At 35.3% G+C, this 144,179-nt stretch overlaps 1 long non-coding RNA gene and 1 pseudogene across 1 annotated transcript; both read left to right on the top strand.

The window, feature by feature from the left end:
- The first annotated feature begins 44,125 nt into the window (after nucleotides 1-44,125).
- Nucleotides 44,126-108,011, top strand: LOC116421875. Its single transcript, XR_004232458.1, has 3 exons — nucleotides 44,126-44,397; nucleotides 104,159-104,250; nucleotides 107,456-108,011. It is a non-coding gene; the product is annotated as an uncharacterized LOC116421875 (long non-coding RNA).
- Nucleotides 108,012-138,194: 30,183 nt separating this feature from the next.
- On the top strand, nucleotides 138,195-142,049 carry LOC111719170 (annotated as a pseudogene).
- The last annotated feature ends 2,130 nt before the right edge of the window (nucleotides 142,050-144,179 follow it).

The following is a 144,179-nucleotide window of genomic DNA, read 5'->3' as shown; positions in this document are numbered from 1 at the left end:
AATTCCTTTTTTTTTTTACATGACCAAAACATTATTTTGCTGTATAAAAAGAATCAGACTCTGAAATATTGTACAATTAGCTTGTGAAGGAAATCAAAGATGCAGGTGGGCATAAATATAGAGATTGGGAATTCAATGTAATGGTTTTTAGTTATCTCCCAAAGTTCTTTCTCTGGGCATAGTTGGTTCAGTTCATTACTGCTCCATTGGAAATGATTTGGTTGATCTCTGCTGAGGATGGCCTGATCCATCAGAACTGGTCATCATCTAGTATTGTTGTTGAAGTATATAATGATCTCCTGGTCCTGCTCATTTCACTCAGCATCAGTTCGTGTAAGTCTCTCCAGGCCTTTCTGAAATCATCCTGTTGGTCATTTCTTACAGAACAGTAATATTCCATAATTTTCATATACCACAATTTATTCAGCCATTCTCCAACTGATGGACATCCATTCAGTTTCCAGTTTCTAGCCACTACAAAAAGGGCTGCCACAAACATTCGTGCACATACAGGTCCCTTTCCCTTCTTTATAATCTCTTTGGGATATAATCCCAGTAGTAACACTGCTGGATCAAAGGGTATGCACAGTTTGATAACTTTTTGAGCATAGTTCCAAACTACTCTCCAAAATGGTTGGATTCGTTCACAACTCCACCAACAATGCATCAATGTCCCAGTTTTCCCGCATCCCCTCCAACAATCATCATTATTTTTTCCTGTCATCTTAGCCAATCTGACAGGTGTGTAGTGGTATCTTAGAGTTGTCTTAATTTGCATTTCTCTGATTAATAATGACTTGGAGCATCTTTTCATATGACTAGAAATAGTTTCAATTTCTTCATCTGAGAATTGTCTGTTCATATCCTTTGACCATTTTTCAATTGGAGAATGGCTTGATTTTTTATAAATTAGAGTTAATTCTCTATATATTTTGGAAATGAGGCCTTTATCAGAACCTTTGACTGTAAAAATATTTTCCCAGTTTATTGCTTCCCTTCTAATCTTGTCTGCATTAGTTTTGTTTGTACAAAAACTTTTCAGTTTGGTATAATCGAAATTTTCTATTTTGTGATCAGTAATGATCTCTAGTTCTGCTTTGGTCATAAAGACCTTCCCCTTCCACAGGTCTGAGAGGTAAACTATCCTATGTTCCTCTAATTTATTAATAATTTCATTCTTTATGCCTAGGTCATGAACCCATTTTGACCTTATCTTGGTGTACGGCGTTAAGTATGGATCAATGCCTAGTTTCTGCCATATTAGTTTCCAATTTTCCCAGCAATTTTTATCAAACAGTAAGTTCTTATCCCAAAAGCTGGGGTCTTTGGGTTTGTCAAAGACTAGGTTGCTATATTTGTTGACTGTCCAACAATTCCTTGATGGAAAATGGTGAGGGTTGGTGGAAAACATAATATTATGCTTACTTTACAGATGGGGTGACTGATTTTCACAAAATTTTAAGGAGTTGCCCATAGTCCCAGAATTTATAAGTGGCAGAACCAGGACTACAGAATTTGTTGTGTTTCCCATTCCAATGTCTTTTCTGATAACTTTTCTGATAATTTTTAGGATCAAAATAACCTATTCTAGTCTTTCAATAAGTTCATAGGAACATTGATTTAGAGTTGAAAATCACTCAAAAGATCATCTATTCCAAACCCCTTAATATACAAATGGGGAATCTGAGGCTCATGAAGATGAAATGCTTTGTCCAAAGTCAGACAAATAGTCAGTGTCAAAGAAATAGGATTTAAAATCAGGTTCTCTGTTGAAGATTCAGTGTTCTTCCTTCTTCTCATCCCTGATCATCCTATTGCCATATTGCTCCCCACCCTATGTTGGTGAATTCCTTTCAGGGGCTTCTATTTTGGACCTGAGGCCATTCTGGTCATGTTTCATTCCCAAGTTTCTGACTTTGTACTTTCTATAACATGATTGGGTTGCTTTTTTACCCTGAAATTTCCCTCAGTAATTAGAACCTTCTTATCCTGAAACATATCCTTTCCATGTGGTGCCCTTCTCTCATTGATGAGTTCTATTTTAGGGTCTCCATCTTGGGGATGAGCTCAAGTCCATGCTTCATTCCTCTTCTGATTATATCTCTCACTCTCTGGACTTTGCCAGTACTCCCCTCCATCTCAATATTATATCTCTCCCCTCACCCTTTTTCTCTCTTGGAATGTTTTTCTGGCTAGTAGTCTGCCCTCATTAAAATGTAAACTCTTTGAGGGAGGGAATTAACTTAATTTTTGTTTGGCTAAGTATCCTCTGTATTTAGAATTGTGACTCTTATATTGTTAGCATTTAATAAAATACTTGTTAGTTTGCAGGTAAATCTTAAAATTTTGCTTGAAACCTTTTTCTACTGAAATTAGTCTATAAACATGGAAGTTCCTTGACTTCATCTTCTTTTAAGAATACTCATTGAGAGAGCTAAAGAGTTGCTATTTGACAGACATTGTTGTTGTGTCGCAGTTCTCTTGTATTGTCCTGACTCAGTTTCCCTAAATTTTCCTGCCTCAGTTTCTCTGAATTGCTCTTCCTCAGTTCCTAATAGTTCTGGTCAATCTTGCAAAACCACCCCTCCATCTTAATCATGATGATCCAGATAAGGAGAAAGACCTTCTAATCTTAGACATCATCAGAATGTCCAATGCCTCTCCCCATTCTGTAATCCCAATTTATCTGAATGCCTTCCCCACCCTGTCAGAACCAGATTGTTAGTCCCATTCCTGCTTTCAGATCTCTGATTCCACCCCTGCCTCTCAGTCTACCCCTGTGTCTGAGCCATGTGTATGTATGTGTGTGTGTGTGTGTGTGTGTGTGTGTGTGTGTGTATCATTGAGAACTCACATTGTGGGGGCAGAATCAAGATGTCAGAGAGGACACACACATCTTCCTAAACTCTCCTTTTCCCTCAATCTATTTTAATGATATTCAGCCTCAAAATTAGTGCTTGACTGTCAGAACTCACAAATATTGGGAGTACAACACATTACCACTAGAGGATATTCTCAAAATTTTCTAGAAAAGGTCTATTTTGCTCACGGGTGGGGAAGGAATGGGGACAGACCAGGTACAGACTTCAGGCAGTCAGTGAGAGCTCAGGAAATAGCTCCTGGCTGAGCAGACTGGAGGGGAGAAGGGTGGGGTCTCTGTGAAGAGACAGTGTGAGCTACTTTGCCCTGGCAGCAAGCCAGTAGATCAGCAGAGAAGCTATAAACCCAGGGAATTAAGACTACAACCCCAAAAGCAACAGTCTCTTGGGACCTGGCCAAACCTACCCAACACCAGGAGTGACTCAGTGTGATCCAGGCACAGCCTCAGTAGTTGGTCTCAGTGTAGCCTAGTAGCTGTCTTTCTGCTGCTGCTCATTTCAGGACCTAATTTCAGATCCCAGTGCAGCCAGTGAGTGCTGTCCTACTGTCCCTTCACTGCCACTTCCTGTTGTTTGTAGAGGCAGCTTGGAAATATCCCACTGCCCCCGATAAGCAGACCATAGGTTTTTATTTTTTTTCCAAAATGAGCAAAAAGGCAAAGTTCACTCTTGATAGCTTCTATATAGAAAGAGAGCAAACTTCAAACCCTAAGGGTACTAAAAACAGTTTGTCTCTAGATCCAAAGGTGGATATAATCTGGTCCCTACCACACAAAGCTCACATAGAAGAAATTAAAAAGGATTTTAAAAAGAGCTAGATGAAAAATGGGGAAAGGAAAGGAAAGCTTTGCAAAGGAGTCAGGATAAGTCCTTAAAAGACAGAAGGGATAAAGTAATCAACTCTATGAAAAACAGAATTTGTGAATTGGAAAAGATAACAACTCCCAGAAAAACAGAATTTGTGAATTGGAAAAGGTAAACAATTCCAAGGAAAACAGAATTTGTGAATTGGAAAAAGAAAATAATTCCTTAAAAAAAATTGGTGAAATGGAAAAAATTCTATAGAGCAAAACAACTCATTTAAAAACTCAATTGGACAAATACAAAAATAAATAAAAAATTAAATGAAAATAATTCATTAAAAATCAGACTTGAACAAATGGAAATGAATGACTCGAGGAGACACCAAGAATCATTCAAGCAAAACCAAAAAAATGAAAAAATAGCAAAAAATGTTAAATACCTACCTGGGAAAACAACAGACCTGGAAAATAGATCTAGGAGAAATAATCTAAGGATTATTGGACTCCCTGAAAATCATGATGAAATAAAAAGAGCCTACACACTATTTTTCAGTAAATCATCAAAGAGAACTGCCTAGATGTTATAGAAACAGAAGGCAAAATGAACATTGAAAGAATTCATTGATCTCTTAAAAAAAGAGATTCCAAAATCAAAACTCCAAGAAATATTGTGGCTAAATTTCAGAACTATCAGACCAAGGGGAAAAATACTCCAAGCAACCAGAAAAAAAAAAAAAAACAATTCAAATACCCAAAGAACTACCATAAGAATCACTCAGGATCTGGCAGCTTCCACATTAAAGGATCGAAGAGCCTGGAATCTGATATTCTGAAAGGCAAAATAACTTGGTATGCAGCCAAGAATAACTTATCCAGCCAAAATGAGCATTTTTTTCCAGGGAAGAAGATGGACATTCAATGAAATAGATGAATTCCTTTTATTTTTGATGAAAAAAAAAGAACAGAGCTAAACAAAAAATTTGACCTCCAAATATAGGATTCAAGAGAAACATAAAAAGGTAAAAAGAACTCTTGAGAACTGTATTTCTGTTATGGATATACATAAAGAGTATATGTATAATTTGGTTTTACTGTTGTAAAAAAGGAACTAGAGGTGGAAAGGAAATTGTACCAGAAAAAGGAAAAGTGGAAGTAAAAAGAGAGAAACTGCATTTCACGAAGAGGCAAAGGAAACCTATTACATCTGAGGGAAGGAAAAGAGGGGGATGAACATAGTGTGAATCTTAACTCTCATCAAATTTGGCTCAAAGAGAAAATATTAGACATATATGGTTTACATAAAAACTTCTCCCAACTCATTGAAAAGTGAGAAGGGAAAAACAAAAAGGGAAGGGTTAGGTTAAATAGAAGGAAATACAGAAATAGTAAGGAAAAAGTTTAAGAAAAGGGGAGGGACTTCAAGGGGGAGGGAGGGATTCTAAAGAAGGAGGGCTGCTTGAGGCAAGTGGTGCTCATAAGAGAACTCACATTGTTTGTTGGGTTCTTGGAGACAATAAGTCTCATTCAGCCCTGGGACTAAACCATGATCCATTTGGTCCCAATAAATCTCTCCCTTTCAAATAAAATATTATAACTCTCTAATCTCTATCTTGCCTCAGTTTCTCCATCATTACGTAATGATATATTTATCTGCAGTGAAACAGAACAATTTTTGCTGGATTAAATTGTATGCACAATTTTATGGACCTTTGAACATAAGGACATTTTCCAGAATCATTGAACCAGTTCACAAATAGAACTCTTCTCTGCCTCAAAGCTGAGACCAATTGCACCTATTTCCTTGAGACTGACCACCAACTCTCCTCTAGGCCCTGGTACTGGAACCCAAAATTGTTTATGGGCTATAAAATTGCTAATCAGCTTCAGAAGTATTCACTGTCAACAAAGGGTCCTGCAATCTCTTTCTGACTAGTTGTATAACCCTCTTACCATCTCTGGATAAAGAGTTTTTGAAGCTGCTGCTGCTATAGTGCCCTCAGACCGCCTTTCCCCCCAACAAAAAGACATTGTGTGTATTCTAGGCTGGCTCCTGCCCCAGAGTCACAGACATTCTTACTGACCTCCCAGTTTCTTTACATTTTCTTCATTATGAGGAAACTGACATCCAAGAAAGCAATTAATTTCCTAAGTTCAGACAAAGTAGTACATATATGAGATAGGATTTAAATCCATGTTGTCTGATTTCAGAGTCATCTCTATCATGTTTCTAGGCTCAGATCCTACTTCTGTTATTTATTGCTTATGTTACCTTAGATAAAATATAATTTTAGTTTCTCCAGTTGGAAAAGAGAAAGCTTAACTAGATGATTTCTCAGGTCCCTTCTTAGCTCCAAATTTGACATTTTAGTGAATTTGGTACACTCTAGTCATTTTAACTTGGGTGAACATAAACTAACTTTGTTTGGGACTTTATGGTAGGATCCTTAAAGGACAATTACCCATACCTAAGTACCACTTGTCAAAATATGGATGGATATTTTGAGGTTGTTCTCTCTAAATCTTTTCTCTTAAATCCTTCAGGACATATCTCAAATGTTGAATGGTTTTGTACTTACATGTTTTCTGTTGTTGTTTTATCTCTTGTGGGTCAGAACCCCTAAAGATGGAGAAAAAGGATTTTTAACTTTTAGGGCAAAGAATGACTTACATATAAAACTTGTTTTTTTAAAAGGTCATATAACATACTGGAAAACTCCAGACTAGTTTTTTTTTAAGGTCATGCATGTGGAAAATGTTAGGAGTCCATTTGAAGCTTCAAAGTATAATTTAATAAATAAAGTGTGGACATTTGGAAACACCTCATTTGATTAATACTTGAGATGCTGCAGGGTCCTTAGATCATACATTTCATTGGGACCAATGCTTATGCTTTCCCTACATGAGATTATGAGGAAGGCCAGCTGCTGAATTCACTGGGATTTCCGCAGATGCTACTGCTATGTTGCAAAGCTGATTGCTACATCTTTTACAGTGAAAGAATGTTGATGGTAATCTGAATCATTTAGAAGTGAATTCTACCTCTTCTCTGAAACATTCAAAGCTGGTGTTTGAGAAAATATAAGTTGATTGGTTTGATATCTCCCATATATAAAGTAGATTTATTCCTGGAAAGGTATCTTTAAAAGAAATTTGTCTATATAGAAATAAATGTGAATTTATTTATATATACATTCAAGTTTATTTCTACTATAAAATCAGGGATCTATTCTTATCCAACTGCCACATTTTATAGATGAGGAAACTGGGGTCTAGAGAGATTAAATGATTTTCCCAGAGTTATACAGTTTTATGAAGTGGAATTTGAATCTATGTCTTTATAACTTTAAGTCCAGTTTTCTGACTTCTTTGGTGGGTTGGTGGAGGGAAGCACATTAATCCTTAAACAAAACAAAATATTTAGGAATTCAGAAAAATATTTTAAAGCAAATATTGAAAATAACAGTAGCTCTATTATAAAATAAATATGGTTGATATTAAAAACAAGTTACTTACATTTTAAAAATTCTGTTCTGGTTACTAGAAGAATAAGAAATTGTGGTGAAAATTCTTTCAGGTGCAGTAGGATGGTGAATGAAGATGGAAGGGGGTGCATTGGGATCAATCCCCTGATCCTGAGAATCTTCCTTTTTTTTATGCTAATCAACAGAGAGGAAAAGAAAGGATATCTGGATATCTGAGAATGGTTTCCTTTTCCTGTCCTTCCTTCACATCATCATAATTCTGTAAAATATTATTCAGATTCTTTGATCCTTCCCTGACTGTGTTCTATCTCATTTATAAAATGGAAGAATGAAATATGTTTTCTAAATCTTTTGTACATTATTAGAACTATACCTTGAATAAACCTGTCTTCTAGTGACTCTATCCTTTTATTTCCACTGTTCCAGGCTTTGATCCAGAATAACACATTTGGCAAAGACCTCAAACAAATAAAGATACTGAAATGAACTATTTTAAAGAAATCTATTATAAAGAAAGTCTACTACTGCCAGGCATTATATTAGATTTTGGAGTTATAAATACCGAGGTGAGATAGTTCCTGCTCTCAGAGAGCTTAGGTTCTACTGCAGATGTTGCTTGATGAGTAAATACAAAATATATACATAGTAATGTGATGTGGGGTAAAGCATTTATAACTGAAGGAATAGGATAGGACCTTTCAAATGAGGTGGCATTTGAGCTGGGCCATGAAGGAGCTAGGGGTTCCAAAAGTAGGGATGATGGAGAGCATTACAGGCATTGAAGACATGCCTCTGCAAAGACACAGAGATGGGAAGTATATTATTAACAGGAAATAGAAAATAAATAAGTTTGGCTGAAACATAAGAGTCCATTGGTAATAGTGATTTATAATTTCTCCAGAGGTAGATTGTCAAAAGTTTTAAATACCAAACTTGTGAATTTATGTTTTTATTAGAGAATTTACTAAAGAGACACTCAAGTTTCTCAAGAAGGTAAATAATATGACCAGACCAATGCTTTATGGTATGCTTTTATTAAGACCTGTTGTCATTTCAATATAGACTTTACTCCCATTACTGACCAACAAACCTTCTCTTCCCCTACCAAAAAAGAAAATTAAACACCCCAAAACTTCTAAAGTTAATTTAAGGCAATGCTTTTGAATTCCTTACTCAATCTATATTCATGTACTATATGTATAAACTTATCTATTTGGATGTAAGCACACCATATGGGCCCTGTCCAAAAGTAGACTATCTTTAAGAATGGAAACAACAATGAATTAGTTATCAGTGAACATAGTTTCTAGTTTTATTTCTGACATAGACTAGCTTTGTGACCCTGCACAAATCTGGATAACTTTTCTGGTCTTCAGTTTCCTCATCTGAAAAATATGAGATTTAGATTAAATGATCTCTTTGATCCTTATTTACCCTTAAATAGTTATAGTTCTATATAAATTCATGAAAAAATGATTTAGTATGCTAATGGAAAGCAGTACTTCAAATAGGGTTTTGGATCGATGGAGGAAAATATTAGAACAGAAATACTTAAGGTATTTGATTTTTTTATTAACCTCATTAAAACCTCATTAATTTTTGTTAATTTGAAGGAGGTTTCATTTAAATGAACATCAGGCCAGAAATAGAGAAATGCTCTAAAATTAAAGTTTATTATATGTGTATATATATATATACATATATATGCTTGTATATGTATATGCACATATATTATATATATAAAAGAGAGATAGACAGTGACAAAGAGACAAATAGACAGAGATAGAGGCAGAGAAAGAATAGGTAAGTTGGATCTGGATTATAAGTGATTGTGAACACTAAGCTCAGGAGTTTTGCTTCTTGAGGTTTTTTTTATGTAGGAGAGTGATAGGATCAGGGTAATATAATAGGAAGATTAACTGGGTCATAGTGTGACAGATGGTTTAGAGACAAGAGAGACTGGAGATCTGTTGAGAAGTGATGAGATCTTTAACTACAGTGGTGGAAACAGGAATGGAAAGATGGATAAATATTTGAAAAAGATTATGATGTTGGAATGAATAGAATTTGATGACTGGTTGGATTTGGGGTCTGAGGAAAAGGGAAGAGCCAAAAGTGACTCTTGAGGTCCACATTATGAATGATTGGGAGGATGGTAATGTCATCAACTGAATTAAAGAAGTTAGGGAGAAGAGCAGGTTTTATTTAGGCAGATATATTTAGTTTTATGCTAAGTTGATTTTCAGATGTTAGTTGCATATACAGGTGAGGTTATACAACTGACAACTGGAAATATAGTTTTAGATTTCTGGGAAAAGATCTGAACATCATGGTCATTTGTGAGAGATATGAAACAAGTACATTCTAGGCATTGGACCAACGTGAAAAAAAAAGGCAAAGAAAACAAAGCAACAGCCATTTATTAAGCACTTACTATGTGCCAGGCACTGTGCTAAGAGACGGAGATACAGATACAAGTAAAATGAAATACAGTTACAGCTCTTAAGAATGTAGCTAGGTGTTGCAATGGGTAGACTTCCAGGTCTGAAGGTAGGAAGAACTGAACTCACATCTACTCTCAGATATTTACTAGCTGTGCTATTATGGGCTTCAGTTTCTTCAACTATAAAATGAGTTAATAATACTATATTCCTCTCAAGTTGTTCTGAGAATCAAATGAGATAGTAATTGTAAAGTGCTTAGAGCTGTTTTTGGCACATGGGATGTACTACATAAATATTAGCTGTTATTATTTTTATTGTCATTATTATTATCTCTTACTGGGGGTAGGAGTTGGAAAGTGAAGGAGATAACCTCAAAAGGACATGATGAAAATCTCTTCAGCATTAGAGGTACAGTTGGAAGAGTAATAAAAGATGATCATCCTAAGTCCTGCCTCAAAATGGGAGTTTTTAGAATGAATCATCAATGGGAGAAAGATATGAGAGTGAATAGACAGTCCAGGGGGAGAAGGAACATGTTTTTTATGTTAGAAGCGTATAAAGAGTCAGAAGCACAGAGGAGAGGGGAAAGATGGATGATTAGTCTTGGAGAAGGGAGGCACAGCAGTTGAATATTCCAGGATAAGGAGACTACCCAGTGATTGTTGAGTCCTGGATAATAAGTCATAGCTACTCCCCCTTCCTTGCAATTAGGACTGGGAAAATTGAGTTTAGAAAAGAGCCCAGGAAAGCCTTGAAGCTCCAATCTGATCCCCCTTTACATACCATTGTATCATAAATATCTAGGTAAATATCATAAAAATCTAGGATGATTTTCCTTCCTTTTGAGTTTTGCCCCATGCCTCACTATTTCCTGTCCTTGACCTTCTTATATTGACCCTTATTCTATCAGGTTTAAGTTATGATCCTTTCCTGGAATTATGTCTTGTCCATCCTTACAGAGTCCTTGCCCACCCTTTCCCTCCCACCTAAAGCTTCATTATGGTAGAATAAAATTGTATTCTCAGATTATCTATTCTGTTTACAAACCCTAGTTGTAACCATATATAATCTCTCTGCCTCTGTTTATTTGCATGCGCCAAGTGCTTTGGATTATAGTCCCATTTGGTCAGCTAGCTTAAAATCTCCACATTAAAATTAAAAACCAATCTGTACTTGCTTCAGTTTCTCTGGCATTATATGATGAGGAAAATTTCAAGATGAAAAGGCAGCTGAGATATGATAAAAGTCCAAAGCAGCACTAGGAAGGGAATGAAAGAGATTTGGCTTAAATCTTCCCCAAAACAGAGGTTCTAAGAGGAAGTCACCAATGAGAGAAGGGGGCCAGCAAGGCAGAAAAAGATATTTCAGGATGAGAAGGCTCCAGATTTAGGAAGGATCCATAGTGAAAAAATGACTGAAGAATGGTGGTAAAGTCTGGAGAAAGAGAAGCACATCCAGATGTGCAGGAGCAGAGGTGACAAAAGGACTCAGAAAGAACAGGGCTAGAAGATATAGAATGTGTGAAGGGAAATTCAAGAGATGAATAGGTAAATTAGATCCAAATTTTAGAGAGTTCCTGAATGTTCTGAAGGACTTAAGAGGGACCAGACAGAATAGACTAGGCTCAGTACTTCCTTCCTGACCTGGTTCTCTTTGCATAGTTCCTATCAGGCAGAACCTATGATCTCTTGCTTGGATGTAAAATAATCCTTCCATGATTGTTGGAGGGGATGTGGGAAAACTGGGACATTGATTCATTGTTGGTGGAGTTGTGAACGAATCCAACCATTTTGGAGAGTAGTTTGGAACTATGCTCAAAAAGTTATCACTGTGCATACCCTTTGACAGCAGTGTTACTACTGGGATTATATCCCAAAGAGATTATAAAGAAGGGAAAGGGACCTGTATGTGCACGAATGTTTGTGGCAGCCCTTTTTGTAGTGGCTAGAAACTGGAAACTGAATGGATGTCCATCAGTTGGAGAATGGCTGAATAAATTGTGGTATATGAAAATTATGGAATATTACTGTTCTGTAAGAAATGACCAACAGGATGATTTCAGAAAGGCCTGGAGAGACTTACACGAACTGATGCTGAGTGAAATGAGCAGGACCAGGAGATCATTATATACTTCAACAACAATACTAGATGATGACCAGTTCTGATGGATCAGGCCATCCTCAGCAACGAGATCAACCAAATCATTTCTAATGGAGCAGTAATGAACTGAACTAGCTATACCCAGAAAAAGAACTCTGGGAGATGACTAAAAACCATTACATTGAATTCCCAATCCCTATATTTATGCACACCTGCATCTTTGATTTCCTTCACAAGCTAATTGTACAATAATTCAGAGTCTGATTCTTTTTGTACAGCAAAATAATGTTTTGGTCATGTATACTTATTGTGTATCTAAGTTATATTTTAATATATTTAACAATCTACTGGTCATCCTGCCATTTAGGGGAGGGGGTGGAGGGGGGTAAGAGGGTGAAAAATTGGAACAAGAGGTTTGGCAATTGTTAATGCTGTAAAGTTACCCATGTATATATCCTGTAAATAAAAGGCTATTAAATAAAAAAAAATAAAATAATCCTTCCAATATTTATTCCCTTCCTGGAGGTAATCCAGAGTTCTCCTCAACTAGAACCTTCAGCCCATTAAGGGATATACTGGAGCCAGGTCAAAAGGAATCTCAAGAGCTGATGACTGAATTGTCAGCATGAACATTTGCATCTTAGAAATCAGTTAAGGCTACAAGTCTGACCTTGTTTTATAGATTATCTATATCAATGCTTAGAAAATTACAGCCTATGGGCCAAATCTGACTAGTTTTTTCATGGCTTATAACCTAAGAACAGTTTATTGTATTTAAATAAGTAAAAAAAATCCATTCATACCTGCTGAGTATTATTAAAAACAAAACAAAACAAAACAAAACAAAAAAATCCTGGTTGGACTTGACCTGCAGGCTGTAGTTTGCTGCATCTTAGTCTAGATTTAAGAAAGTGATGAAGAAAATATTTAAAATGAAAACTACATTTTTTCCCCTAAAGATTAATGGTCATGGGTACATTTTTTTTCTCTCTGGAGAGCTGGTTGCTAAACATTTACCAACACACCAATGTCCATTACTCAGTTTTAAACTGTCATTGTTCAGGGACATTATATGAATTGGATACACATGGAGTCACTAGATATAATTGTCCTGCCTGGCAAGATGTTAGCCTTAGCATCTCTTTTGCTACTTACTCTGCCTTCCATGGGGCATTGCTTTCTGATTTGCTATTATAGTATGAGGACTTTTGGTCTTTATCATGGATCTTAAAACTGTATGCTAAAGAGAAGGTAACCTTTCTTCTGCTCTGCAAATAGACTCTCCTCTCTCTCTCTCTCTCTCTCTCTCTCTCTCTCTCTCTCCTCTCTCTCTCTCTCTCTCTCTCTATATATATATATATATATATGTATGTATACATACATATATGCATATATGTGTGTATATATATATATATATATATATATACACATATGTATTATCTTACTTAATTGGAATGTGAGGTCCTTGAAGAGAGAGCTCTTGCATTTCTATTTATATCTCAAGCACAGAGTTTGACATATAATAAATGGTTAATAAATGTTTTTCCAATTAATTCTATTCCAAGGTGTTAAGGACCATGCCTAAGTGTGAAGGGGCAGTTCAATTCTCTGAAAGCCCCTACATCTGTGAATTATAAAACAAATGAAGGAACTGCAAATCAGCCTTTACTGACTCAGCTGTTGTTTGTGAATTAGGAATGAAATCAATTGGAGGCAAAAAGGAAGAGGAGAGAGTCAGAGAATGCAACTGCTTCTCAGTCTCCTTGCATCATTATCATCCTCTCACATGAAGAGATCTATTCTGTTGGTTAGATTTAAATCTCCAGCAGCCACAAGCAGGTTGTTCCTATGACAAATGATACTCAACATGGGACACAATAGGATCCTCCCAAGAGAGTTCCTTCAGTAATCCTCAGGGAAGGAAAGGGAAAAGAGACTTAGTAAGACTTTTTCAGTCAGGGTAAATAAAATGGGCCAACACATCAAAGGGCCTACCCAGAAGAGTGATGGAGGACTTATGAAAAATGCCTACTCTGACTACAATTTTACTTCTTCATTTGTCAGAAAGTTTGCTTCATGATGGACTATTATGATGTTAGAGCAAATTACTTGTCACAAGATTCAACACCAGCTATAGCATCTCACTCTGCAACCATCCAGAGGAATAGAATGGAAAGAAGACTTTGATAATGCTGCTGGCATTACTTAGCATGTGGACTCAGATATCTTAGCATGCAGACTCAGATAGCAGCTAATGCACAAATTTACTAGCCATGCTGTTGGGGGAAAATAATCGTGTTTCAATAAAACAAAAAAATGGGGAATTGTTAAGGACCATGTCTAAGTGTGAAGGGTCAGGTCAATTCTCCAAAAGCCTCCACAGCTGAGAATTATAAAACGTGTGAAGGAATTGCAAAGCAGCATTTACTGATATAGATGCTGCTTGTGAATTTTCCCTTCCCCAGGGCCCTAAAGAAGACCTGCTAATGAGAATCTCTCTCCCACTTCTGGCCAATGTCCCCTTCCCCTTTCCTCCTTTTGGCGAGACACCAATCCCTTCCTCCCAATCCCTTTATTAATTAACCCAGAATCATTTTGTCAATCTATTTTTTGAGCTCTCCCCATTTTCTAATAGTGGTGTCTGGGTCCTTTTATCTTCCTTTCCCTCTGCCCCAAGATCATACATGTCTTTTTATACCACTTGGATAAACTGGGAGTTCCTAACTAATTATTATTATTATTACTAGATACCAACTCAATATTTCTGGGAATATTCAAGTCTACCAAGACTAACCATCTGCTCTGCCATTGCTTCCTAAGGACCTCTGGGCCTTAGCAATCACTCTGCTGTAATGCTCTCCAGACCCTGGGATACTGCCATCTGATCTGCATAGACACCCTAAGGACTCCAAGAACTTGCCATCTGTATAATGTGACATAATCAGAACTTTCAGTTTTTTCTACCTGTCTTATAACTGAATCATCCTCTATGTGTTTTTCTTCCCAATTAGTGCATGATCTCCTTGAAAACAGGAACCATCTCAAAAAAATAAAAAATGTTTGTGTCCCTAGAACTTAGCATATCTCATCACACATAGTAACCTCTTACTATAAGCTTTTTCTTTCCTCCCTTCATTTATAAAGGAAAAAGAATATAAAGAAAGAAGAGGGTCAAAAGCAGCCTGGTAGGGCTCCCATACTTAGGGAATAAAAAAAAGAAGATCCGGGCTATCAGAAATAGAATGGGGAAAGAAAAGAGGATGGATAAGGGCATGGTAAAAAGTCTTGAATGATGGGAAGAGGAGAATAAAGGGACTTTACCTTGGGAGACTTTGATTTCAGTAAAATAAGAGGGAAAGAAGTGAGGGGGGAGTTGTGGAAGGTTTGTAATACAGAGTGGAATAAGATAGAAAGTCAAGGAAAGAACTATATAAGGAGACAGGGCTTGGGTGAAAGAAAAAAAAATCTAAAATGGAGAAAGTCTCACTGAAATAGTTAACCATAGGGTCAAGATTATATATAGAGGGAAGTGAAACCAGAAGAAAGACAATAGATTAGGAAAAATAAAGAGGTCACAATATGAATAAAGAGTAATTTGGGGAAAGAATGAGGAATCAAATAATTAATCATTATTAATGTATTCATGGTGCTTTTAAAGTATTTGATAATACTTTGTTCTGTTAAGTAGACTAAACAATCCCCCTATAATGATTTTTGCTTTATTTGCATAGCAAATCCCCTACCCTTAAAATACAACAGTGTAAAAGAAAATTTCTTCCTAGTACTGTTTAGATCGTGATGAATTTCTAATTAGAGGGTCCTGAATTAATGAGGTTTTACTGTATGTCAGTTTTAAGATGACCTTTGACAACACTAGAGAACAAAAAAGTTTTATTGCTATAAATCAGTAGAAGAGTGTAGCAAATAATGAGCCTCAAGGCAGCCAGACAGAGTATTCCAGTCATTTACATTCTTGCCAGTAGGCATCAAAATGCATTTTAATAAGGAGGCTATAAATAGGAAAACAGAGTTGAAACATCATACATGAAAGGGAAAGAGCTGAGACTGAGTCCTTTTAGAAAGAATGTTTGAGTGAGTGAAAACAAAAACAAAAACAAAATCCTTCATGTGCTCAGCCTTTCCCTTGCAGCAAGAATAAAGCCAGTGCCCAGTGCTGCTTCAGCAGGAGACTAGAGCATAAAAAGAGACTTGGTATTTTCCTTATGTACTCTAAGGGTTGTGATAGGAGGGGTACGTCATCTTGACCAACATGGTTTTGACAGGAGAAAATGGTGTTGCAAAAAATTGTCTAAGGAGAGACATTAAGCTATTAGAGGTCTACTTCTTAAATATGGGACATAATTAAATTAACATAAAATGTTCCAGCTGTAAAGGACAATAGAAAATTTTCTTAATTTAACTCTTTCCTTTATAGAAGAGGAAGCAATTATAGAAAGATCAAGGTGCCTGAGGTCTCATGTCAATTTAAAGCCCTTTGACTTTTATTCCAAAGTTTTCCCATTATACCATTTCCCCTCCTCTTTACCTCACCTCCCCCAACCCTCAGGCAGTGGCCCCATCAGGGAGGAGACTTGTGGTACATTGTAGCCCAAAGTCCCTAGAGTATTGTCAAGTTTCAAACTGACCAATGAAGATAGACGGGTTCCAAAGTGTCACTTGGTCCAACAAAATAACTATTGTTGGATAGGGCTTTGGAAGTATTATTTCACAAAAAGATAAACACCAGGTTAGCCCAAATAGTAAATGAAAGGGCCAGAAGCAGAATGTTCTTTCTGTCAATTGGCTAAAGCATGAGGCAGTTTTACCTGGAAGCAGAGAAAGCCAAAGTCTTCAACAAATGGCATTGGAGAAAGAACAGATCCATCATAGAAGTACCAAAAAGCCTATGGTAGTTTTCTCATGCTCTTCAGAGAGCATTTGTAGTCTAGCCACATCTAGCTGAACTTTTTTTGAGTTACTGCTGTGGATGATAAGCCTTGCTTTGTTTCTTGGTAGTGAATGAAGTAGTTAGATGGTTTAGTGAACAGTTGATTTAACTTGGAATCAGGAAGTGTTATGGGCCAGAACTCTGTACTTGAAACAAGGATCCTTACAAGGTGCTAACTCAGTGGAATTGATAAGGCAATGGTTATCTAGTTTAGCATGGTGATTAATAGTTCTCTAGTTCAGTATGATTGATTTAATCTTACCACAAATAATGGTTCCCTAGTGATATAATGACTGATTTATACTGAGTATACTGTAAATGATCTAATTATAATAGAGCATGTAAGCTGGGACAAACTCAGTCAGGGTCAGACTTGGAGAAGACAGAGGACTGGAGGTGGGAGCTCAAGCCCTCGGAGCCAAGGAGAGACAGATTCATTCCATTTCCCACCTTTGTGGTGGCTGGAGGCTGGTGCACAAGCCCTCGGACTTAGAGATTCACTCCATTTCACACCACCTTGGTGTCTGGCCTGTCCTTCTACATTTCCTCCATTGAGACCAAGCTAGCCTGGGCCCCAGACAAGGAGACAATAAATAATTTGGACTTTAACACCTGGCTATTCTGGCTAGAAAAGAATTTTGTAAATCTTAAAGTGCTATACAAATGGTAGTTGCTATTAAGATAAATGGAAAGAATCTGAATTGGGGTTAAGGATGGATAATATTGCTCCAGGGAAATCATTTTTAGGGTTCTTTTGTCTATAAGAAATAGAAGCATACATGAAACAGAGGCATCAATTGAATCTTCAGCTATCTTAGATTATAGAGATTGTATTTTGAAAGGTACAAACAAATGACAACTATAGGTAAAAGACTGCATTCACAGAAAATCAAAGTATGATGTGTATAAATTAGAAAATGTTACATATGAATGGAATCAAATATAATATATGATTTAATTTAGGCTTTTTTGGAAAAATATCAATCTGTAAGAATAATAGGAGTTTCATTTATATAACATGGCTATTTTATCTCTATTCTATTCTTTTCATCTCATGGCATGGAGGAGACCCTGGATTTTTGAAGGCTAAAGTAGTTGAAAGGCAGCATTATATAGTAGAATGGACACTTGACTTTGGGGGTCAGAGGGCTTGTTGCAAAATCCTACTTCTATTCCTTACTATCTTTGTGGCCTTATACAAGCAACTGAAACTGTTCTTAGTGTCATGGAAAATGAAGGTATTGGACCAGTTGATCTCTAAAGTAGTTTTCAGCTCTCTATCTAGGATCAAATAAACTATGGCAGGCTCTTTAAAGATGGACAGGATTTGAGGACAGACTGAATATTGGACTTTAAATTTAACTCCATGGACCAACCTAGTTAAGAAAGTCTACAACATCAAGTTATCTATAGTATGATGTTTTTTACACATGACTACTCTGAAATATCAACTAAATCATGATGGACTTATGATGAAAGCTTATGTCGGGGCATTCACACCAACTAAATGAAAGATTCTTCAAATAAGGATATATATCCTAACCTGATAGACCATATGGATTTTTAAATTTTTATTTTTATTTTAAATTTAAATACTAATAAACTGAATATTTCCACATATGTGGTAGAGCAAAATGATTGTACTTTATGAAACTACAAATCTCTATTTCATAGTCTTTGTTTTTTTCTTAAGTAATGGCATTTTGGGGACTTGGAACAAACCCAAATCACCTAACATGGAGACACCCTACTTTTCTGGGATCCCCTACAAGAAGGTCGAAATGTTGATTGGCCATTTCCATTGAATGGTTTTAATCTTTAAAAACTGCCAGATCAGGACAATCTTTTCCTTTCTTGTGTATTCTTTTCTATAGCATCCAGAGGATAGAGATTACAGAAAATTTACCCACAGTGAGGATGCTGTGAACTAACCAGAAGTAGGAATATGTTCTTTTAGTTCAGATGACATGAGAATGATGTTTCTTTTATATTTCATTTTTCTTTCTAAGTTTCATATGCCAGAGTTTGAGTTATGGTGATCTCAAGAGTCAAGATTCCAAATGAAAGGCTATGATCAGCCAGCTTGGAAAAGCTTGTGACTTGAGCACAAGGGTAGTTTTGGACTTTGAAGTGGGATTATATTGTTTTTTATTTTATTTTATTTTTTTGCTTTTTTTTCCCATTAATTCCCTTGAAATTCTTGATCTTTTTTTTCTTCCAGATGAATTTTGTTGTTATGTTTTCTAGGTCAGTTAAGTAGTTTCTTGGGAATTTGATTGGAATAGCATCAAATAAATAGATTAGTTTAGGTAGTATTATCATCTTTATTATATTTGCTCGACCTATCCAAGAGTACTTGATATTTTTCCAATTATTTAGATCTGACTTCTGTGAAAAATGTTTTGTAGTTTTGCTCCTATAGTTCCTGACTTTCCCTTGGCAGATAAATTCCCAAATATTTTATACTATCAACATTTATTTTAAATGGAATTTCTCTTTGCATCTCTTGCTGTTGGATTTTGTTAGTAATGTATAAAATGCTGAGGATTTTTTTTTATTATTACAATAACTTTTTATTGACAGAACCCATGCCAGGGTAATTTTTTGCAACATTATCTCTTGCACTCACTTCTGTTCCGATTTTTCCCCTTTCTCCCTCCACCCCCTCCCCTCGATGGCAAGCAGTCCTATACATGTTAAATAGGTTGCAGTATATCCTAGATACAATACATGTGTGCAGAACCTAACAGTTCTCTTGTTGCACAGGGTGAATTGGATTCAGAAGGTAAAAATAACCCAGGAAGAAAAACAAAAATGCAAACAGTTTACATTCACTTCCCAGTGTTCTTTCTTTGGGTGTAGCTACTTCTGTCCATCCTTGATCAATTGAAACTAAGTTAGATCTTCTCTTTATCGAAGAAATCCACTTCCATCAGAATACATCCTCATACAGTATCATTGTTGAAGTATATAATGATCTCCTGGTTCTGCTCATTTCACTTAGCATCAGTTCATGTAAGTCTTTTCAAGCCTCTCTGTATTCATCCTGCTGGTCATTTCTTACAGAACAATAATATTCCATAACATTCATATACCACAATTTACCCACCCATTGTCCAATTGATGGGCATCCATTCATTTTCCAGTTTCTAGCCACTACAAACAGGGCTGCCACAAACATTTTTTTTGATAGTCAATGAAAAGTGATTTTTAAAAGATTATCATACAATATTGAGCACACAAAATAAGGTCTAATAATCAAAATTTTTCTGATTCCCTTTAGCACTTTGTCCATTTGATTTTTTTAAACAACTTTTTATTGACAGAACCCATGCCAGGGTAATTTTTTACATTATCCCTTGCCCTCACTTCTGTTCTGATTTTTCCCCTCCCTCCCTCCACCCCCTCCCTCAGATGGCAAGCAGTCCTATACATGTTAAATAGATTACAGTAGATCTTAGATACATTATATGTGTGCAGAACCAAACAGTTCTCTTGTTGCTCAGGGAGAATTGGATTTAGAAGGTATAAATAACCCAGGAAGAAGAATGAGTTTACATGCATTTCCTAGTGTTCTTTCTTTGGGTGTAGCTGCTTCTGTCCATCCTTGATCAATTGAAACTGAGTTAGATCTTCTCTTTGTCGAAGAAATCCACTTCCATCAGAATACATCCTCATACAGTATCGTTACTGAGGTATATAATGATCTCCTGGTTCTGATCATTTCACTCAACATCAGTTCATGTAAGTCTTGCCACAAATATTTTGGCACATACAGGTCCCTTTCCCTTCTTTAGTATCTCCTTGGGGTACGAGCCCAGTAGTAATGCTGAGGATTTATGTGGATTTATTTTGTATCCTGCAACTTTGCTAAAGTTGTGGATTATTTCAATAGCTTTTTAGTTGATTCTCTAGGGTTCTTTAAGTATACCATCATATCATCTACAAAGAGTGATAATTTAGTTTCTTCATTACCAACTCTAATTCCTTTAAGCTGTTGTTTTTTCTCATTGCCAAAGCTAGCATTTTAAATACAATACTGAATAATAATGGTAAAAGTGGGCAACCTTGTTTCACCCCTAATATTATTGGAAATGATAACATTTTATCCCCATTATGTATGATGCTTGCTGATGGTTTTAAATAGATGCTACTGACTATTTTAAGGAAAATTCCATTTATTCCCATACTTTCTAGTATTTTTAGTAGGAATGGGTGTTGGATTTTGTTAAATGCTTTTTCTGCATCTATTGAGATAATCATAAAGTTTTTGTTAATTTGGTTATTGATATAGTCAATTATGTTAATAGTTTTTCTAATATTGAAACAGCTCTGTGTTTTTAGTATAAATCCTACTTGGTTGTGGTGTTTTATTGTGGGGATGATTTTCTGTAATCTTCTTGCCAATGTTTTATTTAACATTTTTGCATCAATATTCATTAGGGAGATTGGTCTATAATTTTCTTTCTCTATTTTCATTCTACATGGTTTAGGTAGGTATCAGTACCATGTCTATATTATAAAAGGAATTTGGTAGGAGTTCTTCATTCCCTATTTTTTTCAAATTGTTTATATAGTATTGGACTTAATTGTTCTTTAAATATCTGGTAGAATTCAATGTAAATCCATCTGGTCATGAGGATTTTTTCCTTTGGGAGTTGATTAATAGCTTGTTCTATTTCTTTTTCTGAAATGGGACTATATAAACAATTTATTTCCTCTTCTATTAATCTAGGCAAACTATATTTTTGTAGGTATTCCTCCACTTCACTTAAATTATCAAATTTATCAGCATAAAGTTGGACAAAATAACTCCTAATTATTGATTAATTTCCTCTTCATTGATGGAAAGTTCTCCCTTTTCATTTTTGAGAAAATCAATTTGATTTTCCTCTTTCCTTTTTCTAATCAAATTAACTAAAGGTTTATCTATTTTGTTGCTTTTTTCATAAAGCTAACTCTTAGTTTTATTTATTAATTCAATAGTTTTCTTAATTTTCAGTTTTATTAATCTCTCCTTTTATTTTTAGAACGTCAAGTTTGGTATTTGATTGGGGTTTTTTAATTTGTTCTTATTCTAATTTTTTTAGTTGCAAGCCCAATTCATTGATTGTCTTTTTCTCTATTTTATGCAAGTAAGTTTCTAGAGATATAAATTTTCCCCTTATTACTTCTTTGGCTTCATCCCACAAATTTTGAGATGTCTCATTATTGTCATTCTTTTGAAGGGAATTATTGATTGTGTCTATGATTTGCTGTTTCACCCATTCATTCTTTAGGATGAGATTACTTAATTTCCAATTACTTTTTGGTCTTTTTTCCACTGGCCTTTTTTTGAATATAATTTTTATTGCACCATGATCTGAAAAAATGCATTTATTATTACTATATTTCTGCATTTGATTTTGAGGTCTTTATGTCCTAATATATGGTCAATTTTTGTATAGGTCCCATGAACCACCAAGAAAAAAGTACACTCTTTTTTGTCTCCATTCTCCAAAGATCTATGATACCTAAATTATCTAGTATTCTATTTACCTCTTTAATTTCTTTCTCATTTATTTTGTTGTTTGATTTATCTCTTTGTTTGATTCATCTCTGAGAGAGAGCAAGGTTGAAATCTCCCGCTATTATAGTTTTGCTGTCTGTTTCTTCTTGCAGCTCTCTTAACTTCTCCTTTAGGAATTTTCATGCTCTACCACTTGGTGCATATATATTTAGTATTGATATTGCTTTATTATCTATGGTACCTGTTAGCAAGATACAGTTTCCTTCCTTATCTCTTTTAATTAGATCAATTGTTACTTTTGCTTGATCTGAGAACAGGATGTCTACTTCTGCCTTTTTTTTTTTTAACTTCACCTGAAGTATAGTAGATTCTGTTCCAGCCTTTCACCTTTACTCTCCCCCCCTCCCACTTTTCTATAAGGTGAGAGAAATTTCTAGGTGAAACCAAATATGTCTAATATTTTCTCTTTGAGCCAAATCTGATGAGCATAAGATTCACTCAATGTTCACCCTTCTCCTTTCTTTCCCTCAATTATAATAGGTTTTCTTTCCCTCTTCCTGAAATGTATTTTCCCTCATTTTAACTTCACTTTCTTCTTTTTCCAGTAAAATCCCCTTTCCACCCCTAGTTTCTTTTTTATATTATAACAGTAAAATCAAATATACAAACACTGTCTATTTTTACCCATAAGAACAATAGAGTTCTCAAGAGTTCTTTTCCTTTCACCCTTTTATGCTTCTTTTGAGTTCTATATTTGGAGGTCAAATTTTTTGTTTTTCTCTGGTCTTTTCATCAGAAATAAATGGAATTCACCTGTTTCTTTCAATATCCATCTTCTTCCCTGAAAGAAAATGCTCAGTTTAGTGGGGTAGTTTATTCTTGGTTGCCACCAGTTTCTTTTGTCTTTCATAATATGAGCTTCCAGGTCTTTAGATCCTTTAAGGTGGAAGCTGCTAAGTCCTGGATAATCCTTATTGTGGCTCCTTGGTATTTGAATTTTTTTTTCTGGGTGCTTGTAATACTTTTTCCTTGCAGTTCTGAAATTTAACCATGATATTCCAAGGAGTTTTAATTTTGGGGTCTCTTTCAGGAGGTGTTTGCTGAATTCTTTCCATAGCTATTTTACCTTCTGATTCTATGACATCTGGGCAGTTCTCTTTGATGATTTCCTGAAAAGTTGTGTCTAGGCTCTTTTTTTTTCATCATGTTTTTCAGAAGTTCAACAATCCTTAGATTGTCTTTCCTAGATCTATTTTTCAGATCACTTGTTTTCCCAAGTAGATATTTTACATTTTTTTCTATTTTTTGGTTTTGCTTGATTGATTCTTGATGTCTCATTGAGACATTTGTTTCCATTTGTTCAGTTCTGATTTTTAGTGAATTATTTTCTTCTTTTACTTTTTAAATTTCTTTTTATATTTGTCCAATTGAATTTTATTCTTTGGAATTTTTTTCCATTTCACAAACTATGTTTTTAATAGTTATTTTCTTTTTTCCATTTCATAAATTTTGTTTTTCTGGGAGTTATTTTCTTTTTCCGTATTATCAAATCTATCTTTTAATAAGTTATATGCTTTTTCCATTTCACTAAGTCTATTTTGTCTTGCCTTTTCCAAATCCTCTTGCAAGATTTTCATTTTCTTTCCCCATTGTTCTTCTAGTTATCTTTTCAGATCTTTTTTAATTTCCTCTAGGAGAGACTCATGTGATGGAGATCAATTTATATCACCCTTTGGGGTTTCATCTGGAGACAATCTGCTTTTAGTATCCTCAAAGTTTGAAATCTGTTCTTCTCTTTCCGCATAAAAACTATCTATGGTCAGAGTTCCTTTTGCTTTTTTATTCATTTTTTTTAGTTGAGATCTGTTCTTAAGGCAAGGAGGCATTTGTGCTCAGCCTGCTTGTGCTTGGTCTGCCTCCCTTCATGCTGGGTTGAAAAATACCTTTTCTGGTGATTTTCAAAATTATTTGAATTTTTTTTTCTTGGTGCTTGTAATAATTTTTTCCTTGCAGTTCTGAAATTTAACCATGATATTCCAAGGAGTTTTAATTTGGGGGTCTCTTTCAGGAGGTGTTTGCTGAATTCTTTCAATAGCTGCCTTCTGTAATATTTTACCTTCTGATTCTATGACATCTGGGGATAAATATTTTTGCTGATAATTTGTTGCACTCCCAATATTTGTGGATTTTGCCATTCCAGAACTAATTCAGAGGCTGGATTCACTTATTAGTCTTAGAGTTGTGGGAGAAGGTCAGAAAGAAAAGTGTCCTTTTTACCATCTTGGCTCTGTCCTCAGAATTATACTTTATAAAAACTGGCCTAAACCATGAAACCATTCTCTCAAGTTGGCATAGAGAAGTATTTTATCTTCATGTATCAAGAAGTAAGTTTATATATTTGTGATTGTATTTTTTAAAGTAAATATTCCTTTTAAAAGCTAATCTCACTGTTAGTAATCAAATGGAAATGAGATACAAGGAATCTATACCTATACTTGGAGTACTATACTCCTTCTATTGGCTCTATTGGGATCTATTGACAGAGTTTAGAACTTCTTAGTCCTTCTTAAGAACATCAAGAAACTGGAGGAGGGACAAATTATAATATATTATGTACAGGGGGCACTGGAATTAGTATTATATGTAAAAGAAAGTATATTTTTAAATCTACACATTACTTTCAAAAACTGCCTTATTTTTATTTTCTTCTGAACTTTGTATTGTTCTCTTCTGTGCACTGAAAAAAAAATTTCACTCTGTTTCTCCAATTTTTTTTCATCATTATTGCATCATTATTACTAATTTCTACCCAATCAACAATTGAGAGAAGAGGAAAAAAACAGAGGACAGAAAGAAACTTCTTACAAATACAAGGAGTCAAACAAAATGAATCCACATATTGGTCAGTCCAAAAATATTTATCCCTTTTTCTTGAGTCCCTTATTTCTCTCTGAGGAAATGGGTAGCATGCTTCATCAAATGTTCTCTGGGGACATGATTGGTCATTGCATTGATACACATTTTTGTCTTTCAACCCCCCCCCCCAAGTATGTTTTCCTTGTATAAATTGTTCTCCTAATTTTTCACTTCATTCTGCATCAGTTCATATTACCTAGATTTCCCTGAAATACTATTTTGTAATTTTTATGACACAACAACATTCTATTATATTTATATTCCAAAATTTGTTCAACTATTCTCCAATTTATGGGATCGTAGTGAATTGCTTAAAGCACATAAAGATTAATTGACTGGCTCAGGATCACATAGTTATTAGGTCTTCCAAATGAGATTTGAAGCCAGGTCTTCTAAGAAAGGCAATGTGCTGTGTTTGAGCACTGGGAAAATCAATCTTGGGAAATCTTGGGAAAGTCATTTATTCTTTCTGAGCCTCCTTTCTTCACCTCTAAAGTGAAAGTGATGGACTAGATGACCTCTAAGGAAAGTATTTTCCAATTCTGAACCTATGATTCAATTATTCCTATTCCAAATTCAGCCTGCATTGTAACTACTCCACCATATTGCTCCCTAAAAGGAGGACATTTCCATTTCAAGTCACACCAAGAAATAAATAAAGCTATTGTTGGGAAGAAGAATGTCTCTTTTTCAAGGGATTGGAAAGCTATTAGGAGTAAAAAATAAGCATCGTATTTTCATGGATTCAAATGTATTACCACCACCATATTTTTCTCATTAATTTATTCACAAGGAAGCAGTGAAAAGAGGACCTTAGAGGGAGGTGAGACGTAAAGAGAATGAGTTCAAAAATAGTCAGTGAAAGAAGTCAGTCATAGGAAAGATTCTTTAAACAGAGACACCCGAAACTAGCCCCTGTGAAATGTCTCAAGAACTTTTGAGACTAATCTGGTCAAAAGTCCCTGTTACATATTTTCCCCCCTAAAGGAATCTAATTTTAGTGTTCACACCCAATACAATGTCTCCTTTAGGACGAAAAGAGAAATATAGGTGACATGACTCAGCATGAAAGCAAAGAGAGGAGACCCATGAAAGGAATTATCCTACCTTCCTCATAACTACCAATTTAAGTAGCCTGCACTAGTTGCTTAATAACTGTCTTGTATTCTTTGCTTCTTCATATTTTAACCATGTATTAATTTCCTTAATTATCTTGTTTCTAGGCAAGTGATATTTGGATTTCCATTCCTTCCTTCTCTTTAGGCCCTGGCATTTCCTAGCTTCTAACCCTAGCATTGATCTCCTGTGGATTGATGCAGCTCAAATAAAACTCCCAGATGTGTATGAACATCCCAGCTTCTGCTGAAAGGTGGAAGATCCTTCTGTTTTGCTATGTTATCCACTCTACAAATGCATATGGCTATTTACCTATTTATCATCCTTGTAGAAAATTTAACTGTGGAGAAAGACAATGCCTTTCTGAAAATGTTGGTTTAAATTGGTGGCCAGGGGACGTGTTGCTCTCTAAACCCAGGTGGGATACTTTTGGAGGCTATCCAGATCCTCTATTGACTGGGAAGGCTGTGCTAGCTCCATTCTTATCCCTCAGTCCCACTAGTTACTATGACATCAGTCCCCTGGACAAATTTGCCAAACATGCTGGACAAACTTCTGGACTTTTCCCCTCTGCTCTGGCTCTTTATAAATCTAGGTCCTCTGTAGTATACGTCAGACCAAGAGAAGGTAGAGTTATTTTTTAATGGTTTTTGGAGTCCTCAATTAGGAAAGTCTTAGAGAAGACAGTTACCAATGGGGATTGAAAGGTTCAAGTGGGTTTTCTATAACTGCAAAAATGAAGTTGCCCATTGATAAATCTGCCAGATCTCAGAGATGAATGGATTGGCATTGAGTTATTTCAGTTCATTTCATGTTTTTAGGTAGATGTAAGCAGGGGAAAACCTGACCTGGACTGAACTATTTCTGGAAGGGATGGTTGGGTTGTAATTGAGACAAATTTCTCTCCCCCCACCCTTTGTTTTTTGTCAATCAACTAGCATTGATAAAGCACTTACTTTACTGGCAACAAAGAAAAGGTAATACAATCCACCTCCCTCCCTACTTGCAGATGAGACAAACTGACCTTAATGGAGACTTCATTCCTATTGTCTGAGTTGATTAAGCACCACATGTGTATTGAGGACTATCCCCATTCCAGACAACCAATTTTAGTTTCATTTTTTCCCATTTGTAAAATGGGGATAAAAATAAACCATTTGCAATCTCATTTGTTGGACAAAAATATTATGTGAACCTTGAAGCCCTGTATAAATATGAGATCATTATTGCTGTTATGGGGAGCAGCTTGATTACTAGAAGAATCTGACTTTTTTGTTGTTGTTGTTGTTGTTGTTGTTGTTCAGTTGCTCAATTACATATGACTCTTTGTGATCCCATTTGGGGCTTTTTTGGTAAAGATACTAGAGTGGTTTGTTTCCTTCTCCGCCTCATTTTGCAAAGGAAGAAACAGGTAAAGAGAATTAAATGATTTGAACAAAATCTCACAGCTATTAAATGTCTGAGGCCATATTTGAACTCATGAAAATGAGTCTTTTTGACTCCAGGCCCAGAACTTTATCTACCCATCTAGCTGTCCTCTGACTTGGTTAAGTATTAGACATTTCCACAAAGTCTACAGCTGCAGGCATTTCACCTAATCACACTCAGCATTACCAGCTACTGAAGAATCTAGATATCAAAATACCTAGCAAATTGTCGACAATTCATGGACTATGAGACTCATCCCTTATTAAGGGAAAAGGCTTTCTTCACAAGTTCAATCATATCACTGACTTTCATAAGAGTTTCCCAAAAAGCAATGTGGAGTACTTGTCATTTCCCCTTTCTCTTTACTTTGATTTACAGGAAACTTAGATTGAATTCATTTTAGCAGAGATTTACTGTGTCAATCCCTGATGTCACTTTTCTTGAAGTATTTTTCAAAACAGAAGTAGATAGTGCTAGACTTGGTCTCTAAACTTGGATACAGCCTGCTTATTGTAAATGTGGTATGTAGGAGATATAAAGTGTCTTCTTTCTAGGTCTAATCTGCATTTTCCAGGCATAGCTTTTATTGTTTTAAACAGCTGAATTGTTTGTTGATAGAAGAAAGTCCACTCTACTGTGTCTTTGATAAAGTATTTGGAGTTTCTGGCACTGCCTGAATACTACCTCTGAATAATAAAGGTTTTAGCTCTGAGTTCTTTTCATACACCAATTCTACCACTTTTCCAAGGCCTCAGGGGAGGAGAGTCAGGCTTTCAAAATTGCTGGTCAAAGCAAATATAAGAAACATGAAATTCTAAAAAGGGCAGAAATTCAGATTCCCCTAGAGCTTCCTAAATTGCTTCTTAGGAGTCTAGTTGAGCAGAGACAGTCCAAGACAGTCCTCTGAGATCTACTGTATCTGTTAAAGCACATTTCTCAAAGAGAATAGAGCTTGACAGTCATGTTGAAGCCACTTTAAACTTTCATTTATAAACTTGGTTAAATTTTGCTTTAATTGCCAAGTTTTGTAATGATGCAATCTCTTTTAGAATTCAGTATGGAGGAATTGGCTTCCTAAAGAATCTATATCTAAAGCAGTTTGAAAAATTCAGGTTGCTATGGACAACTCTAGTTGCTAATGGAATCATTCCCCTGTTTTTAACATAAACTTAAATGTGGAAATTTCAAGGAGAAAAAACAAAAACAAAAAACGAGCAGATATTAACTATTTTGCAAAGATACTTCTTATTCCTTTCAGAGAAGGGAAATCTTCTTTTGGTTAGAGATCAAGGATATGGAGTGGAAGTGTTTGGATTTTAAATGATGAAATTTTTGTTTTGGCTTCTGTCATTTGTAAGAAAGAATACAGAACTTTTGTACAGGGATTCAGGAGAGAAGATACTGTATCTCTTTCCTCTTCACCTTTTAAGTATCTTTCTGTTATTGTTTGTCCTTTGTTCTCAAATAAGACCAATGTGGCATCATAAGGTGATGTCTTGACTCATGAGTGAATTGGGATTAAGTGAGGCAGAGCTGAGCAAAGGAGTCAACCTCACTCTTTCCCCCAAAGTCATCAGAGTGCAGTCACCCACTGAATTCTGGGCCATCCTTTCATTAGCTCAGAGAGGGACAGAACTGTGTTGTGAGGAAAGCTTTGTTATTCAGTCATGTCTGATTCTCTGCGACCCCATTTGGGGTTTTCTTGGCAAATATACTGGATTGCTTTGCCATTTCCTTTTCTAGCTTATTTTACAGTTGAGGAAACTGAGGCAAAGATGATTAAGTGACTTGATCAGCACAGTTAGTGAGTGTCTGAGGCCAAATTTTAACTCAGGAAGATGAATCTTCCGAACTTTCAGGGTAGGAACTCTATCCACTGCCCTAAGATAGAATAATGAGGATAACTACTTAAGGTAAAACTGCAGAGCCAAATTGTTAAAAAAAATAAACAACCATAAAAGACAGATTTTCCTCTTTTTTTTAAAAACACAAATCAAACAGTTTATTCATTCAAATGAGTTCATTTCCTTATCTTTCAACAAACTCATCACACAGATATTTCCATAGCAAATCAAGTAGATAAGATAAAAGAATAAAAAAATTATCCTTTTGGAGTCATAGAGGGGAAAATAAAAAAGGAATGGAGGTAGCAGGAGAAAGTTGTTGTTGATCCTTTGTTTTCATTGCTTGCAAGTCAAGATATCATTTCAGGTAGGTTATTAGTATTCTTCTAATATAATAGGATCTTGTCTTGAGTATAGAGTTTAAGTGTCAGGAAGATCTGTACTTGAATTCTACCTCAGAAATACATAGTCCCTGTGTGACATTTTGCAAATCATTGCAGTTCTCTGGATCTGTAATATGAGAAGGTTGGACTTGAGGGACTTTCAAGCCTTTTGAACAACAAATTTATGATCAGTGATTGAGATTAATAATCATTAATGGCTTATAAAGCTAATAATTAATGGCTAATAAAACTAGGTGTGTGCTTTCTTAGAAAGTTCACTATGTAAGTAAATCTAATGTTTGGTGATAATAGTCCATGAACTTTTCAGTTGAGTTCTATTTGGTGTGAAAAGATCTCTGTTAAGCAAATCCTGAAAGCACAGTCATATTTTTGAGCCAGAGCAGGCAGATGCAGCCTAATGGAAAGAATCTTGATTTAAAAATCCAAATTGAGCAAGCTCCCTGGGCTTTAACTTCCTTATCTTAAAAATGAGAAGATCAATTAGGAGGCAGTGTGATTTTTTGATAGGATCCTAGCAGTTGGAGTTATAGGCTCAGAGTGGGGCAAACCCCATCTCTAACATTTACTATTTAAGTGATGTTGGATAAGTCACTTTCTGTGCTCTCCAGAATCTCTTTCCTCATCTGTAAAATGAATAAGTTGGATTGATTCCTTCTAGCTCTAAATCCTTCCGTCTTCTGAGTGGTCACCACTGAGACATCCTATCTATCTCCTGGTGACATCAAAACCTAACTGAACCACAGGTTCAATTTTGACTTGAAATAGTTTCTTGCTGAACTTGCAAATGCAAATCTATAAAGTGACAACAACGATCACAACAGTAATGAAAGCACGGCATCCAAACCCGGAGTGTGAACTTTGCAAGTTATCAAAGGGGAAATTTCCAACCAGTTGTTTTATTGGAGGCCTCATAAATATAGTTTAATCTGGATTGATTACAGCTTTGGAAGATGTTAAACCAAAAAAGACTTTAGGAAAGGGTGGTGGGGGGAAGGAGCCATAATCTATAATTGATACAACTAACTAAGGTAGTTTCAAGATAATTGGGTCATGCTTCAGTCTCTTCCAGAAGGTCTGGCTGCCGTTAAGAAAGGTATCCAAAGCTCAGACTACATCCCACCAGAAGGCATCTATGAAATCTATACATGAGCACGTCTTCATTTTCAAACTATCAACCAGGGAGCACAAAGCAATCAAATTTTAACAACCAATTAATCTCTCTCGATGATGTTTGTGGAGCACTTAGCTAGTTTCAGCAAATGAGCTCCCCCGCGGGGCTGAGCTGCTATCCTAGTACAAATGCTCCCACTAGCTGCCGGCATTTGCTCAGTGAGAAGGGCAGTATTAAGGAATCACAAACATATGGGGACGTACTCTTCGATTCTATTTTTCTGAGGTTGCTGGTGGTGCTTGGAGGCTTCTCATAAAAGAAACTAGAGAGATTCAGGGAGTCTCTCAGCATGGAGCCTCGACAACCTGCTGCTAAATTCTCCCCATGAGAAGCGCAAAGCCATGGGGAAGCAGCTGTGGATTAAAATTTCTTTCTTTCTTTTTTTTTTTTTAAACAAAACAAAACAAAACAAAAAGAAGACGGCTCTCCACCAGGCTCCCAGCTTAGCAAGCTTAAAGGAACAGGCCGTGTTCCATTCAGGGAAATAAAATTTACTGTAAGGAAACAAAAAGGCCCCTGACAGTTACTCTCCTGGCTGAAGAAAACCATGTCAGGGAAAGAGGAGAGAGCTACATTTGACTTCGCTGAAAAGTCTTCCCTTCCTTTTTTGCCTGATGCATCTTGGCAAAGACCAATGATGTTTTTTTGCATTTGGAATCTACATATGGAAATGGGCAGAGGCATGTCTACTACCAGGGGTTTCCAGGGAAGGACCCAATTTGACATATTGGTGGAAAAACATACATGCAATTCTGCCTTTAAGCATAAACATATGGCTTGGGCTGAAACAAAAACAAGGCAAAAAGCAGATCTTAAGTCTGTGTCTATGAATCCTGCTGAGCTGGACTCCCCACAGCGAAAGTTTGGTAGGACTGGAACTGACTTTGCATGATTGTAATAATAACTTAGATTTGCAGGTTTTAAAGTTTATAGAATTCTTTTCTCAATAAGAACACCTAAAGTAGGTGATAGAACTACTATTGTCCCCATTTTACAGATGAAGATATGGGGTTCAGAGATTTGAAATAATTTGTCTATAATTACCCTGAGAGACAAATTTCTTGTTTCCAAGTCCAGCTTATTGTGCTGTTTTTCTGATAAACAACAATAATTTTAGTAATTTGTGATCATAGGTTGCTTACAAAATATTCTTCTCAACTAGCCCTGTAAAATAGGCAGTAAAGGTGTGATTAGTACTATTTTAGATATCATCTGTGGCCCAGAGGGTGCCTCTTCCTACCCTATAAGGAACTCTCTGTCTGTGGTCTCTCCTCACATAACAGGGAACATGACCACAAAGAGAAGAGATCCACATTCCCTCTCACTTTTTGGCTTGTTCTGCCCCTTCCCTGGAATAGAACTGGGAAAAAACTAAGCTTAGGTGTGGCTGATGTCTCTGATTTCCCCTAAAAGGAAAAAAAAAAAGAGTTTCTTCTAGAAAAGATATTCAATGAGCAAAACAGATACCAAGTAAAAGAAAGCTATTTCTTCCACCAGAAAAGAAATTCATAAAACCTAATGTCCATAAGTGCCCATTAACCACTACTTAAAACACAAAACAATAGCACATCACACCTATTTTACTATTCCAAGAGATAGTAACTCAGTAGGAATGCTACATAGATACTTCTCTTTCCTCTGAAGGCCACACTGGCAAAACGACTCAAAAGGGCCCAATCTCCTGAACAACGGGGTATACCTTTCATTTTTCTGCTGCAGAATCTTCCTTATGAGATTATCTTCTTCTCCAAGAAATTGTTGTATATTCCATGATTATTGGCCTTGACTCAGGAAAGCAGAAATTTTGGAATTCCATTAAAACTACAAATATGGATTTCTTAGGGTCATTGTGTAGTGACCTGGTCTCAGAAAAACAGAAGAGGCAGACAAAAACTTGGTTCAGTCTTGGGTTCCTGAACATGCTGGAAAGCCAGTTAACAGCCTGCTTGAGTACAAGGTGACACACTTAAATGGGAGGCAGGTGGCATTTTTCTATTGCACTCATAGCCTCTTGCCCCTCTTGGGGCAGTGACTCTTCCTGACTGAGTCATTAATCATTTTCAGCTGTTCCCTTCACCTCAGTCATGTTGACCAAGGAAACAACAAATATCCAGTGGTCGTCCATGTCTCTTAGCCAGGGTCAGAACTGATGACCCATTAGAAGAGGCTAGAACATATTCTCACTTCTGTGGGAAGTGTTCCAATCCAACATGTGTGGGGACATAAAGATAATTATGATACAGAGGAGATTGCTCTTACTCTTTACACATCTCTCCTTCTCATGTCAGCTAATGAATGTTTTTTTCCATGTACATTGGCCTCTAGAATACCATAAAATAATTTATTTTCACTGCACAAGACTGGACTCATTCATTCTTTGCTCTTCAAGACCGTATTTGCCATCTGACAACTTCCTAGAACTGTTAAATATTATTAATGAATTATAACCAATTTACTCTTCATCCTCCCTTAGAGTTTGGAGGAAATTTTTCTTTACTACAAGCTCTCTTTCTTTTCTGTATTCAAATTTTCAGAATGTATATCCCTCTCCCAAGACTCATCTTACATGTCTTTTCCCAGAATTGAACAGCATTTTCTAGGTATGTGTGGTGGTGGTGGTAGTGGTATATTTACTTCTCTGTATGAACCAATGGGAGAACCATCTAGCTTTTTAAAAGATCTTTCTTTCCTTAGGGGATTCAGCATTCAAAATTGCTATGACTTTTTCTATCTCAGAAGAGACTTAAAGGAATGGCTCAGATTTCTGGGAACTCCCTGAATGGAAAAAAGGGGATAGGCATTGGGTGATCAAAAAGTTGAACAACAGTCAAAGTATTGCATGATGAAAAGATCATGGAGGTACCAGCTGATAGAATATTAAGAAATAAGTATATGGGATAGGAAGTGGGGAATTGGATTAAGGAAAATGATTGGGAAGTACTTCAGGGAGGTTTGGAGAAAGACTAAAGAGACCTGATCTCGATCTAAGATATATTACAACATACATCTAGAGACCTAGATATATGGCATTAACTAAGTGTGGATAAATGTTCTCTGGGTTTCAGTTTGTTCTTTGTAAATGCAGTGATTGAGTGAAAAAACCACTAGATTTGGATCAGATGGCCAATGGCAAATCACTCCAGAATCTTTTCTACAAAAAAACCCATAACTGAAAAAACAGATTCGGATATATGACTTTCTAACTGTATGATCTGGGTCAATTCCCTTTTCCTCCTTGGAGTATCCTCCACTTCTTCAGCTATAAAATGAAATAATTGAATAAGATGATCTCTGAAGTTCCTTCTAGATATGCCATTCAATGATTCTATGGATGTATTGGTGTTTTAATTTGTCACCTCAAACTCTACATATCCAAATCAGACTGTTGTGGATGAGAATAGATTACACCAGATAAGGATCCAGGACAAAGGAAGAAGAATGCATACCAAATGCAGAGAATCAGAAACTGAGGAAGCAAGTCACAGAAGATGATAGAAGAGAGCAGAGAAGATGTCTCATTCCCTACAAAAATATTTAGCAATTAACTGAAGATGTTAAAATGGTGACATAAAGCTGGCAATCTGAAGGCTAAACAGTTAGCAACCAGGGACAAAAGAAGAAGACCTGATATAAAACAGCTCAGCCAACTGGCTGTCCCAGACTCAATTTCATCTTCTCACCCTGGTGGGAATCAATGCAAACCCAATCTGGACTTGGAGACCTCCAAGTAATGATAACTGAAAGATAACTAAATAGTCATTGGTTGGTTGGTTGTTGTCCTTCATTCTTGAAGAGGACCAAAATGATATTATATGAGTCAAGTTACAGTGTATCCAATTGATCAGGCCAATATAAGCTCAGAATGCTCTGCCACAGATTGGACACAAAAAATCCCTATGAACATTTGGGGTGGCTTTTCTAACTCTGTGCATCTCATATTTCTTCTGAGCTTATTCAATTCTGCTTTGTTCATAGAGCACAGCAACTTCTCTGATGAGGGCACTCCATGCTGGGTGGTCCTGAGTTAGTGTCTCTCACATCATATAATCAATTCCAAAATTCTTAAGAGAGACCTTGAGAGTGTCCTTGTGTTGTTATTTTATTTTTTTTCTGATCCCCTTGTGAGCACTTGCTCTATGTGAGTTTTCCATAGAATAATCTTTCTGGTGAGTGTACATTTGGCATTTGAACAATGTGGGCAACCCAATGAATTGTGCTCTCTGCAATAGTTTGAATGCTTGGCAGTTTAGTTCAAGAAGGACTTTTTTGTCTGGTATCTTATCCTGATAGATGATCTTCAGAAGCTTCCTAAGAGTATTCAAATGGAAGTGACTCCATTTCCTGATATAGTGGTGGTTTACTGTTCAGGTTTCAACAAAGGGAAAACAATGATTTCAGGATTAGAAAACCTGAATTCAAATCCTGCTTCTGATAATTTTTAGAAGTGTAACAATGGACAAATCATCTAGCCTCCAGGATCCTCAGTTTTCTTATGTGTTTAAGAAAGATGAGTCTTCTACTATCAATTTCATGAAACTATCATGAGCAAAACATTTGGTAGACCTTAAAATTTTTATAGTGAGATAGCTAGGTAGTGCAATGAACTTGATGTTAGAAAGACCTGAGTTCAAATTCCTGTTCCAAGTACTTAGTAGTTTTGTGACTCTAGACAAATTTAACCTCTTCCATCCACAGTTTTCCTATCTGCAAAATGGGGATGAGAAACTTCATTAATTCCCTAGTGCCTACCATATGATTCCAAACTCCTCTGCCTAATTTTCAACTTCTCTGAAGTGCTTCATTGAAAATTTTTTTCTATTATTTGCCAATAACACCTCCTATCACTAACATTTACCAGCTATCTAACAATGTGCAGATCATATTATCTCTTTCCTCTGTAAAACAAAAGGATTAGATAGCCTCTAATTTCTCTTCCATGAGGTCCAAAATAGTCCAATCTACAATAAAAGAAATGGAGGCAGAGTTTTGAGTCAATGACATTTTATTCAAGGGTCCATGGCTCCCTCTACTGAAGTGGATCTTAAATATTCCTCTAGGGTCTTAGTTTTACAGTGTTTGATGCCCAGACAGCACAAACAAAGCAAAGTTAAAATACAGAATAGAACTTTTATTCTTTCAGGAGGGTTTTATGCCAAATACTTTTGATCCTATATTCTCTTCTCCAGTCTGTTCAGTCTATCTCTGTGTTTCCCTTTCTCTCTCTTCTTCTCCCTCCCTTTCTCCCTTCCTTCTTCATATCCTCCCTTCCTTTTTCCCTTTCTTCCTTATTCTCTCCCTCCCTCTTTCTTTCTTTTTCTTTCTCTGTCTCTCTCACAAACACGCATTTCTGCCTTATGCCTTGTAACATGAAATCATCCTTCCCCTCCCCCTTGGCATACTCTCTCCCTCTTTTATCCAAATTCTACCTTCACTTCCCAAATTCCAGCCGAAGACCAACCTATGATCTGATACCTCCCTTCTCAGAGAACACTTTATGATTGATTCTACACAGTTTAGCATTCAATTAATTTCTAATTGTTTCATCTACTGAACTAGATTGTATATCCAGGAAGGAATGAGCTACCCCTTAGAAGTTTCTGTAATAAAAATTATACACTTCTATATTAGTTTAAGATTTGTGAAGTACTGCATACATGATTTCAAAAATCCTAGGAGATTGATGTCATAGTAGCTATTATCCCCATTTACAAATGAGGAAACAAGGACTGAGAGATGATAGAATGATTTCCCTAGAGACATAGAGCAGCATTCAAATTCAGGTGTTTCCTGACTCCAAATCCAAGTGCTCTATAAGTTACCAAGGTGTTTCATATCACCTGCCACAGGATTGGTCACAAAGTAAGTGGAATGATAATAGAGAGTTGATAACAAACTAGTCATATCACCCTTATATACAACAAATTGTACCTATAAATTTTGTTAACTCTATACCTGACTTTACCATCAAGATGTAATAATGTTCAATAATATAAATATGTTAGAGGTGCCTAGCACAGTATATAGAGAGCTGGGACGATATGGATTTCAAGTCCCACATTTGAGACATGTTGATGGTATGACTGTAATTTACCTATTTAGTATTCTAGGAAATTATGAGAATATTAGCAGACAAAAAAAACAAGTAAACTTAGACAGATGGCACAGTGGATAGACCTTTGAACTTCAAAACAGGAATATCTGAATTTGAATCGTTCCTCAGATATTTACTAGCTTATATAAGTCAAGTCACTTAAATTCTTTGTCTCATTTTTTCCATCTGTAAAGGTGGCAAACACTCCAGTATCCAAAATATCACTCTTTTCAGATGATATGATGGTATACTTTAAGAATCCTAGAGAATCAACTAAAAAGCCACTAGAAACAATTTGCAACTTTGGCAAAGTTCCAGAATACAAAATAAATCCACATGAATCATTAGCATTTCTATATGTTACCAAAGTCCAGCAGCAAGAGATACAAAGAGAAACTCCATTTAAAATAACTGTAGATAATATAAAATATTCAGGAGTTTACAAAGTCAGGAACTATATGAACACAATTACAAAACATTCCACACAAATAGAGTCAGATTTAATCAAATGAAAGAATGTTCTCATGGTGGGCATAACTTATATAATAAAAATAACAGTTCTATTTAAATTAGTCTACTTATTCAGAGCCATACCAATCAAATTGCCAAGAAATTATTTTATGGAGTTAGAAAAATAATATCAACATTCATAAAGGATAAAAGGTCAAGAATTTCAAGGGAATTAATGAAAAATGCAAATGAAGATGGCTTAGCCATAGCAGATCTAAAACTTTATTATAAAGCAGTGGTCATCAAAACCATTTGGTATTGGCTAAGAAACAGAATAGCTGATCAGTGGAATACTTGTATTCATAAGCCACAATAGTCAATGACTATAATAATCTAGTGTTTGATAAGCACAAAGACTCCAGGTTCTGGGATAAGAACTCCCTATTTGACAAAAATTGCTAAGAAAACTGGAAAATTGTATGGCAGTAGGTTAGTGCCTACTAACACCTAATATCCTATACCAAGATAATGTCAAAATGGGTTTATTATTTAGTCATAATGAGTGATACTATAAGCAAATTAGAAGAACAATTATATTCTACCTCTCAAATCTGTGAAGAAGGAAGGGATTTATGGCCAAAGAAGAACTAGAGAACATTATGAGAGGCAAAATGGATAATTTTGATCATATTAAATTATACATTTTTGTACACACAAAACCAATGCAGAAAAGATTAGAAGGGAAGCAAAAAACTGGGAAAAATTTTTACATACAAAGGTTCTGATAAAGGCCTCATTTCTAAATTATGTAGAGAATTGACTCAAATTTATAAGAATACAATATGAACAGACAATTTTCAGATGAAGAAATTGACACCATTTGCAAGCCATATGAAAAAAATGCTCTAGATCACTATTGATCAGAGAAATGCAAATTAAGACAACTCTGAGGTACCACAACATACCTCTCAGATTGGCTAAGATGACAGGATAAATGTTGTGAAAGAGACATTAATATATTGTTGGTAGAGTTATAAATTGATTCAATTTTTCTGGAGAGCAATATGAAACTATACATCAAGGGCTATCAAACTGTGCATAGTCTTTGATCCAGCAGTGTTTTTACTGGGCCTGTGTCCCAAAGAGATCATAAAATAGGGAATCAGACCTACGATTCCAGTGGCAAAAAAATGTAAACTGAGTGGATGCCCATCAGTTGGAGAATGGCTGAATAAGTTATGATACATGACTGTTATGAAATATGATTGTTCCATAAGAAACTATCAGCAGGATGATTTCAGAGAGGCCTGGAGAGACTTACATGAACTGATGCCAAGTGAAGTGAGAAGAACCAAGAGACCATTGTACATAATGACAACAAGATTATGTGATGATCAATTCTGATGGACTTGGCCATGGTCAACAGTGAGGTGATTCAAGCCAGTTCTAACGGTCTTGTGATAGAGCTAATCATCTGCACCCAGAGAGAGGACTGTGGGGCCTGAGTGTGGATCTCAGCATAGTACTTTAACTCTTTTTGTGGTTGTTTGCTTGCATTTTGTTTTATCTTGATCTGATTTTTCTTGTGCAGTGTGCTAATTGTGGAAACATGTATAGAAGAAATGCACATGCTTAACATATATTGTGTTACTTGCTATCTGGGGGAGATGGTGGGAGAAAGGGAGGGAGAAAAATATTGGGAATGCATGGTTTTGCAAAGGTTAATGTTGAAAACTATCTATGCATGTATTTTGAAAATAGAAAACTAAAAAAAGTAAAGAAAAAAAAAAAGAAAATCTTGAGGTCATAAAGAGTCAAATGCAATGACTAGATTGCTACATGGCTGTGCAGCTCTTGCCTCCTGAGATGAGATAAATATTTGTAAAGCACTTTGCAAACCTTAAAGAGTTATATGAATGCTAATTATTCTTATTGTTATTAAACTGCAATAGTAGATGGAATTTCCTCTCCTTAGAGTTACTTATATCAATAAAAACATGGGAGCAGTTCTTTTTCCTATTCCTTACAATTATTTTAAAAGGAAAAACCTGGAAAAGACACTCTCTTCCCAAATGATCTCTCACCCCAACAAACATTTAGACCTGCCCCATTATCTTGAATCTATTAGAGTAAGTGCTTTCAGTATACTCTGGCTTTTCTATCTGTGAAATGAACACCTCAATCCTAACTTTTGACTGCCTTCACAAAGTTGTCTTGAGTGTTACATAATGGTTAAAGAGTTTTCTAGCAACTCAGAAAGTGAGACCATGTAATTGTGAAGTAGCATCTGGGGCTTGCTGCCTCCCCCGATGCATTTCCTGTATCTTGACAGATAAGCAGATTCAAGCCCGGCAAAATTCTCTTTATCCCATTTCAGCGGGGGAACAATGGCAGAATTTTTCCTGAGGGGTATTAGCTATTATAGCTGAGTCTATTCCAAAGGTTATACCGTCCGTCTTTAATAGCTCTACTCTGCAGTGCAGGCAGGCATGGGGGTAACATGGGATTTTCACACTGCAGCTTATAATTAAACAACATTCAAGCAGGGCTGAGTGGTATAAAGATTCATGAGGTGGTGCTTTTCTTGCATCGGGCCTGCACAAATAATAGCCCGCTGCAGGAGACTTTAATGGGGTGGAAAACAGCTCAAAGGAAAATGTATGACAGTGTGCTGTCCTACCCTCCTTGCTGTGAGGGAGAGAGCAGTCGCTGGACAGTTAGGAAGCACGGAGGCTTCTTGGGTTCATCGTTATGATTTGCAATTCATTTGGGAAGCAATTGCCAGCTACTAGGGCTCAGAGGGCAGGACAGGGCAGGGCACGGCCATCCTGCCATTCTCAGGGATGGAAGCTCAAGAATGGTGGGTGAAAAAGCCAATTGGCATGCTCATGGACTTCTTTTCATTGTGTTTCTTTCCCATTCATACACTATTTGTCATCTTGCATATATTTTTAATGAGGAAATTCTATTAAAGCCAATCAGAGGATGCCATATTGATTTTTAAGGAAGCATTAAGGCTATGAGACATGTCTCATATACAATATTGACTAATTGATCTTACATAGTCACACCGACCTTAATATCAGCTGACAAGGGGAAATAAGATACGGTGTTGGGGAGGCATCAGAAAAAAAAATGTATCTGAGATTAAGAAAACACTTAACAATCTCTCACTAGTACAGAAGTTGAATGACCTTGAATAAAAGGGAGGATGGCAATTATAGCTTTGTGGATAGATAGTATAGGCAGTCAGCTATCTGCTATGGTTTGAGGAACTAAAAGTGTTTCAAGTGTCTACCTATTTCCAATTCCAGGAAACCTTTTCTGATCCTTCTTATCTCATCTCAAGAAAGACTTTGCATTTCTTATATAGGAACTAGAATCAGGAATCATGTTCCTAAGTTAAAAATCTGGCCTCAGACACTTAGTAGCTACAAGATCTTGGACAAGTCACTTCATCTTGCTTGCCTCAGTTTGCTCATGTGTAAAATCAGCTGGAGAAGGAAAAGAATAACCACTCATATCCCTGAGAAGAAAACCCTAAATGGGCTCACAAAGTGTCTGGTAGTTCTCTACACTGCACATATTTATTTTTGGACCTATGATTTCTCTAGGGTAAAAACTTTTCACCATTCAGTCTGACAACTCTTCTATAATTTATGGCTTTAGAGAGTTGTCTGGGACCCTGAGATGTCAAGTGATTTGCCTGGTATCACATAAGTAAAATATGTCAGCAGCAAAACTTGAACTTGGATCTTCCTTCCTCTGAGGCTAGCCCTCTGTCTATTAAACCATGCTATCTCTCAGTAGGAAATTAATGACTATGTATTGAATGATTGTTGAAAAGCAGTTTCCACTTTAGCCTTTCATGAACTGAGATTCCCATGGTTACAATGTAATGAATTAGATACCATGGGTAGTATGCTCTTTGTCTCTCAAAGACTATAGTTTAAAAATGTCATCAGCCCATTATCAGACATTATTTATCAAATTCTAGTAGTGGTAAGTTTTACTGGCTGGTATACTGTTGCTGATGGATAGTACTGTCTTCTAATTAATAGTACATAGGAATTCAGAAGGAAGAAGGAGGGAAGGAGAAGGAAGGAAAGAAGGAGGGAGGAAAATAAAAAGGAATGAGAAAAGAAGGAAGATAGGTAAAGGGAAAGAAAGAAGGAGAGGAGGAAAGGAAGGAAGAAGGGAGAGAGGAAAGAAAGGAAATGAGAAAGGAAGAAAAAAGGAAGGTAAGAAGAAAATAAGCATTTATAAAGCCTCTATTATGTACCAGGCACTGTGCTAAGGGCTTTTATAAATATCATTTGATTTTATGTAGTTGCTATTATTATCCTTATTTTTACAGTTGAGGAAACTGAGACAAATAGAGTTAAGTGACTAGACCAAGTCAAACAGCTAATAAGATACACCTCTAGGTTAATATCCTGGAGTTTGCTGTGATGACCTATCCATCATACTTAAGCATGTTCTAGATTTAAGGCATCCCTTCTCCTGACCAAGGTCATGATGGTCCTAGGGCTATAGAACCTGGAAGAAGAGAAAGCATTTCCATTTTCCTGTATTTCTGAGCTTCAGCAGTTACATTTCTCCTTCCTTTGAGCTCAGTAACTTCTGAGGTGGTAATAGGATGATAAATGAAAATATATCTGTAGCTGAAGGATTTGAAATCAGGTCTTCCTGACTCCATCATCTTTCAACATCGCCCCTCTCCCTTCATGCTTTGAACCTCCTTGCCTCATCCATTACACCATCAGTAAAACAAAAAACAAAAACAAAAAACAACCCCCCAACAAAAAATGACCTTGGCAACAACACAAGATATAAAGGTGTTATCTTTTTACTTATGAAATTTTGGAGAAACAACAATCTCAAACAAATTTTTCTATTACTATTTAGTGTTTCCATTTTTGGTGGTGGTGGTTGTTGTAGTTGCTTCAGACCCATGATTTCATTCTTATAGAGAAAGATCCTAATGCAGAATTCTACCCTACTAATGTAGATTAGCAATTAATTATTCTGCAATTTAGAGTTTTAGAGAATTTCCTTCAATTTGGTTACCTATGGTTACATAGCTGGTACTTCAGAAGTGAAGGCAGCTGAAGCCGGTGCTATGGAGCACTTAGAGCTTAGTTAGACAATAAAGATTTCAAGGTCATCTACTATGTCCCTGGCCATTGCCAGGCATTTTGATTTTTGTCTTGCCACTGAACTTTAATGACTCTGGAAAAGGAAGTGAACCTGATGATTTTGTGTAATCCTGCCTCTCTGGAACATAAGTTTTCTTGTATCTGAGAAGATGTCTCCATTACTATGTGAGGCTGCCATGTGAAGTATTATGTCAAGTACTATATGAAAGTGAGTTATTTATTATTACCTCTGTGCCTCATCTCACCCACTTGGAGCAACCTTCAACTCCAAATACACTTTCAGTTATCATCCTGTTACCACCTCAGAAGTAACTGGGGTCAGAGGAAGGGAGAGGAATAACTGTTGAACCTCACACATATAGGAAAATGGAAATACTTTCCCTTCTCTCAGCTTCTAAAATCCTGAGACAATTATGATATTGGTTAGGAGAGGGGAATGCCTTAAATCTAGGACTAAGAGATGTTGTTTGAGCTTTATGGATAGGTCATCACAGCAACCTGCAGGATGTTAACCTGGAAGTGTAACTAAGGCCAGAATCAATGAAAAGAGGGGTAAGAGACTAGAGAAAGCAAGTTTTGCTTCTTCATAGTTTTTTCTAGGAAAAAAAATACCAAAGACTAGAAGTATATTTTTGAAGCATTCACTATATGTAAAGATGTATGGAGGATTCGAGAGAACTAGAACTTCTGCTGTGAAGGTTTGCTGAGTCCTCTTTAGGGTTGCTCATCCACTTCTGTTGTCCACTTCATTGATTTGACTGTGGCTCCAAAAAGCTGTAGCATGAGTAGGAACTACATTCTGGTATAACATTTTGATAGATAGGCTAAATCAGTTTGAGGGTAACCTATAAGCCTCAAACCTGTTGATGATTTAAGGGGAATGTCCACCTCAAACATAGGAAGAATTGCCCCATTGGAATGGGTGGATGAGAACAGTTTGTTCCAGTGCTCATGAAGGTTGCTGACGCAGGTACTATGGAGCACTTACAGGCTGATCAGACACTGAAGACGTCAAGGTCATTCACTGCCTTCCAGTTATTGCCAGTCACCTTGACTTTTGTTCTGCCAGTGAACTTTAATGATGCGGGCAGAAAGAGTGATGACTTATCACAGCTCTCCCTCACTTAAATCCAATTACATAATAGGTCAGACCATCACCCTGTGATGTCATTGGTCCTCTTTGAAAATGAAGGGCAAACAACAATAGCAATAATATATAGAGCTTTGTAAAGGGCTGAAACTTTTAAAAGGTGTGCTTGAATCAGATAACAGAGACAATAACTCTATTAGCATATGTTTGGAATTTCTCCTCTCTTAGTTAATGCTGGCTCAATGGTTAGGGTTAAGAGAATTGTAAGTAAGGATTATGTGGTGGAATGAGAGAGGGAGAGAACTTCACTTGGCCTCAGGATGTGGAGGAGAAAAGTGTGGAGATTCTGGACTCTAGAATCAAGGAGGGACCCTTGACAAAACTCCTGGAAGTTTTGTCCAATTCCTTCACTTCTCTTCCTAAAGACCAAGAACTTTTGCTTATCCTGACTCTGGTTGATCCTGAAGTCTCCAGGGAGCTAGCCCGGATTTACATTTTGGTGCCCAACGTGTGAACCATGGACCCTAATTTTACTGAAGAATCCCAGGTGACCAGGAAATAGGGTGAGTATTTTAATAGACAAAAAGGGAACTTACTTTGTTAAGAGTTAAACTAGTAATTCTCATTTTCTAGCTGAAATGAGGCAGATATTAGGAAAAGATTCTCCCACAGAGCTTTGCACTGAATGTTGTATATGAAAAAGAGGAATATGTAAAAAAAAAGAACCTCTGTCCTCTCAAAGTCACCATTGAAAGGGAAAGGCTCCTAGAGTTGGAAGGAACTAGAAATAGTCTAGCCTAACACTCTCATTTTATAGCTAGTGATCACAACTCATATTTGTATAAAGCTTTAGTGTTTGAGATTTGCTTTCTGATAACAACCTTCAAGGCTATTCAAGTATATTATTCCCATGTTTCAGAAAGTAAAACTGAATTTCCAGGAGACTTTCTTGATACTATTTTCTTTCTAGATTTTCATGACACTGTTCTCTTCTGGTTCTTTTGTCTTTCTGGTTTTTTTGGCTTTTAAAGGTATAACCATGGGTTAGCATGTCCTCTGCCCTTTTCTCTTCTCCCTCTTGGTGATGTAATTAGCTCCCACATATTCAATTATCATCTCATATTAGATCTATCTTTCCAGATTTAACCTCTTTTTTGACTTCCAGTCTCAAATCTTCATGGTCTAATAGATGTCTCATATTGAATGTTCCAATGACATCTTAAACTTAACATGCCCAGAAGTGATCTCATCATCTTTTTCTCAAACCTTCCTCTCTCCCTAAGTTACCTATTATTATTAAAGATTCACCCTCTTCCCAGTTATTAGGCTTGCAGATCTAGGGTTTTATTGACTCCTTAATCTCTTTACTCTCTGTTATCTACAAGATCTCCTGCCAGTCTTATTCATTCTATCTTTGCAACATCCTTTCTATTTATCTCTTTTCTCCTCTGACATTGCTACCATTCTGGTGCAGGCCTCTTCATTCCTTATCTGCTGGTTGGCCTCCCTGCCTCAAGTGTCTTCCCACACCAATTTATCCTTCACTCAGATATCCAAGTTACCTTCCTGCAGCACAAGACCAGGTCACCCTCCCATTCAGTAATCACCAGTGACTCCCTATTACCTCCAGGATCAAATATAAAATACTTTGGCTTTTAAAGGTATTTATAATGTGGCTTTTTTTACATTTCTAGTCTTTTTATACCTGACTCTATTCCACATAATCTACCGTCTAGTGAAAATCTCCTCCTTGTTGTTCCTCACATAAATTATATTTCTTGACTTTGTATTTTCATTGTCTATCCCCCATGCTTGAAATGATTTCCCTCTTTATTTCCACCACATGGCTTCCCTTGTTTCCTTCAATTTCTTGTTAAATTTCTACTTTCTCTAAGAAGCTTTTCCCTGTCCTCATTAATGACAGCACTTTTCCTCTGTTATTATCTCTAATTTATCTTGTACCACACACACACACACACATATATATATTTTAAACAGAGCTCCTTGAGGGCAGGTTCTATTTTTGCTTGTTTTGATATTGCCAGCATTTAACATAGTGCTTAGCAAAGCACTAATAGACTAATATAGACTTTTTGACTCATTGACTTCAGATTATTTACTTTTTCATACTTAATCAAATAGCTACATGTGTCCTAAAACCCAGATATTCAGACTCCTAGTTCAACATTTGGTTCATAATATACTATCTATTTAGATGAAAATCATACAAAACAAATGCAAGGAATAGAATACCCAAGTGTGAAGAGGAATCAGGAAAGAATGACGTATGTGGCACTGGATGGGACTACTTAGAGGAGACTTAATGAAGCCTTTTGTTGGCCCCAAACTCAGAATAATCTTTCACATTAGGAAGTGTTTGGCAGAGAACCACATATATACTGGCAAGATTGCTTAAATTGCATTTGATATTGAAAATGGAAATAAGGTCTGCTTAGGTTTAGGTTACCCGGCTTGGCAGGACAATTCCCCTTGAGAAGAGCTGTTTTGAAATATTCTAGATCTGAAAAAGAATCTCAAAGGCTCCCTATGGCTTTTCTGAAAATTTTAACAGTTGGCAACCTCCCTTCTTCCTTGCACAAATGTTTCTGAAGCAAACTAGTATAGGTTTAAAATTTTTTCCTACCCCCATTGCCTGGGGTATGTGTGTGTGTGTGTGTGTGTGTGTGTGCACGCGCGTGCACATAAACATATGTATGTCTGTCCTGTAAAGAAAAGAAATGTGATTGGAGAAGGAGAAAAAGACTTGAGATTTTTATTAGGAGTCTGATTTCTTTTTTTAATTCCATTTCTGACCTTAATGATACTTAATTATTTTATTTGCTTCTTCATCTTCTCATCTGGAACAAGCTTAGAAATTAAAAATATTTTACACCAAATAGTTATCTTTATTTGGAAAGCAAACCTTTAAGAAACTAAAGAACAAGAGAAGAAAAGGATGATGGCAATTTCTTGTTGTATTTATATAATTAATGAAATGTATATCTACATATACATATATGTGTTTCTTTCTTTCTTTCTCTTTCTTTCTTTCTTTCTTTCTTTCTTTCTTTCTTTCTTTCTTTCTTTCTTTCTTTCTTTCTTTCTTTCTTTCTTTCCTTCCTTCCTTCCTTCTTTCTTTCTTTCTTTCTTTCTTTCTTTCTTTCTTTCTTTCTTTCTTTCTTTCTTTCTTTCTTTCTTTCTTTCTTTCTTTCATTTATCTATCATGCCAGTGATTTTACTATTAAAATGGAACAAAAGACAATGAATTGAAAATTTTCAAATTTGCTTGAATGATTTTTTCCCTTCTAATTATATTGTGACAATCTGTTTAGACTTCCCTCAGGACAGTTAGGAAATAACCAGAATGGCTGATGAGCCCATAGGTATAACCACTGAGCAACAAAATAATTCAATTAGCTAACCTATCTGCATCTTATCCAGGGATTGTCTGATGTCTCCTTATCCTAGATTGGAAACTTTATAAATGGTGCTGGCTCCTCTCTCCTCTTGGGTATAACCCAATGTAAACTAATGTTCAGGAGTCCCTCAGGCCCCTCAGATGTCACTCTTGGAAGAGCTGACCTGTCAGTCCTCAGATAAATTTTAGTATCTCTCAAATCAAGACAAAAGTGACTTGTAAAGCAGTTTCATAGATTGACGGGTTGTCCCAGATCTCTTGTTTTAACATCACTATGTTATAACTAAGTTCCCTTTGGGTGTGAGCTATTATTCCTTCCTTCTTTCCTTAAGTCCAAATATACCATAATATATAGATTGTTGTATCTGAGGAAGATTCTTAGCACAAATCCTCTTGTTTCAATGACATTCATCAGCTTCTCAGTGCCTGAAGTTTCTGGCTTTATTTCTACCTCTCATCTTCACTTATTTGAACCATTTTACCTGTACATGCCTTAGTTTACTGCCTTTCTAAATCCAGCACTTCATGGGCAGGTGGTGCAAGTGGATAGAGTGCTGGGTCTGGATTCAGAAGACTCATCTTCATTAGCTTAAATCTCAGACATCTATATGTGTGAACCTGAGCAAATCATTTGATTCTGTTTGCCTCAGTTTCCTCATCTGTAAAATAAACTGAGGAAGAAAATGACAAATCACTCTAGAATTTTTGCCAAGAAAACTTTAAATCAAGTTACAGAGTCAGACATGACTAAAAATGAACCAGACAACACAGCAATAAGGTGGCATAGTAAAAAAAATGTTCTGAATTTGGATTCTATTAAGAACCAAGTTAAATACTGCTTTATATGTTTACTAATCAAGTGATTCTGAAAAATTCACTTTGTCTTTATGAATCTCAGTTCATAATAGTTAATAATAGTACCTACCTCACAGTTATTGTGAGGATCAAGGAGATTTTAACTATTCTGTCTATCTTTGTGAACCTTAAAATAATATATAAATGATTGAAATTAATATTTCCAAACTAGCTTATCTTTCATCTCAGCCTTGAAACCTTTCATTTATGTTATTGGTTTAACATTATTTCATTTACGTTAAACTTCCCACCATCTTAATTTATGCCATGTCTGTAATATATATTTCCCAATTTAGCACTTAATTATATATCATGTCAGATTTTTTGCTATTGGTGTCATAGAACAGCTAGTTAGCATTATGGATGGAGTACTGCCTGGAAGGAAGACCTGAATTCAAATCTGGATTTAGACATTTACTGACTGCGGGACTCTGGGTATGTAACAACTTCTATTTGCCTCAGCATCTGAATAATGGGAATAATAATAGCACCTATGTCCCAGGATTTTTGTGAGAATAAAATGAGAATATTTGTTTTTCTTTGCTAATTGTTTTATTTTTCTCTTTATACATGTATACACATTTCTTTATGAATCATTTTGGGAGAGAAAATTCAGAGCAAAGGAAAAAGCCATGAGAGAGAGAGGAAAAAAACATAGAAAAGAAGTGAACATAGCATGTGTTGATTTATATTCAGTCTCCAATAGTTCTCTTCTGGGATGTGGATGGAGTTTACTATCCAAAGTTTATTGGGATTGCCTTGATCACTGAACCTCTGAGAAGAACCAAATCTTTCATAGTTGATTATGACATAATCTTGCTGTTACTGTGTACAATGTATTCCTGGTTCTGCTCAGCATCAGTTCATGTAAATCTTTCCAGGCCTTTCTAAAATCATCTTGTTCATCACTTTTATAGAACAATAATATTCCATTATCTTCATATACCACAATTTATTCAGTCATTCCTCAATAGATGGGCATCTACTCATAAATGAGAATATTTGTAAAGTGCTTAATATATTGTAGACCCTATTTAAATACTTGTTCTTTTTCTTGTTCTTGTTCTTCCTTCTCCTCCTCCTCTTCCTCTCCCCCTCTTCAATTTCATGTTCATGGACTATAGGAGCTATTTCACATATTTTTTTAGATACTTCAACATGACAGACAAGAGGGACTAGGCTATCTAAGGATGGGGGCCAGTAGATCTACTAGTATCATTAACAATTGCTTTTCTGTTATGGGAGACACTTGCTAATGAGTGCTGGGGATGTGGCCAGCAGAATAATCCTTTCTTGTGAGAGGATGATAACATACAAGGAGACCGAGAGGCAGTTGCATTCTCTGACTTCTCTCCTCCTCTCTCTTGCTTCCTATTTATTTCATTCCAAATCTACAAGCAACATCTGTGTCAATAAAGGCTGAGTTGCAATTCCTTCAAATGTGTTATGATTCACAGCTGTAGGAGTTTTCAGAGAACTGACCTGCCCCTTAATGGTACAATACCCTTTAATCCTGTACAGGCTTTCTGGGTTTCACACTTAGGTGTGGTCTTTAATATTTTTCAATATTAAAAGACCTGATTCATTCACTCCATTGAATAGAAATGTGTTCTAATTGAGGACTTCTTAAACTTTTCCTACTCTTGAATCCTTTTTGCCAGAGAAATTTTTATGTGGTCCCTGGTATGTAGGTATATAAATGAGGTATACAAATTAAACATCCACTGATAATAAATCATAATTTTGCAACCCTCACAAGTTATATGACCCTGTATGAGATTGCAAACCACAGTTTAAGAAGCTGAGATCCATCTTGACTTCTTAATACCATTATAGATCTTAGAAAGGAAGGCCATGTGAGGCAGGTGTAAGAGAAAAAACCCATTGAATCGAGCAAATAGATAGAATATTGAACCTGGATTTAAAAGAGACTTGGATTTGAATCATTCCACTGACTCATGCAAGCTCTGTCACCCCCACTGGCAAACAATTTAATCTTTTTGAGTTTTAGTCTTATCTGTACAGTGAAGGTAACATTGGTAACATGAGACAATCTATGTAAAACCCCAAATCTATGTCTGAATCCAGATCTGGACAACTATTAGCTATGTGATTCAGGCAAGTCACTTCCTATTTACCTCAATTTTCTTATTTATCAAATCAGCTGGAGAAAGAAATGGTGAACCCTAGTATTTTTGCCAAGAAAACCCAAATGTGGTCATGAAGAGTTCACATGAGTGAAATAGCTCAACAACAATATCAAAATGATAGTTAGATAATTTCCTTCTAGCCTTGAAATTCTGTTTCTCTGTCCCCTAAAATGCTTTGCATAGCTCTGAGGTATTCAACAAAAAACTATAGATTCATTGATTCTGGCCTTAAAAATCTATTATCTGAATGCCAGGATAACCACCCCCACCCTACCCCTACCTTCACCCCAACAACAACTGGCAATTTTAATATGTTTCAAGCTTTATAAAATGTTTTACAAACTTATTTCATTTAATTCTCACAATAGTATTTTGAGATAAGTAATCTCCCCACTGTGTTTTCAGGTTACCTGAGATTAAAGACAGGACAAAAATGAGCTATTACTGGGATAATTGTCATCCTGCCAGGGGATATCTACTTTGTTGGTTGTAGAAGTAAATAGAATCATATTTAGCTGTCCTTCTAGGGCATCTTTTCATCTATGTCTAATGCTAATAGTGAAGAAAATAAGCCAATTATTTCCCCTGAAATTGTATTCTCCATTCTTACCTCCCCTGTGTGTGACAGAAAGGAAAGGGCATTTTACATGAATAGGGATAGCTTTGTATTTGGGAGTGGAGAAAGGTGAATACCTTCGAGAATCTGAGATGGACATGATGATCACTACAGATAGCCCAAGGCATCCATACTAGTTTTTTACCTGGAGTTGGGCTGTTGGCTTTTTATCAAAAAACAGGAAACTTTTAACTATGAAAGTTTTCCTTTCTCAAGGAAATCTGAAGACTAGAGGCAGAGAAAGGAAATGGAGAAGGGATATTATTTGCTGAATGATTCCTTTTAAGTTGGAGAATTTAGAGCTTCTACTCTTTTGATCTCTGGCAGATTTTCTAAGCAGTATATCCCAATATTTTTTTTTTGGTATCACTGAAAGGACTCATGGATTATGTTAGAGTGATTTTAAAGTGTTTTGTTTTAGTTTCATGGAAAGCATATGCTTGGAATTGTGCTAAGAAAGTCACTAAAATGTCCATAGCCTGAGACCCAGAGGTGTCTCTGCTAGGATGTCAAAAACAGAAAAAAGGTCTGATACATTAAAAATGTATATTTATAGCTGTAAATTATCTGTAATAGAAAAGAACTGGAAACAAAATAAATTTCCATCAGGTGAGTAATGGCTAACAAAATGTAGTATGTGAACATAGAAGACCTGAAGTCAATTCTTACTTAGAACACTTTTAAACTCTTTGAGTTTCCTCATATATAAAAAGTAAGAGGTTGGATTTCATGGCATCCAAAGTCCCCTCCAGGTCTAAGTTTATGCTTCTGTATAAAATTATATACTGTATAAAATTTTATAATATAAAATGGCCACAGGGCCATCATGGACTGTGAAAGACTTCAGAATTCAGATCAATGTAGTAGCCAGTTTCTTGACTTCAAAAGCTTAAAGGCAAAGCAAGCCTACTTTTCTCCTTTTAATAAAGAAGAAGTGAATTATAGTCACCTCCAACAAATCTTTTAATATCTTTCTAAGTTTCCTCACTTATAATAAAAAAAAGAATAATAGTAATTACCTCACAGGGCTGTTTTAGAGATTTAAAAAAATGTAGGCAAAGTATTTACTGTATAAACATATTACATATGTGGCCTAAGACATCCCAGACTAATCTTGAGTTTTTGTTTGTTTGTTTCATGACTTTTTTCCCTTTTTCTCTTTAGGATTCCATCTCAAGGTCCCCCTTTCCCTACCCATTTCAATTTCTCATTTACATATCCATCCAAACATACTTATTTTGAAGTATGTGTGGCTTATGATCCGGAACTAATCTCCCAGCTACTCAGTCTGGTAACTCAGGTCTTTAGAGTTCTATCTATTGCTGTATTTCCCCTCGAGGTTTCAAGGGTGACCTAGAAGTGATGGGGGACAGAAACTTTTTTTTGAATGATATAGATAGTCAGCTTCTCACCAGTGCACTTCCCTCTGTGAGTATCAACTTTGCTGGCTTTTAGGTGATATTATGAGAACAGTTGGCAAAATAAACAAGCAAACAGCTATCCGACTAAATATATCCCCTCATTTCCAAGTCTATGAAACACTTTCCCAGAAATAAAGGTCCAGGAGAAAGTGGGGTCAAACTTGGACTGTGTATGACAAAGAGAGGGTAATCACAATTGCTAAAAGTCCCTTTGCTGAAATCCTCAAGTTTCTGCTGGGATTACTGCGGAAGATGCAAACACCACTGCCAGTCTATTCTTAGGATGCTACTAGGATACTGATAGGAAGTCGAAATCCTTTGACTTTCTAAAGTTTACTAAGTCATCCTTTGAGGAAAGAATAGAGAGATGAAAGAGAAGTTATAATCCTCCTTCCAACTTTTCTCTCATTTAGGCTGAAACAGTTCTTTCCTTCAAGCTTCTATTAGTCAAATTTCTGGTTTCTTATCTTGCTTATTATTTTATATAATATCTATAGTTTTACTGCATGTAATTTAATTTAATTACTGGGTATAATTTTAATTTAATTTTCTCTGATGTTTTCAACTGATTGATTGAAGGGCTTTCCTGATAAAAATGATCAGGGTTAGACTCAGTTACGTCTAAGGTAGTGATTGATAACTCAACTGATTTATATATGCATTTATTTGAGTGCTTTTCCATTCACAAAGTAGCCACCTTATCTCTAAATACTGCTTCACAAAGAGGACACAATAACAACAAAACAACACCAAAAACATTTTTCCTCTTTAAAATCTCTCGTTGCAGAAAGTAAAAGACAGAGATCATATGAATACTGTTTCTGGGATAATTGTAAGATGAGATTTGTATGTGATTTTTTTTAACATGAAATATAAAATAAAAGTTTGGAATCATTTCACCCAAAAATTGAATCATGAAAAGGCTGTGCTAATTGAGGTTGAAAAGGAAAAAAAAAACCCAGGTTCATTCTAATGTACACTTAATAGAGTTCATTCTATTTTATATTTCCCTTTTGTATATCAAGAAATGGGTAAGGCATAAAATATTGATTTCCCAATACAAGAATCAGAATCAAGTTACCATAATCTCAAGCAACTAAGAAAATGAGGGGTTACCAAAATCTAAGAAAAGTAGGTTTTTTCTGTTCTGAGTAAGTGACCTAGGAAAGACATTTCTTTGGTTAGCTTATTCTAATAATCCACCTATACTTACCAGGACTAAAAGGGGAACAGGGAATAGATTTATCTATCAAGATAGGTTCTTCTTCTACTGCTACCACTACTTATTAGTATAATTATATCACAAGGCAGCTAGGTAGCACAGCAAAGACTCATCCTCATAATTTCAAATTTGGCCTCACATATTTATTAACTTTGTGACTCGGGCTGACTTATTTAACCCTGTTTACCTCATTTTTCCTCATTTGTAAAATGATTTGGAGAAGGAAGTGGCAAACCACTTCAGTATTTGTTTCAAGAAAACTCCAAATGGGGTCACAAAGAATTAGACACCATTTAACAACAACAAAAATTATTAAATTATTATTGTGGTATTTATTTAATTTATAATTTATATGATATATAATCATAGCTGAGATTTCTATTAAGCATTTAGGTTTTACAAAGCAGTTTACATGTATTATCTAATATACAGAGTGTTGGACTTGGAGTAAAGAAAATCAGAGTTAAAATATTGAATTCAAATAACATTTTAAATTTTAGTTTATGTATCCATAAAATGATAATAACAACATCCTTAGTGTCTACCTCAAATGAGAAATGATGTAATGTATCCAAAGTAATTTAAAACTTAAAAGCTTAAAAGTGAATGTCATTTATTACTATGTTGTCTGACACTGGCTTGAATTAAATGATTATCAATTCAGTTAAATCCACAGGTTTCTTCCTACTATATTAACGTAAGAAACAATTAGTACAGCTTCACAGCCTAGAAGGCAAGGCCCTGTATCATTAGTACTGACAGTCAGTAATTAAGATACATTGTTAGACATGTTGCCATTGACAAGAAACCAATTGTCCCAGTGTGTTATTATGCATTCTTTCTCTTGTCAGTGAAAATAGAGTCATGGGCGCTCATATTTAATACAAATTCACATTATAAATTTGCTTAAAATCCTTTCATTTAATTTTCTTTTTTGTACTGGCAAGTAATTAATATTGTGCAATATCTTGGATAAATTTTTTTTATCACTATCCTTTTTATCCATAAACACGTATCTAATGCTAGGGATACAAAGTGACATGAGACTGTTGTTTTGTGGGATTATGATATTGTTGGGAAGAGAGAATGAAGAGAAATATAATATTCCAGTGTACCTTAGGGTCAAATGAAAAGTTTTGTGGGAGGCTTAAGGAGGGATTGATCTCTGAGATGGGGTGAGGAAATCGGTGATTTATAAGCTTCTGAATACTCTTTAAATGTGAATGGTTATTATGTTCACCCTTCACTCAGGAGATTGGTCCTGAAGTCATCCAGGAAGTGAAGTTTATAGAGTCAGAAAGACCTGGATTTTAGTTTTGGATGGAGATCTAATGATTGAGTCAATAATTAGGCCCATACTGATGCTAAGTGAAATGAGCATAACCAGGAGATCACTAAACAACAAAATTATACAAAGATCAATTCTGATGGACATGGCTCTTTTCAACAACAAGATGATACAGGCCAGTTCCAATTGTCTTGTGATGGAGAGAGTCATCTACACTCAGAGAGAGGACTGTGGGAACCGAGTGTGGATCACAACATAGAATTTTTACTCTTTTTATTGTTTACTTGCATTTTGTTTTCTTTCTCATTTTTTTTGATATGATTTTTCTAGTGCAGCAAGATAATTGTATAAATATGTATACCATATATCCAATACAAATGGATAAAACACACATATATATTTTCCCATGCTTAACATATATTGGATTATTCGCCATGTAGGGGATGGGGTGGGGGGAAGAGAGGGAAAAATTTGGAACATAAGGTTTTGCAAGGATCGATGTTGCAAAATCATCATGCATATGTTTTGAAAATAAAATTCTGTAATAAAAAATAAAATAAACAGCCTCATATATTTTCTAGAACCTTTGCTTCCTTATCTATAAAACAAGGGTCTTAGATTAAATGGTTTTTCAAGTCTTTTTCAACTGTACTTCTGTGTTCCTACTTCTGATACCTAAGTATACTCAAACTGACTAAAACAGGATTCATTGATGTCAGATGGGTAGGAATAAGCATGAAAAGGAAGGTTTGGTAAAAGTAGGGAGAGCTAAAGCCTTGTCCTTGGGGCTCCAATCTTTATCAGAGTTAGGGGGAAGATGAAGGTCATCTTAAACTGCCTTAATAGAAATATAATTTCCACATCATGGAGAGTACTTTATATACATTATCTTATTTTTAGCATCACAGCAGCGTCATGAGATAGGTGTCAAAGTGTTATTGTCTTAATTTTATGAACTCAATCAAAAAACACTTATTAAGTGCCTATTATGTGCCAGGTACTGTGCTAAGCACTGGGGATACTAAAAGTAGTAGATGGCAGTTTCTGCCTTCAAGGAGTTTACAATCTAATGGATTAAAAATAAATTGAGGTATATAAGTGGTCATATATGTCAGTTGTGAAAGTGGAATCCAGATGTTCTCATGCTCAGAAAATAAGCATTTCCCCTCAAAAAGTCCTGAAGCTCTTACTTAAAGACCCTTGTCTTATCACAGGATTCTCTTATAGTATGATTTGCTTTCTTGGGCAAGATCCTGGAGTCCTCCTGGAAAGTATTGTTTCTGATACTTCTTAATCCTCTTTTTTGGTCTTCCTTGCTTTGGTGAATGGGATTCCCCTCTCCTGCTTTAGGCCCATTTTACATGTTATTTCATCCCAGACCCTGACTTCTTTCTTTGACCTAGGTTACATTTTCTTCATCTATTTTCAGTCCAGCTGATTTAGCAAGCATCTGTTGTTATTAAGTCATGTCTGACTCATTGTGACTTCATTTACGGTTTTCTTGGCAAAGATAATGGAATGGTTTGCCATTTCCTTCTCCAGTAGATTAAGACAAACAATGGGTAAATGGCTTGCCCAAAGTCACGGGATTATTAAGTGTCAGATGCTAGATTTGAACTCAAAGGTGCCTAAGTAGCACAGTGGATAAAGTGCCAAGGTCTGGAGTCAAGAAGCCTCATGGAGAAGATGGGGCAAGTCACTTAATCTTGGTTGCCTCAGTTTCCTCATCTGTAAAATAAGTGGAAAAAAGGAAACATCCATCAACTGTTGTAATAATATTTGTTAAGAAAATCCCAAATTGAGTCACAAAGAGTTAGGCACAAGTTAGCTACAACTGAAAAGGACTGAACAACAACAAAACAACATGGATAATGTGTGTGTGTGTATATATGTATGTATATATATATGTTATAATATATAATATAAGAATAATATATAACAATATATTATTAAAATTAATTATATATTAAAAAGAAAAATGTTAATTCTGTTACATATATATTTAAAATCTTCAGATTTATTTTCCTCAACAGAGTATAATCTTTAGGTAAAGGATTATTTCATTTTTACCTTGGTAAACAGCACCTGCAATACCAGAGAAACTGAGGCAAATAGAGATTGGTTTTTATTTTTAATGTGGAGACTTTAAGCTAGCTGACTGAATGGAAATATGCTTCCAAAGCATTTGGTGCAAATAAACAGGCAGAGAGCTTATGTAGGATTTTAGCTAATTAGGGTTTGCAAACAGAATATATACTTGAGTATAAAATCTTACAGAAGAAACAAAGGCAGATAAGGGGTCAAAGGCATTGGGAGGATGGACAAGGATCCAGGAAAGGATCGTAACTTAATCCTCACAGAATAGGGGTCAAGATAAGAAGGTTGAGGACAGGAGACAGTGAGGCATGGGGCAATACTGAAAAGGAAGGGGAATAGCCTAGCAAGTATCAAGATAATGCACCTGGGCGTTTATGACACAATGGTATGTAAAGGGGGTCAGAGCTTCAAGGTTTTTCCTGGGCTCTTTTCTAAACTCATTTTTCCCAGTCCTAATGGCAAGAAAGGGGGGTATGGCTATGGCTTATTATCCAGGATCCAACATGCCAAGGTTAGTGTCTCATTCATTGTATATGCTTATAAAAAGAATGCTGATTAGTTGATTTCAAATACTACTAAAGGAGATAGTGTAGCCAGGGAAAACATTTCCATTTTAAATGAAGTGTATTTGATCATAAATAATTTATGCAACCACAATTCCTAAGTTGAACAGCATGTTTTTAGAAAGCTACCCAGCCAATGAATCCTCTTTCAAGCTTCTTTTTCTGCTGCTATCTATTGGTAGAATGGGTCAATGAATACTCAATTAACATATGATATCTTTAGAATAAGGCTAGAGATATGATTTAGTTGGCATAAGGATCTCTGCCATAAAGGAATTGCTTCTACCAATACAGGTCAACACCTGTTTTTACTTTATAATCCTACAGAATTGTATGGAGTTCAGATATATTAAGTGACATGTACAAGGATACAGAGGTGGGTACTTATGGAGACAGATTGAAATTAGGCAAAAAGACAATGACATTTTCTTTTTTCTAATCTATAACTCTCAGCTTTCTTCATCTCTAGCCACCTATCATTTTATATTTGTAATGGAATAAGAAAGGGGAATTTTAAAAAAGTTTCTAGTCCCTAAGGTAATGCAACCAGAAGGGGGTCATTTAAGTCAATTCTCTTCTTTTTTGTTGTTTTACTAGATAATGAAATTAGATCAATCAGCATTTAATAAACACCTACTATGTTCCAGGCACTGTCTTAAGTGTTGGGAATGCAAAAAGAGGCAAAAACCAAACAGTTCTTGAACAAGACAGTATGCAAATGAATATATACATATAAAGCAAGCTATATGAAAACAAATCAATAATTGAGAAAAGGAATTCACTAAAATTAAGAGTAATTGGGAAATGCTTCTTGTAGAAGGTGGGTTTTTAGTTGGAGCTTATAGGAATCAGAGAAATCAGTAGTCAGAGCAGGGGAAAGAGCATTCCAGACCTCAGGGACATTGAGATAAAATGCCCAAGCTAAGACATGTGCATGTGGAACAACTAACTAGCTAGTGTCACTAGACTGAAGTCATTGTATTGGAGAGGAAGGTATATGAAGACTGAAAAAGTAGAAAGGGGCAAGCTTATGAAGGGCTTTGAATTCAAACAATGTTTTCATTTTTGTTTCTTGAGACAATAGGGAACCACTGGAGTTTATTTGGTAGGGAGGTCTAAAGATTGGGACCTGCTTTAGGAAAATCACATTAGTGGTTAAATGGAAGATGAATTGGAGTGGAGAGAGATGAAATAGGGATCATCCATTTGGAATAATTCAAGTATAAAGTGATGAAAGCCTGCACTAGTTTGGAAATTGAGGTTCCATTATGATAAACATTTCACCTAGTCACCTGGATATTCAGTAGCAGAACTGTTATTCAATTGTAGCTACTTATTCTGACTCTGAGACCTTATACCCCTTAGTCAATGGTCTTGCTGGCAAATGGGCAGCTCTACTTCTTTCTCCATTCTTAGGTAATGGGACTGGAAAATTTCTAATTTAGTCCCACTTGTAAAGATTGACTTTTACTCCATGACTCTGAAATAATCCTTATTGATTTCATTCAGCTCAGCCTCCAGCATGAATGGATAAAGAAACAATTCTGTTCTGATGTCATCTATCTTGAGGCCCAAGTCCTATAAATTCAATCATTGCTTGTATATTAATCAAAAAAACTTCAGAGACAAAGAGGAAAGAGAAGGCATAGAAGACAGTATGGAACTGAGCCTTAAATCTCTGGAATATATTTTTAAAAGTTACTGTATTATAAACTGCAGGACAGCAATGCTGTTTAAAGTCTCAGCTGCTCATTTTCATCCCTTAGTAAATTCTAACGGAGTACCCAAATTGTTTCTGGTTATTAGGATATGATTGGCTTTTAATGATATCTTGGGTTTCAATAGCACTTTAAAGTTTTTAACACACTTTTCGGTTTCTTTTCTAATTTGTTTCTCACAGAAATTGTGTGAAGCTATTTTAAACTATAGTAGGCTTCTTTTCATCCCCATTCTCCCTCCTATTTTCACTCTTTTCTCCCCTCTTAAATCACTCTGTATTTATTTCTTCAACGTTTTACACTTAGTTGCCCACATACATATATTAGATTATAAACATATCCCAGGAGACTCCTCCTATCTCTAAAGTGATTTGCCTAAATTACATGTTATTTCTCCCCAGTAGAATGGATACTTCTTGAGGACAGAAACTCTTTTCGCTTTTGGCTTTCTATTCCATTGCTTGCCTCACAATAGGTACCTAATAAATGTTTTTTTAAAATTAAATGAAATCAAAGATTCATTTTAGAGAGGAGAAAACAGAACATCAGATTAGCGAAGTAACTTGTCCTAAAGTCACGTTGCTATGCAAATGACAGGGAGGAAAGACCATATATTTTCAAATTCCTAGTCTAGCACGTTCTGTGCTATATGTGCTGCACACACACTTTTTAATAGAAGGCAAATAAATGATCCAAAAGGAGAAGAGGAGCACTTGTCCCTGTGCTACCTCTAGATAACTGATAGGATTTTAAAATTTTTGCTGCAGTGCTATTTGGGAAAGGCCACCCTGGGCTGTTAATTAAAATGCCATCCATATATAGCATGCATGTTTGTATAGGGCCCTCACAAGATAGGATGATATGTAAATATATTTGCAGAGAACATGTGGAAACCTTTCCTGTTATGCATATATTTCTTGCCAAGTTCTGTCACATGTACATGTACAGCTACCAAGGATTTGATCTCTGTGTCCAAACGGCATTAAATTAAATCTGTGAATGAGATTTTTTTTTTCCTTCTAAGGGATAAGTATTCTGTATTCACAATGACTGATCATATATTGCCTACCAACTGTGTGAAGCTTAGTTAATCTTATTATATGAAGCTTGTGCCTCCTGATTTCTTAACCCCCTATTCCATTCTTTATCGGGAATAGTTTTAATGACCCGACAAAGGGCACGGCACAATGCTTGGCATACAATGAATTTAAAATCATTTAACACGTTTGGTTGTTAACTGAACTCTCCTGGCAGTGTATTTGATGCCATCTGCCCAGTTATTGACAGCCTTGTCAGCAAAAGAGCTGGAGAGTGTATGTTGGCAGACACCCAGCTTGCCTTAGCCGGGCTTTCTAGTGTCTCAGGAACAGATGCTGTGCCACATGCCTAGAGCTGCTGTTTGCAAAATGGTGTGTGCTCAAATTATTAATTTGGGAAAGGGGACTGGGGGGAGGGGACAGTTGTCCATTTTCCAGGAAAAATTTTGTACTTCTTTTCTTACTGAGTGTCTTTTTCCAGGTGCTTTTTAGAGTAGTAAAAATTGAGTATGTAGAATGAAGAAAAACAGAGCCAGCACAATCAGTCTACTAACCAGTCAGAAGAATGGAATAAAAATAGATATAAAAGCCACACAACCAACTGAAATATGAAATTATAAACTGAGCTAGCTAAAATAAGTGCCTTGAAAACAGGGACTTGTTTCTTTTTCATTTTGTATCTGAAGACTTAGGATGTTGTGCATACACAATAAGTACTTAATAAATGCTTTTTGGGTTGGATTAAATTGATGAGCATGAAAATCTTCTCTTTCCACCAGGTCCTCATAAAATATTTACTAAAAAACACTGGTAAAAAATCAGTATTTAGTTGTTGAATAATTTTTACAAACATTATTCTATTGCTGGGCATAATTTCAAAGTCAATCAATTCATCCCAAATCCATGAAAAACAGACAATATAAGAACACACTTGACCAGTGGGGACTGTTTTACAGGTTCCCAATAAGAAGGCAGTGACTCCTACCTTACTCCTTTGATCAGACTGCTAACGGCCTGTTGGGTAGCATGAGCACATTCTCACTTTGTCTATGGCAAGTTCTGTTCCTATAGACAGAGACAGAGGAAGAAAAATAGTAAATAAGCAATCATTTATTAAGCATCTACTATTTAACTGTGCTAAGCATTGGTGATACAAAGAAAGACAAAAGTACTATCTGCTCTTGAGGAGCTCACATGGTAAGTGGCACAGGGAGACAATATGCAAACAACTACATACAAAAATGGTTATATATACATACATACATATATATATATGTATATATGAGAGAGAGAGAGAGAGGATAAATTGGAAAAAATCAACAGAGAAAAAAATATGGGATAAATTGGAGAAAAATCAACAGTTAGAAAATACTAGCATAAAAGCAGGCAGGACAAGCTTTTTGTAGAAGATAAGATTATAGCTGAGAGTTGGAGGAAGTCAGGGAAACTTAGAGGTAGAGATGAGGAGGGAGAACATTTCAGGTATGTGTGGGGAGTAGAGAAGGATGGTAGCAAAAAATTACAAAATGACATTTCAATTGTTTCCAGTTTCAACATAGAATCTTCATATATAGTTACATATAAGGCTGTTTATTTCTATGACCTTCTTCAGAGGCATTAATGGCAATCTTATAATTTTTTTAAAATCTTGTTTCTAGATTATATTATTCAGTGACAAACCCTTTAATCAAGTTGCCAGCATTGAGAAAATGGATGGGTTTTGTGTTCATTCAACCATAAGAAAAGGTGTCCTACTCAAAACTGTTAAAATATTATAGAATGATCTAATTAATGGAAGTTATTAGTCAAAGGCTTTGGAGCTTCAGGCATTTTCATTTCTTCTACTGCCAAGAGACCTGAAGGAGCAGTGGTTTGCAATCACCTAAAATACACCCATCCAGGAATGAGAGTATTGCTTTGGCATAGTGGATAGAGAGATGATCTTTGATCAGTATGAGATGGACTCATTTCTTTTTTCTGTCAAACAGAAGTTGTGTGACCAGAAGCAATTCACTGAATCCCTTAGTGTTGCAATAGGCAATTCTACTAGTCTGTGTTATAGGCAGATTGTTAAGCTACTTTATCGAGGAGTTTTCATGAATATTATTCATGCATCTGAAACATCTCACCTCAAATGAAAAAAAATCACAATGAAAAAAAATTTCTACTTCCTTACAACTGCTTCCTTCCCCCTTACAGTGTCCCCCCCAAAGAAACCAGGAAACCTCAAGTTACTGATTCAGGATAGAGTAAACCTTGGGATATCTCCATCCCAGAAGTAGAATTCTAATTTAATCCAAGAATCACACTTGGTCAAGTTTATCCAAGACATAGAAAAAACATTGGTCTTCTCCCTATATTAGAAGAAATAAAGTGGAGAAGCAAGACCATTGAAAGAAAAATATACGTGCACACAGAATAAAACTGATCTACTTCACATGTACCTGCTACTCCCTGATAACAATCACTGGCCTCGGGTGAGATACTTCTCTGCATCAAAGGGAAAGATAAACAGTAAAAAAATGAATTCTAGGCATCCTAATTGATGCCTAATTGAGAATGGCATCAAGACAACAAATTCCCCAGTTCTTCAGGGTTTTAGAGAAAAGAAATCTAATGAGTTGATAGAGAATTCCATATTAGGACATTCATGGGCATTCACCAAGCATGTGTAATCTAAAAATGGGGAAGATTATAAAAATACAAGAGAAGATATGGTCAGCCCTGGAAAACCGAAGACTAAAATCCTTGTGCATTTAGGTAAACCTTGGAACTTACTGTTTTATTATTGTTTCACATTATGCTTTCTGCTGATGGGACCACTTAGGCTCTGCTTGGAACATGAAAATGATTAAGTAACATGAAATAAGAATAGTGGGAGAGAATCTTTGTAGCTGGGAGGGACATGAATATTTGAGTGCCAGGTTGCTGTTCTTTGCCTAGGCAATTTCATGCATTAGAAGCATTAAGAACAGTCAGTGCATCTCATCAGACACTATAGCACTGAGTTCTTCTTACAGTGAAATGTAACAAAACCATCAGCTGAATGATGTGCATTGTATAAGAAAGTTGCCTGGGTCCTTACCTTTTTATCAAGAGGTGATATTAATAGTCCAGATGCCTTAATTGTTCATTAGGACTCCCATGTGCCACATTCTTTGTGCTTGTCCAGTATATACGCTGATGTTGCTGTTAAAGCCCTCTGCATGGATCAAAAAGAGTTGGAAAGATAGATAACGGAGGTTTGATGCTTTTAAAACCCTCTATAAATGATGCTATGCAAGAGCTTAATATTTTATATCCATACACCCTCAACTGAGCTTTTCCTGTGTTACCTCCTGCCAACATTGCTTAGCAACACATAAAATGGGTGAGCTTCATTTCAGCAGAGACCATCATGCACCACCCTAATGGTGCTCAGCATCTCTAAGGGATAACCCCCCCACCCAAGCAACCTTTTTTAATTGCTTCAATTTACTTCTTGTCTTAGGGGGGGGAAAGTTTTCTTCTCTAATCTCTGTCCTTCATGATATATAGGCTAATTTAGCACTCTTTCTGACACTAAGGCAAGATAGAAGGAAAAAAAAATCTGTATTTGCTAGAAATGAGGATAGAATAGGTTTAGGGAAGAGACTATTTCCTCTTTAATTTTCATATTACTATAGTAGGTAGTAGGTAGATTCTTAGCTAAGAATATAGTTAATAATTAGCAGGGGATGGAGGGAGTGAGCTTATTATAATCAGATGTGTGGGAAGAAGAGAGCCCTGGACATAGGATGTGCCTATGACATCAAAAGGTGATGTTTTTTAGAAATGTACTTCTATAAGTGAAATGAAGACTGCAATACACATGGCAAGTCCAAATAAGAGATAATGAATATCCCTGGACACTTCTGTCTATGATTTCTAAATTTTCTATCTTAGTGGAAAGTTCAGTGGTCCATCCTCTGCTATTATTTCAACCATTAAGAGGCAATTAGTTTTTTCACAGTAGCCTTTTCACAAACCTTTGTTCAATCTTCACTCTACTTAATAGCTGTACCTTAACTTTTTGATCCAGAAGTACCATTACTGAGTCTGTATCCCAAAGAAATCATAAATGAAAGAAAAGGACCCATATGTACAAAAATGTCTGTAGCAGTTCTTTTTGTGATAGCAAAGAATTAGAAAACGAATAGATACCCATCAATTGGGAAATAGCTGAACAAATTGTCATATAAAGATAATGGAATATTATTGTTCTATAAAAAAGTTATGAACAAACTGATTTTAGGAAGGTCTATAAAGATTTACATGAACTGATGCTGAGTAAAACAAGCAAAACCAGGGATACATTGTATACAATAACAGTAATAATGTGTGATGGTCAACTGTGGTTCAGAGATTTAAAGCAATCCCAATACACTTTGGACAGAAAATGCCATATGAATGCAGAAAAAAGAACTAAGGAGACAATATAAATCAACATGTGCTATGATAACTTCTTTTTTTTCTGTATTTTTAATCTCTCCCATGATTTTTCCCTTTTTGCTCTGATTTTTCTTTTCAAATATGATTCATAAAGCAGTGTTAAAATAAATAATTGAAAAAATAATAATATCTATATCTTGTTTTCTGTCATGAAAGTGTTGAGTTGACTCTCATTCCCTCTCTTACTTCTTTCCCCTGCATTAATAATAAACACCAACTGTCCATGCACATAGAAGTCAGAATGTGGTCAGCCATTTCTAGATGGCTAGCATACTCTGTCTTCCTATGGCAGACAAATGATTATATAGCTGCCCTACAAGGATTGTTGAACCCTCCAATAAATATATGCAAACCCTATGAGAACTATTAGACTTTTTGTGGATCTGGTTCAGCTCTCCTTAAGTGGACTTACCTGATCTCAGGGATCTTAGACACATAATCATAGAATCACATTATTTCAGAGTGGAAGGAAATTTATTAACCACCTATCTTTAACATCAGAAAAAGAATTCCACTACAGTATACCTGATAGCTGGTATTAGTTTTGCTAAAATGTGAGGGAACTCTTCCCTCCAGGGATAGCTCATTTTGGGATAGCTTTAATTATTAGGAAATTTACTCTGAAATTATTAATTCTATTTGGTTTTTTAAAGTAATTGTTAACCTCTATCCATTCATTCACATTCCACTTTCTGGAGCTGAAAAGAATATGTAATGACTTTTTCAAATTGAATTCTTTCATATATTTTAAGACAACTCTCATGCAGCTCCTGAACCTTCTCTTCTCCTGAAAACAGATCCAATTCCTTCAGGTGATCCTCACATGATGAGGATTTTAATGCTCTTCACTCCCACTGGAAGATTCCTACTCCCTCTTAGATGTTGTATGTCTTTCACAAATCACCACAGCTTCAAGTTCATAGTTCCATAGTTAAATTAAAATAGTAAATGGCCAGTAGAAATCAAGGGAATGTTTTAACATCAACCTCTCTGTTCATTCTAAGCAGGGCACCTTGTCTTTTTTCAATTTCCTAAGAGGGAAAGTAGTGAGCCAAATTTTCTCTCATTTCCTGGGCTAGGATTATGCTTCGGATAGGTTGGTTAAAGGGAGAAGGAGAAGAAAAGTATTCAAGGAGCAATAGTCATGTAAACACAGAGAAAATAACATACTGGAAATGCTGTGATAGTAGACTCAAAGACTTGGCGAGAGGGAGAGAGAGAGAGAGAGAGAGAGAGAGAGAGAGAGAGAGAGAGAGATGGAGGAGGGAGGGAGAGAGAGAGAATTGTTGTTGGTTACTCATGGCAGCTAACTCAAAATATTTGTTAGGGAAAAGGGAACCAGCTGCATAGGAGATGATCTCAGTCATTCCAATAATGGAAATGTTGCAGATTGGGTCATGGCATGACTTGAACTGCTGCAGGAATGCCAGCCACTACACACATACACACATGTTGAACACACTCCACACATTAGCTCCCTGCATGGGTTTGGTTCTGGTGGTTCTACTTGATAGAACATGAATTCATTCAGCGATTTCCATTAATATTAAAAAAATATGATTGAAAAAGGAAATACAGAAATGGTCATGGTCACACTAGTTTTTCTTTTCTGACAAATTAACTTATTGTTTATTGCTGACATATCCCTAGTATCATTTTTCTTTCAAAATTCCTTTTGTCATCCCTATATCTTGTGTCACATTTGTTGACCATCTATCCAATTCTAGTACTTGTTTAATGAATATTAAGCATCTTGGGAGATGAAAAATTAAACTATATCCAAATATCCATGTTGGTGATATATAGGGTCCCTCTTTTTAACCTTTCCTCTCAAGGTTTCTCATTTCCTTGGTCATCTCCAGATACAATATCATCTTATACTTTCTCTTTTTACCCATCTACCCCCGAAAAAAAGGAGATTTTTTGGTTGTTTCTAAGAGAGTTTTTTAAACTGATAACAACAAACAAAAAGGGTTGTAGTCGGGGCTGTTCATAGAATCTTAGACTTTTTTAGATAGAAGTAAACTCGGTGCTCCTCTAGTCTAAACCATTCCCCAAACGAATTCTCACTATAACATACCTGACACACAATCATCTAGCCTCTGCTTGAAGAACTCCAAAAAAGACAAATTTTTACTTCCCAAGCCAATTGATTCCATCTTTTGTATCCCTCTAGCTATTAGAAAGCTCTTGACATCAAGCCTACATGTATGTCTTTTTAACTTCTACACTTTACTAATTCTGCCCTATGAGTTCAAACAATACTAGTCTCATACCTCGTTACCATGACAACCAATCTACTATTTGAATATAGCTATATTCCTTTCACTTCTATCAGTCTTCCAGGCTAAATATTCCTGGTTTCCTCAACTGACTGTCACATGTCATAAATTTAACACGCCTCAGCATTCTGCTTACTCTCCAGCCTATCAATGATTTCTGTAAAAATGCTGCTGAGAACTGAATTAATTATTTTTAGATGTAATCTAACCAAGACAAAATGTAGTGGGATTATTACCTCCTACCTCCTAGATATGATTCTATGATTGTAAAATCATGTGATCTTATACATGCAATTGAAAAAATATGAAAATATAAAACAGAGATTCTATTAGTTCCCAAAGCATGCTTGAATTTTTATCCAGTTTACTTATATTTTCCTTGGAATTTTTACAAGATTTTGTGAGTTTACATGACAGGAAGTGGATCCAAGGAATTGGTCAGCAAAGGCCTAGAATTTAAAGCCTATACAACGTGTTTTACTTCATATCAACTCCTGTGGAAGCTTAATGAACCTGTTTCCTGAAATAAGTGGGGAAGGTGCCTTTTCTCTACGTTAGAGTATGCAAGCTACCTTTTGACTATTTCCTATTAGTTGACAGAGTGGTAACCAAAGCTTTTTAATTGTCTGTTAGGTCAGAACCAAGTTTTAGATACAAAATATTGGAACAAAAGGGGAAAAAAAAACCTTTCTTTCCTGGTGGCTTTCGGATGAGGATGAAGAAGTGCTGTCAACCTCTTAGGGGATGAGAGAGGTGGTAAATAGTAGCAGGCAATGCATCTAAACTGCCTTATCTCCCCACCTATGCTGTCATGTGTCCATGAATACATTATACCACTATATCTTTTTGTTTCTTTATGATTCTTTCTTGATGTTAAGTATATGAATATTAGAGAAGACTGGGACTTCTGGGTGCTTCCTCCAATTTTTCACACAAGGCTATAACTTGATCTGTTCTGGATGCAGTAAAAGCATCAAATGACCAAAAATCAGCAAAGAATGAGCACAAAAGAGGCTAAAGAATAAGTGGTGTCTAAAGACTACACATTCATTATTGAGTCTCACACCCCCATTATATTCAGTTAATAGTTATAACAGTTCATCTGTGAAATAGATTAGGCTACATTGAGGTCTATTTTAAGATGAGAAGAGTTTTCAGAGTCATTTTGTTAGAAATACAGATTCCTTATCACCATTTATGACTGGAGCCACAATTAGAAGAAACTTCATTTGGCACAAAAAAGAGGGAGGGGCATCATTAATGTTGTGCTCCAGTGTTTATATAGTGACATGGAGAAGGGGCATCCTATCTATCCCCCAACAGTGATAGTGATATAGTGTCAGCTTATAAAGAAGGGAGAGGAGGCTAAATAACAGCAACTGACTCAGAGATGGATTGTGAAAGTAAACTTTTAGGACTGAAATACACCTCCATTGTTTTAAGGTTCATGAGTAACTGCTAAGGTCAGAGAGGTGTTTGGTTTGTTCTTCCTTTTTGTCAGCATTTTGTAGCTAATGATCACTAAGTGAATGTTAAGTCGTAAACATGACTCTAAACTATAAAAATGTGAAATTAAAAAAAAGAAAAACTCATGTTTGTACTGTTGAGATTTATTGAAAGATATGAGTTATTGAAGAGAGGAATTATAGATCTCAGATGGAGAGTGAGTACCTAGAATGTGAATACTGATTTTAGCTCTATTGAGTACTGCCAGATGAACAATATACTCTTTTGGACCTGCAAAGTATCTTCTGATCCTGTTGTAGCCTTTTCCAAGTTCTTATAAGTATCATATCTGTACAGGGAGAATAAAATATCTCTGACAGCAATATAGATTAAACAACTTGTCGATAGCTAAATAAATGTCCAAGATAGGATTTGAACTCATATCTCTACATCCAGCTAGTGGATTCATGCTCCATAGAATTGCCTAGGTGCTTAAGAAATTACTGTTATAAAGAGCATGTTCGTGGAACTAGGGTAGAAGTACGAAATCTTATAGAATTTAGAAGAAAAGAAAAGTATAGACTTTGCATTTTTGATATGTAAATTTGAAACTAGGATTGACAATGCTTCACAGAAAACTGTTAACTTTATACAACCACAAAAATCTTTCTTACTTAGGAGTCTCTCAAATTGTGACTTGCCCTGATAAATACAGTAATCAAATAATAATAGCAATAATAGTTGTGGCATTACAACTTAATCCATCATTTATGTTCATTTTAAGACATAAAAATTCATGCATCAGTAGTATTCCACTTCTTAAAGGGAATGATGCTAATGAAAGTAAGACTGCACTTGATGGAAAAAGGACAATCAGGATAACCCTGAATGTCAGTGCCTTATGAGGAAATGGTAATTCTGTAAAGAATCATAGTTTTAGAACTGGAAAGGATCCCAGAGATCATCTGATTTAACCTGCTCATTTTACACATGAGGAATCTGTAACCTTAAGGTTAAGCAACTTTCCTGAGGTCACAGGTATAGAGTTGGGGACTGGAACGATTGCATCATTCATGCTTCATTGTCTAACTCCAGATGAAATGCTCTTTCCATCACACCACACTCTATATTTGGCACATGCAATTTTTGAAAGTGCCAGTCTCTTCCAAGGCTTGTCACTGTCAAAGACAATGACAGAAGAGTCAGTGCCTTTGAACAAATCCTGTTAATGTTGCCTTTATTCAGAAACAACAGCAGCAGAAGCAACAGTTTGCTACTTCTTTGCTTCCCCAATGGATGCCATTAGCAGGGATTTTTGTGCACCCTAGCTTGCCTTTACACACTGTCTTGAAACCACAGTTACAACAAGTATGATAGGTGAAGATAATCCCATTTGACCCTTGGAAGGAAAGTGCATGCATTTAACTACAGCACAATGAAATTCTATCACAGCTTTTCATTGTTGTTAAAGCATATTTCATCAGTCAAGGCAACATTATGAATTGTTTTCTTCAGTCCTGTAAGCAATTGCTCCTTTCTCAAGAGTTAATTGAAGTCTGGGAACATTGCTTTTTCACTATACATAAGCCCAAAGATGTAGAGGGAAATATATATATATATATATATATATATATATATATATATATATATATACTTATCATTAGATTTATTTCTTTTTCTAAAGGAAAGAGTTAATCTTTAAAGAAGATCTTTTGGAACTCTTTTAGCCTATTTCCCAAGTTTTATAATGTATTTACAAAATGTTTAGCAGATATTGGCAGTTGTTCATTGGTAACTGTTTGCTGAACATGGCTAAGACAAGGATCTTCTTTATCTAATGCCATAAATCTACACATCCCCGAAGTGTCCTGGACTTCAGCTTTATTAAGTATTTCTGCATTATTCATCAGGAAAACATTAAGAATTTCATATTGGTTTCATCTGATTGAGTAGATTTCAACAGTTGTCCAAGTAAGGGGCCCTTGAATCACAGATTCATAATATATTTGAGGCAGAAGGGGCAGAATAGTTCAGGAGTCTAGAAGTAGTAGTTCTGGAGTAGTGAAATAAGAGAAGCCAAGAAAATGGAGTCAGGAAGAGATAAGCCATGTGAATCATATATACATATATAGTCAGTCTCAACATTTGCATGTTTAACTTTTTTTGTTGTTGTTGAGTCAATTAGGGTTAAGTGACTTGCCCAGGGTCACACAGCCAGGAAGTATTAAGTGTCTGAAGCCAAATTTGAACTCAGGTCCTCCTGACTTGAGGGCTGATGTTCTATCCACTGTGCCATCTAGCTTCCCCTTAAATGTTTAACTTTTGTGACTTCAAGTATTTGTGATTCTATTACTACCTCATTTTCACTTTTGTGTTCTGTTGCACAGATATGTGCAATAGAGGAAAAAAAAAACAAAAACGATGCGCCTAAGTTTGTGGAGGAGCTCACTGGTTTTGCCCATCTTACCACCGTAAAAAGCTCCTTGAGTATTCATTGCAAACTTTCATAGTTTGCTATAAAACTCGTTTTGTGTTGCTGTTATGCCCCCAAATTGTAGTGCAAGTCCTTTGCGCTCTAAACCCAAGCATGCAAAATGTGACTTAGTGAAAAAATAAAGGTAGTAAATAAACTTCATATCAGAATGTCTGCAGCTGCTGTTAGCCTAATGAACCAACTAGCTCCAGACATTGAAACTACTGATTCTACCTTCAATGGCAGCCTCAAGGTAAAATGTCAGCTTGCCTCTGTTATGCTCCCCAACTCTGAGATCCTTAAGGTCTCAATATGGAGTATAAAGCAGACATCACTAATGGATTATGTCAAGCTTGAACATTCTTCACAATATCTAAAACCACCTACCAGCCATGGAGGACAGGACAGGGTGCTGGGGGTGATACTAAGACTGGTGTATCTTTCTATAGCTAACCAAATTCTCATGAAGCTATTTCTCTGTTTATAGAGGGTGATCAAGGTAGAGAGGTGTACAACAGTATAGTATACTGTATAACATGCTCACACTGCCATCTGACATGGTAGAAGGTAAGATTCAGATTAAAAAAAACTTTTAGTTTTAAGAATTGTATTTGATAGACAGGGTTTATGGTACTGTAGATTTCACATGTTATGAAAAGTATATATTATCTGAAATCATTTTTTTTTCAGTTGTGATGGCACAAAAGCTCATGGAATCCTAGAAAATTACTCGTGAGAAAAATATTTTACATGTTACTAACTTTGTTTTGTGCATTGCATTTTATGATTTATTTCATGGTTACTTCCTTCTTTCTATCCTTTTCTCCTCTCTGCAAAGCCTCCATTAATCTCTTAATTGAAAAATCCAATAATCATTCCTCAATTACTATTCTTTTTGACCTTTTTGCAACCTTTTACTTTGTTGAACACCCTCTCCTTCTCTGTATTCTCTTTTCACTAGTTTTCATGATAATGTTCTCTCCTGGTTTTTCTGTCTCATAAATTACTCCTTCCAAGTCTCCTTTGCTGGATTTTCAACCATGGTCATTTTTTAATCAGTTGTGTCTCCCCAAGATTCTGTCTTTAGTCTTTTCCTTTTTCCTTTATATTATCTTGTTTGGTAAGTTCATCAGTTCTCAAAGATTCAATAATTATTTCTATTTAAATTACTCCTATACCCATAACTCTGGCTTATTCTTTCTGAGGAGCTAGCTATTGTTGCATATCTATTAACTATTGCTTGGGCATCTCAAATGAGATTTCCTTTTAACATCTTAAAGTCAATATATCTGAAATAGAATTCATTATATATTTTTCCTCCCAAAACCTTTCCTCTTTTAATTTTGCCTATTGATATTAAGTTTGTTATCATTTTTGAATTACTTAGGCTTGCAATCCCAGCATTATCCTTGACTTCTTTCTCTCATACACACTTGGCATATGTAAATTTTGCCTAATCTTTTTGTTTCTACATTTATTACATTTTTTCCTATGTTCCTTTATCTCTCTGCCCAACACAGGCCCTTTTCTGGTTCAGACTTTCATCATCTCATGTCTAGACTATTGTGATAGTGGGCTAGTTGGGCTTATTGCCTTGAGTTTCTCCCCACTCTATCCATCTTCTACGTAGCTGGCAAAGTATTCTTAAAGCATAGATGCCACAAAGTTACTCCTCCCAACTCAACTGACTCCAGGCTTTTAATTATCTCCAAGATCAAATATAAAATAATTTTTGACTTTTAAGGTTTTATATAACCTTTCCCCTTCCTATCTTTACATTTTATTTGCACTTTATTCCCTTTTTAAACTTAGTAAAATTATAAAATTATCATTACTTTATTAAACTATGTACATAGTTTGCAATCTAATAAATAAAATCCATTTTCTTGAGTTCTTGTACATGACACACCATCTCCTGATTCTGTGCCTTTTCATTGTCTGTACTCAGTACCTGAAATACTCTTTCTTACTTCTGTCTACTACCTTTCTGAAATACTTAGTCTAAATCCCTTTCCTGGCATTCTTCATTGCTAGTGCCTTCCCTTTTCAATTGCTTTTTATGTATGTACATAGTTGTTTGAATGTCTTTTCGCCTTTGAAATGTGTGTTTCTTTATGATAGGTACAACATTTTTTATTTTTCTTATTGTCAGCATTTAGTACAGTTCCTGGCAAATAGTTAATGCTTAATATAATTATTGTTGATTGATTGAAATTCTCTATTTGATAAATTATCAACGAATATAAACAGGCGGTCTTCAAAGAAAATAATTAAGCTATGAACAATCATATAAAAAAGTGCTACAAATTACTGAAAATTGGAGATGTGCAAATTAAATCAAATCTGAGGTTCCCTATCATATTCAACTAAATCGCAACCATCACTAAAAAAATGATAAATGTTGGAACAGCTATGGTATAGCAGGAATATTATGCTATATTTGGTGGAACTGTGAATTGATCTTGCTATTATGGAAAACAATTTGGAACTATGATCTAAAAGGCCCTGTCATATTACTCCAATTGTCAAAAAGATCAAAGAAAAAGTGAAGCTTCCATATGTACAAGAATATTGAAAACACCTTTTCTGTGAAAGAAAAGAATTGTAAACTAAGGGATGACAATCATTTGGGGAATTCTTGAACAAATTATGGCATATAAACATGATAATTATTGTAAAAGAGAAACCTAGAAAGAATTATATAAATTGATGCAAAATGAGGTAAGAATAAGAGAATAATTTGTACAATAAAAATTAATAATAACAATTTTGAAAGTTTTAAGAACTCTGGATAGCTACAATGCATACAGCATGTACCTTTGTACACTGTGTACTTGTGTACCTTTTTATGCTTCTTTTGGAACTTGTATTTGAAAGCTAAATTTTCTATTCAGTTCTGTTTTTTTTTAAGTTTTATTTTATCAATAATGCTTGAAAAACAACTATTTCATTTAATATCATTTTCTTGTGAAAGTCTGTACTTAGTTTTCCAGTGTAAGTTATTCTTGATTGTATTCCTTATTCTTTTGTTCTTTGGAATATCATATCCCAAACTCTTTGATCCTTTATTGTAGAGGCTGCTAAATGTAGAATCTGTATTATCCTGACTGTGGCTCTAAGATATTTGAACTGTTTCATTCTAGTTGCTTGCAAAAGTTTCTCTTTGACCTTGGTGCTCTGGATTTTTGTTATAATATTCCTGGCAATTTTCATCTTGAGACTGCTTTCCAGAGGTGTTCAATGGATTCTTTGAATTTCTATTTTACATTCTCATTCTAGAGTATCAGAGAGATTTTCCTTGACAGTTTCTTGAAAGATGACGTGAAGGTGTTTTTTGATCATGGCTTTTGATCACACTGCAATAATTTTTACATTATCTTTCCTAGATCTGTTTTCCAGGTAAGTTGTTTTTTTAATGAGATATTTCATATCGTCTTCTGTTTTTGCATTTTTGTTTTATTGTTTCTTGATTTCTCGTGTCCTTAGCTTCCATTTGTTCAGTTATATTTTTAAGAAATTATTTTCTTTTTTGAGTTTTTCATTCTTTTCCATTTGGCCAATTCTACTCTTTATGGAGTTTTTTCCTTCAATAAATTTATATGCATACTTTTCCATTTAGCTAATTCTGCTTTTTAAGGCATTCTTTTCATTGTTTTTTGTATCTTTTTTTTTTTTTAACTATTTGGCCTACTTTGTCTTTTGAAGATGTTACTTTTTGTTTTGTTTTGTGTCTTCTTTGCCAATCTGTTGATTAGTTTTTCATGAATTTATTGTATCATTCTCATTTTTCTTCTGAAGTCTTCTTCTACTTCTCTTACTTGAGTTTCAAAATCTTTTTTTGAGATCTTCCATGGCTTGGCACTAATCCATATGTTTTTTCTTAGAGACTTTGGAAGCTTTGATTTTTTATCCTTTTTAAAGCATAGGAGCTTTGATTTTGTTATCTTCTTCTGTGTGTACATTTTGATCTACCTTGTCATCATAGTAATTTTTTATGGCAGATATTTTTTTCTATCATCTGTTCATTTTTATTGTTTATTTCTTGACTTCAGAAGTTTTGTGCAGCTGTTTTCAGAGATACTTCTAGGAAACTGTAAGTTTCCAGTTCTTCCAAGGTGGTATGACCTAAGGAGAGGGGTCTTTACTATTATCCTGATGCATATTCTTTTCCGTGAGCAGCCATAAGAACTTGGAACTATGAAGGGGTATCCTTACTCCATTGTGGCTGCAAGCTCTAGTGTGCTAGCGATTCTCCTCATCCTGAGACTATTACTCATGCTTGTGACTCAGATCTGAGTATGGGTTAAACAACAAAGTTCTGCCTCAATGCTAGTAAAGAGACCTTTGTAATTTTCTGATCAATTGTCTGATACCTTTACCATCTGTGAGTTGAGAGCTTTGGAAGCAGCTCTTGCCACTGCTGATTCGGTGGTTTCCAAGATCTGTTCCTGTTTGCTAGGGCTGGATCTGTGCTGGTACCCTGCAATGAAATGTAGTCCACTCTCACTTGGGTGGAGCAGACCTTTCCTGCTGATCTTCTATATTGCCTTTAGCTGGAAAATTATTTTTATCCATCCTTTTGTGGGCTTTGCTGCCCTAAGAATTGTTTTTGACATCATTTAAATGTGTTCATATGGGTTTTAGGGAGAACTCAATCAAGTCACTGCAGTTACTCTGCCATCTTGACTTTGCTATCCCCTCTGGTAATTTATTTCTTTATAAATAGCAGAGTCATTTACTGAAGCAGAAGGGAAATGCTTGTTCAGAGAAATTAAGAGAATTAGCTAGATATCAGCAAATAGTTAATAATCATGTTTATGAAATATGTGTGTAATTGTCATTGTGATAGTCTTCTTCCCATTTTTCTTCATTCTCTTTGTTATGCCCCCAAGATCCATAAGGCTCATGTAAAACATGCTGCCTATGTTTTGGACCCTGCCCCTCTTCCTACTAAGACTTTCCTTCTTCATTCCCTTTTAAAGAAACTTATGAAACCTCTTAGTGTCTATGTTTGTAACTGCAAGTTTTTCCCCTGACCATTCTCCAGCACTTTTCTGTTTGTGACAGAGACTGAAAATTAATCAGACATGATCAAGTGAGATCCTTATCCCATGGACTTTTGCCGGTGTTGGAGAGCTACTTTGTTGTGCAAATGTCTAGTCCCCAGTCATACCTCATTTCAGTTTGGTGCACTGACAGAGAACTGATGAAATTGGGGTTATAATTTTCAAGGAGAATATCTCCAAAGAACCCTACCTGGTATCCTTGTTTCCTCCTGCCATGGGTTGGAGTTAATTTTACCAATGTTCAGGAAGCTATCCCTGATTTCATCCTGCTTCCAAACTTATGGTTCTGGGTATGCTTGGTTATAGATCTTAAGCTTTCACTCACTTTCTATAATTGAAAAATGAGAACCTTCCTTCCTTTTCCTCTCCCTCCCTCCTTCCTTTCCTACCTCCTTCTTTCTCTTCCTTCCTTCTTTCTTTTCCTTCCTTCTTTTCCTTCCTTCCTTCCTTCCTTCCTTCATTCCTTCCTTCCTCCCTCCCTCCCTCCTTTCCCTCCTCGCTCCCTTCCTTCTTCTCTTTCTTTCTTTCTTTTATTTTCTTTTTCTCTTCTCCCTTTTCTCTTTCCCTCTTCTCTCCCTTTTATGTTTTCTCACTTTCTTTTTTCTCTCTTCACTCACTCTTCTCTCCCTCTCTCCCTTTCTTACTCTCTCTGTCTCTCTTTCTCTCTGTCTCTCTCTTTCTCTATTTCTCTGTCTTTCATAAGACACTTTTCATTTTGTATTACTCTGTGTAGGACAAAACATTATCTTGTCATATCCTTTATCATAAATTTACTAGTCTGATAGATCACTTTTAACTTCAATTTCCTCAACTATATTCTCAAGATAATAATATTAATAGTACTTATCTGTATGGTTGTTGTGAAGCTTAAATGAGATAATTATGGAAAGCATTTTGAAAAACTTAGAGATCTATAGAAATATCAAACTGTTACTATGTGGTTGAAGTTACTTTCTCTCCCTATGTATATGAAGACTGTTGACTTGATTCATAATGTTGACTCTCACTATAGGAATAATTGCTATGGAAATGCATATAGAGAAAAAGTTATAAACTGGTTATGGTACCAAAATATTGTTAATGTATATGTTCAGTTTCGTGATAAACAAGGATGGTAGAGGGTGAAAATCACTTAGCCATTCTCACTGTCTCTTTGTCTCTACCTGTCCCTCTGACTCCATGTCTCTCTTTGTCTCTGTCTTTCTTTCTGTATCCTTTACATTGTATGCCACGGAGAGCAAATGTGGAAGTTCACCAAAGATGGAAAGATAAAGTGAAGAGAAGTTGGGATCTTGGTGGTCCAGTGAATAAAAGAAGGGTGAAAAGTAGAGAATGGGCTCAGAACCTTGAGACATTTTTATGGATTTACAAATTAAGATGGGTTCACCTACAACTCCTAGTCTTCAAATTCCTAGATACTACTGTTTTCATTCCTCACCATCACTCTCCTCTTTATGGCCCTTCTGGAGTATATGATCCAGGCACAGAGTTGCTACCAGCTTGGATCTGGGAAAGTGATTTAACTACCATGTTGATGAAGATTTGTTTGCTATTGTTCTAATTTAGAAGATACTCCTTCATTTAGCTACTGTTAAACTTTGTGTTTAGATTGTGTTAAACTTTGTGTATACTTATTCCAGGAACAAATTTAATTTACATTGCTAGCAGTTAACAGATTTTTTTTAAGGGCATGGGAAGCTAAATAGCTATACCTATTGAGTTATTTCTATATTTTCCTGTAGAAGAGTCCACAAAAATATATTTGGAGTTTAAATTTTTTCTATGTATATTCTATAGAAAAATATATTTAGGGTTTAAAATATGTATATATATATTATATTACATACATATTTTAAACATAATCTGTTAGTCCTTGGAGTCAGAAGATCTGGTTTCCAATCCTATATTAGTAACTTGCTACCTATGTGATAGTAGATTATTGGAATGTCATTACCTTCTTTGGCTCTCATTTTCCTCCTCTGAGTAGGGCATTTCTCTCTCTCTCTCTCTCTCTCTCTCTCTCTCTCTCTCTCTCTCTCTCTCTCTGTGTGTGTGTGTGTGTGTGTGTTTCTTTCTCTGTCTCTGTCTGTCTCTCTGTCTCTGTCTGTCTGTCTCTCTGTCTCTGTCTGTCTGTCTCTCTCTCTCTCCCCACCCCTCTCCTCATGTATTTGTGTGCCTCTATGACTCTTTTCTTCCTTCCTTTCTTTAGCTTCTAAGTTTAGGATTGCTTACATAATAAAACAGATACTATTATGTCTTCACTAATATTTCAAAAACTCCTTCAGGATTTATTCATTTTTTTCAATCTCAGTATCTGGCACCCACAGTTCTGGATATAACCTAGGCATGAAATAATTGTTTATTAAATAAATCAAACTGTATTAAATTAAAATATAAAAAGCTATTTATAGATTCATCTCCTTTTTTCTTTTCTTCTCTCTACCCTTTCCTGCTTGGCAAATATATATAGGAATGCATATTAAATGATGTTGTTAAGTCTTGAGATTTTTTTTCCATTCAAGTGATTGATGTAAGTTTGGTTTTCTCTATGTCAGTTTTTTGTTGTTACTTTTTCTATAATGTCTACTGAAATAAATGAAAATTGTTATCTGAGAAAAAGCAATGATTTTTCAACTATTCATGAGTGTATTGAAGTATACTTACATCACTGAAATTGAAATCTATGATCTTGGGCAAATCATTGACTCTTGGTAACTGAAGTGCATCACACTGAAGGAATCCACAAGATTAAAAGGTATGTTATTCTAATTTCCTTTTAATTCTTTCAGAATGATGAAGTTTGAGAGGACCTCAAGAAACAATTAGGTTTAGTCCCTTATTCTTTGATTGATCAATTCCTAAACTGTTTAATATAGATACATATCAGTTCCATTTTTAAAGATCTCTAAGAGATGAAAATTCCATAATTTCCTTTGATATTTTTTCAGTTCAACTCAGCACCTACTGATTGTTTACTTCACGTAAGACACAGCAGTAGGAGAGAGACAGAGGAAGAGGATACTGACTTAAATTTTGTTGAGCTGATATGTGCTCAACTAGAGGTAAAATGTTGAATTAGGACAAGTAGATGGAATAATGAATAAACATTAAACCCAGAGTCAGGAAGACTTGAGCAAGTTACTAATTAAGTCTAGATACTTATTACCTGAATGTCTCTGAAAAAGTCAGTTATTTTCAGTTTGCCTCAGTTTCCTTATCTGTAAATTAGGGATGACAATTATAGTACCTATCAGGGTTGTGGGATGATGATGATAAATGATGTGAAAATGAAATTAGAAAAGTTATAAATTCAGACACCAGGGAGTTGGAAGAGATACTGATTCAGTAGAAAGGGACTGATGACAGGACACCTTCCCCAGTTTGATGAATTTCCTAATTAACATGATTAGATTACAGGAAAATTTCAAGAAGTTACCAAAAGGCACTTCTCCATGGAAATTGGGCTGTGCCCACTGACACCTTACTGATAAGGAACAGGAAAAGTTCTAATGATTGGATAATCATAAAGGAAAGTTGAAAAGAAATTTTAAGAGAAAGGTTAAGTGAAGGGGTTGAATGTGATCTCCTTTGAGATGTCTACTAGTTCTAGTTCCATGGTCCTATGGTCTATAAGTTGCCTACGATTGCATTGACAGTAAGTATCTATTTTAGACAAAATATGAACCAACTTTTCATCACAGCAATTATTATTGGATGCAGGTCTTACACCAATCACTAGTCCGGATGGAATGTATCCAACTTCAAAATCTGGTCATAACATGATGACATTCATTCCTAGCGTCCCATTGTCCATGGACTGTGTTTCTGTAAAAATATTTAAGCTCTTGATTTAAATCTCAATTATGATCTGGCTTAAAAACTATGGGAGGGTACATGTATCTGTCATATACTCCTACTCTAAGGCAGCCATTCTTATTTCACATGAGCACAAGGTGCCTCTTTTCATCTAACAGAATGCACCTATCTTACCTATCAAAGACAAAAAGAAAAGTGAAACTTGTCTGTTAGTTTGCTTTCAAAGAACATATAGAAGGGGGACTGTTTTGACAAGTTTTGTTCTCTTACATTTTGTTAAGAGCAACAGCATTAAGCATATATTCACACTTCACCAGGAGATGACCCTCCTCCATCTTTGTGAAGTAGGAGCCTGTCCCATGATGGCCCTGTATCATCTTCCAAAATGAGTAGGTACTTAATCTCTTTCAACATTAGAGTCTTTTGAATCAAAAGTGACTATGTTTTAGATAGAGGAAAGAAATCCTCCATCTTTTAATTCCTTTCATAGGCAGAATAGGGAGAGAAATTGGTTCTGGCCATTTTGCCTTGCCATTTTTATGTCTTTATCAATCCCATTAGTTTTCCTTATTATATCTATTCTCTTTAGTTTTTGAATTTAATAATTAAATTCCATATTTCTTTTGCTTATAATCTTTCTTCTTATTTCCTAGTCTCATTACCTTTACTGCTGCAGAATCTTGCATCTATTCACTCTTCCTTGACTCTTCATCATTGTGCTTTTCTGTTTGTACCATGTTTCCATGAACTATTTGCTCTCCTCAAGAAATTTATTACTAGAGGTGTCTAGCTTTATTATTTGAGAAGTTCCTTTTTCATACTGCCTGTGTCCTTGCAAATGTGTGGAGTGTATTATCTCTGAAACCTTTATAATCAAGATATTTTTTCTTAGCCTTAGACAAACTTTCTTTCAATAATTCAATTACAATTTCTATGACAATGGAAATAACTTGTAGGCATCTTCAATATAAGCTTTCGTATGCTTGAAAACAATTATTCAATAATCTCAAGGTCCTGTTAAATTCTAAAATTTAATAGATATTTATGTCATCTTGGTTTGAAAATAAAGAAACTTAACCTAAGATTTCATTTCCATCCTTTTAACCAATTTGTATCTTCTTCTTTGGAACATCTCCATTTTTTTCATTTCTTCCTATATAATTTATATATGTGTTTTGTGTGTGTGTGTGTGTGTGTATATATATATATATATATATATATATATATATATATAGTATTTTATGTTTAAAAATATTTTCTTTACAATAATTCCATGGGGTAGAAGGATAGAAAGTGTGTGTGTGTGTGTGTGTGTACATTACAGCCAATTTATGTAGAAGAAAAATGAAAGTAATGAAAGTGTTTAAATGGCTGCATATAGTTTTATAGCTAGTAAATGTCAGAGATGTCACTTGAACCTATGTTTTCTGACTTCAAGGGCATTACTTTTGACCACCTACTTATAGTTCTATGTTCAGACATGACCAGATAGATTTAATAAGGCTTACTTATTCTGTTTGGAAAGAGAAAGTTATATGAGTACCATATAATCAAATATGAGAAAATTACTCAGTGGATTTAATTGGAAAGTATTGCATATGCTAGTATTCATAAATATATAAATCCTTACTTCTATTAAAAACAGAGAATGTTAGAACTGGACAAAATCTCAGTGGCCATCTAGTCACTTGCATCTCAACAAAAATTATTTCTACAATATAGTAAATTCAGTCTTCACTTAAAGACCCCCTAGTGAAGGGTAATCCAATGCCTCCAAAAGAAGTGCATTCTATTTTTTAAAAGATCAAATTATTGGGGAAATTTTCCTTAAATGATGTCAAAATCTACCTTTGGGCAATTTATACTTACTGCCCTCAGTTGTGTCCTCTGGGTTCAAGTAGAATAAATCTGATTATTTCCTCAGATATACTTGATATAATCTCAGTGGTGATGGTCATTAATTTATGTTATTAGTGTTTAGGTCCACCAGGCTTCAAAACACAGAATAGTTTTATTTTCACACTTTAAGATTTAGAAACAATTAACCAGAGAGGTTCAAGGTCCCACTAACTTCCATTCACCTATTATGCCCCTTGGAAAAACAATACATTCTTGTATTGCTCATGGACCTAATAAGGGGAAAGACCAGGGTTTACTTCTCCACATTAATACTCTGTATTTTCTCATTTTCCTCTCAGCAATATTCTGCTCATCAGGAATGTGCTTATCTATTTCTACTTACCTCCATTCTTGGTAGAGGTTGAGTCCTTCTATTCACTTTTGTCTTTTGCTCTAGAAAGGCACAATAATTTTTTTTTGAAACTATCTTAATCTCTGTTTCAGTGATCTCCAATGTATGGTTTTCCTCGGGTAGATGATGCTAGCTCTTAAAAAGCTGGGTCATGATATCAAACATATCTTTGACAAACACCTGACCTTGATTGTGGTGCACAGGTTTTCAATGGGGCTTAAATCATAAGTCTTTAAAGTATAATTATCTCCAGTTTTTATATAAATGTCTTAGCTTTTCTTGATATGTGGCATGGTGCACCATTATATGGTAGCATTTCATTTCCATTTGAGAATTTTTAATGATTCCATAGCAATTCTGCTTCTTGGTATATGAATATATTTATCAGTATTCAACATTCCCTGAGTAAGGAAAGGTTTTTAATGTTTCATTGGGAAAAAACCCAACATATTTTTTTGGGTAGGTGCTGTATAATCTGCTAATGAGATTCAGATCTGATAAGCCCAAAACAAAACAAAACAAAAAGCTGGAACATGGATGGAGAACAATGAGAATCTATCATCTTAGTTTTTTTTTTTTTTTAACTTTAACAGTATTTAATGCTATCATTTTTTTTTTACATTCTATTGTTTTATACCTGAATTCTAAGACTTTGCTCTCTATATAAAAAGTCTTTTTGAATTATCTGTGGAAACATATATTTGATTGTCTTGAATCAGTGTCTGTTTTCCATTTTGGGTGGACTCATTGGGAGTCTTTAGTGATTTATCATCTCTCTCTCCAATGACTGAATGGAATATCCTTTGGTTGTTAACCTCTTCTTCCAGTTTATTTCCTTGGTTGGAAAATCATGGAAAGGGCACAGTTGTACCAATTGCCCTGGGCAGGTGCTTTCCAGAGATCCTAGATCCTAGACACATGTTATCTTCCTCAACCTTGTCATTTTGTAGGTAAGAAAGTTGAGACCTAGAAAAGTAAAGTAACTATAGGAATGGTCACATATCTTATTTATTGGTAATATCCATAGCATGGCTTGCTTTGAAACTAAGTCCTCAAACTCCAAATCTAGCACTTTTCCCATAATACTATGCTACCTCTTTGAAAGAGAAGATGTGGGGGAATCAGAAGCAATTCATGACCATACTTCTTATGTTTTTCTTCCACTGTATTCTCTCCCAAAATTCTCAACTCATTTCTAAGCAGACAGGTATTTATTAAATATTGGTTAATTTGGCTTGAATTGTGATCAGAAAAAAAAAAGAGCAATACAAATTTCTTCCATCTTGAACATTCATAGCTTTTATGAGAAATAGTTACAATAGTATTAAGAGGTGAAGTGCATGAAGAAAGCAAAATATTAGAGGAAAATAATGAAGTTTTTCAAGTTAGCCATCCTGTTTATCTTATCAAATGGAGTTTTCTTAATGATAAGATAATGAATCTTAATGATCAGAGTCTAATTAGAGGGAAGGGCTAATTCAATCTATAAGGTAAATCAAATCAACCAATTAGCTACTATCACCCCCTTCACCCCCCCATGGAAATGACCCTCAAGTGAAAAGTGTTGTCTGGGGGATTCCCAGGTTCCAAATGATAAGAAGATAATTAGGAATAACTTCAGTTCAGGAATGGGATGACACATAGAAAAGTGATTAGGTTGTGAGGAATTACAGTCCTTTGAGGAAAAAGCAATGCCTGAACTTCACATATAATGAGAATTTTCTTGACACTCAATGAATCATTTTCTTTTTTCCAATATCTAAAGAGCTGTGATCAGACTGCAAGGGAATGAAGCTTATCCTGAAGGAAAGCCCATCAGTTTTGCTTGTTCATTGAGAAGAGCTCTTGAGTGAGAAGGATCTCCACAGACAAGGTGCTTGATTTCCATAAGAGGTGCTTATTTAGGGTAGAATGGCTAATGAATAATGTAAACATATGCCCCACTGGCACATAAATCCATGCACATATACTCACATACACAGAGAAGCAACTTTTTATCTTCTGCCTATATTACATGAAACTACTTAGGAAGGTAGTGCTGATTTATCCACATATATCTCTCTAGGGCTCTTTTCCTTTTAAAGATAGAATTTCACTAATTTAGCAAGTGTTTATTATGAAACTCTCCTTGTCCTTAAGGAAATTGCATTCTATTGGGGGGAGGGGACAACATATTTGTTGTTGCTTCAATATAGAAATGTTTCAAATAAAAATATAAAGACATTTGATTTCCCATGACGCCAATAAAAATTACAACCAACATGTAGCAGACAGTGATTTGCAAACGGTAAGTATTTAATAAATGCTTTAAAATTAAATTGAATTTTTTCTTGTGATCTGGGAACTGTTTTTTAAAAATAATGTGGTTTAAACTATGTTGATTTTTTAAAAGCAGCCTCCTTATTCCTTTGAGTCATTTTAAGTTACTGAGGAAGCAGATCTTAATCAACTAGAATCAACAAACATGCATGTAGTGCCCACTATGTGACATGTATTGTGCTGATCACTGGATATACAGAAAGAGGCATAAGATAGTTTTTGCCCTCAAGGAGTTTACACAATTTAGTGAAGGAGACAACATGCAAACTGCAAAAAAAAAAAAAAAAAAAAAAAAATATATATATATATATATATATGTATATGTATATATACACACATACACATACATACACACATGTATATATACACACATGTATATGTACATATGCATATATAAACTCAAACATATATATTTACATATACAAATGAGCTTCATATGGAATAAATAGGAAATATTTAACATTGACAAAATACTCATAAGAGGGATTAGGGAAGACTCCCTGTAGAAGTCAGGACTTTAATTGGGATTTAAAGGAAACCCGGGAAGTGGGTAATCAGAAGAAAGGAGGGAGAATATTTCACATCTGGAGAACAGATAGAGAAAATACCTATTTCAGAGAGAAATGCAGTGTCTTGTTCATGGAACAATTAGGAGGCCAGTGCCACTGGATCAAAGAACAAATATTATTTGGGGACTAAGTTTTAGGAAAACTGAAAAGGCTGGAGGGGGCTATGAAAGACTAGGAAGGTTATGAAAGACTTTGAATGCCAAGTGGAATTTCATATTTGCTCTAGGGGACAATAGGAAGCCACTGTAATTTATTGAGAAGAGTAGGTGACGTGACAGGCTTGTGCTTTAGGAAAATCACTTTAGCGGCTGAAGGAGGTTGGTTTGGAGTGAGGAAAAACTTGAAGCAGACCAATCCATCAAGAGGCTAGTGGAACAATTCAGGTATGAAGTAATAAGGGCTTGCACTAGAGTGATGGTGGTGTCAGAGAAGAAAAGGGGGCATATTCAAGAGATGTGCAAAAAAGAAATTTGACAGGCCTTAATAACAGCTTGGATATGGGATGGTAGTGGTGAGAGATGCTAGGAAATCCAGGACTAATCCTAGTTTGTGCAACTGAGTTCCTGGAACAATGTTGTCATTTTCTACAATTTTAATATGAAAAAAATTCCTAGATGATAGTGCAATCAAATAATAATAGACCACCTTAGTAGACAGTAAGTTTCTCATCATTAGAGGCTGCAGTCAGGGATATTGTAGAGTCCTCACCTGCATCATTTCCATCTCAAACATTCTGAGTTGGTGCTAATAACTACCTTGACTTTTGCTTAAGAATTTGTAGCAGATGAGTTTAAGCAAGTCTTTTACTTTGGAAGAAAATGTGCAAAAGCAATAGACATTTGGAATATGCTGTAGAAAGTTGAGTATCAAATGTATGTGATCTCAAAAATTCTCTCACTTAGCACATAAAGATTATCAAGTTTTACACAATGGTAGCTTGCTTTATTGGAGAGACATTCCAGCATAGAGTCTGTCTTTTCTTTGGCAAAATTCTTTTTTCTCCTTAAGAATCGAAATACCACTAATGCAAGCTTAATTGCTTTTCAGATTACTCTGAAAACCTATTAAGAGTCCCAAGAGACAGACAAGCATTGTTAGGCATAAGTGGAATTTTTTGATGTGTAAACTTCATTGAGTCTTTTGTGGATTTTCTGGTGGGAGTCTGCAACCCTTTTATGGAATATGGTCTTTCACTGGAAGACAGTTAGAAAGAAGCTGATATACTCTGGGCTTTCTCTATGAGCATTCTGATACTATATGACTAACACACTAATATCCCCTGAACACATCCCCCAGGGCACCAACTAAATGAGAATGAGGAAATGGTTGAGAGGAAATCATTGCATCCATGCAGCACTTTGAATATTGTGAGATCTTGAGCCCTGGCTATGGAAATCCTCCACATAAGGACAAACATTTACCCATTTTTAAAAACATTTGGACCTTTAGCAGTTTGTTTCTGTTTCTTTCTTGCAGATATATGAAAATTGTAGTTACAATCTCTATGGATAATTTGAGAGCAGACTTTCTCAAGATAATGGTTCTCCAGGGAAATATTTGTAGCTAGACTATGTATCTTTGGTAGTTTGCTTCCTTTTCATACAGGTTTCTTGAAAACTGCCTAATATCATAATGGGAAAGAGAGTACATATGCCTCTATCTTTTAATGGTTTATACTGGGCTAGGAGCAGCTAGGTGGTTCTGTGGATAGAGTGGTGAACTTGGAGTTAGGAAGCCTCAACTTCATGAATTCAAACCTGACCTCAGATATTTACCAGCTGTGTGATCCTGTACACATCACCTAAACTTGTTTGCCTTAGTTTTCTTATCTGTAAAATGAACTGGAGAAAGAAATGACAAATTACTCCAATATCTTTGTCAAGAAAACTCCAAAAAGGGTCATGAAGACTTGGATATGACTGAAAAGACTGAACGATAACAATACTTCGATAGTAACTGTGTGACCATGGCAAATTACTTGATCTCTGTTTATATCAGTTTCATCAACTGAAAAATTGGGATAATAATAACATTTATTGCATAGAGTTGTTATGAGGATCAAATGAGAATATCAGGAAAGTTCTTAATATTATGCCTGGAACATATTAGGTGCTTTATAAATCTTTGTTTCCTTCTTTCCTTATAACTTCAGAGAGTTGTTTGGGGCAATGAGATTAAATGACTTGCTGAATCAAATACTCAGTAGATGTCTGAGGTAGGATTTGAAATGATATCTTTCTGACTGAAGTTATTCTTTTTCTCTGTCTACTATGTCACAGGGATGTTATGTGTCACCAAATCCTTGTATAATTATTTGATACCATTCAGTGAAAATTAGTACCTCCTCCTTTTCCTCCTTATCATCTTACTACACTATTAGCTCAGGTATCAAGGCACATCTTCACTTCCCCACAAGCTGACACTGACCAATTATGGACAATGCTCTAGATCTAAACCATTCAACTAACTCCAAGGGGGCTGTACTGAACTTTAATATGACCTATAAATTCCCTCTTATCTACAAGAATAGATATCACAAAAGTATTGCCAATTGCTTTGTTAAAAATTTATACTATGCTATATCTTCCCTTTAAAAATGGGAAATTATATCTTATGGAATCCCCAGACACCTTTTCCATTTATCAAAATATTTCAAAGATTATCTATGGCATCTCATCAACATATCATCACTGAACATATATTAAGCATGCACTAAATGCCAGACACTTTCTGGAATTACAAATACAAAAAGTTTATTTCATTCTCCAGGAAAAGAGTTAGCAAGTATTGGCCCACAGGTCAAATCAGGCCTATTGGTCTCTTTTGTATAGCTTTAATAACTTGTAAACTACATAAAATCAGGCAGCATAAAAATACAAAAACATTATTAGTTTGAAGTTTATAATGGGCCATGGTTATGGGTTGCAGTTTATCTGGGTCTGTTATATTATCTTCTTTACACATAGACATCACAAGATGGTAAATATCATAATCAGACTGATTATATACTTTTTAGTCAAAGGAGAAGCTCCACACAGTCAGTTAAAATAAAATCTGGAGTTCATATGACTCAGATCATAAGCTTCTTATTGTAAAATTCAGGCATAGGGTTGAAGAAGATAGGGGAAACCAGCAAACAATATAAGTATGACCTAAATAGCTTCCCTCATGAATATTAAGTGAAAGTAATGAATAGATTTAAGAGATTAGATTTGGTACATAGAGTGCTTGAAGAAGTATGGACAGAAATTTGCAATATTGTATGGGAGGCAAAAAACTTTATAAAGAAAAACAAGAGCAAGAAAGCAAAATAGCTATCAGATATGGGTTTACAAATAGCTGGGAAAAAAGAAAGTGCAAATTAAAGGAGAAAGGGAAAGATATAAGCAACTTAATGTAGAATTTCAGAGAATAGCAAAGAGGAAAGAAGGTTTTCTTAAATGAGCAATGCAAAGAAATAGAAACAATTGAATGGGTGAGGAAAAAAATTTCCAAGAAAATTAGAGTTATCAATGGAATATTTCATACAGAGATGCACATGATAAAAGACAAAAATGGTAGGGACTTAAGGGAAATAGAAGAGATTAAGATTTGTCAAGAATACATAGAAGAATTATATGAGAAAGATCTTAATATCACCAATATTGGTAACAATGATGTGGTTACTAATCTAGAGCCAGCCATCCTAGATAATAAAGTCAAGTGGATCTTAAGAAATATTTCTAATAATAAAACTAGTGAAGATGACAGAATTCCAATTAAAGTGCCTAAAATTCTTAAAGATGATGTTGTTAAATTGTTGCACTCAATATTCTAGCAAACTTCAAAAATTCAATAGTGCCCAGTGCATTGGAAAAGATCATTCAGTCCTTTGGCCATGCCATTCTTTGGCATGCCAAAGAATGCTTATAAAGTAAGTTTATTTAATATGCTAGCAAGATTATGTTTAATATTCTGCAAACTAAGCTTCAGTAACATGTTAACCAAGCATTACCAGAAGTACAGGCTTGTTTTCAAAGAGACAGAAAACTAGAGACCAAATTGCCAAAACTTTCTGGATTATGGAAGAAACATGGGAGTTCTAGAAAAAATACTTAACTTTTGCTTCACTGACTATACTAAAGCCTTTGACTTTGTAGGTCATGACAAAATATGACAAATACTCTTAAGAAATGGGAATACTAAATCATTTTACTTGTCTCCCGAGGAACCAATATGTGGATTAAGAAGCAACTGTTAGAACTGAATGTGGAAAAACTGAATAGCTTAAAATTGGGAAAAAAGTATGACAAGATTGTATATTGTCACTTTATTTATTTAACTTATATGCAGATTGTGTCATGTGAAATGCCAGGTGGATGAATCAAAAGGCATAAATAAGGTTGCTGGAGAAATAACAATTTTAGATCTGTAAATGATACTACTCTGATGGAAGAAAGTGAAGGAGAATTAGAAGCCTTTTGATGTGGATGAAAGAGGAGAGTGTAAAGTCTGCTTTGAAGTTCAACATTAAACAAGTAAACAAACAAACAAAAAACTAAACTAAGATCATGGCAACTAGCCCCATCACTTCCTGGCAAATAAAGGGAAAAGGAATGGAAGCAGTATCAGATTTTTTATTTTAGTCCTCAAAGATGTCCGCATGCAGCAATTGCAGCCATGAAATTAAAAGAGGGTTTCTTTTTGAAAGAATAGATAAAGCAAATCTGAAAAGCATGCTAAAAAATAGAGATATCATTATGACAACAAAGGTCTGTACAGTCAAAGTAATATTTTTTTTCTAGTAACAATAAATATCTGTGAGAGTTGAACTATAAAGATAGAGGAGAACCTCAGGACTGACACTTTGAATTATGGTGCTGGAGAAGACTTTTGAGTGGCCCTTAAACAATAAGGAGATCAAATTAGTCAACACTTAAACTAATTTAGAATGTTTATTGGAAGGTCAAATACTTAGTCCACATTATGAGAAGACAGAATTCACTGGAAAAGATTCTGATGTTGGGTGAGTTTGAAGGAAAAAGGAAAAAGGCGATGGCAGAGGATGAGATTGGTAGTGTCATGAAAACAACATGAGTTCAGACAGACTTTGGAAAAAGTGGAGGATAGAAAGGCTTGTCATGTGATAGTCCATGGAGTCATAAAGAGTCAGACATGACTGAGTGACTGAACAATAATGACAATAAATTATTATTTATAATATTCAAGTTTAGCCCATAAAATCCTTCTGGATTCTCAGAATCTTTCAAGGATTCTGTAAAGTCAGAACTATTTGCATAATAGCATAAATACATTTCAGTTTATAATATTGTAAGTATAGATTTAATTCATAAGCAAAAACTCTTTGGCAGGTTCTCAATAATTTTTTATAGTGTAAAGGGATCTTGAGACCAAAATAGTTTGAGAAAGGTAGGGAAAATCAGATATGATCTTTAATAGGTTCTATGTCAGGGGTTCCAGTCTACTGAAATTCTCTTCCTTTAAGATGATATAATCAGCCATTAAAGCTGGGCTTTACAGAGGCATACTCAGAACACTGTCATTTAAGTGGATAGTGTCTAGTGAAAGGCATACTGGGCTGAAAATCAGAAGACTTGAGACACCCTGAGAAACTTATATAATTGTGTTGCTTTTGGCCAAAGCCCTTGTAAGATGTAATTAGTAATAATGATAGGGTCAAGTGATGGGAATAAAACGTATGTGCTCTCAAGTCCTTTCTGTCTCAGAATGGTTCTTGAATCACATCTCTCCCTACTCATTTTTTCCTCTTGGCTTCCCTTAAATCCCACCTAAAATTCCACTTTCTACAGGAAGTCTCTTCCAATCCTCATTAATTCTAATACATTCCTTATGTTCATTATTTCTTATTTATACCATTTATAGATCATTTATAGTTGTTTGCACATTATCTCATTCTTTATACTGTGAGTTCTTGAAAAACAGAGACGATCTTTTGCTCTTCTTAGCCTTGTGATGGCACATAATAGGTGCTTAATAATTGCTTATTGACATACTGATCCTTATCATTCCTCTACTATAGTACCATGTAAATTTCCAAGAACATTTGGGACTCTTCCATGCAGCTAAAAGACTCCCTGAGAATATATTAATATGCAGATTAATATCCAGATTTAAAACCTGGAAAAGACAAGTCTTTCAGGTTTATATTTTCTTCACTTCTAGTTCTTTATTTCCTTTGAGTAAGTAAAGCTCACTTCTTGACGTCATCATATGCCTTTATTATTGGTAATATTTTATATTTGTGATATTTAATTTGCTGTTGAGCATTGGTCTTCTTTTCACATCTGCTAACTTTGTTTTCCTCAATGCCAGTCTCCCAAATCTCAGCTGCACATTCAAAGGGATTTTTAGGCCCATTTAAATAGAAAAAAAGATCACTTTATTCATGGAAACATAAGTAAGCTTGTCTTAGTCTCCATCTTTTCTCTTTCCTTGCCTAAGAGGCCAATTTCAAATTCACACACCTCTCTATTCATTTAGAAGTTAATCATTTTAGGGATTGATATCAGGGTTTTTCTCTGCAAACTTCAATCCTTAATCAGAAACACTATCCTCCAGCTGCTGGTGACTTAAAGTGCCATAAAAGGCTAATGGACTGCTGACCATATCATGAGGCATTTGCAAGGATTTCATTTAAAATGGTATCAAATGTACTGAAGATAATGAGTTTAGCCTTTCAAGTAAAGAAAAATGGATAAAATTAAGATTGAGTTAAATTTCAAGTGAGTAGTAAGAATAATGGCTAAGATATAAAGAAAATCTAGAAATAGTACCAAAATCCATCTTTCCAGGCACAAAAAACAAGCTTCTAAACAAGAACAATGTTTCCTTTTATCTAAAACCTTAATAATTGATATTTGTAAAATCTTTTTATCTGTTTTTAAATGAATATATTTCTCTGCCAAAGATGGAAATGAGTTCTTATCAGTTATTCAGGTGGGAGAAAAAAGGAGGAAGGGAAGGGAGTAAAGAAGGAAGGAGGGTGCATCATTCCTGATCTCTAGTTACAAACCACTGAAAATCTCATGTTAACATAGGGTAGTAAGGCAAGCTTTTTTCTACAACTGACCCTGGGTAATGAAACACTCAATAAAATTAGCTTAGTATATAGTGGAATTTCAGAGTTTATTGGGAAAAAGGTTGAATTTTGAGGGTCAAATCAAATCAAATAACAATCTTTGAGGAACTGAGGAACAAACACACACACTAAGGATGATTTCTGGATAGAATAGAAAACAGAAGAAAAGATTACTCCACAGGTGACAGATAAAATGTGAACCAAAATTGCCAGTTTTTTAAACAAATATACAAGAAATTAGATGTACAAACTTGGATGTTAACCAGTGATTTCAAACATGTTAACATGCCTCAGAATATCTCTGCAGTTCCTTTTTGGGAATTGTGTTCTAAGTTTATGGGACAATTCTTCTGAATATTCTTGGCAACATTCAAAGCAAACATAGGAGGATGGTTTTTGGAATTAGTCAATTAATCAACATTAATTAAGTACTTAAGTCCTTTGGGGGAAGCTGAAAATATAAAAACAAAAAACAGACCTTAGTCTTGTGAAACAAAGTTTAGTTGCTTGAAATAGCATATATAATAACTCACATATGTATTATATGCACATAAACAGAAGAAAAAGACAAGAGAGACACACAGAGACAGAAAGACAGAGAGACATATACAGAGTCAGAGACAAAGACAGACATAGAGACATACAGAAACAGAGACAACTTTGTGCTGAAGGTAATGGTTGAATTGAGTTTTGATTCTAAGTGATGAAGAGGAAATATATTCCAAGAATAATATCTAACCAATTCAAAACATGAAGGTGGGAAGACTCTGAAAAGAGGCAAGAGAGTCACATATGAGGATCAGTCAAAAGCCTGGTTGAGTGTTCGTGGAGGGTAATGATATACAGTAAGTCTAGAAAGATAAGTTGGGGTCATTTTGGTTTGATTTAAATGTCAAAAAGAGTACTTTGTATTTGATTTTATAGGGAGCCACTAGAGTGTATTGAGTAGTGTATTGGGCATGCCAAAAGTCACTGATCACATCAAATGACTAAGGTAGATGGATCACAAAGATGGGAAGCAGTTTGAACTCAAACAAGCTAGGACACTAAAATTCTGGAATAAATATTCTCTTTCAGTTCTAGAACCTGATTTTTTCTTCTTCACTGACTCCCAGAAACAGATTTTAGGTACTCACTATTACTTGGTTAGTTATCTCAAAGGGAGTGGAGTGAGGAGACCAATGTTTGACTGCAGTGTGTGCAATGTGTGATTGAAAAATTAGTCTGCTTACCTGTCATCAGCTTGTCTTCCAGAATTATAGAGACCTCAGCATTTCAATACAGCTCTGATCTTCCGGATACTGGTCATTTCAATCCATTTGAACATATTTATTGTGTGTGATTTTTATCCATATTCTTCTTAAATCCTTTCCAGAAGATCTACTCCATACTCTGGAGATCTTCCCATGGATTTTTTAATAGCTTTTGTCTAATTTTAACTCACATCCGCAGTAACTGAATAAAGTGATTAAAATGTAAATAATTGAGAGAGAAGCTGTCAGTTTCCTGAGGAGAATGAGGATATTGGGACACAGAAGTGGAAGATTCAGACAGCATGCGAGAGAGATTTCTCTGAGGTGCTGCTCTGGTTCTGGGGGAAAATAACTGAATCAAGTAAGGACTGCTCACAATGGTTATTCTAGATCAGTATTTAGTGGAGTCTGAGGGAGAGACAAGGGGTTGTATATGCTGAGTCAAGCTGATCATCTATAACAATAATGAACAGAAGGTGTGGGAGGAGGAAGGAGAGTCATTGAAAGAAAGAGGCTGGTTCAGCTGCCTTGGGCAGGATTTGTGCTACATTTCCCCTGTGCAAAAATTCCTAATTACATGGCACTGTGTCTCCTGGATGAATAACAACTAAGTTAAATTTTATCAATAATCTAATAGCTAGGTTAGTCATGACTTTCTGTCCCCCTTTTGGTGCTATTCCACCACCATCCTTAAAGAAGTAGATATGTATGGGGTTTCATTTAATATCTTCCTTTGTTTCATGGGTTGTCATGGCCAAAGAATTCAAGTGGTCATCCTTTCCATATTTATTAGCTGGGTTGGTCCCTTGAAAACAGATTAGGTTGTTAGTATGTATGTATTTATGGTGTGTTTAAGGAGGTTTAAGCACTTCTGGTATGAGGGTTTGCTAAGTCCTTTTCAGGGCTGCTTATCTATTTTTGTTGTCTACCTAGCATTCTACTCTCATCTCTGGCTCTGAGAAGCTATAGCATGTGCAACAGGCCCCATAAGCATAGTAATGTAGGCAATTGGGTCACATCAGGTTGACGGTAACTAATAAGCCTTAAATCTGGCAGTGGGTTAGGATGTTTCTACTCCAAGCATGTGAAAACTTCCACTGGCAGAATGAACAGATGAAAATCATTTGTACCAATGGCCATAAAAGCAACTTGAACAGGTTCTGTCAAATTCTTGAAGCTTGGTTAAATGTCAAAAATGCCAAGTTAATTCGCTGTATCCCAGGTCATCACCAGTTAACTTGACTTGTTTTGACACTGAACTTTGTCTCTGGAACATAGAGTGACAGTTGATGAATTTTTGCAATATTGCCTCAGTTAAATCTAATTCTCACATGAGTCAAGACATCACCATGTGATATCATCGATCTTCTTTAAACACAAATGACAGACAACAATAGCAACAATAACAACACTGTCAGAATCATGAAATCCTTCCATCATGGTAGCACTTTCTAGAAGCTGTTCCCTATGGGCATAACTTCTGAGAACTTGGGGCCATTGCCATGTCCTTATGAGGCATCAGAGCAAGGCTTTGTGGAGGAACATTCATAACAAATACTCCAAAAGTAGAATAAAATTCCAAGGAAAACCTCTAAATATACACTTTTACTTGACTCCATCACAAGCTTGGAATATTTTTCTTCTTGACCTGCACTTCTTTCATGCCTCTGGTTTTTTTTCCCTATAATCAGCTCACTGAAATCCCATTTTCTGGAGACTCTTTTCCTGGGTCTCCCCATCCCCTATTTTCAACTCTTACATTGCTAGTGTCAGGAATTCCTTTAGAGATTACAACCAATTATGCCTTGTACATATCTTGTATAAGCATAATTGTTTTCATGCTTTATCCTCCATAAAATATCAGCTCCTTCATAAGCTTAATGGGAACAGGGACTGTGTTTCTAGTTTGTTTAAAATTATTTTTATTCTTAACACTCAGCTGGACACACAGTAGGTGAAGCAATAGGTGCTTCATAAATGCACATTGATAGTTATGATGATTTAACAAAATGTTATCACGTACATTTTGTTCTCTCCCCCCCCCAAAAAAAAAGCTTAATGCATTTTTCTGCATCCTGAATTATTATTTTCTTTAATGAGAACAGATTCACCAATTTCTTTTGCAGGATTTATAGAGGGTTTTTTGTTTGTATATTTACATGGATGTTCTTAACATGGTTAATGAAGCTTCTAAATGAGCTTCATTCCTAAGGAATTCAGAACTTCATCCAAGTATCACTTTACTAGGTAGGGAAAAATCAAAACAAACTTCACCTTTTTCAATTTATTTCTATAAGTAGGTAGAAATCAGGTAGTGTATTGATTGCTTGCCTGTTTGATCGATGGTGTGAGGATGCTGGTATAGTCAAAATGTCAGGGTCCTTAAGTTCCTTCACTCTCTCTCCTTGCCCCCAACCTTAAGCTCCAAATCTAGGAAGGATGTATGTGTGTGGGAAGGCTATAATCTTTGAAGCAGAATCATATTCCTTAGAGATTTTTGACATTTCATACTTCCATTTTGATTTGAGAATATTTTGCAGTCTGTAGATCTCCCCTGCTAGGAAATCATGAAGTGCTGAGGTGTGCAAAACTGAGTAGTCCTCCAAAAAGAAGCCCCCAAATCAATTTTTTAACTGCTAAAAATCAAGGTTGATACAAGGTTCAGATCAATCCTTATTTTTGTTCAATATAAAGCAAATCCATAAACAGGTCATTGCTATGTATTTTCAGAGCAACCCATACATTTTTCACATAACTTTGGCATAATTCACTGGGTTCAAGATGAGCCAATTGCTTAGCTTTACTTTTAGTTCAGAACCAGGAAACCCATTGTCTTATAGAAAGTTATGATTAGTATTCTTATTATTTTTTGTAAATTATCATACACTGGTTGTCTGGATATACTGACAAACATCTGGTTAAAAAGGGAAACACTCTGTATTTTCTCGATTCTCAGCACCGTGTATCAATGGCAGTGCTGATTTTCAGCCATACCCATTTGGGAAGCAAGGCAACAAGGTACAGTGAACAAAAAAGACCAAGTTCCAAGTCAAAAAATGTAATTTCTAACTCCAATTTAGCCATTGACTAAAGATGTGACTTCTCTGGGGGGTAATTTTGCTTAATTAAACTCATTTCATCAGCTTTAAAATGAGAATAATAGAATATTTGCTATTTCACAGGATAGGCCTGAGGCTCAAATAAGATAATGCAAGTAAAAATTATCATTTATCAAGTATCATTACACTTGATGTCAGGAAGACCTGAATTTGAGTTCTGTCTCCTACACATGGAGGTTGGATAATCCTCAGCTGATATGAGGGTTTTGTCATCTATCAATCCGCAAAGTGTAGCAAGCTTTTGTTGTATCATGCTAGTTATCAATTCATGACTGGATAGGTATTCAGTAGATATTAAATTTTTATCATCTAAAATGATATAATGCATTGTCTCCATCTTTTCCTTGTATACTTGATATGATTCACTAAGTCCAGATGCCTTAACAATAACTTATATGTATTATCTGATAATATAGAATTTAACCAGAATTGCAATCATGAAACCCTTTATTTTAGCACAATAAATCCATGACTCAGCAATTTGTCTGATGTTTCTTTAACATATTGTTCATTGAATTTATGTAGATAGGGCCCATGGAGTATCTTTTGATTCCATATGTGGACCCACAGGAAGGTAAAGTAATTGTAGTATATTTAATAATTCCAAAAGGAAGTTCCTGTTATCAGCCTGCAGTACTGTTCAGTGAAGTGCTACCTGATTATTCCAAACATTTTTTCCTAAAGGTTTTTGATCTATTTTTCATGTGTTTTAAGACCACCAGTATTCTTCCTCCTCTTTTGATGTGAAAGTGTTAATCTTTGTATAGCTACCTCAGTGTAATATTTTATTAAAATTGCACAGTATTTTTTAGAGTACTTTATAAACTTATTTTCATCCATTTTATAATTTTAAAAGTGTAGAATGATGTGAACTATTGGGTGGGGAAACAGTAGCCAGACACATTTTTTTCATGGGTCTCTATGTGTCTGTGAGCACATGGTACCTCTGTGTCTTTTATGTATTTTTATTTTAGACAAATATATGGATTTCAAGAAATCTATCAAAGGTTTTTACTGTAATCAAAGTCAATAGTCAATTCTTTCTAAGGTGTTGGCATTGGCAAAGGTAGTGACCAATGTGTAAATAATTAACCACAACAACAAGTGGAAAACATGTCAGTCAAGGATGATGGTGGCTTCAGGAAGGGTCACTCTTGAAAATAGCAGAAAGCTATACCTAAGAAAATCTAAAGAAAGATTCTCTGATTTCATGCCTAGTGTCTTTAGGAACCATTCTTAAAAGGAACAATCCCTGTTTAGAAGGGCCACAGCATCATTGTTATCACAAACACTAATTATTAACTAATTACCACAAATGAATATCAATTCAACTGCTCTACTTTCTAACCCATCCCTCACTGACATTCTTTAATGAGAAATTCTTTGATGAGTCCTGCCAATTGCCTCTCTGAGATTCAACTCTACTTTCTCAGCAGCCATAACTATTGAAGACCCACATAAGACAGTTCTCACCCCCAAATTCCTTAGCTCCTTCAAAAGAGTAAAAGGAATATTGTTTTTATTAATGGAAAATTTCACTAAAGAATATAAATTATCAGCAGAGCTAAGATGGCAGATTGTAGATGTCTTTGTTTGAGCTCTTCCCGACTTCCCTCAGAAGAACACCAGATCAAGCCTCTGAATGGGTTTTGAGTGATAGAACCCACAAATATTTGGAGTGTAACAAATTTCCGGTAGAAAATATTTTGGAAGAACTTGAGGAAAGGTCTCTCTCAATCAGGTGGGTGGTGGTGGAAGAAGGCCTAGCAAAGGCACAGTACAAGAACACCCAGTGTGTAGAAGCCTCTATGCTGGGTGAATGCACAGGTAGGCTTTTAGCCAAAATAAGGCAGTATTGGCTACTTTGTCCTGGTTCAGAAAGTAATGGATCAGCACATTACCTGTGGAATCATCCATGCAATTACAGAAGGCAAATAGAGTCCCTGAACTCCAGCATAACAAGTTTAAATTAGCCACATCTACTTAACATGAGAAGAAAGCCAGGAGCACTAGCCCCAGGGCAGTTTGAAGCCACTGTCACCTGTAGAGGAAGCTTGGGACAATATCCCCTTTACCCTAAGAGTGGATCTCAACCTTTAAAAATTAGCAAAAAAAAAAAAGCAAAAAGAGCTCTGACTAAAAATAGCTTTTATGGAGAAAGGGAAGAACAGGCTGAGCAGACTGAAGGGAAAACATCTCCAGATGAGGTCTCAGAGTGACATAAGTTGATCTCCAACTCAAACAACTCTGTTGAAATAATCCAAAAATGATCTTAAAAGAAAATTAAAGAAAAATGGGGGAAAATGAAAGTTTTGGAAAAGGAAACATAGCAATTGTCTGAAGCAAAGCACTCCTTAAAAATAGTTTTGGTAAAATGGAAAAATAAAACAATTCCTTAAAAAAAAAGAATTTGTGAAATGGGAAAAAAATCCAGCAAGCAAAACAATTCATTTAAAAGTTCATTTGGCCAAATGAAAAAGGAATAAAAAAGCTAACTGAAGAAAATAATTAATTAAAAATTGTAACTAAACAAATGTAAGAGCATCAAGAATCAGTCAAACAAAATAAAAAAAATGAAAAAAATAGAAGAAAATGTAAAATATCTTATTGTAAAAACAACTGACCTGGAAAATAAATCCAGGAGAAACAATCTAAGAATTATTAGAGTACCTGAAAACCATAACGAAAAAAGAGCCTAGACAACATTCAAGAAATCACTCTGCCCTGATGTTCTAGAATCAGAGGGTAAAATAGTCATTGAAAGAATGTACTGATCACCTCTTTCAAAAGACCCCAAAATGTAAAATCCAAGAAATATTGAAGCTAAAGCTCAGAATGAGGAGATTAAGGAGAATATAGTGCAAGAAGTCAGAAAGAAATAATCAAATATCAAGGAGCCACAATCAGAATTATGCAGACCTTATAGCTTCCACTTTAAAGGATCAAGGGGCCTGGAATATGGTATTCCAGAGGGCAAAGGAGTTTGGACTGCACTCAAGAATTAACTATTCAGCAAAATTAAGCACTATCTTTTAGGGGAAAAGATCACATTCAATTAAACAGGGAATTTTCATTTATTTTTGATGATAACAGTGCTGAATTAGAAAATTTGATCTTCAAACACAGAACTCAAGAGAAGCATAAAAACATGAAAAAGGGAAGAAAAAAAAACTTTGTTTTTTAAAGATTAAAGAGTTTATATCCCTGTATGGAAAGATAATATGTTTAACTCTTAAGAACTGTATCTTTGTTAGGGATATACTTAGAGGGTGTAAATATAATTTGACTATACTATGATGATATAAAAAAGAAATTTGCAGTGGAAAAGGGATTTTCCTGGAAGAAGAGGAAAGGAGAGGTAAAATGGGATAAATCCCATCACTTGAAGAGACAAAAAAATGAATTATAACAGTTGAGGGAAAGAAAAGAGGAGGATGAACTTTATGTGAACCTTAATCTCATTGGATCTGGCTCAATGAGAATATCAGAAATATTTAATTTGATATAAAAATTTGTCTCGTTCTATTGGGAAGTAGAAAAGAAAGGGGAAGGCTAATAAAAGAGAAAACAGAAGTAGAAGAACAAAGAGATAAGAAAGGGGGAAGGGCTGTAAAAGGGCAGATTGAGGGAAGTGGTGTTCAGAAACAAAACAAGGGGGAGGAAGGAATGGAGGAAAGGAAAAAGTATAACTTGGAGATAATAACGAAATACAGAGTTTAGTCATTTTAATTGTGAATGTGAATGGGATGAACACTTCCATAAAATGGAAGTGAATAACAGACTGGATTAAAAGCCAGAATCCTAAAATATGTTGATTACAAGAAACACATTTAAAGCAGAGTGATACATACAGAGAAAAGGTAAAAAGCCTGGAACAGAATCTATTGTTTCAGCAGGTATAGTGATCCTGATTACAGATCAAGCAAAAATAAAAATAGACCTAATTAAAAGAGATAAGCAAGGATACTACATCTTGCTAAAGGGTAGCATAATGAGACAGTTTACCAAAATTTATGGGATGCAGCCCAAGCAGTTTTGGGGGAAATTTTATATCTCTAGATGCTTACTTGAATAAACTAGAGAAAAAGAAGATCAATGAATTGACCATACAACCAAAAAAGCTAGAAAAAGAATTTTCTTTAAAAGAATTTTAACCCCCCCAAATTAAATACCAAATTTGAAATTCTGAAAATAAAAGGGGAGATTAATACAATTGCAAGTAAGAAAACTATTGAATTAATAACCCAAACTAAGAATTGGGTTTATGAAAAAACCCAACAAAATAGATAAAAATTTAATTAATTTGATTTGAAAAAAGAAAGAAGAAAATCAAATTGCTAGTAACAAAAATGAAAGGGATGAGCTTCTACCAATGAAGAAGTAATTAGAGCAATTATTAGGAACTATTTTGCTCAACTGTATGCAAATAAATCTGATAATGTAAGTTAAATGGATGAATACTTACAAAAATATAGATTGTCCAGATTAACAGAGAAGGAAACAAATTACATAAATAGTCCAGTTTTAGAAAAAAGTAATTGAACAAGCTATGAATCAACTCAATAAGAAAAAAATCTCCAGGGATTTATAAATGAATGTTATCAAACATTTAGAGAACAATTAATTATAGTACTATGCAAATAGCATTATAGTAGGCCAAGCTAATATAATAAAAATGACAATTCCACCTAAATTAATTCACTTATCTAGTGCCATACCAATCAAACTGCCAAGAAATTACTTTACAGAACTAGATAGAATAATAACAAAGTTCATCTGGAAGAACAAAAGGTCAAGAATTTCAAGATAATTAATGAAAAAAATACAAATGAAAGTGGTCTAGCTGTACCAGAACTAAAAGTATATTTATTATAAAATAGCATCCATCAAAACTTTTTGGACTAGCGAAGAAATAGATTAGTTGATAACTGGAATAGGAAATGCAAATGAATGTGGTCTAGCTGTACCAGACCTAAAAGTATATTTATTATAAAGAAGCAGCCATCAAAACTTTTTGGACTAGCTAAGAAATAGATTAGTTGATAACTGGAATAGGTTACGTTCACAAGAAACAATAGTCAATGACTATAGCAATTTAATGTCTGATAAACTCAAAGACTGTAGCTTTTGGGATAAAAACTCACTATTTGACAAAAATTGCTGGGAAAATTGGAAAACAGTATGGCAGAAATTGGGCATTGACCAATACCTAACACTTTTTACCAAGATAAGGTTGAAATGAGCTAATGATTTGTGATACTATAAGCAAATTAGATTAATAAAGGATAATCTACCTCTCAGATCTGTGGAGAAGGAAGGCATTTGTGGTCAAAGAAGATTAAGAGTGCATTATGAAATTCAAAATGGATAATTTTGATCATATTAAATTAAAAAGTTTTGTACAAATAAACCGAATCAAGGCAAGATTAGAAGGGAAGCAGAAAAGTTGAAAATAGATTTTACATTCAAGGGTTCTGAGAAAGACCTCATTTTTAAACTCTATAGAGAATTGACTCAAATTTATAAGAATATAAGCCATTCTCCAGTTGATAAGTGGTCAAAGATATGAACAAACAATTTTCAGATGAAGAAATTAAAACCATTTCTAGTCATATGAAATAATGCTCTAAATCACTATTGATCAGAGAAATACAACTTAAGATAACTTACATACTATTACACATCTCTCACATTGGCTAAGGTGACGGGAAAAGATAATGATTAATGTTGAAAGGGGTTTGGGAAAATTGGGACAGTAATGCATTATTGGTGGTGTTATTAACTGACCCAACCATTCTGGAGAGCAATTTGTAACTATGCCCAAAGGACTATCAAACTATGCATGGGTGCACCAGTCTTTACTGGACCCGTATCCCAAAAAAATCATAAAAAAGGGAAAAGAACCTACATGTACAAAAATGTCTGTAGCAGTCATTTTTTTCATAGAAGCAAGGGATTGGAAACTGAGTGGATGCCCATCAGTTGGGGAATATTTGAATAAGTTATGTATATGAATGTTACAAAATATTATTGTCAAATAAGAAGCAGAATAATTTCAGAAAGACCTGGACTTACATGAATTGGTGCTAAATGAAGTAAGCAGAATCAAGACAACTTTGTACACAACAGTATCAAGATTATGTGATTATTAATTCTGATGGATGTAGTTCTTTTCTTTTTAAATTATTCTTATTGTTTATAAAACTTTTTATTTTCAAAATATATATGGATAATTTGATGACATTGACCCTTGCATAGCCTTGTGTTTCAGATTTTCTCCTCCTTTCCCTCAACCTTCTTCCCTAGATGGAAAGCAATTCAGTATATGTTAAACATGTTAAAATATATTTTAAATCCAATATATATATAAACATATTTATATAATGCTCTTGCTGCACAAGAGAAATTAGATTAAAAAAAAAGAAAGCAAATGAGTAAAAAAACAAAATACAAGCAAACTACAACAAAAAGAGTGAGAATGTTATGTTGTGATCCACATTCAGTTTCCCCAGTCCTCTCTCTGGGTGTAGATGGTTCTCTTCATCACAAGATCATTGGAACTGGCCTGAATCATGTCATTGTTGGAAAGAGCCACATTCATCAGAATTGATCATCGTATAATATTGATGTTGTCATGTACAATGATCTCCTGGTTTTGCTCATTTCACTTAGCATCAGATGTAAGTCTCTCCAGACCTCTCTAAAATCATCCTGCTGATCATTTCTTATAGAAAAATAATATTCCATAACATTCATATACTATAACTTATTCAGCCATTCTCCAACTGATGGGCATCCACTCAGTTTCCAGTTTCTTGCCACTACAAAAAGGGCTGCCACAAACATTTTTGCACACGTGGGTCCCTTTCTTTCCTTTAAGATTTCTTTGGGATATAGGCCCAATAGAAACACTGCTGGATCAAAGAGTATGCAAATTTGATAACTTTATGAATGTAGTTCCAAATTGCTCTCCAGAATGGCTGGATCTGTTCACAACTCCACCAACAGTGGAAATGGCTTTTTTTTTTTAACAATGAGATTATTCAAGCCAATTCTAATGAACTTGTAATGGAGAGAGCCATCTACAACCAGAATAAGGACTATGGGAACTGAGAGTGGATCGTAACACAGTATTTTTACCTTTTTTGTTGTTGTTTGCTTGCTTTCTGTTTTCTTTCTCATTTTTATGTGGCTATAAATAGTAAGCACTTTTATTATTATTATTATTATAATCATGTTTGATATCTTCATGAACTCAACTCATATGATCTCTGTCATAAAAAGAACATGGTATTTGAAATCAACTATATAAGCTCAGATTCTGACCTTTTCACTTGGAGCAAGTTTGTCTCCTAATCTTTAAAATGTGGATATTAATATTTACATTACTTGGTTGCTTTCAGAAAGTGATTTGTAAATCAAAAAGTGTTGTATAAATATGAACCATTATTATTATTTTTAAAATACATTTGTTCTCAATTTTTATTATAATAAATTTCTGCTTGTCTCCTCAGGAAGTTTAGATTATTTGAAAATGATAAGTATTTTAAAATTAAAAGGCCCCTTAAATGTTTCTTAACTCCCATTTTGTTTTCCTTATAACTTAATTCAGAGTTTAAATTAAAATAATATTTTACATTTGAATAGCACTTTAGGAAGTATGTTCATGCATATTTTCCTCTCTTAGTAATGAGGCTAGTTCAAATTTACACAGCATGATAAACTTTCAAAAGCACTTTCTTCAAAAGCGTGAACTCTATTATCTACATTTTACAGATGAGTAAACAGAGGCTTAAACAATTTGATTATGGACACAGATCTAATCATCAACAGAACCTGGATGCTTTTTAGAAAAGGAGTACAATAGTGTAAGTACTCAAAGTAGCTATGGATCATGGATGACAAGAATGATGCTTTTTCACTGAGCCAGACTACATATTCTCATTGAAAGGTGATTAACCTTTCTAGAACATCTTAATTTTACCAATCTATAAAATTCACAGTCTAGAAAATTATGTTATAAGATCCCCTTTGCAATATCATACAATATTGGTTCTAGAAAGAAAAGGTCATCTATTCCTATTCTCCCATTTTAGAGATGAGAAAACTGAGGCTAAGAAATGTGAAGTAACCTAAGGAAGACAGAGCAGGTATCTTCATAAATAAATCTTTATTTCCTAGTTCATTACTCTTTGTACTGTATCCCACTGGCTTTCAATATTGTAGATAAAGGAGGAAATGTAGAGAAAACCCCCCAAATTTAGAAAATCTCACTCCAGTCCTTCTTTCTTGCTTTTTCTAGTTGTTTAGTCTTAGGTAAATCACTTAAACTCTCAAATCCTCAATTTTCTCAACTAACATACAGAATTGTGAAAAGGAAATAAAACATTGTATATGAAAGTACTTTGTTTACTAAAATGATTCACAAATCATTACTTGTGATGATGGTTGTAATGGTGGTTATTGCCACTGGTGTCAAAGGCTTAATTTTTGACATATTCTCACAGAAATAGATAAGCAAAAACTCATAGATAAGATGTAACTAACAGTTATTGCATCTCAGTGAAATAGAGAGAGAAAGAGAAATGGTTTTGGAGTTTAAGGGCTAGGTCCCTTCCCTAGTTTTCATCTTTAAAATAAGAGGACTGGACTAGATGATTTTTTAAGATCTCTAAATCTTATGAACTTTTGATGTCTCCACATGTTATGTGGAATTTCCAAAGGAAGACCTCGAATTCCTTATCTGTGTTTATATTGCATCCATCTCCTGGGAACGTAACATTATGAGAATACTGTTTTTTATTCCATTTCTGAAAAAGGATCCTGGACACTGAAGCATTTTAATGTCAAGGACACAGGAGCCCAAGGAGGTTATTAATGCCCAGAGAGGTTTCTGAAAGCTTACCGGTAGAGTACTTTAGTGATGCCTCTGGGACTGGAATTGATGAGTTTCTAATTGCCAGATCATGACTTGATGACAGAAGACTATATTTTTATTCACAGATATCTCCTGGGCCATATTTATGTCTTAAGTGCATAAAACAATATAGATATTATTCTGGATTTATCTGCAAATATATTAGTACAATGATATAATTGAATATTAACAGGGCATGAGAAGCAAATAGAGATGAAATGAGATGAAATGGGGCTTAGTTACAAGTGCAGAGTGTGCTATAGTATCAATCAATGTTGACTCTTTGGTTCTGACGAGAGGATCAGAGAATGTCAGCTTCTTTAACTGTAGCTGATTAGAACCCAATATGGAATGGATGACAAATTGAGACCATCATCAACTGACAAGATGTGGCTGCTTGCATAGTATTACTAAGTGTAGAGTTTCCTTTTTTATGTATTTCCAAATTTCTCATGTTGTACAAGAAAAGTCAGATTAAAATGAAAAAAATGAGATAAAAAAACAAGAAGCAAACAAACAATAACAACAAGTTGAAAATACTATGTTTTGATTCACATTCAGTGTCCATAGTTCTCTCTTTGAATAGATGGCACTTTCCATTACAAGCTATTGGAATTGTCTTGAATCACCTCATCATTGAAAAAATGTCTATCACAGTGTGATTATCACACTGATGTAATAGACACATCAGTCTATCACAATTAATTATCACATAATCTTGTTTTTCTAATGTACAGTGTTCCCTTGCTTCTGCTCTAAGTGTAGAGTTTTCTAAGCCAAATTCTTTCAGTAAAATATAAGCTCTTTAAGGGTATAGATTTTTTATTTCAACTATTTAGCCACAGTGGTAGGCATGTAGTAAATGTCTCATCAATTGCTGTTGAATTAGCCTATAAATTCTGGTAGAGCAGAATGGAACTCTGCATTGTAGAGAGGCCCATTTTATGTACTGTCCATATGTGGCTTAAAGGGAAGCAAAATACACATCTATAGCTTCTCCTCTTCCCCCTTTTCTACAAGGGACTTCCTCAGGATCACATAACCCAAGAAATGTCTGAAATGGAATTTGGGACATAGGTCTTTCTAATTAGAAGCCTGACACTCTCTTTTCTGTACTAAACTGCCTCTCAATAAACCAGTTGATCTTTCTGTGGTTTGTTTTTCCAAGTAGGTTTATTTACAAAAAGAGAATGTACTGGTCAGGTCTCAGTTACATTTCTAATGATAAATTAATAAATTAGCATTCTGGTTTATTAATCAGTCTCCTATGAGATGAAGTGATGTGATTCCATTCTATCAGGACCTAAACCTCTTTGAGTTGAAAAGATAAAATTGAGTTGGTAAGCCTACAAAGCTTAGAATCAGTCTCTGGTCCCTCAGGGGTCTGGGCAAATGCAGGTACTTATGGAACCCAGCCAGAAGCTGTTGGCTACCATTTTAACTGCAACCACAGGGACTAGTGGAGTGAAAAGAAAAGATAAGAGAGGCTTTCAAGAAAAAAAAAAAAAAAAGGAACAATAACAAGTAGGTTTTGGTAATAAAAGGAATTTTTCCCAAGTCGAAATAAAAAAATAATAAAAATGTCTGTGGTACAGGATGGGGAGAGAGAACTAAAGTTGCTAAAAAAATGGGAAAGAAATTTAAGAGATTAAATGTCAGTGGAGAGGGTGGAGACAAGTCATACAAACCACTTAATTAATATCTAGCCTCTTTTATACTTCATAAACCTTTTGGAATCAAAAACTTTTCTGGATAAAGAAAACCAATAATGGCTTATAAATATCAACCATACATACAAACCTTAATATATACATATATAAAGAGAAGAAACCCATCAATGATAAGGTCTGTCATTTTGTGGCTCAAAGGGAAATAGAAGAGGCAATATTGGCCACTTTACCCCCTGCTGTTTTCTAGAGGAGATTTTTATTCCTTTCAAGAGGGGAAGCAAGAGTTTGGGGCCAAAATCATAGCACAACAGAAATAAAAAAAAGATATACATAGGAGAGGATATGCCAGGCAATACAGAGTGAAGGAGTTCTCTGTGAAAAATCTCCTGAATCTCAGTCAAGGGGAAATTTCCTTTTTAGATTTTTAGATTACCAAGTCTGAAGAGGGACATAATAAAGACTATTTATTCTTCATATCTTCTCCAGTGTTTTCTTTCAATAGCTTGAAGCTGGACACCAGGAGAAGGTGAAGTGACTTAACACTCAAACAAGATTTGAAGTTTGACCAGTTTCAAAGAAGAATGACCTTGAAGAGAACAGAAGGGGAACTGGTAAAGACCTTAGCTCTCTCAAATGTCACCAATTTTGCTCAGTCTGTAACACAGGGCAGAGACTTGATCTTCACCAAAGAGGAGAGTATCGCATGCCAATGGACTTTGGGTAGCAGTTACAAATACATACATATGTATATACATTAAGTACAAAGAAATTATTTGCTATAACCGACAGTGTCAGGAAGACCTAGATTAAATTATGTCTTTAATACAAACCTCTCTGAGCTTCAGTTTCCTTATATATAAAATGGGAATAATAATACTAGTAGTCCTTGCCTCACATGTTGTGAAGGTAAAATGCTTGTCACACGGGTTTTGTGATCTTTAAAGTGTGTTATAGACTGTCCCCAAAAACTTAGTGCAATTTAAAGCCTCCAAGTTAAGTCTTTCCTTTTCTTCTTCTTCATCATCATCATCATCATCATCAACTTTTTCTTCTCCTTTCTTCTTTTTCTTTCTTCTTCTTCTTCTTCTTCTTCTTCTTCTTCTTCTTTCTTCTTCTTTCTTCTGTTGCTGCTGCTGCTGCTGCTTTTCTTCCTTCTTTTTATTGTCCTTCTTTTCTTCTCCTTTTTCTCTTTCTTCTCATTTTCCTTCTGCTTCTTTTCTATTCAGACATATTTTAAGGGTGTGGAGAAAAACCTAGGTATAAAAATGTCATACTAGCAAGGCAAGTTTGGGCATATCCTAACAAATTGGGAAGCTTTCAAGGATAGTCCCAAATCAATCTTAGCTAATTGTGAGGAATTAGAAGCTTGCTAGAATCTTGGCCATCAGATCATGAATTTTTTTGATAATATCATCTTTTTTTTCTATCCAGGTTATGAAGGAGTTGTCTACTTTTATGTAGATGTCTACATATATATGTATATTGTATGTAGCAGTATATTGTATATAATATGTATATTGTCTACATAGGTAGTATGTACCCACATGTAAAACTGACCATCTTTTGAACAAGGTAGGGCCTATAAACTGTTATACAGTAGCCTAGTATTGTTAGAGGAATAAATACTTTTTATTTCACATTCATTTAGGTGTTTTGAGAAACAATCTGAGTAAGATGAGTACTACCCTGCCTAACATCCTTCCAGAAAATGTCAGGGAACTAACAAACAACCAAGAAGAGAGTAGATATTCTCCTTAGTCATAGGGAGTAAGAAATAGGTGAGAGTTATGCTACTTGGACTCTGGAAGAGTTAGGATATAATACGATAGCAAATTATTACTGGTTAATATGAAACTGGACAGAGAATTTACTTGTATTGTACATAGGAAAATGATTCCTTGAGACACCTGAGAGACAACTTTTTGTGAAACCTGAGGCCAAGAAACTATTCAATTGTAATGCTTTAGGAAAAGACCTGTCTGGAATTGTACTTCAAAGTTACAACATTTGGAGGTCGCTTCCTGGGAAAGGGAATGATTGCTATATTTGGGAAACAGAAGAGAAATATATGGAGAATGAACTATACATTGAATTCAATCCAATCCAATACACCCATTAAGCCTTTATTAAATACCTATATGCAATGTTTTGCAGTGGATACTGATTATACAAAGAAAAACACACTGAAAAAATCATTTCCTCTCAAGGAGATTGTGTTTTGTGGAAGTAGAGGAGGAAAGGAAGAATGAAATGTGTAAGAGAATATTCATATACATAATTTAAGTATGAGGGAGAGAGCACTAACAATTGGACAGATCAATAAAATATTCTTTGGTATGGGGTACATGAACTGAGTTTTAAAGGAAGCTATGCATCTTGAGAAGAATTAGTGAGGCAAAAGCACATTCCTGGATCAAAGAACAATTTGCACAAAAATGAGAAATGAAATGTGGAGTTCACAGAGTATAAAGTAGACCTGTTTGATTAAATTGTGGAATGTATAAAGGGAATAATGTGCCCTAAACCTGGGAAAGTATACTGGAGGCCAATTGTGAAAGATGTTAAATATTAAAAGAAGAACATCATTTGTGATTCCCAAAAAAGGATATGATATGGCCCTATTCAAGTTTTAGGAAGTTTATTTGGTAGTTATAAGGCTTTTGGACTGGTGAGGGAAGAGACTGGTAGTCAAGAAATCAATTAGAAAGCTATTTTAGTGTCTAGAAGAAAACTAGAGAAGCTAGAGAAAATAAGGCAAGGGGAATTGAAAGCTCCTTGACACTAATGACTATGATGGGACACCTTTATATTCCCCTCATATAGAACACAGAGCATCACAAAAAGAATGTCCTTAATGATCATTTGCCCAATTGCTAAATTTCAATTACACAGTTCTTTCCCTAAATTATGATAATTACAAATGGTTTGCAAACACAAGTAGGAAAGATAATTCTCATGTTAAAAACAGGTAATCATGATTTTAATTTAAATACATAGTTTTGAAATAACTAATCACCTGAATGATTTATTGAATGTATTTTGTTGTACTTTTGCTATAAATTGGAGGGCAATACAACATTTGGTTTCTTTAAGAAACCCAGACAGTAATTAAAAGTACCTAATTACTGAATGAGAGAAGTAAAGTAATGGTTAATATAGAAGCATGTTGTATGCTTTTCTTTGGGGGAATCTGAGAGATAAAAGAGATAAGATCTGAGAGAACACCTGCAGAGGAAAAAAGAGAGCATAACTGTTAAGTCAAGGATGGCTTTTGCAGAAACAAATTAAAAGCTTTTTTTTTTTCTCCTGGGCTGTTTTAAGGTTTAAAAGACTCAGTGGAAGGAAGATTGTAGTTAATGAATTAATGAACATTTTCCATTTGATTAGCTCTCCAAAAGGAAAAGAAAAATGGCCTTTTGAAAGTGATCAATCCAGTGATAAGCAATCATTTGTTTTTTGGGGCGGGAACAATATTATTATTATTATTTTAAATAATAGCTTTTTATTTACAAGTTATACACATGGGTAATTTTACAGCATTGACAATTGCCAAACCTTTTGTTCCAATTTTTCCCCTCCTTCCCCCCACCTCCTCCCGTAGATGGCAGGATGACCAATACATGTTAAATATGTTAAAGTATAAATTAAATACAAAATAAGTATACATGTCCAAACTGTTATTTTGCTATACAAAAAGAATCAGACTCTGAAATAGTGTACAGTTAGCCTTAAAGGAAATCAAAAATGCAGGTGGACAAAAATAGAGGGATTGGGAATTCTATGTAGTGGTTCTTAATCATCTCCCAGAGTTCTTTTGCTGGGTGTAGCTGGTTGAGTTTATTACTGCTCCATTGGAACTGATTTGATTCATCTCATTGCTGATGATGGCCAGGTCCATCAGAATTGATCATCATATAATATTGTTGTTGCTGTGTAAAATGATCTCCTGGCCCTGCTCGTTTCACTCAGCATCAGTTCATGTAAGTCTCTCCAGGCCTTTCTGAAATCATCCTGTTGGTCATTTCTTACACAACAATAATATTCCATAATATTCATAGACCACAATTTACCCAGCCATTCTCCAATTATTGGGCATCTACTCAGTTTCCAGTTTCTGGCCACTAAAGAGAGGGCTGCCACAAACATTCTTGCACATACAGGTCCCTTTCTTTTCTTTGTTGTCTCTTTTAGATATAAGCCCAGTAGAAACGCTGCTGGAGGAAAGGGTATGCTTGATAACTTTTGGAGCACAGTTCCAAATTGCTCTCCAGAATGGCTGGATGTATTCACAGTTCCAACAATGTATCAGTGTCCCTGTTTTCCCACATACCCTCCAACATTGTGCATTATCTTTCCCTGTCATTCTAGCCAATCTGACAGGTGTGTAGTGGTATCTCAGAGTTGTCTTAATTTGCATTTCTCTGATTAATAATGACTTAGAGTATCTTTTCATATGGCTAGAAATAGTTTCAATTTCTTTGTCTGAGAATTGTCTGTTCATATCCTTTGATCATTTATCAACTGGAGAATGGCTTGATTTCTTATAAATTAGAGTCAATTCTCTATATATTTTGGAAATGAGGCCTTTATCAGAACCTTTGCCTGTAAAAATGTTTTCCCAGTTTATTGTTTCCCTTCTAATCTTGTCTGCATTAGTTTTGTTTTACAAAATCTTTTCAATTTGATATAATCAAAATTTTCTATTTTGTGATCAGTAATGATCTCTAGTTCTTCTTTGGTCATAAAGACCTTCCCCTTCCACAGGTCTGAGAGGTAAACTATCCTGTGTTCCTCTAATTATTTATAATCTCATTCTTTATGCCTAGGTCATGAACCCATTTTGACCTTATCTTGGTGTACGGTGTTAAGTGTGGGTCAATGCCTAGTTTCTGCCATATTGGTTTCCAATTTTCCAAGCAATTTTTGTTAAACAGTGAGTTCTTATCCCAAAAGCTGGGGGCTTTGGATTTGTCAAACACTAGATTATTAAAGTTATTGACTGTTTTGTCCTTTGAACTTAACCTATTCCACTGATCAACTAATCTATTTCTTAGCCAATACCAAATGGTTTTGGTAACTGCTGTTTTATAATATTATTTTAGATCTGGTACAGCTAAGCCACCTTCATTTGATTTTTTTTTTTTCATTAATTCCCTGTAATGGGCTGAAGCTCTTGAAGCTCTTGTTGCCCCGCCCACTCTCTGTGCAAGTTTGATGTGTTGTATAGGAGATTGCATAGATGATTTGATGGGTGGAGTGATAGAGGCAGAGGCACTGCTGGACAGATTCCTGTTCTGATTGCTCTTGCTTTGTATCACCATTCCCCTTCACCTCCACAAAGAATAAAGATCAAGCATTTTCCCTTATTCTGACTCCGGCTGATTTTAATATAGTCTGGGTGGTAAATGCAGTCATCACATTTGGCACCCATTGTGGAACCAAGGATCTACTTTCACAGAAGAAGTCTCTAGTGACCAGGAAATTAGGTGAGTATTTTAATAGACAAACAGGGAACTTACTTTGTTAACAACTAAACTAGTAACCTTTTCTGGCTGAAAATGGGGCAGATATTGGGAAAAGATTCTCCTCTATCCTCACCCCCACTCCCATCCCCACCCCTTTAACACTGCCTACAGAACAGATAATTGATTCTCCTCCATCAACTATACCTTTTGGGATGGAGGAAAGAGGAGTAGTGGAAGGGGCAGTGACACCACCAGCACCTCCCTCCTCTGCCCCCCCAGCACCCAACCTATGAGTATATTTCAAAAGGCAATACTCAAAGCCACTGAGGAAGGGAAAGATGTAAATGAGCAATGACCACACATTTTTCCTGTGATTCAACAGTTTAACTCTTCAGGTCAAGAAAGTAGAAAATATGCTCCTTTTGATAAAGAAATTCTTTTTTTTTTTAAATTTAATAGCCTTTTATTTACAAGATATATGCATGGGTAACTTTACAGCATTAACAATTGCCAAACCTCTTGTTCCATTTTTTCACCTCTTACCCCCACCCCCCCCCAGATGGCAGGATGACCAGTAGATGTTAAGTACATTGAAATATAAATTAGATACACAATAAGTATACATGACCGAAACGTTATTTTGCTGTACTAAAAGACTCAGACTCTGAAATATTGTACAATTAGCTTGTGAAGGAAATAAAAAATGCATGTGGGCATAAATATAGGGATTGGGAATTCAATGTAATGGTTTTTAGTCATCTCCCAGAGTTCTTTTTCCAGGCATAGCTGGTTCAGTTCATTACTGCTCCATTGGAAATGATTTGGTTGATCTCGTTGCTGAGGATGGCCTGATCCATCAGAACTGGTCATCATATAGTATTGTTGTTGAAGTATATAATGATCTCCTGGTCCTGCTCATTTCACTCAGCATCAGTTCGTGTAAGTCCCTCAGGCCTTTCTGAAATCATCCTGTTGGTCATTTCTTACAGAACAGTAATATTCCATAATATTCATATACCACAATTTATTCAGCCATTCTCAACTAGTGGACATCTATTCAGTTTCAGTTTTTATGCCATTACAAAGGGCTGCCACAAATATTTGTGCACATGCAGGTCCCTTTCCTTCTTTATAATCTCTTTTGGGATATAAGCCCAGTAGTAACACTGCTGGATCAAAGGTATGCACAGTTTGATAACTTTTTGAGCATAGTTCAACTACTCTCCAAAATGGTTGGATTCGTTCACAACTCCACCAACAATGCATCAATGTCCCAGTTTTCCTGCATCCCCTCCAACAATCATCATTATTTTTTCCTGTCATCTTAGCCAATCTGACAGGTGTGTAGTCATATCTTAGAGTTGTCTTAATTTGCATTTCTCTGATTAATAATGACTTGGAGCATCTTTTCATATGACTAGAAATAGTTTCAATTTCTTCATCTGAGGTGTCTGTTCATATCCTTTGACTATTTTTTCAATTGGAGAATGGCTTGATTTTTTATAAATGAGAGTTAATTCTCTATATATTTTGGAAATGAGGCCTTTATCAGAATCTTTGACTGTAAAAATATTTTCCCAGTTTATTGCTTCCCTTCTACTCTTGTCTGCATTAGTTTTGTTTGTACAAAAACTTTTCAGTTTAGTATAATCAGAAATTTTCTATTTTGTGATCAGTAATGATCTCTAGTTCTTCTTTGGTCATAAAGACCTTCCCTTCCACAAGTCTGAGAGGTAAACTATCCTGTGTTCCTCTAATTTATTAATAATTTCATTCTTTATGCCTGGTCATGAACCCATTTTGACCTTATCTTGGTGTACTGTGTTAAGTATGGATCAATGCCTAGTTTCTGCCATATTAGTTTCCAATTTTCCCAGCAATTTTATCAAACAGTAAGTTCTTATCCCAAAGCTGGGGTCTTTGGGTTTATCAAAGACTAGGTTGCCACTATTTGTTGACTGTTTTATCCCTTGAACCTAATCTATTCACTGATCAACTAATCTATTCCTTAGCCAATACAAATAGTTTTGGTAACTGCTGCTCTATAATATAATTTTAGATCTGGTACAGCTAACACCTTCATTTGATTTTTTTCATTAATTCCTTGAAATTCTTGACCTTTTGTTTTCCATATGAATTTTGTTGTTATTTTTCTAGGTCATTAAAATAGTTTTTGGGAGTCTGATTGGTATAGCGCTAAATAAATAGATTAGTTTAGGTAATATTGTCATCTTTATTATATTTGCTCGCCTATCCAAGAGCATTTAATATTTTTCAATTAGGATTTAGATCAGACTTAATTTGTGTGAAAAGTGGTCTGTAATTTTGCTCATAAAGTTTCTGATTTTCCCTTGGCAGATAGATTCCTAAATATTTTATATTATCAGTAGTTACTTTAAATGGAATTTTTCTTTGTAACTCTGTTGGATTTTGTTAGTGATATATAAGAATGCTGATGACTTTTGTGGGTTTATTTTATAACCCGCAACTTTGCTAAAGTTGTGGATTATTTATAATAACTTTTTAGTAGAATCTCTGGGGTTCTCTAAGTACACCATCATGTCATCGGCGCAAAGAGTGATAATTTGGAAAAAACCATGAATTATCTACTTGCAAAAACAACAGACTTGGAAAATAGATCTAGGAGAGATAATCTGAGGATTATTGGACTTTCCGAAAACTATGATGAAAAAAAGAGCCTAGATACTATTTTACAAGAAATCATCAAGAGAACTGCCCAGATGTAATAGAATCAGAAGGTAAAATAGGCATTGAAAGAATTCATCGAACACCTTCTGAAAGAAACCCTAAAATAAAAACCCCAAGGAATATTGTGGCAAAATTTCAGAACTATCAGATTAAGGAAAAAATTTTACAAGCAGCCAAAAAAATACCATTTAAATACCGAGGTGCCTCAATAAGGATCACCCAAGATCTGGCTGCCTCCACATTAAAGGAACGAAGGGCCTGGAATATGAAAGGCACAAGAACTTGGGATGCAGCCAAGAATAAACTACCCAGCTAAGCTGAGCATTTTCTTCCAGGGAAGAAGATGGACATTTAATGAAACAAGTGAATTCCATTTGTTTCTGAAGAAAAAACCAGAACTAAACAAAAAATTTGATCTCCGACCATAGAACTCAAGAGATGCAGAAAGGTAAAAACAACTCTTGAGTGTATTTCTATTGTGGATATACAAAAGAATACATGTATAATTTGATTGTACTGATATAACATAAAAAGGAAGTAGATATGGAAAAGGGATGATGGCAGAATAAGGTGGAAGGAGGGATAAAGAGGAAACCACATCCCACAAAGAGGCAAAGAAACTTATCATATCTGAGGAATTTAGAGGGGAGGAACATTGTGTGAATCTTACTCTCATCCGAGTTGGGTCAAAGAAAAAATAATTGACATTTGTTTTAGAGAAAATTCTCTCTCGCCTCATTAAAAACGAGGGAGAGGAAAAGGAAAAAGATAAAGAAATCCTTAAAGACCTGAAAAAGGCTTGCACTCTTTATGGGGCTACATCAGCTTGTGTTAAGATGTTATTACAGAATTTGGCTTTTGAAATCTTAACCCCTAAGGACTGGAAATCTATAGCAAGGGTATGCCTAGAACCTGGACAAAACTTGTTGTAGCTTTCTGAATATAGTGAGCTCTGTAGGATACAAGCCCAACAAAATAGTCACAATGGAGTTAATCCTCTAATCACCTATGACCAACTAACAGGTGTAGGTTCTTATGCAAGCATAGCAGTACAGATTAATTACTCCATAGTAGCATATGAGCAAATTGCTGCTGCTGCTATCAAAGTGTGGGCCTTTCTCCCCAATAAAAACGACAAGAGTGAGGCCTTCACAAAAATAACACAAGGGCCAAATGAACCCTTTGCTGACTTTGTGGGACGTTTGCAGACTGCTATCACACAAACTAACGGTGAAAATGCAATAACAGACGTTTTGATAAGGCAACTCACTAAGGAAAATGCTAATGAGGTTTGTAGAAGAATTATACTAGGACTGCACAAGGATGCTCCTTTAGAGGAGATCATAAGACGCTGTGCCACAGTGGGCACAAATGCCTTTTATGCCCAGGCTATGATGCAGACTTCCCAAGATCCCAACATGGGAAGCCAGGGTCCCTTTTGGCAAGGGACTTCCAGGGGTTCTTGTCAATGCTTTCAGTGTGGTAAAGTAGGGCATCTGAAAGCTCCATGTTGGTATAGAGACAGAATAAGAAAACAAGGTGGGAGAACAAGACCCAATACCCCATGTCCAAAATGCAACAGAGGCTTCCATTGGGCCTCAGAATGTAGACTGATTCAGGGAAATGGAAAGGGCCCAAGGCAAAAAAACTTGGGGCATGATAGCTGATGGTGCACCAGAGGTCCTTGAAGTCCAATACCCAGATAACCAATCAACCAGGAAGCCATCTGATGGGAGAAAGGGTTCAATTAGGAGAATAGAGTTGTATGCAGCTAGAACAACTGGATACCCCTGGAAAGTGAAATCTTTCCTCTCCCACCTATGGATCCCTTGCCTCCAGGCACATAACTTTGACCATTTCACCTCCTGAAGCGACAAAACAGTTCCATCCCACACTGATGGGAAACGGGGAATTGAACATAAATCCCAGCATAAACGAAGACAATGTGTGACATAAGGAGAAGTAGTAGCATCAGGTTTATTGATATAGACCCCTAATAAGCAATCTGATGATAGTTGCCCAGATTCTGACTCCAAAACCCAAAATCCAGGAATAACTAGACACGTAACAACTCCACCTATGCTCCTATCTATATAAAGGCCTACCATTAAAAATTGGTAGACACAAGTAGACTTACAGTCATTAAAGGGTTTCCAATTGCCCATCACTCCAAAATTAAACAGCACCTACATGTCTGGGGGAGGATCAATAGCTGCTGAAGTTAGTGCCCCTACGGATGGTTTGAAGGCAAAACAAGTTTTTATTTTATAGTTGAAAAAAAACCCCTCAATCTGTGGGGGAAGAGCGTTTTACACAATTAGGGTTAAAAATGAGTACTTTGGTTTTGCAGGGCTGCTGTTGAAGGCCTCCAACATTTTACCTTTCTATCAATGGAAAAACTGATACAACATTGGATAGGACAGTGGCCCCTAGTAACAATAAAATTCGGCCTTATTAGAATAATACAGGACAACTTGACCAAGGACACTTACAACCGTTTCTAAGTCCTTGGAATTCCCCAATTTGTTGTAAAAAGAAATTGGAAAAGGAGGATGAAAACAGATTTGAAAGGTGAATAACAGATGGAAACTATGGGAACTCTTCCTGGGCTTCATCTCCTACTCAATTCCCCTGAAATTTTCTTTGGGTTATGATATTAAGTTGTTTCTATTCATCCCTCAGATAAAAAGGGGATATGAAAAGATTTGCCTTTTCAGTGCCCATTTTAATTTAGCTGAGCCTTATAAAATATGAATGGATAGTTTTGCCCAGGGAATAAAAATAGCCTACTTTGTGAAATGTATGTTGTGCTGCTCTTACTCCAGTGAGAAAAGCATTTCCAAAAGTAATATTGTTATATATGGATGATATTTTTGCACCAAGAACAAATGTTAGAAGCATGTCTACAAAAGACCATAGAAACACTAAGAAAATACAAACTTCATCTCGCTACGGAAAAAATTCAAAGGCATGCTCCTTTTCAATATTTAGGATATGAAATATATTCTAAGGCACTTACATTACAAAAACTGTCTTTAAGAACAGAGAAGTTAAATACTTTGGATGATTTCCAAAAATTAATAGGAGATATCCAATGGATGCGTCCAGTGCTTGGCTTGAGTACTTATCAATTGCAACCATTATATGATATTTTAAGGGGAGACAGTGCTTTAAACTGACCATGCCAGCTTACAAAAGAAGCTCAAGAGGCTTTAAAAGAAGTTGAACTGACTTTATCCAACGTGGTTGAAAGGGCCACTCAAAAACCCTTGGAAATATCAGTTTTTACTACACAAGAGGCACCCACAGGAGTTCTTCATCAAGGAGACAGTGTGATAGAGTGGGTGAACCTCCCGGCACAACCAGAACAAAGCCTTACTCCTTACCCAATGCTTGTGGCTAGAATTTTATTAAAGGCCATTAAGTGAGCAATACAATTATCTGGGACAAGACCTGACAAGATAGACACCTTTTATACTAATACACAAATTAATGTGTGCTGTGAGACCATCCCAGAGTGGCAAATTTTATTAGCCATGGCTCCAAATTTTACACATAGGTCTCCATTAAAGGTAACCAGACTATTACATAATTGACGATGGATTCTTGAAGAAAAGGTTTCTAAAGTTCCTCTTAAAGGACCAACTATCTTAAAGGATGCATCCAAACATAATATTTGTGCTGTATACTCTAGTGACTTAACTATAAAGAGAGTAGTCAGAACTCCTTTTCAGTCCAGTCAGCAGAATTAATTGTATGCAATCATTGTAGCTCTTATTATCCAGGAGATATAAATATAATATCTGATTTGGCCTATTTAGTAGGTGTGGTACAAAGAATTACCACGGCCCAAATAAAAGGTTCTGATAAAGGCCTCATTTCCAAAATATATAGAAAATTGACTCTAATTTCTAAGAAATCAAGCCATTCTCCAATTGATAAATGGTCAAAGGCTATGAACAGACAATTCTCAGACAAAGAAATTGAAACTATTTCTAGCCATATGAAAAGATGCTCCAATTCATTATTAATCAGAGAAATTCAAATAAGACAAATCTGAGACACCACTACACACCTGTCAGATTGGCCAGAATGACAGGTAAAGAGAATGCGGAATGTTGGAGGGGATGTGGGAAAACAGGGACACTGATACATTGTTGGTGGAATTGTGAATACATCCAACCATTCTGGAGAGCAATTTGGAACTATGCTCAAAAAGTTATCAAACTATGCATACCCTTTGATCCAGCAGTGTTTCTACTGTGCTTATATCCCAAAGAAATATTAAAGAAGGGAAAGGGACCTGTATGTGCAAGAATGTTTGTGGCAGGTCTCTTTGTAGTAGCCAGAAATTGGAAACTGAGTGCATGTCCATCAATTGGAGAATGGCTGAATAAATTTTGGTATATAGATATTATGGAATATTATTGTTCTGTAAGAAATGACCAGAACGATAATTTCAGAAAGGCCTGGAGAGACTTAGATGAAGTGATGCTGAATGAAACGAGCAGGACCAGAAGATCATTATATACTTCAACAACAATACTATATGATGATCAATTCTGATGGACGTGGCCCTCTTCAACAATGAGATGAACCAAATAAGTTCTAATAGAGCAGTAATGAAGTGAACCAGCTACACCCAGGGAATGAACTCTGGGAGATGATTAAGAACCACTACATAGAATTCCCAATCCCTCTATTTTTGTTCACCTGCATTTTTGGCTTCCTTCACAGGCTAATCGTATATACTATTTCAAAGTCCAACTCTTTTTATACAGCAAAATAACTGTTTGGACATGTATACATACATTGTATTTAACTTATATAATAACTTGTATTGGTCAACCTGCCATCTGGGAGAAGGGGTGGGGTGAAGGAGGGAAAAAGTTGGAATAAAAGGATTTGCAACTGTCAATGCTGAAAAATTATCTATGCATATATCTTGTTGTAATGGGCTGAGGCTTGAGTTGATGCACTGAGGTCCCAAGCACGTGAGGCTAAATAGTAATTGGACTATACTCTATTAATATATATGCTTGGATAAAGAATGGCCCCTGCCCACTCTCTGTACAAGTCCTGATGCGTTGTATAGGAAATGACGATTTTGGTGGGTGGAGGCAGAGAAACAGGAAGAGAGGCTGGGAGAGATTGGCCTGGGTTCTATGCTGGGAGGCTGCTGGTCTAGCTAGCTTCTTGACTCAGCTGCACACATTGCTATTACCCATTCTCTTCCACCTCCAATCTTTCTTCACTGAGAATAAAGATTGATAATTTTCCCCTAATCTGAATTCCTGACTCCGGCTGATTTTAAAATATGTGGTCTTTACATCTTGTAAATAAAAAGCTATAATAATAAAAAATGTGGTGAATTCCTTTAATAACTACACTTGGTGAAAGCATCTCACTGTCAATTTTAGGTGCTAAGGTTCAAATGTTAATCCTTCACAGTACTGATGTTAGAAGAGAAGGCAATTATTTTTATTTACCTCATTAATTGGGATATGATATGAAGATTCTTGACATTGTTTCCAGTCAATGAGAAATAAATAACTACAATGAAAGGGGAAGATTTCTAGTATCTTTGTTGCTTAGAGTTATTGTGTTCAGGTGAAGTATCTGAAATGAGAATTTTTCTAGTTAAATCTTCTTGATTGCTTTCTTGAAGTCAGTGCTCTTGGACATTTTGGTATCTGATAATATTCAATTCACATATGACTGTGCTTCTATAATTGTCATTAGAACCAATTTATATACATGATTTGCTTTGTAAAGTGTCACCTCTAAAATTTATCTAGAGACAGGAATAGGTCAGAGAAGTTTAATTGATTGTATAATGCAATTGAAAAGGCTGGCAGAGATCTGGGTCAATTTGGGAACAGCTGTCTTTTAGTCATCAAAATTAAAGAGTATCCCAGTTGTGATAGCAGTGTGATTACGGTTAGATATACAGCAAGAGTGAAGAGAAAGGAATTGGAGAAAATGAAGTCAATGTATACTAATTGTGATATACTTACCTGATTTCTGTCCCTTTCATTTTTTTTTTTTTTTGTTGTTGTTGTTGCATTGTCTTTGGATAAGCTCATTTCCATGGCCCCTGAATGCAAAAATAAACAAAAATTTCGGGCCTATAAATTCTTTAATAGGAACTCTTGTGCCACCACTAGACCTCATTTAACTCCATATCCTTGCACCGAATCCAAAAGGGTTGCAGGGGAACTCTATTTGACTCTTTGTACCCCAAATCTGCCACTAGACCTCAATTAAACCTTAATTTCATTTAGGTACCCCATATCTAGACCTCATCATTTGGTTCCCTGACAAGAAATCCTCTGAAAAGCTAGATTGATAAAAGGTTCATTATGGGGTTTGGAAGTAAGGTTAAAGTATAGTTAAGGGAATAGGTAGAGATAAGAAGGGCACCAGAAACAGGATTCCAGTGGACAGAGGGCCCTGGCATGTCAGACTTATGGCTGGCATGTTTAGAACCTCTGCAAAGAGAGGATGGCAGCTTGATTCTTTTATAAGGAGAGATTTAGCTGAAAGAGCCTGTGGGTGGAGTCCCAAGTTGGCTCAGATCCAGGTGGGGCTGGGACAGGCCAGGATCTTCTATTGGAATTCAAAGGGACCAGGATTTGTGAATCAAAAGGTTCTGGATTGATCCAAATAGGAGAGGTTGGGAATCAGAAAGAAAGGAATAATCATTTCTTTTATTTTTTATTTTATTTTATTTTTTATTATTATTTTTAATAGCCTTTTATTTACAAGTTATATGTATGAGTAACTTTACAGCATTGACAATTGCCAAACTTCTTGTTCCAATTTTTCTCCTCCTTCCCCCCACTCCCTCCCCCAGATGGCAGAATGACCAGTAGAAGGTAAAGATATTAAAATATAAATTAGATACACAATAAGTATACATGACCAAACCGTTATTTTGCTGTACAAAAAGAATCGGAGTCTGAAATATTGTACAATTAGCCTGTGAAGGAAATAAAAAATGCAGATGGACAAAAACAGAGGGATTGGGAATTCTATGTAATGGTTCTTAGTCATCTCCCAGAGTTCTTTCGCTGGGTGTAGCTGGTTCAGTTCATTACTGCTCCATTGGAACTGATTTGGTTCATCTCATTGCTGAGGATGGTCAGGTTCCATCAGAACTGGTCATCATATAGTATTGTTGTTGAAGTATATGAGGATCTCCTGGCCTTGCTCTTTTCACTCAGCATCAGTTTGTGTAAGTCTTTCCAGGACTTTCTGAAATCATCCTGTTGGTCATTTCTTACTGAACAATAATGGAGTAATCTTTTCTTAAAGGGACCACACCCACATCAATTTGACTCCATATACTTGCGCCAAATCCAAAGGGGTTGCAGGGGAACTCTATGTGACTCCCTGTACCCCAAACCTGCCACTAAACCTCAATTAAACCCTAATTTCATTTAGGTACCCCATATCTAGACCTCATCATTTAGCATTGATATTACTTCAGTGTCTATTGTAACTTCTAGCATAATATAGTTTCGCTGCCTATCTCTTTAAATTACATTGATTTTTGCCTTTTGCTTTGTCTGAAATCACTATTGCTAACCCCTCTAAAAAAATTTCAGATGAAACATAATAAATTCAACCCAAACCCTTTTTTAAATTAAATTTCTAATAAAATTATATTGTAGGTTTTTAAAAAATATTTTATCTGCTTCTATTTTATTCTTTTTCTCACTCTCATTTATACTTATGATTCCTAGCTATATTTCCCTTCATCCTGCTTCTCCCCTCATATCTGCTTATTTATCCTTCTCTCTCTCTCTCTTCATCCTATCCATCTTCAAAAGTGTTTTGCTTCTTTCTCCTACCTCCTTTAATTCAGTCTCATTTTTTTTTCAGCTTCCTTCTTTCTCGTATCCCCCTGTTTTTGTACTTCCTCATAAGGCAAAATAGATTTCTATACCCAATTGAGTTTCCCCTTTAAGCCAATTCTGATAAAAGTAAGGTTTAAATATTGCCTGCAATTACCTCCAGCTTCTCTTCTATTTCAAAAGCTCTTTCTTGCTTCTTTTATATGATATAATTTACCCCATTCTATCTTTCCCTTTTCCCCTATCTCAGTGCATCACTCTTTCTTATCCCTTTATTTTATTTTATTTTTTGAATATCATTTCATTATAGTCAATTCATACCCAGGCCATCCATTTATGCATACTTCTAACTCCTCCTATAATTATAAAATTCTTAGGAGTTACAAGTATCACCTTCCCATATAATAGTGTAAATAATACTCAACATTAAATATCCACCCCCTCTCACCCCCCCCAGGATTATACTCAGTTTTGCTTGATTATTGGCTGTAATCTTAGCTCCTTTCCTCTCTAGAATATCATATTCCAAGATCTCTGATTCTTTAATGTAGGAGCTATTAAATCTTGTGTTATCCTGACTGTGATTTCACTCTATTTGAATTTTTTTCTGACTGTTTTCAATATTTTCTCATCGACCTAGTGACGTGGGAACCCTGAAACTGATAGGGACCCCTGAAACTATCTCTCTGACCTGGGTGGGCACTTGAAGGAGAGAGTCTCCTTGTCTCTGTGAAAGACCCACTCTAGGGAATCAGGATAAGTAGCTTCATTCTATTATTCTGAGACCAGCACACCCCCATTGATAACACTCTCTACTGATTATGCACTCTATTATTTTGAAGAATAGTCTAGGACTACTCATTCAATTGGAAATTCTCTATTCAAATTGAAGATTCTGGTTTGATTTTAACTCAAACTGTCCCTTGACCTAGGTCAGTATCTGCCCATAAAACTAAGTACTATCACCAAACCTCTTTAGGAAAAAATCTCCTGATTAAATTAGGGGTTTTTGTCCACTAAGAGAATTCTTTTCTTAGTGAAAAAGAAATAAACTTTCCTTTTATTGCCACAGATATTTGGGTTCTTGAATTCTTGTCATGTGGACCTGCCTCTGTGTCTCTCTCTGTCTCTCTTTATTTTCCTCTTTCTCCAAGCCCAGCCTCATACCTCATTACTAGTAGCACTGGAATTTGGCAATAATATTCCTAGAACTTTTCATTCAATTCATTGAATTTCAATTCTTTAAATTTTTATTTTGCTTTCTTTTTTCCTTGAAATTTTCTTGAAAGATGATGTCTAAATTCTTTTATTTTTTCCATTCTGGTTTTCAAGTATACAAAAAAAAAAAAACAAAACCTTCAATTATTTCTCCTCAAACTGTTTTTTCAGGTCAGTTGTTTTTCGTTTGAGATATTTCATATTTTCTTCTATTTTTTTTCTTTTTAAATATATCATTTTTGATGTTTTACAGAATCATTACTTCAAATTGTCTCATTTTAATAAAAAAAAACTATTTTCTTTAGTTGTAATGCTGGAGAAACTGAAGAAGATAGATTTTAGAGAGTATTTAATAATTTATTAAAAGGAGAGATATACTAGAACCAAATGGATCCATAGTTTGGTCCCAGGGCTGAATGAGACCATCCTCTTCAAGAATCCAGCAAACAATGAGAGTTCTCAATGACATATATACATGTGACTCAGATACAGGGTTTGAAGGAGGCAGGAGGAGACTCTAACAGGGTGGGGTGAGCCTCAGAGATGAGATGACATAATCAGGGGGAGGCACCCTGGACATGGGGAGAGGCATCTTGATAAGACAGTATCTGACATTTTAATAACTTGGGGTGGGGAGAGGCATTCTAAAACATAAGATCTTTTATCCTTATCAAATATTCTGATAAAGAGGGAGTGAAGGTTTTGCAGGACTGAGAAGCAGAGAAACTGAGTCAGGTCAGGATAATTATAGAAACTGAGAACTGTGGCATAACACAGTAAGGTTTTCAACTTCCTTTTCCATGTAGCCAATTTTACTTTTTTAGGAGTTCTTTTCTTAAATGGATCTTTATGGTCTCTTTTTCCATTTGATCTATTCCATTTTTAAGATATTAGTTTCTTCAGAATTTTTATGCCATTTTTACCAAGATGTTGATAGTTCTCCCCATGATTGTCTTGCTTCACTTTCATTTCTTTTCTCAACTTTTTCTTACTTCTCTTATATGATTTTTAAAATCCTTTTTGAACTCTTCCAGCATCTGAAATAAATTTATGTTTTTCTTTGAGGCATTTCTTATTGCTGTCCTAATTTTCGCTGTCATCATAGTAAGTTTCTATGGTCTGTTCTTTTTATGTTGTTTGCTCATTTCCCCAGTTTATATCTTAAATATTCTTTTTCTTTTAAAGTTTGATACTGTTCCCCAGGTGGAGAAACACTGATTCTGGTTTTTGTGTCACTGTTTTCAGAGTTTGCTGTGAGAGTGTAAAAGTTTTCAGTTCTTCAAAGGTGGTATGATCTAAGGAAAGGTGTGGTCACTGCTCTACTAGCCTGTGTTCTCATCTATGAGCAACCACATTTTTTTTTCTCCTTTTCTGCTTTTCTGAAACTGTGTGTAGAATTTCTGTTTCTTTTAGTTATCCTCTTCATCCTGGAACTTTTTCCTGGAACTATGTCTAGGTAATGAAATTGAATCCTGTTCCCAGTGCAGGCAAAGAACCCCCAGTAATTTCCTTCTGAACAGTAAGGGGTTATCTGGTGAATCCTTGCCTTTTCTCTGCCATCTTGATTCTACCCTCTCACCCAAAGAAAAACTTTTGAATTTTGCTTTTTATACTATAGGTTTTGGAATAAACAAACAGTTTGTCCTTTGGAGACACCGCTAAGAAGCAACATCCTAAGGTAAAGGTGGAGTGAAACTTGGAATAACAAAGCTTCTGAGAACAAGGCTTCTTTTAATATAGAAAACCTGGACATGGATTTGGGCAAAAGAGAGACTCATGAGATGTGATAGCTGTGCTTCATTATTCAAAGAGTAATTTGACTTGAAAGGCTAATTTAAGTTATTCTGTTTGACTCACTTGAGTCCACTTGGACAGCATTAGGAGCAAAGAATATAAGTTGTCAAGAGGCAAATTCCTAGATTTGTGGGAAAAAACAACAAAATCCTCTATAACTTCCTAACACTGGGAGCTATCACTTTGTAAGAGATCATTAGTTATAATATTCCACCTTATCACTACTCTCTGTCTCTCTGTCTCTCTGATTGGAAGGTGGGGCTATGGACTCTAAAACTTCATTTAAGTAAGGAGCTCAGCTGACACATTTCCTCATTTCTTGCCTGATTGTACTACTTTGAGGCTTCTTTGACTGATATCTCCATCCTTACTCCTCACATCTGATGCTTTCTCCATTCCAAAATTTTCTCCTTCCTTTTGGGTTTTGTCTTTCTCTCTAAATTGTCAGCCCTATGACATTTGTATCCCTAAAACTTAGCACATTGCCTAGAATATATTAGGCACTCAATAAATGTTTATTGACTATATATGAACTGGATATCTTCTGATACCTTTTCCAATGTTATTCAAATGTTATTTCATGTTGATATTCCAACTTCCCACTTGCTAACTGAGAGATAGTAGTAGTTGAGAAAGGAATGATTGAGATTGGTAATTAGAATGTTAGGAATGGAGAAGTAGAAAAGTTATGTTGTGGGCCTGAGGCATGTGTTATCTAAAAAGGGAACTTGCCTTGAGAGAAGTGGGAGCATTTCCTTTCCCTAAATGAACTGAAAACAAAAGTCTGCCTCTGTTCACAGGAATAAGAGAATTTGTATCTTTCTGAAAAATATGAAGAACAGAAGCTATCTTTTGCTCTGTTATTTCTACTCCTTATTATAATGCTTCTGATAACAAAGTATAGGAACGCAACATATTCTTTTATTTTTACTTCAGACTGAATTATTAATGTATACAATTAATTTGTCTAATAGAGATTAGCAATTCATTAATTGAAAATTCATTATTGAAATACCATCAATCTTTTATTAAAAAGAGTATTAATGTAGTAATTTTTAGCCTAATTAAAATATAAGGCATTAGTTTAAGGTATAAGAAGATGTTCACTGAACCTGGATCACAGGAATTATACTATATTAGTAAACTATTAGATCATAGTTATAGATCTGGAAGATACCTTAGACAACCATTAAACCAAGCTACTCATATCATACAGTTGTGGTAGGACAAAAAGCATCCTATGAAGTGTGGTAAGTGAATTATGTTGGAAAGAATTTTAGATGAGGAATAGGTTATAGTATGGGCTCTTTTGTAACTTATGTGATGTTGAGCAAATTGCTTATCCTCTCTAAGAGTTTATTTTCCTATGAAAATGAAGAACTTGGCTTAAATGACTATAAGATATTTCCTAATTCTAAAATACACTACTCAAAAGCATCTATGGTGTTATTTTGGTATATATGGGTGTATATGTGGTGGGAGAAAAAGGGCAGAAGAGTAATATAGGTAAAGAAAATTGGTGGAGCAGAGGGTCAAGAAAATTTCTTCAGTCTTAAAAGACGCACTTTCCCCTGCCCCCCCAATAAGGGAGGAATAAGAGCAGCTACATAGAAGCATGAAATTTCTTTTTGTTGCCTTAGGTACTCGCAAGATGTAGTCCTGTTTTTAGATAGTCTTCTGGACAAAGTCACAGAGAGGAGCACAAATGTACTTTGTGCTCCTCTGCTCTTCTCTGGACAACAGATGTAAGAAATGACCTTTAGCCAGCCTGCTAAGGATGCTAAATTGGCTGTTGTCTTTTGAGTCTGAGAGCTCCAACCATCTTGCTCCTGGGGAAATTCATCTCCTGACTGCCTGGAGCTGTCAAGTGAATGAATGCTGATGTTCCAACTTATACATTAGTGGTTGTAGAGGTCAATTTAAATTTCTTTCTCTTCTATTGTAAATTCAATCCAAACAACATTTATTAATAATAACAAAAATAATGATAGCAATAATATTGATCAAATAGAAACCCCAGGATGGCATGGAAAGCTCTTCATAGCTCTGATTTTATATATTGTTTCCTCTTCTGAATGGTATAATCCACTTATATCTGCTGTTCCTTTTACACAGTAGTCCATCTTTTGTCTCCATGTCTTTGCACAAGGCTTCTCCCCTCTCCCCCCCATACCTTGGCCCTTCAGGATCCCTAGCTTGCTTCCTTATTCAACTCAAATATCATATTTTACAGTAGGTTTTTCCCAATTCTCTCAAGTGTTAGCCTTCCTTTCTATATAATAGTCTATCATAAGTACTTTGAAGTATAGCAAAGAATATTTTACTTACTATATTTACCAAGAAGTATAGAAAGTAAATAAGTACTTCCATCTACTTATACTTGTATTTTATTCTTAATTATAGCTTATATTTTATTTACATGTGACTTATATTGATATCTTCTGATTTATATTTGTCCTCATTTCTATACATATTTTCTCATTCATTGGAAAGTATTCTCCTTAGGGAGATTTTTTTTTTTTTGGAATTCTCAGTAATTAGTATACTGTCTGGCTTATAGTAAGTGCTTAATAAATATTTGTTGATTAAAAATCAAGGTTAACATTTATATGACTTTAAAGTTTATAATAAACATAGTACAAAAATTCTACAGTTTTCTAAGGTTTGCAAAGCACCTTATACATGGTATTTCATTTGATCTTGAGAATAATCCTATTCTATACACATTTTACAGATGAGAAAATTGAGATCATAACATATTGGTAGGACAATGAGTAAAGTGTAGAAGTGAGGCCATGGAGTCAGATATTGTTATGCCACAATTCTCTTATTGTCTTGACTCAGTTTCCTTAATTATCCTGACCCAATCCTGACTCAGTTTCTCTAATTGTTCTGCTTCAGTTTATAATTATCAGATCAAAGCTCAGTCCTGCAAAACCTCCCCTCCGTTTTTATCAGAATATTTAATAAGGATAAAAGATCTTATGTTTTAGAATATCAGAATACCTCTCCCCATCCCAAGCTATCACAATGTCAGATACCGTCTTGTCAAGGTGCCTCTCCTCATCTCCAGGGTTCCTCCCCGCATTAGGTCATCCCATCTCCGGAGACTCACTCACCCTGTCAGAGTCCCATTCCTACTCTCAGCACCCTGACTCTGCCTCTGCCTCAGTCTGAGTCCCTTGAGTCTGAGCCATGTGTATATAGGTCATTGAGAATTCAAATTGTTTGGTGGATTCTTGGAGACAATAGTCTCATTCAGTCCTGTGGCCAAACCATGGATCCATTGGGTCCCAGTAAATCTCTCCCTTTTAAATAAAGTATTAAATACTCTCTAATCTCTATCTTGCCTCAGTTTCTCTGGCATTACAATATGACTATAAAATGACTTAGCAACAATTACAAAGTATTTTTGAGCTCTAAAATTACAGGTGTAATAACACTTACAAAAGTAGAATTAGCCACCATGCCTGATTAAGGACTGAATATTGGTGTACGTGTCTGCAAAATAAACATTCACTTTTAATCTTTAGCTTAAATCTTTTGATCTGTTTCCTGGGTCAGAAGAATAGTTCACAAGTGTGCTTGCTGAACAAGTCTGCCATTGTGAACAGTTCAATTCAGTAGATATGAGAGCAATATGGTAAACAGAAAAAAATGAAGTATTTTCCTTGAGAAAAGAAATTTTTGGAAACAAAAAAGATTCCAGGGTTATAAAGTCCTTCCCTTTCTTTTATTACTAAAAGTTTAATCATGCAATAAATGCTAAAAATATAGTGGGAGGAGGAAGTCAATTACATTTTTATACTCATATTTTAACAATAGGAGGCTTTTTGGGTGATAATTTCTAAATTATTTGCATGAAAATCATATGAGAAAGGATGAGGAAAAAGTAAATAAAATAAACTTCATAGAAATATAGATTCAGAAAAGTTTGAAAGGATAGCTACATGGGATTTTGTCAAAACATACAAACAGATCATTGATGTACAAAATATTGTCTTTTATCATAGGACATTTTAGTTCACTCAAATTGATGCTTATAAGACAGGAACATAGAGGAGCATCCACAATAGGGGAAGGTATAACAAGGTCAATTACAAGGATTCTGGTTAGGTTTAATCTGTGTTATGGTGGGAGAAAGAAAGGGATGGCAATGCCATTTTGGAGAGTTATGCTAAAACTAGACTCAGATCTAGTTCTGTGACTATCTCTCTGATTCTTCTTCTTCTTTTTTTATTATAGCTTTTTATTGACAAGTTATATGCATGGGTAATTTTACAGCATTAACAAATGACAAACCTTGTGTTCCAATTTTTCCCCTCCTTCCCCCCATCCCCTCCCTCAGATGGCAGGTTGATCAATACATGTTAAATATGTTAAAGTATAAGTTAAATACAATATATGTATACATGTCCTAACAGTTATTTTGCTGTATAAAAAGAGTCGGACTTTGAAATAGTGTACAATTAGCCTGTGAAGGAAATAAAAAATGCAGGTGAACAAAAATAGAGGGATTGGGAATTCTATGTAGTGGTTCATAGTAATCTCCAATAATTCTTTTGCTGGGTGTATTTGAAAAAAATATTTATTTATGTATTCATTCATTGAATCAATATTCATTGAATAACTTCTGGAATGACTGGCCTGATTCCCAGCTACTCTGTCCTCCAAATCCTGTGTCCAGAATTGTTTTCCTTAACTTCCACTAGAAGGGTGAGCCTCATCCTATGTGCAGAGTTCAGCATGGCATTAGAAGAAGGAAATAAAAGAATTCATAAATTTCTTGTTGGCATGAAAGTATGATGCTGGTTTTCATAAGGTATGCTAATTAAAGTTACTGAGTTCTTTCCAAATTCCTTAGCCTACAAATCCTGATTTAGATGCTAGTTTTATCATTTGAAAATTACCTCTTTCCTTCTTCACATCCTTGTGTATCCAAGTTACAGCTCAGCACAAAGCTCAACACCTCTGATACTAGAGTCTCTATTTCCCTCATGCTGTATTCTTCCCTTCTTGGAGGATCCAACTGCTATAGCTGCTTGTCTTCTCTGGTAGTCTAACTCATACAACCTAACTCTTTTCAACTTTTTCAACCTTATTTCATACTTCTGGCCTTTACTAACTATTCTTGTTAAACTGTACATTATCTGTTCATTTAATTGACATTAAGCTAAGTGGCTCAGTAGATAAAGAGTGCTAATCCTCGAGTCAAGAAGACATTTCCCCACATTTTCAAATGTGGCCCCAGACATTAACCAATTGTGTGACCCTGGGCAAGTCACTTGACCCTGTTTGCCTCAGTTTCCTCATGTGTAAAAAGAACAAGAGAAAGAAATAGCAAACCACTACAGTATCTTTGCCAAGAAAACCCCAGATAGGATCATGAAAATTTGGACATGATTAAAAAAAATACAGAAACAACAACAAACTTGATATTTCTTCTTCCATCTTTGCAAAATTATTCATTCCCTCTTCATCACTTACTCTCAGCAGCAATTCTGGGATTAACTTTAGCCAGTCCCCAAGTAATTTTTGCTATGATACTGAAACAAAATGAAACATTTGCCAATTATTTAAAATCATTAACAAATGGAGAAAGATTCAACAAGGCTAGGAATTATATATACACACACACATACACACATACAAACATATATTAAATTGCTTGCTTTCTTGGAGAGAAAGAAAAAAAATGAAGCTCAAAATATTATAAAAATGAATGTTGATTATTTTTCATGTAATTGGAGAAAAATAAAATACAATTTTTAGCCTACTTAATATATAAGGCATTAATTTAAGGTATTAGAAAATGCTCACTGAACCTGAATCACAGGAATTATACTATATTAGTAAATATATTAGTAATATAGTTATCATGTAAAAATAAAATCAGACAAAACAAGGCTAGCCATTGAGAATCCCCTGAACTGACTTAAGTGAGCAAAGTTTTAATCACAATCCACCAGCTTCTTTAGCTCTCTATAGTTGCTTTGTGCTCAGATGATGAAAAGTGATATGAATAATCTGAGCCTTTAGTTTCCTGTTCCCTGTGCTAACCAAATCTTTGCTAATGCCTCAATGATCTTTTAATGAGAAAATAACTCAACCTAGATGAAGGAAGTGAGGTTAAGATATTACTCCTGCTTTTTTTTTTCTCTTTACAGTTAAATTTAAATTCTGCCTTCCTGATGAAGCCTTCATACATCTCTCTACCCCTCTTAAGAGTCAGTGTCCTCTCCTTTCTCGGATGCCATGGAACAATATTGTTTGAATGAATGTTGTATCTCATCTTTCCTTTCCTTCTTCCCTCCCCACCACAGGAAAATATAAATTTATTGTGATTAAAGAGCTTTTATTTTTGTCTTTGAATCCTAATATTTAGTCCATTATCCTGTAATTAGATGCTCAATTAATTGTTCTTGGGTTGAAATGAATATTCCATTTGTCTAGGTTTTTCTCTCATTCTCTACTTTTGAAAACTTTTCTGATCAACTGATTCACAACAGTGTGTCTGTCTAGTGTATATGTATATGTAGTGCATATCCCTAAAAAGGAAAGACAAATAACAACAAAACCAACTTGTCAAAATATTGAAGTTTCAAAATTTAAAGTTATGAAAAAGGAGGAAATGAATCTAAAGTAGAATAGTTAAGATAATCATGGTAAAGATTTGGAGAGAGATGTAAATAAAAGGCATCAACTTCAAATGAGAAAAAAATGAATGATAAGGGCCAGTAAAAGACCTAGAAGAGACAATACGAATGAAATAACAAACAGCATCAATTAATTTGTGAAACAACTGGGTAATGCAATTGAAAGAGTGCTAGGTTGGGGATCAAGAAGACAAGTTCAAATATAGCTCATCCTTAACATTAAAAATAATAGACTAAAGTGACAATTATGTGCCTTCTCCAAGAATTTCTTTTCCTTCGGTTGCCATAGAAATTAATATGCTAGTTTCAGATCACTAATTTAGGCAGAGGTCTTAAATCTCTGCTGCAGAATAATGTTTTGAACTCATTTGAATGGTCATATGTACTTAGGATGAAATTACATTTCTTTTTCAATTTTAGGTCCTTTAATACAGATAAATATTCCAATGAATCCTTCAGTTACTTAAGTTTTTATTCTAGTGGTGCTTATGTTCTTTACATACAGGGGCTACTTTCTAGAAGCAGTGACTGAGGTTAAATCTTTAAATAAAGGCCAAATGACTTCTATTTATGTGTGTGGGAATCATCCTTTTACTGTGAGTTGACCTAGATATTTCTGACATTGTTTGTTGTTATGGGCCAGAACTTGAAACAAGGTGCTTAATCACTGGAATTAATAGAGGCAATGCTTATGTACTTAATTCACACCTTTAGAGTTCACATCTTTGGGAGAGTTTACACATTAGAGTTCACACCTCTCACACCTTTAGAGTTCAAACCTCTAAAAGAGTATCTAAAAGGACAAGCCCACTAGGGATTCCAGGAGATTCACAAGTGAGGATTCAGTTGGGAGATTCACAAGTCCAGGAGATTCGCAAGTCAGAAGCACAAGCCCCCTAAAAGAGGAGCCCACTAGAGAAGGCAAGACAGATTCATTCTAACTTTCACTTACGTACTGGCTGGAGAGTTTGGATTCAGAGAGAGCTAGAGGCTAAAGCTGGAAGAGACAAAGGATTAGTGGCAAGAACTCTCAGAACCAAGGAGAAAGTTAGGCCTCTAAGAAAGCTAACCAAGTTATTTTGAAGGAGAAAATAAAGGATCTGGACTTTAACTCCTGGCTACATTTGAGGTGATTATTACACAGAACTGAAAAAAGGGCTGTCTCCAGAAGCCCCCCCAAGAAACCTGCTCCCAGAGAATGATTATACTTTAGAGACGAGAACATCACAATTTGTCACTTTGAATCCTGTGATTCTGTGATTAGAAAGCAAATTTCACGGATCCTAAGAATTGATGAAATGTTAGAGATGAACTAGTTTTCTTGTGTAGAAGCTTCTCCTACCATATTCTATTATCTGCTTGAACATTTACAATGATAGAGAATTTACTACTTCAAAGTAATCTGTTCTAATTTCTAAAAAGTTCTTTATTTCTATTCAGCTAAAATATATGTTGTTTGACTTTTAGAAGATGCATCATTTAGACATTCTAGACTTCTGGAAGCAATTTATTCACTGAGAGATATTAACATCTCCAAAGTATCTTCTGTGTAAGATATTGATGTAGTTTCTGATCTTGAGCAGTATGTTACCAAAATAAGAGATTTGCACTATTGATCAGAGAAATATAAATTAAGGCAACTCTGAAGTATCATTACACACCTCTAAGATTGGCTAAGATGACAGGAAAAGATAATGATGAGTGTTGAGGGGGATGTGGGAAAACTGGGGCACTAGTACATTGTTGGTAGATCCAACCATTCTGGAGAACAATTTGAAATTATGCCCAAAGGGCTATTAAAATGTGCATACCTTTCGATTCAGCAGTGTTTCTACTGGGCTTATATCCGAAAGAGATTATAAAGGAGGGAAAGAGACCTACATGTGCAAAAATGCATGTGGCAGCCCATTTTGTAGTGACAAGAAACTGGAAACTGAGTGGATGCCCAACTGTTGGAGAATGACTGAAAAAGTTATGGTATATGAATGTTATGAAATATTATTATTCTATAACAAACAATCAGTAGGATAATTTCAGAGAAGCTTTCATGAACTGATGCTAGGTGAAATAAACAAAACCAGGAGACAATTGTACACGGCAACAATAAGATTATATGATGATCAATTCTGATGGACTTGGCTCTTTTCAACAATGAGATGATTGAGGCCAGTTTCAATGATCTTGTGATGAAGAGAGCCATTTGTGCCCAAAGAGAGGCCTGTGGGAACTGAGTGTGGATCACAAAATATCATTTTTGGGAGTGGAGCCAAGATGGCAGAGAGGACACATGCTTCATTCTGAGCTCCCCTATTACCCTCGCTACTGATTCAGCCTCTGAAATAGTGCTCGACTGGTAGAATCCATGAATATTGGAAATACAACAAATTACCAGCAGAAGATAATTTGGAAGATTGCCAGAAAAGGTCTGTCTTAATCAGGCAGGAGGAGGCCAGCACAAGCATGGAGGAAGAACATGGAGGCCAGCACATGTGGACCAGGGATGGAGTGAAGTCTCCTCAGAGAATTTGTGGGGAGGACTATACCACATGTTGGCTGTTCTGCTCTGGTTGCAAAGCAGTAGATCAGCAGAGAAGTTACACAAACACAAAAGGCAGAGTGTACCCCAAAACTCTAGAGTTTCGCAGGACCTGGCCACACCCACTTAGCACTGGAAGTGACTCAGCATGATCACAGTGCAGCCGCTTTTTGTAGGGCAGTCACTGTTTCGCAGAACAGTCGCTCTCCTGTAGCATGGCTTCTTTGCAGCCTGTTCACAGCCTGTTCAGCCACTGTCCTTCCTGCCATGTAGAGGAAGCTTGGGAACTCCTTACCCTAAAGGCAGACCTGAAGAGTTTACCAAAAAAAATGAGTAAAAAAGCAAAGTGAGTTATAACTACAGATAGCTTCTATAATGAAAGAGAACAGATTTCCAAGCCTGAGGAGACTAATAGCAGACAGTCTCCAGACAAAAACCTCAAAAGGGGATATAACTTAGTCCCCACCATGCAAGGCTCTCCTAGAAGAAATTTTTAAAAAGATCTTAAAAGAGAGGTAGAAGGAAAATGGGGAAAGGAAAGGGAAGCTCTGCAAGAGAGTATGGAAAAGACATATAACTCATTAAAAGAAAGATTTGAAAAAGAAAACAACTCCCTGAAATGTGAAATGAAAAATGTAAAGATCTCCCAGGAAAGCAGAATTTGTGAATTGGAAAAATAAAATAATTTATTAAAAAATTTGTTCAATGGAAAAAAATTCCACAGAACAAAACAACTCATTTAAAAACTCAATTGGACATATATAAAATAATTTTTAAAAAAAGTAAATGAAGAAAAGAAAAGGACGATCAGTAGCTTTTATAAAGAAAAAGAGCAGGTTGGCAACCCTGAGGAGACTAATAGCAAACAGTCTCCAGACAATACCCTAAAGTCGAATGTTACCTGGCCCCCTTTACATAACGCTCTCCTAGAAGAGACCATTAAAAGTCTCAAAAGAGAGTTAGAAGAAAATGGGGAAAGGAAAGAGAAGCTTTGCAAGCTGAATTGGAAAAGATAAAAAATTCCCAGGAAGTGCAGGAATTTGTGAATTGGAAAAAGTAAAAAAAATCTCAGGAAAGTAAGATTTTTGAACAGGAAAAGATAAAGAATTCACAAGAAAGTAAGATCTGTGAATTGGAAAAAGAAAATAGTTCACTAAAAAAAAAATTAGTGAAATGGAAAAAAATTCCATAGAGTAAAACAACTCATTTAAAAACTCAATTGGACATATACAAAAAGAAGTAAAAAAAGCTAATGAAGAAAATAATTAATTAAAAATCAGAACTGAAAAAATAGAAACTAATGATTCATTGAGACAGCAAGAATCAGTCAAGCAAAACCAAAAAAATGATAAAATTGGAAAAAACCATGAAATATCTATTGGAAAAATGAGAGACCTGGAAAATAGATCTAGGAGAGATAATCTAAGGATTATTGGACTTCCAGAAAATTATGATGAAAAACAGAGTTTAGATACTATTTTACAGGATCATCAAAGAGAACTGTCCAGAGGTAATAGAACCAGAAGGTAAAATAGGCATTGAAAGAATTTATCTGACACCTTCTGAAAAAGACCCTAAAATAAAAACTCCAAGGAATATTGTGGTCAAATTTCAGAACTATCAGATTAAGGAAAAAAATATTACAAGCAGCCAGAAAAAAACAATTCAAATACCTAGGTACCACAATAAGGATCACCCAAGATTTGGCTGCTTCCACATTAAAGGATGGAAGGGCCTGGAATCTGATATTCCAAAAGGCAAAAGAACTTGAAATGCAGCCAAGAAAAAACTACGCAGCTAAGTTGATCATTTTCTTCCAGGGAAGAAGATGGATATTTAATGAAACAGATGAATTCCATTTGTTTCTAAGGAAAAAATCAGAACTAAACAAAAAATTTGATCTCCAACCATAGGACTCAAGAGATGCAGAAAAGGTAAAAAGAACTCTTGAGAATTGTATTTCTGTTGTGGATATACAAAAGAATACATGTATAATTTGATTTTACTGAACTACTTACTTACATGAACTAATGCTGAGTGAAATGAGCAGGACCAGGAGATCATTATACACTTCAACAACAATATTATATGATGATCAGTTCTGAAATATGTGGCTCTCTTCAACAATGAGATGAACCAAATCACTTCCAATTGTTCAGTAATGAAGAGAACCAGCTACACCCAGCAAAGGAACTATGGGAAATGAATGTGGACCACAACAAAGTATTTCCCCTTCTGTTATTATCTGCTTGAGTTTTGGTTTTCCTCCTTAGAGAGCAATAGCTCTCTAATTGATCTGCTGCTTCAAATAAGTCCTTTCTCAAACCCATGTTCCATATAACTTATTTCTAAGCACAGGTCTGACTATGACATTCCCTTGTTCAAGAAGGTCCAATAACTCCCTCTTTCCTTTAGGTTAACATACAATTTTTCTGTTTTGCTTTTAAAGACCTTTACAAGCTATCCTAATTGTTATTATTTACTTTATTTCTAAATCGGGGTTTTTTTTTTTTGTGTGTGTGTGCAGCAGCATAACTGCATAAAAATGTATATATATATATATATATATATATATATATATATATTGCATTTAACATTTACTTTAACTTATTTAAAATGTATTGGTATACCTGCCATCTAGGTATGGTGATATGTGGTAGGAGGGGAAAAGTTGGAACAGAAGGTTTTGCAAGGGCAATGCTGAAAAATTACCAATGGATATGTCTTGTAAATAAACAGCTATACCAAAAAAGTAAATAAATAAACCAAAATAGCATTTTCACTCTTTTTGTTGTTGTTTGCTTGCATTTTATTTTCTTTCTCATTTTTTTCCTTTTTTTGTCTGATTTTTCTTTTGCAATAAGATAATTGTATAAATATGTGTGCATATATTCGATTTAACATTAACTTTTGCCATGTTTAACATATATTAGATTACTTGCCATCTAGGGAAAAGGAAAGAAAATTGCAACACAAGGTTTTAAAAGCAAGGAGCAATGTTGAAAAATTATACATCAGAGTCACAGAATATTGAGTGCTGTGGGATCCTGGAATATTACCAAAAAGTCTTAGATCACATCACCAGGAATAAAGAGAAGACTCTTCAGAGCATCAAGTGTATTTTCCACACAATCACAATTACAACGCTGTCATCCACAAACCAGCACAGACTCAGGGCAACGTGTTTGTCATAGTCACCATCCTGACTATATCAAAAAGCTGAATGCACTCAGTCTATTCCTGGGATATTGTCCAGAGTGTTGGATCCAAGATCTTTTATACTAAAAAGTGATAGGGGCAGCTAGGTGGTGTAGTGGATAGAGTATCAGCCCTAAAGTCAAGAGAATCTGAGTTTAAATCTGATCTCAGACACTTAATACTTTCTAGCTGTTTGACCTTGATCAAGTCACTTAGCCCCAATTGCCTCAGCAATAATAATAATAATAAAAAGGGATAACTTGGACATTGACTTCCTAATTGTGAGTGAAACTGTCAATGACCCCCTAGGATGAAGGCAACTTTTTAAACTAGTCTTGTAACCTTACCATGGAGGCCACTTAAATCAATCACTTCTCCCAACAATATCTAAGAAAGGGAAAGGAAATATATGTTTCCCAACTCAAAACTCTTTGTGGAGGATGACATGAAGAAAAAAGAAATTGCTTTGGTGGCTCACAGGTACCACAGGTGGAACCTTGGTGAAGACTTTGACCTCATTATCCTTTGTGAGCACGATGGAGTGAAGATGGGGGGGGACAATTGGACAGATGTCCATCAACATTAATGTTCTCAATAAGTGGGACTCAAGGCACTGCAAAGGATGGATTGCCATCAGAAGCTGGACTCTCAGCTGGATGTGGCCAGAATGAAAGCTACAAGCTGGCATGGTGGTGCTGCTGCAGGCTGCTAGCTAGGCCAGAGGACTTCAAATTCCAATATGTGCCTTGCTCCCAAGTCAAAAACTCAGCTAGTCAAGTCATTCTGGGCACCTGGTAGCTCAAGTCCAGTGACTTTGTCAGCCAGATCAGCCTAAGTGTGAACACCTGGGGCATCCTGAACTATGTGATTGACATCTTCATGAAGCTGGAGGAAGGCAAGTCCCTCATTCATGGTGATCCATGTCTAAAGTCTGACTGACTGAACCTTCAGTTTCCAATAAGGACTACAACTACAAAGATGATAAAGGGAAGAAGGAAGAAGAGGAAAAAAAAGTAAGAATATCAGCAACTTAGTTCTTGTGCCCCTGCAGATATTCACTACTTTTTGTCTGCAAGGGACTAGAGGACAGCTGGGGATTGGTCTTGTTAACACAAACTGAGGTTTAGTGGGTGAAATAAAGAAGTCCATTTTCTTTTTAAATGAGGAAAAGGTAAAATAACTTGCCCCAGGGCTATAATTAGTCACATACATGATCAAGATTCAAAGACAGCCCTATGACTCTTTAGAAGTCTTTATTTAAAGACAGGTAGACCATTTATTGTATATTTGGTGGTGGAGATTCTTTTACTTGTACCAGGTTATACTCAATGGCTTCTGAAGTCTAACTGAGAAAATGGAACACACTCCTTCAAGATCCAAGTCTTCCCCAATGTATCATTCTACCTAACACTAATTTTTTTGGTTAACTTCCATAAAACAATCATATGCATTTCCATGAAAACATGTGCAATAGTGACTTGGTTTTTGGTTAAAAAGAGCTTAATATATTTTATCCTATGGTAAAACAAGCAGTGTGGTAATCCAGAGTTATACCTGTTGGGTGTTCTGGTTTCCACCAAGAGTTTTTTATTCCCTAATTCCACTTTATGACACTTTCCTAGTTCAAAGATTTTGTTTTACCATGAGCCATTTGCCATCTCTCTGGACCAACATTGTATGCCATCACTTAATTTTCCATTGTTTTCCTTTTTCTATGTATTTACAATATATTCAGGAACTAGGCCCAAAAGCATACTCTACCAAAAGCATACTCTACCAGTCTATACACTGATATGATTTACTATGTAATGAAGGCAAAAACTTTAATTTTCTGCTTTAAGATTATGTTAATAAGGTAATTTCTTACTTTCTCAAAACTTGATTCCAGTTCTTCAGGAATTCTTCAATATAAGCTACTTGAGAGCGTGTAAACTTCATTGTTCATTTCTGTATCCTCATTTCTTGTTTTAATATTTTACATAGTAGAAATTGAATAAACTTTATTGAGTTAAATTCTGTAAGTTAAAAATACTATCTATTGAGTTTCCCTAAAATGAAGAATAGCTACCCCCACTAAATGCATGACTTAGAATTAGAAATGTTAATATTTTAGCCATGTATCTACCATTCTACCTTGCTATATATGTGAAATGAATTACTGCCTCAAATAATTTTTTTATCATCTTAATAATTAATTTTTTCAGGATCAATTCAACTCATGTTAGACAGTGTAGTTTGAACTGTTTAGTTAATGCCACCAGTATACAATTTTAAAGCTGCATGTGTAATCAGAACAAGAGGCCTTTATATAATGTTTTAAATTTATTTCTTATCTGTTAATATGAGTAAAAATAAATATATGGTATAAATAGATCCCAAGTCACATGAATAATGTATCTCCTGAAGTAGCTTATGTATTTCAATTTAAACTTTTGAAGTTACAATTATGTAAAAGGTGGTCATTGGTTCTAACCCATAGGAAATATTTAGAAAAAATTTGAATAATACAATCACTTCAGGGGATTCATCGTTTTTACTAGTTAGTACCTGGTTCTACATAGAGTCTGGTTAGTGTTGCTGTAAATTCCACTACAGTATTGGTGTGCTTTATGATTTTATGATTTTAAAGATAATTCAAGTCAAAGTCAAGTAAGATACATCTCTATGTAGATGATTCTCACATTTATATAGATATCACTAGTCTCTTTGTTGACCACCGATTCTATATTACCAACCAAATATTTGACTGTGTCTTGAGGTATAGAATCATATTCTGTAAACATATCAAATTCAACATTTCCAAAATCGTTTGTTAAACTCTCTGCTCTTTCTAGTTTCCATATTCCTGTGAGGGCACCACCATTCTCTTCATCATAGAAGTTCACATAAATACTCTATCCTGTTTTTTCTCTATCACCTCCCCTCTAGTCAACAAGTTGTCTAGTGTTGTGGATTCTGCTTCCACAATTTCTCTTGCATTTTTTTAGGCCTTTCTTATCACTTACATTACCACCAAGCTCTTAATGGACCCTCGATTATTGCAATAGCTCTCTAATTGATATGCTGCTTCAAATAAGTCCTTTCTCAAACCCATGTTCCATATAACTTATTTCTAAGCACAGGTCTGACTATGACATTTCCTTGTTCAAGAAGGTCCAATAACTCCCTCTTTCTTTTAGGTTAACATACAATTTTTCTGTTTGGCTTTTAAAGACCTTTACAAGCTATCCTAATTGTTATTATTCTTATAAAATATCTCCTGTTTTTGTGCCCTCTACCTCTTTAAATCCCTAAATTTGTCAAGGTTTACTCAAGTACAACTACCTACAAGACATTTGTTTTGCTCCCCAAAGTTGCTAATGACTGTTCTCGAAATTACTTTGTTTTTTCTTTATGCATATTTTGAATTTAATTTTTTTGTGAACATATTATGTACTTCTTTTCCTCTCCTCTCTTTGTAAGTTCCTTGAATGGGAATGCTGTTGCTCTTTCATTTTTTTGTGCCCATTGTCTAGCATAGTCCCTGGGCAATAGTAGTTGCTTAATAAATACTTGTAGAATGAAGAAATGTTACATGTATATACAAAGCTTATTTTTCTTATGTACTAAATTTATCATATATGAACCTTACTTTTAATGTTTATTTCAACAATTTCCCCAAAATATATTATTTTCTTATTTTCTTAAAAAGAAGTGAGTATATTTAAACCTTTTCTTAATGATTTGGAGTCTCATAATGAACCTTCTTTCTTTATATAGTGCTATGTTTGTATCATATAGTACTTCACTTTTGCTTATGAGTTCTTCTGTCTTTTTCTGTTATCAAGCTGTTAGATATCACTCCTTCAGATTTTTAGTATATTGTGGGCTAAGAAACCAAATGACCAAACTTCTTGGAAAGAATTATATAGAAAGGAAAGAGAGAGAGGCGGGGGAAGGGAAGAAGGGGGAGAGAGGGAGGGAGAAGGAAGGGAAAGAGGGAGGGAAGTCTGGCTTAAGTAAAAAAACTCTGAGTTTCAGAGGCCATTTTTGCTGACTTTTGGGATTGGGGCTGTGTTCCAGGAAGTTGAGGTCACAGGAAGATCAATGAGCTATTACTATTTAATCAGGCATAATGAAACATATGTGCAGAGTTGCACTAAATCATTATTCAACTACTTCTCTATTTATTATTAAGGGTTGAATTTTGATCTCTTATTAAAGACTAGCTTTAACCTGAGAAATTTCCACAACTGGAAAAAATTCAGAAGGAAGGAAGATAGTAAGTAGATTACAGCTTTCATGGTCTTCTTCCACCTTATGCTTTTCCCATGTTTTTTGACATTTAAAGGATCATTAATTCATAAATTTAGAGCTAAAAGGGGCCTTGGTGACCAGCAAGTCCAACTCCTTCATTTTATAGATGTTAAAACTTAGAATCCCAGCGAGGGTAAAGGATTTTATGAGAGTCACACAGCTGGAAATACAAGCCTTGAACTAGCCCATGTCCATGCCCTTATTTCCACCTCATGCCACTTCTATCTTTCTAGCCCTGTTTTTTATGTCCCTTACTCTTTGCTTTTCCACCCAAATTATTACTATTATTTTCCTTCATGAAGGCTAGAGAGTTAAGGAATGTATCACTCTAACTTGACCCATAGTCTATTCTAAAGCCAGTCAATACAGGGGAAAGGAAAACTCATTTTATTAAGTGTCTACTACATGGTTGGCAATGTATCAAGTACTTTATAAGTATCATCTAATTTTATTCTTACAGTAACCTTAGGAACTTATGTAGTTGTTATCATCACACTTGGACACACAGAGTCTTATATCCCCATACACTGATCATTGTGCTTGTGTCAGTTGTTATTAGTATAAGGTTAAGGTTTGGGTATCCAAACAAAGCATAAAATGACAGTATATATTAACTCTCAGATTATTTTCACTGTAAAGACACAGAACCAAGAGATTCTGAGTAACATGAGTCATTCATTGGTCTATCAGAAAATCAGCCAGTCAATCAATCAGTCAATTGCTGAGGGAGATGGTAGCTCTAGCCCAGGGATTTTTAAATTTTTTTGGTCTATAAACCCCTTTAGCAGCCTAGTGAAACCTATGAATTTCTTGGAATCATATTTTAAAATAAAAATAAGTCAGATGTTGGTGAAAATTAAGATGTGATTATGTTTCTATTCAAGTCTACAGACTTCCTTAGTTCTATCCATTGATGCCTATTTGTGAACTCCAGATTAAGAACCCTTGCTTAGACTTCTAGTACTTTGAAGAAATAGGACTCTAATACTTGAAACAATAGTCAGAGCTGGGACTAGGAATTTAAATTCTGAGGCAAAAGGAATTGAGCTACTATGGGAGAGAGTTGTCTAAGGTATGACCATTTCTCTCTGTGCTTAGGATGGTGTAACTCATCTTTCATATTTCAAGAGGACCAATGACATTACAGTTTTGGGACTGAGGTACAGTGTACTGACTATGAGTTTGGAAGTTTCTTCCATAAGTTGGGCACAAATAACTCATTTAAACATGCGGGTCAGAGAGTCTCTAGATTTGCACATTTTACATTTTCTTTCATGGTGGTGATTTTGTTTTGCTCACTGTGATTAAGATAGAATGAATATAGATGCTATGAAATTAAAAAAGCTAATAAACTGAGGCAAGGCTTCTTGAAGGGGTGGGGAGAGAAATGGATAAGAAGACAATGAGTCAGGTACTAAACTTTTTGGGGAGGAGGGAGAGTGACTTGGAAGTCTATAGATCATAGCAACAAGAGTATGG

This window comes from Sarcophilus harrisii, chromosome 2, assembly GCF_902635505.1.
Source record: "Sarcophilus harrisii chromosome 2, mSarHar1.11, whole genome shotgun sequence".
Classification (NCBI taxonomy): Eukaryota; Metazoa; Chordata; class Mammalia; order Dasyuromorphia; family Dasyuridae; genus Sarcophilus; species Sarcophilus harrisii.
This window is presented reverse-complemented; position numbering and strand designations above follow the sequence as displayed.